The sequence below is a fragment of the Vicugna pacos genome, unplaced genomic scaffold (genome assembly GCF_048564905.1).
Source record: "Vicugna pacos unplaced genomic scaffold, VicPac4 scaffold_104, whole genome shotgun sequence".
Classification (NCBI taxonomy): domain Eukaryota; kingdom Metazoa; phylum Chordata; class Mammalia; order Artiodactyla; family Camelidae; genus Vicugna; species Vicugna pacos.
Genome location: NW_027328784.1, coordinates 5,209,952 through 5,354,130, shown reverse-complemented (window position 1 = coordinate 5,354,130; position 144,179 = coordinate 5,209,952). Strand labels below are relative to the sequence as shown.

General features: G+C 44.6%; 2 protein-coding genes and 4 long non-coding RNA genes across 8 annotated transcripts; 1 reads left to right on the top strand and 5 right to left on the bottom strand.

Annotated features, from left to right (window-relative positions):
- Positions 1-48,085: 48,085 nt before the first annotated feature.
- Positions 48,086-83,014, bottom strand: LOC140694819 (uncharacterized). Its single transcript, XM_072957872.1, has 12 exons — positions 82,960-83,014; positions 81,181-81,340; positions 80,506-80,779; positions 77,833-78,113; positions 77,229-77,307; positions 56,250-56,276; positions 54,383-54,441; positions 54,033-54,150; positions 53,373-53,496; positions 48,741-48,800; positions 48,485-48,642; positions 48,086-48,206 (listed from the first exon to the last, which is right to left on the bottom strand). Exons 3-8 carry the CDS (start codon positions 80,576-80,578, stop codon positions 54,145-54,147), a joined length of 525 nt encoding a protein of 174 aa, XP_072813973.1. The 5' UTR covers positions 80,579-80,779; positions 81,181-81,340; positions 82,960-83,014; the 3' UTR covers positions 48,086-48,206; positions 48,485-48,642; positions 48,741-48,800; positions 53,373-53,496; positions 54,033-54,144.
- On the bottom strand, positions 71,394-73,043 carry LOC140694823 (trafficking protein particle complex subunit 9-like). Its single transcript, XM_072957877.1, has 2 exons — positions 72,576-73,043; positions 71,394-71,653 (listed from the first exon to the last, which is right to left on the bottom strand). The coding sequence occupies exons 1-2, from the start codon at positions 72,797-72,799 to the stop codon at positions 71,629-71,631; spliced, it is 249 nt and encodes an 82-aa protein (XP_072813978.1). The 5' UTR covers positions 72,800-73,043; the 3' UTR covers positions 71,394-71,628.
- A 4,362-nt stretch (positions 83,015-87,376) lies between the features above and the next one.
- Positions 87,377-88,863, bottom strand: LOC140694825 (uncharacterized). The gene is made up of 3 exons (XR_012070467.1): positions 88,604-88,863; positions 87,873-88,053; positions 87,377-87,496 (listed from the first exon to the last, which is right to left on the bottom strand). It is a non-coding gene; the product is annotated as an uncharacterized lncRNA (long non-coding RNA).
- Positions 88,864-88,881: 18 nt separating this feature from the next.
- On the bottom strand, positions 88,882-92,491 carry LOC140694824 (uncharacterized). 2 transcript variants are annotated; one of them, XR_012070464.1, is made up of 3 exons: positions 92,430-92,491; positions 90,552-90,661; positions 88,882-89,156 (listed from the first exon to the last, which is right to left on the bottom strand). It is a non-coding gene; the product is annotated as an uncharacterized lncRNA (long non-coding RNA). The 2 variants fall into 2 exon arrangements; XR_012070465.1 differs by lacking the exon at positions 92,430-92,491 and adding an exon at positions 91,609-91,697.
- Positions 92,492-96,973: 4,482 nt separating this feature from the next.
- On the bottom strand, positions 96,974-104,269 carry LOC140694818 (uncharacterized). Its single transcript, XR_012070459.1, has 8 exons — positions 104,065-104,269; positions 103,640-103,760; positions 103,176-103,374; positions 101,467-101,583; positions 100,874-101,048; positions 100,674-100,755; positions 97,352-97,438; positions 96,974-97,017 (listed from the first exon to the last, which is right to left on the bottom strand). It is a non-coding gene; the product is annotated as an uncharacterized lncRNA (long non-coding RNA).
- A 3,424-nt stretch (positions 104,270-107,693) lies between these two features.
- On the top strand, positions 107,694-111,198 carry LOC140694817 (uncharacterized). 2 transcript variants are annotated; one of them, XR_012070457.1, is made up of 3 exons: positions 107,694-107,944; positions 108,092-108,299; positions 111,068-111,198. It is a non-coding gene; the product is annotated as an uncharacterized lncRNA (long non-coding RNA). The 2 variants fall into 2 exon arrangements; XR_012070458.1 differs by lacking the exon at positions 111,068-111,198 and adding an exon at positions 110,302-110,510.
- The last annotated feature ends 32,981 nt before the right edge of the window (positions 111,199-144,179 follow it).

Here is a 144,179-nt window from a genome sequence, read left to right as displayed (position 1 = left end):
GTCAAATCAAAATTTTGAAATTTTAAAACCTGAAAAGAGTGCAGAAAAAAATCAAAATTTTCTTTAGTCACAAAAGAGAGAAGCTTATTCCCTGATAATAATCAATGTGGATTTTTCTAAACTCAATGGTTCTGGTCAGAATCCCGAGAAATTAAATGTCTGATGGATGGTTACACGGCAACATGAATTCTGAGCTTACATTCTGTGTAAATAATCTTCAAGGTCGTCTGCTTAAGGCAATTTAAGTAGTCCCTGTCTCACTAGAATGACACAGATTTCATTAAAGCTTCATACTGCACTTAAAAAAAACAATCCTAGTTACTTTAAGCCATATTAATGTATATCATATATACACATATTGAATATGCATCAGAAATAAGCTACCCTTTTTAGTATTCAGAGTTGATACTTCTAAACTATCAGTCACTGTGAAAGCGCATTTTTATTAAGCACCTCTACGGTGCTTTGTATACAAGGCGTCCAGCTCTCACAGTCAGACAAGGTAAACCATATTACTCAAATTTCACAAATGACGAAATATACTTAAGCCATGTAAACAACTAAGATATTCATCATCAGGAAAGAAAAGAGTAAGGATTTTACTTACAATACTCACTGACAAAGTTTTCTTTCATACTAAGACTACATAAAACAAATTCAGTGTTTGGAAATTTTTCAGTAAATAAGCACCACTAGAAAAAACAAGTAACATCATTAGCAACAGTTGGACTTTCAAAGACCACTTCTCTCTTGCACAATAGTTATTTTAAATGTTTTGTTTTTAGTTCTCACAAAGCACTAAATTAAAAAACTATTTCCTTTACAGTCATTACCTGAGAATAAAACATTTGTGAAAATGTACAATTTTAATTTATGCCACTCTGCCTCTCATTCTCACTGGTGTCTCTCCTTTGAAGACCTCATCAGGCTGAGATAGCTAAAATCGGTCATTTATGGGCTCACAGGAGTTCGGGAAAACACTCAACGGGAAGCTGATTAGAGGAGCAATTGAGAATTCATCCTGTGCAGCCTGGATTCCAGCATCGAGCTAGCCACCGCCAGCTGCGTGTCATTTGGGGCAAGCTGACCCATCTCTCAATCCCTCAGCTACAAAAAAGGAGACACTGATACCTACAATCAAACACTTGCTATGAAGTAAAATATGAGCAAAGCATTTTAGCCTCAGTTAGGCGTCCACTCACAGCGAGTTTGGTCATTATGATGATGAGGATGGCTGTTAACAAATTAAGCTCGACCAAACAGGAGAAATCACCTTAAAGGAGAAACATTTTAAGTCCATGAGTAGAGTATTTCCTTTTGGGTGGACTGTAGAATATTCTATAGATTTTTTTTTAATAAACCAAATTTTGTCCATTAATTGTAGATTTACAGGTTCATGGACAAGTCTCCAGAAAAATAATTAGAGGCCTCTAACCTCTGAAAATTAAGATGTAAATTTAAAAAAAATATCAGGGAAGAGATTATACCTCATTTGGGAGAGTATGTGCTTAGCATGCATGAGGCCCTCAATTCAGTCCCCAGTAACTCCATCTAAAAACTTTGTTTTTTAAGAAATAGAGAATTAAAGCAAAAGGATGGAGGAATACGGAAATTTTTAGAGACTCATCTCAGATTTAAGATAGGGAAGAAACCATCCAATTCTCAGAAGAAATCTTGAGGACTATGTAAACTGGATCTGAGATGTCTAGTCTTTTAACATTATTCATGAAATCATATTACCAAGTCTTAAAACTACCTGATAACCCACAGTGGTGATACTGATCATAACAGCTACCATCACGTATCGAGCTCCGGCTAGGACTGCTCTGTTCTGACATCTCTACCCCTAAGGCCTCACCAGGCGGAGAGCACTAAATTCGGTCATTTATGAGCATCTCGTGTAAGTCCTCCATTTGTGCTTCTCACTCTCCCCTCACCAGCTCCTCTGAGGGAAGCACTGTTATCATCTTCCCCACCCGCAGATAAGGCCACTGAGGCACAGACACTAAACCCGTTCCAGGCCACATTGGAATTAAAGGACGTCTGTATTTCTGCAGTTTTGCTTTTGACAAAGGAATCTGAGATATCAATTCAAAGCAGACTGTTAAATAATCAAGTCTGTCAGGTCTTCACCTCAAAGAGCAGATACTATAAATTCCTGATGTAGGATGAGGCTGCCGTCACAAACTGACTCAGCTTGAAATTAATATCCAAGATGAAGCAGCGGATACACGTAAATATTCACGATTGTCAAGTCTGCCCACGGGTCTGGGCCCTTCACTGCCTGAAAGGGGGTGAAATCCCCACCCGTGTCTGGGAGGGAAGCGCGGCTCTTCCCGGGCTCACCCAGGCTTCATAGGCTATTTACCCCCACAGACTAGCCTCAACGGTTAAAAGCTCTCAAGATTTTTACACCAGGCAAAACTGAAAGACATTTCTGTAGATGGAGCACTTTCTCAGGCTTAAATTTTTTTGCCTACACTCAGCCAGAGGGAGAAAAGAAACAGGACTCTACAAAGTCCTGACCCTCACCACTCACAGGAGTAGAATGACCACAGCAGAAGATGGCCCTTCACATTGCAGGATGTGAACAAAATAAAGATGCCCCAACAACAGGCACTCCCAGACACAGCGCTCAGCAGTCTTCTGCACAATCACAGTTGTGCAGCCCTCAACACCTTCTATTTCCAGAACACTTCATCAGCCCAAAAGAATCCCCCTATCACTAGCATTCACTCCGTAATCCCCCTCCACCCAGCCCCTTCCAACCATCACCTGCTCTCTGCCTCTGCATGTGCCTTTTCTGGGCTTTTCAGATCACTGAAATCAACAATATCTGGCCGTTTGTGTCTGCTTCCTTTCAATTAACATGCTGTTAGCAAGGCTTGTATATTTTGAAGTGGCATCAGCATCTCTTTATTTTTTATTTTTTTTGGAAACGTTAAAGATTATTAGAAGGTGGTAAGTACTATCAAAAAGAGTAGAGTGGAGCATAAGTGATTGTGTTTCAAAGGGAAAAGTGTGGGTTGAACAGTCAGGGTGGACTTCCCAAAACAGGTGGCATTTTTCATTTTCCTCTTTTTTTTTTCTTTTTTATTCACTCTTACGTGTGAATAATGTTCCACTACATGGAGATACTACATTCTGTTCATCCATTCAGCAGCTATGTATGGACGAGGTCCAGAAGAATGAGTGTAAGGGGTGACTAGCATGGATGGCATTTAAGCAAAGGGCAAAATGTGTTTTCAAAAAAAAAGCCAACAAACAGAGGCGCAAGGAAATTCAGTGCGTTTCTGAGCAAAGTGCTTGCTTGCTTCGGCAGGACTACCGTGCAGGGCTGGGGCGGATATTGGCAGGAATCACGGTGAGGGAGTCACCTGAGAAGACATCCCACTGCAAGCAGCTCAGCCAATCCTCCTCCCTCATCCTGTATTGTTAGAGCAATGTTTCTAGGTTACTCTTATTTCAATTAATAGCATTTAACTGCACGTCTGATCATCACCATCAGACCACATTACCTCCAAGTCACAGAAAGTCATTCACTGACCGGAGCAGCACCAGGACATAATGGTGATGGATTAGGGAGTCCTGCAGCATTCCAGCCTGCAGGCACAAACCCCACATGTGCCCTGGTGATGTCCAGAAAATAAAATGCATGGAAATATCTCACTGCTGGAACACGACATCTGCCCTCAAATTGCCCGAAAATCATGCTGGCAAAGCACTACTCAACCTTCTCAGTACAAAAAAAAAAAAAGCTAAGAAGGCAAATTTAGGCTCTTCCATTGAAAACCAGCAGCCACCACTGCCAGTATTTGAGCTGGAATGCTCCTGACTTTGAAAACCACTGCGCAGTTACTTTTCAAACATGAAACTCATATATATATACCACGTAGATGATATTGCAGTAGGATTTTTCTTTTCAAAATTTCCAGTTGAAAAATTAGCACAAGAAAGTTTATGTTTAGGCTTTAAAAAAAGTCAATTATCCTCCATTTTCTTAATTTTGAACTTATTATTATTTTATAAATGGAGCTATGGTGCGTATTTAAAACCTTTTGATTTCTGAAAACAAGACGTTTATGACCTCACTATTTCAGAGCAAACTTTAACGATTCTTTGAGAGGTGGGGCCTGGGGTGCTCACTAACAGCTCTTTAAATACTGACAAGGATGTGCTATTAAGTAATACAAAGGCTCTAAGTCCACATTAGCTCAGAAAGCAAAGAAACCACACCAAAGACTTCCTTAAATATTTTATATATTCCTATTCTTTTGAATATTAAAGCTCTTAAAACATATGATTTTTTTTGAAAAAGACAACAGCTGTAATAATTTTCCTCTCACCAAGAAAGCAATCTTTATCAGGAATAAAAACCCCTATGGAAATCGAAATGACAGGACGTTTCTAGCTAAGTGAACATCCAGATCTGAACACAAACCTAAATCCTATCAGATCTCACTCGAAGGAGCTCTACAAAGGCCTGGGCAACCCTGGAGATTAGCTCTTTTGTTCCAAATGTTGGCTGAGCTAAGATAATCACACTAGGCATGGAAAGAGAGAAGAGGAATGTTCACCTGGCAGCCTCCATCAGTTTTCTTCCAGCCACAAGGTGCCTCTAGGGCAGCTCCGCTAACAAGTCCCCCATAAGAAAAGCCGGCATCCACACTGCCCCTGCCGTCCCCAAGTAGCCCCGAAGCCCATATCCCAGCCTGTGAATGGTCTTCAAATGATCCCCCAGTTGGTGGCACCCTCCACCTCTTCCCCGCTACACACACACACAAAGCCACGACAGCCTTCCCAAAGCACAAATTTGATTACATCAACCCCACTTCAAACAGTTCAGAGGCTCCCTGGTAGAGTTCTAGCCCCACCCCAGACCCTGCTCGCCCAGCCTCATCTCAGTACATAGGTCCCCAGTGACCTCAGGAGCCCCCTGACCTGCTCCTACTTCCCACTTGCCTCCAGGTTCATTTTGACTGTTTCCCAAGGAAGCCTTCCCTCCCTCCAACCTCCACAATTTGTTCCTCTCTTCCTAGAACATTCTAGGCTAACTGACAACGCTAAGCTCTCAAGAAGCAAATACATTTTGCTTATTTATGTGGCTACACTCTCTCTCCCCTAGACTCACTGAAGTGCACGTGTTATGAATAAATGAATGACGGGTTGGATCTCAAAGGGACAGACATACCTGCTCTCGCCCGTCCCGACCCTTTTGTCTGTAGTATATCAGAAGCAAAACCAGAAGTACCTTTCCTGAGGGTCACTTCTGTTGACACCCTTCACTGCCTACTGTGTCAGTTCTAGTAAAACTCAACTTCTTCCAAAGCCCTACATCCCGGACTCTCTCCAGTGTCCTCCCCAGCAGGGGCTCCCTCCACCCTGGACCGCACAGGGCACTCTCCCCGGGTCCCCACGCCAAAAGCCTCCAGGCCTCTGCCCGGGCTGCCCCTGCGATCTGAGACACATTCTTGACTCCTTCTCCTGGCTGACTCTTACTCTGTCCTCACAACTGAATGTACAGCCCATTTCTTCCAGGAAGTCCTCTCTGATAATGTCCTTTAGGTCTTGTCTGGGCTCTATCTATAGCAGCAGTACATGGTGACCAACTGGGTGTTTGCCCGCTCCTTTGAGACCATGAACACTTGGGAACCACGTGGGAAGGAGTGAGAGATTACAAGACAGGTGGGGGAAGCAAAAAGCAGAAATCACAGCCCAAGTCCCAAATTCAAGGATACTTTCTCAGAAAAAGGTATAAACTATTTCACACGTGTGCAATTTGGCTACTATTTTTGTGGCTTGTGGACAGCAAGAACTTGGTGTTCTAGCCCAAAACCCAGGTTACATGCAAAGAAATGTATATATTCTTATCCAAAGGAAACCAGAGCTGCTCAACAACAGTTTTCAGTTAGAACTGAAAGGAAATTTGATAAAGGCAATCTCTCTCTCTCTCTGCTTTCTTTTCTGGAATCATATAATTTTAGAAGTATTTGCGTGACTAACAGACGGCTACAGCCCGTGATTCTGCACTGAAGTGTTTGGGGCTGAGGAAGCCTAGATTACATTCACTCTGTAAATGCAATCACACCAACACACTGATAGGTGCCGTGAGTGGTGGAGCTGATGTTCCAAAGCAGGCAACATTATTCTGTAAGAGAACTCTAAATAGAAAGTAAGAAATGCAATGTCCTGTACTCAATTTCATTTGCTATATGGGCCATTAACTGATAGTATATTTTGACTAATGAAACCCAAAAATAAATTGTCAACGTCGATTTTCTTCATCTGACCGTTTTATGCTAACATCGGATATTAAACTCTCACTCCATATGGAAAGCTCAGGCCTATGCTGCAGCACAGATACATCCCGAGGAAGAAAGCCGACCAAGGGAGAACTGGAGAGTTTCCCTTCAGAAGCTGCAAAGTCTGGTTTTGCACCTGTACACCATTTGCAACCACGTCATCATCAAAGGAGTTAGACGTTACCTCTCTGGGGCGAAAATCACTGCGTGCTTCAGAACCATCAAAGAATGCTGAGCTTTGTGAAACAGTCCAGAGGCGCTTAAATCATACTTTTTCTGAAAGGCTCCAAAACTGACCCACTTCACCATTCCAGGTATAACAGGGAAGTACTGGAAACAGTAGAGAGAACATGCCCTTGAATTCTGACAAGGCCCTGCTTGAATCCTGCTACAGCATTTACTAGTCACTAAATGGACCAATACTTTAACCCCTCTGAGAAGGCTTCCCAATCCCCAAAAGGGGGCTGTCAGCGCCCACCTGGGAGGCATGGATGTGAATGCAACACGCAAGTAGGGCGGCCGACTGGTACCTGACACGGGGCCTGGCTAGTTTCCCTCCGCTGCCCTTTTCCCCCTTTAAACTTGCACTGTTCCCCCGGTAACGATCAAGCCCCCGGAACAGACTGCCCGTATCTTCTGTGTATCCCTGGATACATGCCTTACCCTTAGGAGGCCAGAAAAACAACTGCCTCCTCCCAAGTCACTAACAATGTTCTTAAGAGTCTGGGTATTTTTAACTCTATTTTTCAGGGAGACTATTCCAGAATTTTGCAAGCACCATTCTCCAGGTTGGCTCCCCTCCCAGTGCCCATCCCTTCTCACCTCAGATCCTCTGTCTGACTGCCTTCTGTTCATGGGAAAGCGAGTCCGGTAAGGTGGGGCTCCCTAAACCTCCCTCCCTCCCTCACAGGTGATTGTGACTAACTTCTCCCCATTCCTCACTGCAACTCTAGCATCTGAGGAGTCTACCCTCCCGTACCCTGCAGACTCTGCACCTTCCCAAGACGCACACGTGGCCACGACCCTCCCTTCAGATTTCTTCCTGGCTGGCCCTGCCCAGCCCCTGGCCCCTTAAGGATAACTGGCATTGCTTTGAAAATGGCAAACGCCACTGACTGACACACCAGAGCTGTATGGTCTGGGCTTTCCTCCAACCAAGACACAGCCCTGCCCCCCCTCAGCCTCAGTCTGCAGCTCTCGAGATGATCTAATTCACATGCAAGGCTGTGAACACCAGCTAAGAATGACGACTCCCAACGTGTATCTCTAGTCCGGCTCCTTCACCTGAGCCCCAGGCTCATCGACCCGAGTGCCTCTTTGAAGTCCTAATTTGGATGACAAATGGCATCGTAAAAATGCCTCATGTCCACCATTTACTCTGGAATTCCATTCCTGTCAGGTATCTCCCAGACTCCCCATTTTAGTAACAGCCCCAGCACCCACCGAGGTGTCTGAGGTCACATTCAATTTCCACTGTTCCCTCCCCCAGGCCCTGCCCTGGAATCAGTCCTGTTATTTCCATCAATAAGCCCATCTCAACTGTAGTTCTGTAGGGACCATGGCCGGAAACACACAAGCTCACAGCATGGTGCACTAACAGTCCTCCTTAGGGTGCTCCCAGGAGGTGGAGGCATCTCCTGCTGCTGTTCACCTCAGAAGGCAGTGGATTCTCACACAGGATGTCCAGGAGAAGGGACTCAAGGTTCTCCCATGGTCTGAGCTTTGAAGGGCCCGAGGTCTGGGGGAGCTCCTAATTAGCAGACACACTTGCCAATGAGCAGATGAGGATGGGGGAACCCACGCAAGGCTGTTATCACTTCAACTCATGGGCTCTCAGGAGCCACGGGAAAGGCCTGTGTCCAGTGTACAGCCCAGCCATCACAGATCCCAGCCTGCATTTGCCAACCCGGACAGCCTAGACTCCATCTACTTGCGACACTTACTTCTGTTCTGTTCCCCACCCAGAATGTGATGGACTCATTCAGATATTCTGGCCTGTCTCAAGAGAGACAAATTCAGTGAAAAATGAAGTGTCCACATTTGGACCAGAGCATGAAAGGAGAAACAAGGCCTCATGGTCAGCATGATGGTGGTGGCCAAACCCTTCCACCGGGTGAGATGAACCATGGTGAGGGTGAGAATCCAGGGTCCTAGGTCGGCCAAATCATCTTCCTTCACGGTTGTCTGGGGTGTTGGAGACTGACTACCACAAACTAACGACACGGCTGTCAGTGGTGGATGTCAGCTGCAACAGAAACGGATTCAACTCTTTACTGCCAACATGGGTTAAAAGTAAAGGCCGGGGCAGGGAGGTCTGCACGGCTGCTGAGGCAAACCACAGACCCAGCTCTGAATGCCCACTGGCTGGAGTAGAGAGGAAGCTACGGCCCTTTTAGCTGTCCCTGTGTCCAACAGATCCAGGTGAGCCAGCTACTTAGGAGAAGGTCATGTTGTCCTGATACCCAGAATAACCAGCCTCGTAAAGGGAACAAATAGTGTCATGGATTTTAGACCCAATTCTGCCCCTTTATGAAGGCAAAGTAAAGTAAATGGCACGGGGAAGTTGAATGCAAAAAAAAAAAATTAAAGAACCAAACGGTGACCGCTTCCTCCAACAGCGTCCCCTGCAGCTGTCACCTCCGTGGCGGCCACTTCCTCATGACGGCCAGGAAGCGCCGTCATGCACGTCACACAGCGACAGCCAGGAACCGCGTGCCGAGCACGTTTGTGTAAAAGCAGGAATCGAGCAAAATGCTGCAGAGTTTGACCTTACAAGTTTAAATACTCTATGAAAAGAATCCCTGAGCAGCCGACTAAATCAATTCGCATCTTACTTCTTCAAAACAATCAAACAAATTTAATAAGGGCGCATTTGTCACCAAATAAAAGGAGGACCAAACATGTTCCTCAAAAGCAAGGATTTCAACAGGTATCAAACACCAGTGGGTGATGAGCTAACAAAGCAAATATTCCAAAAAATTAGAAAATAAAAATGACTAAGATAATAGATGGATCGAAACAGCTGTTAAGTTGTTGCTTTTTAAAGTGATGGAGACTGTACGGAGGGCAATCTGGCTATTTCCAATGCAGGGTGTGCACAGCCCACATTTTCAGAAGCAACAACATGCTCACTGGGCAGTACAAGTGAAAAAGGAGTAAAGAAAAAGGAAAAGAGGAACAAGAGAAAATTAGAATCACACAAGAACAAAAATGATTTTGACTGCATGTACAAGAATTTATGTGAGTGTGTGAGGCCAGGGACACGGGGATGGTGAGGCCCAACCTCACCTCCTGCTCAAGGGAAAGCAGGGGCCTGAGGGGAGCGGCGCTGCCGGGGGACCACAACGTGTTCAGCTCCCCTAACCAAAATTCGACCTACAAGCGTCTAGGCAGCTTTTGAGCTACAAATTGTTGTCGCATTTCAGTCTGGACCGTTTTACTCACTTCCACCAAGAGTAGCAGGAGAGAATGAGGCTCTGCTCCTGCACCAAAGCATTGTTTAAAAAATTAATGACTGTGGAATAGTAAAAGAAACAATGGAGTAAAAGTGACTGGAGGAGAATGTGCTTGACCCTAGCTCACTGGCCGCGTTATCTCAATGACGTTCAGATGCTGGCTGAGCCCTTATGGTACCAGAATAGACAGACCCACAAGGAGGCAGGTTTAATGCGCTGAACCACTGTGGGCTAAGTACACATCCGGCTACTCCGCCAAGTCCCAAGGGCAGACTTCAAAGGCAAAAACAAGCTGGCATTCTCTGGTGGGTCTGCAGACTCAGAGACAAGCATTTGTTGAGCAAAAATATCACCAGTGCCTCCTATGACAAAAGAAGTGGCACTGGCGTGGGGGCTGGGGCAGGGCTCCAGGCTTCCACTGCTCACTCACCACTCTGCCCAGGGGGAGAAAGTGGTCCCTGCTTAGGTTTCGCTGATGCACCTACCTTGACTAATGTCTGGGGCCTCAGCAGGAGTTGACAGGTGAGGTGAACAGAGCCAGACTCTGTGTAGCACGGTGCTGGGAGCTATGCCCTCAGCAGTGCCCAGGCTCCTAAACATGTCAACTCATCTCCAAGAAGCAGATGGGGAGTGAGAGCATATAGATCACAGGGCCCTGTGAGGACAAGTACAGATCATGGCCACGACATGCCTCTCCTCTTCCTTAAGCCATAGAGGTATTTCCGGGGAGGAACAGAAAATTCATCCAGAGCCTGCTAGGTGGGCTCTCGCAGGTGGGACTAGTGTCCCCTGTGCTTCTCACTCACAGGGCTGGTCTAGACATTCTTTTTATCAATTCTCTAGCATCTTCTCCTCCAACTTACCAACAACCAGAAAGTAGGATCTGATCTTAGGTAAGTTCAAGAATCACAGAGCACCACCTCCAAAGCGGGCCCGGTAGCACATGCCAGGTCTTCTGACCGCCACCTGTGGGACCACCATGAGCCCTCTCCAGACTCAAGGACCGAGGCCGTAGGCCGGGGGGACACAGCTTCCCTCACTCACCCCAGCAAAGGGGGACCACGTCTCGGCAAAGGCATCTCACCCTCTTCAGCCCGAGGGAAAACATGATAGATATACGGGGAAACAGAGCAGAAGGTGGGGGGTAGGCAGCCCAGAAGAGCTCATCTGTACTTCCGAGGCAAAGTGGGGCCATTGACTTAATCACAGGGACAAAGTGGGAATGAACATTTCCCTGCTCTGTCCCATACACCGTGATACGCCTTTCCCTGCATAAGGAGTTCATTCGGAAGTCCCTGGCGGTGTTTCTGATGTCCTAACTTGGCATGGTGGCTGTCGGGCAGGAAGAGACGGCCTGAGCTGAAAAGGTGCTGGGCCTGGGAGGCAGGTGACAGCGGCTCCAGCCGCAGCTCAACCAGCGCCTCGTTCTGCCTCTCGGGGCTCAGCATCTCATCTATAAGCAAAGGGATGAGCATGTACCAGGACAGGCTGCGCAACAGAAATGAAATGAGAGCCATGTAAAGAAAGTTTCCCAGTTGCCACGTTTAAAATTTGAAACAAAGAAACAAACCAACAAACAAAAAACAAATACTAGAATGTGATTTTAAGAACAGATCTTACTTAATCTACTGTATGTAAAATACTATTATTTTGACATGTAATCAATATAGGAAGTAAAGAGATAGTTTATGTACTTTTACTAGACAAGCCTCAGCATCTGATGTGCATTTGAACTACAGCACATCTCAGCTGAGTCCAGCCTCCTCCCCAGTGCTCCTAGCATCAGTGGCTTTGGCTACTTTATTGGACAGCAACTCCAGGGGTCCCACCATGTTCCTGGCTGTAAAGCGGGAGTAAGTGTCCACACTAACCCTAAAAGGATCTCTCTGAAATAAAGGCGGATTCACTTTGAAATGTCTGGAAACCGGCGGGCTGCACCTCCCTCCCCCCTTGGCTACAAGATTGACTTCTTCCTTGCTGATCCCTTTCTGGATGTAGGGAAGCAATCCAGCACACAGCCAAGGTGGACTGGCTTCCAGGTAAACTTACCTGCTGTCTGTGTCCAGTCCCATGAAGTCCTCCTTCTCAAACGGGATGTAGGGGAGGGGGATCTTGTCCCCAGAATTCTTGGGGCCACCATCCAGCCACTTGGACTTGAGCAAGATGAAGAGTGACTCAGTGAAGTCCTCGATCCTCTTCTCCACCACCCTGCAGTACTCTTAGATTGAAGGCAACGTCGGTGCGCGTCTGCTCGGCTACCTCCCCATGCTGCACAAAGACAAAAAGCTGAGAGTCATTAAGCGATGCGCCATACAGCTCCTCTGCATGTGGAGCTTCTCGAAGGCCTTGGCAGAGAGACATTCGGTAATGGTGAGAAGGCCCACGACCTTGGGGTTTTTCTGGAAGACGCTCCACCGATTCTCGGGCACATAGCGGTGCCTGTAGTGGATACAGAGTGTCCACTGGGAGCCACAAGGGCTGATATGGCTAACCAAGGTGAGTAGCTGATAGATGCAAAAGAAATTCTCCTCTGAGATGATCTCTATGGATTGGACCACAACGGGACGAGTCTGGTGGTCCTCAGCACACTGCACGTAGTCAGGGATGCTCATGTTGCAGGCCCTGCCGAGAGGGGAGAGGAGATCGAGGTACATTCTCTGCTGTGTGCTACGGGCCCATCTGGGTTGCGGTGACCTGGTGTGTAACAGCCAGAAGACAAGGGAAGCCAAAGCAAATCCAAGTGTACAGTTTGTCCTCAGAGTCTGCATATGGCTACTGTAGCTCGGATCACATTACCCAGCTTTTGGTCTAGGCTTCCTGCCTCTGCAGAGAAAGGTCATTTCTTATTTTCTATTTCCAAGCACCTAGCAAGGCCCTGATGCAAAGTCACTGCTCAAAAATGCTGAATAAAGAAATGAACAAAGGAAATGCTTCCCCAACCCCCTTCAGCAGAATATAAAGAGAAGGACCACAGTAGGATCAAAAGATCTGGATTCCTATTCAATTTATTTGAACTCCTAAGCTTCATAATAATGGATAAGAAAACTTGCCTTGGGGTAGAGGGTACTGTTCATTGGTGGAGCACATGCTTAGCATGTACGAGGTCCTGGGTTCAAACCCCAGTACCTCATTTTAAAAAATCAAACAAATAAATACACCTAATTTCCCTCCTGAAAAAGTATTTTTTAATTCAAAAGTCAAAAAACACCTTGCAATTGACACAACATTGTAAACTTGACTATACTTCAATTAAAAAAAAAAGCCTTGCCTTACAAGAATATATCTGGATTACGGATGTTTGAAAATGTAAAATGCATAGGGTACCACCTGCATAAAAGGAGGTGACTGTACACATGTTCTATCCCTCCTTTATGAGTTATACTTCCTTTGGGGGGGTTATAACCTCTCAGAGCTAATTTTCTCAGATTAAAAAATATAAACATTACCTGATTCTCAGTACTGCTGAAGAATCAGATAACTCTATGAAAGCATCTGACCCACAGAGTTTACTCAATAAATGTTTGTTGAATGAATGAATAAACAAGCAAAGTGAATGCTGCTCCCTGCCACAAACCATCATAATGGTACTGCCTGGAAATCCCAAGCCCACGTTCACCCGACTCTGCATTAACAATGTGGGTGACCTGGACAGGCCTGCGTGCTTCTCGAAGCCCCAGTTTAATCGTGAATAGAAATAAGGGCAATAACACAAACCTCAAATTGTTAGTGAGTCAGTAATGAATTGTACCCCAACACTGCAAGATGGAACCATTAAGAAAACTGGGCAAAGGGCCCATAGGCCCTCTCCATATAATCTCTTACTACCACATGGGAATCTACATTACATCTCAAAATTAAAAGTCTAATATTTTAAAGAGGTTATCGAGGTTAGGTGAGCTCACTGTCTCAAATAAGGAACACACAGTACAAATAGGACAATGCCCAGCCCATGAGATACACTCAGTTAACATTCCCACTGAGCCCACTAGTCCCTCCAACTTCAGAGCAAGAGGATGGGTCCTCGTGGCAACAGGCCACAGCACCTGAAGCTAACAAAGCTAATGGTGTCCACTTAAAAGAGCCCCTGTCACCACCCTTGTTCTAATTTTCTATTTGTAATTTTTTTCTTTTCATTAAATTGGAACTCCAAATTGCATAGAATTCTTACCAGATATCATGATGGCAGCCCTTCAAAACCTGACCACAGAGATCATGATGGCAGCCCTTCTTGGTGAAACAATAAAATGAAAAGCCATTTCCACAAGACCTCTGTGTAAATCTACTAGGGAACTTCATCCTGGACTGAGGAAGAGGACTGGGGAGTAGGGGGTAAACAGGGACACGGAGAAATATGGGCCACCTGTCCCACAATGGACTTTAGACTCACCCTCACCCTCCAGGAACGTCTAAATACACACAGACAGAGTGCTATGGACAAGAATTTTTTTTAAACAAATCCCTGAATCCCTAGCAGATCTTGTTTCTACCGAGACACAAATGTCTTATTTGTATAATGTTTCACAGAAGCCTTAAAATATTATCACCCCAACTTGACACATCAAGAAACTGAGGTAGAGAAGTTTATCACATTCTACAAGATTAGAGAGAGGCCACGTCAGACACCGTATTTAAATCCAAGTCCCTGCTCCGTTGCTCACACTAGAAAGTGTCACATACTGCCTCTTTCCTGCCCTCTCCCTGCAATAAATCTCTGAAGAGTCTTTTCTGTGTCACCTGCAATCAAAATCACATCAATTTTTCACAAAGAGCTATGTCACTCCTTGGAGGACATACCAAAATCTAAAGGGTTGGGTTGAGAGGAGATATTTGCATTTTCTGTTTCTCAAAGGAAACATGGCTTTAAAAGAAACTGAAAAGTATTTATCTAGTCTAAGCGCTCATTGTGCACAGAAAGAAACGGAGGCTCAGAGGAGAAGAGGAAAGGGCGTTATTAACAAATATTGCCTCAGTGCAGCACCAAGCCAGCCCTGGGCACTTCTGGGGGAGGATCTGGAAGGCCCAGGAGAATGAGTGTTAGAAAATAGAAAGAGAAGAAGAATATAAGGCCCCGTCTCTACACCACCATACCATGAATTTCCACCAAATTACCCAGTATGGGTGCAGCCAATAGTAAGGTTGTCTAAACAGGTTATTGAAACCTGGAATTCTCAACCATAGTGGAAATTCCAGCATTTACTGTGCTTTTTTCCCAGTTCAATCATCAATTCAGTGGGCATTCTGTACCAGGGACTACACGAGACCTGGAGTTCTCCCAAATAAAGATCTCTATTACCACGTGTGCAAACCACATAAAGACCACCAGAAGAAAAGCGCCCACAGATAAGATGGAATTACTGAAACTGAAAGCAGCCAAAGAGCATATATTACTAGGAAAAATGGTGCTCCTATAAATGGACTCATGGACATAGAAAGCAAACTGTATTTAGCAGGCAGGAAAGGAGGGATTAACAGATACAAATTAGTAAATATAAAATAAATGACAAGGACCTGCTATATAACACAGGGAACTATATTCAATTTCTTGTAATGAGTTATACTAAAAACAATCTAAAACATATATATATACATATGCATATGTTTATAACTGAATCTCTGCTGTACACCTGAAACTAACATTGTAAATTGACTACACTTAAATAAAAAATAATTTAAAAAATAAGTAAAAATAAAAGCAATGCCATTAAGAAAAAATAAAAGAACACTCTAATCCCCTTAGCTGTAGGTGGTGGAGAATTCTGGTTGCAAACACCAAGTCCACTGGATCACTCCAGCAATGGCTGTCACTCTTTCTGACCATCAGAGAGTCACTTGTTTCACTGAGGTTTCTTTTCTCTTCTGTGAAAGGCTACAGCTGCAACTAACGATGTATAGAATCTCATCATTCACAAGCCCAACAAGTAGTGAGGACTTCCCATGGGCCAGGCTCTGGACAGAGGAAAATACAGGGTCCGAAATATATTCATGGGTAGAAGAAGTTTGTGCCATAAAGACGTTAATTCTTCCTGTTTTGATAGACAGATTCATTGCAATTCTGATTAGAATTCCTACCAGATTTTTCTTGGAATGTACCAAGTGAATTTATGGTCAAGATTAGCCAAGAAATTTCTTTAGAACCACCACTGGGGAGGGGTGGATAGGTCATTAATTTCCACTGCTCTTTCTGAAGTGATAAAAACGTTCTGGAATAATAATGGTTGCACAACTGTGAATATGCTAAAAGCTGCTGAATTTTACCATTTAAATGGATGGAATTCATGGTGTGTGAACTATATCACAATAACGCTGTTATATGAAAAAATATTTCTTGACAAATATTTTTCTTTTTATACCACTAGTCTGTCCCACAATTTAAGAAAAACAAAAAACCAATACAAACCAAACTGTGCCAGGAGTTCTTTAGGACTGCAATATCCCTGGGTCTCCAAGGCCTCTGGTGATGCTGTTCCTGTTAACACACACTCGCTGGGCTGGGCTAGTTAGGGACTGTAACTGTCTTTTTAAAATCGACGGTCACACGTTTCACCCTTGGAGAGGGAAGGAAGGAGGATATCACAGCTTCATGCCTTCAGCTCATTTTTAACAGAACCAAGCCCTGCTTTCACCACTGTTAATCCCTCTCACTATAAAAACACGTGACATCAACAAGCACCGCCATCATAACACCTGAAAGTGTTCAAGGTACTTACCTGCGGCAGAAACACTGAGGGAGGAGACAGAAGCTTGCTCAGCACTGATGCTCCCTTTTCCCGACTCCACCAGGTGAAGCTGGGCGCTACAGCCAGAGGCTCTCAGTCCGGGGAGCAGCACACACGCCACTGAGCTGGTCCTGAGGGAGGGTGAAAGGGAAAGGAGGGCAGCCCTAGGGGGGAGGGAAAGGGGGGGTGCGGGCTGCAGGCCCGCTCGGAGGCCAGCCCCAGCACCAGCATAAGCCGCCCGCTCCCGTCCAGGTCCGCAGACCACGCCCACCCGGGAAACAGCCCGCCCATTGGTGGGGACGGGCAGGCGGCCGAGGAGAGGAAGCCCGGGAGGAGAGGACTCGCGGGCGGGAGAGGGGAAGGGGACGCCAGCCGTGGACTGAGGGGATCCCGGCTGCGTGAGAGGTGGCAGGCGCACACCTGGACCTGGACAGCTGTGGCCGGGGCGCCGGGGCAGGTGGTGCTGTCAGAAGGGTCTGGCCAGAGAAATTCAGCTGAACACGGGCTGACTGGCGCCCTTGGGGGCTGTGAAAGGCGGATCACCCTCCCGAAGCCGCCTGAACCCTTTCCCGGGAGCCCCCCACCTTGCACTTCCACAGCCAGAAGCCCCGGCCCCAGGCAGGAACCAAAGGCCTAACGGGCGACAGAGTTGAGAAGCATTTGGGGCCAATCCCAGGCTTGGACATGGAGCTTCGAACCAGCGGACCACCAGGCACCGACAGCGCATGCGCAGGAGGGACATGGATCCTCTGGATTCTGCGAGAGAAGGTGGGACAGCGAGGGAGGGAGAAGATGGGAGCGGGTGGAGAAGAGGGGAAAAGTGGAGGGATACAGATGGACAGGAAGAGCAGAGAAGGGATGGGTCTGGATAGGGGAGTGTCGTAGCGGAGTTGGAGAGAAAAAGCTTTACCTCTAGGGCACCCTGAGATGGCAGACCTACCTCTGTACCCTTCTGTAACCGTTCAAGTCTCGCAGCTCATGTTTTACCTCCCGGATCCAGCCCTCCATCAGATGCTTCTGCAGAAACACTACGGGGATCACACCCGTTGCCCCCATGCGGAGCTGGGTTTTCTGTTGCTCTGAGAACCAAGCACCCGCAGGTGTTGTCGCTCAGAACTTCCTTGGGAAGAGCACATATTCCCCTTTTACACGCTGGGAAACAGGCAGGAAGGATCACTGCCTTAGCTCCACTGTCCCAGGTGTTGGGCTGGGGGGAGTGGTGTGGTACAAGATCAGAGCCCCAGACAGAGCAGACTGCCTGAGTGTTGGTGCATAGTCCCCATCCCTCCTGGGTAAACCATACCCCACCCTAGTGGAAACATCAAGGGCTCACAGTGGTTTCCTGGGGGTGGGAGAGCTGTCCTCATGTGAAGGAAAAGTCCAGCTGGGCTAACAAGCTAAGTCACAAATCTAAGTGTGATAAGTGTCGGTTTACTGATCTAAGTTCTGCTGGGCTATCTCGTAAATCTGAAGTTTAGTGTCAGTTTATTGGCCTAACAACCTAACTCGTAATTCCAAGCTCAACAAGTGTCAGTAACGTGATCTATTACAAATTGATAAGCTCCAGTGTACTGATTCCTTGCTTTTTGTTCTTTAAGTCTTATTGGCTAATATCCCCTTACTTGTATTGAAGTCTTTAAAACCTCATGTGCACGTCTTGGAGGTGCTCAGAACTTCGGAGCAGAAGCCCCTCTGAGCCCGCCGGCATAATAATTCTGAGTACTCCAGCACTCCGATTGGTGCTTGTTTCTTGGCTGGCCTTTTTCCATAACACTCAGCTCCAGTGCCCAGCTTTCTAGGTAGATAGGAGTGTTACCAAGTCCAAATTCATTCTCCTCAGTGCAGGACAGGCCAATAAGTTTGGAAACCAGATGTTGGGGCTTGGAATAGCAAGTTTCTGTAGACCTAGTTGGCAAACTAATGTTCTGGAAAACCATCTCCCCAAGTCACAATTCAGGCTCCTTTCCTACGCGCTTGGTTGTTGCAAACTTCTTAGTGTAGGAATTCCTTCTTGTTAGAATCCTTTGTTCTTACAGCTATCTGCGTGGGTCAGATCCCTGTAAATCTCCAACAAAACAAACGTTATTTTCTATTCTGCAATTTGCTATCTTTTAATGAATGAAAAAGTGTTAAATATCCTTAAAGGTCAGAGCTTCAGAATAAGCTCTCCTGTGTATTTCAGGCTCTAGGCAACAATTTTTTACAAGCAAGATGAAGCCTAGGAGACAGAGCATAGGGTTAAATTCAAAGGAACAGATCTAATATGGAGTCAGATTTGTTCTGTTCTATTACCCGGGCAGAAGCCACTTGAGGATTTAAATCTCTTTAAGTTAAAAATAACTAAAATTTTAAAGGAATTTACATACATAGGTGGGAATGTGCAAAGCATATCTGGAAAAGCACCCAAAAGATAGTAAACAGTGGCATCTCCAGACAGGGCTGAAAGAACAGAGGATGAGGGAAAACTTCTTTCTCTTGTGTATTTTTGTGCTCTGTCTGAGTTTTTTTTTTAACCATTTGCTTGCATTTCTTTTTCAGTTAAAATAATGTGTAATGGAGCAAAGGAGTAACTAGCTTAGCAAATACAGCAGCCATGGAATCACTAAGTCATCACTTTTGATTTAAGCCAGAAAGCATTTATTGACTCTCTCCAGTGTGCTCAGTCCTGTTTTAAGACTTCTTTTATATTATTATTATTATTATAATACTATTATTATTTCTAGTACTATTACTATTACTATTATTACTATTATTTTATGAAATAATAACATGGTATACCTCACCCCTGCCCATGGCTGGTGGAAAACCAACTGAGTTTTTCTTGAGCTGTTTTCCAAGGAGTAGAGATGAGTTTATAAACAGAACACATCTTCAGGGCAAAACAGGCAGTGTGCATTACCAGCAGGCCAGACAGCAATGAAGGGTTTTCAATAGAGGCGCCCAGAAGCTGAGAGAGAAAGCCTCCAGGACACTACAAAAAGCTGCCCAAACTGCCATCTCCATGGTACTACTGAAATAGGAAAGAACAAATCTGACTCCATATTTGATCTGTTTCTTTGACTTTAACAAAGCCAAGTTAATATGCTCCGGTCTTTTTATGGGTTATGATGTCACAGAGGAAACGGACAGGTCAACAAGGAACCACTCTGCCGTGATCACGGAGCCGGGGAAAGGGACGGGCTGCAAGATGTATGAAGCAGCCGCAACTGTGCCCGTGCTTCTAGGCAGGTATCCAAAATCGCCTCGACAAGGTGTCAAACATTTGTGCCCATGTCCTCATCAACAGACATGTATTAAAGACAAATGGAAACATATAAAAGGCCAATACCCTTGCTGGGTACACCGTCCAAAGAACAAAGTCTCAGTTTGACAACTGGCCATCTCGGTTCCATGGGATTCATTCTTGGAGAACCTTAAAAACCACTCTTCTGTCCTCAAGAATTGCTGCATATTTGTCCTATCTTTGGCTCAGGGATGCAGCACGTTCAAGTGAACTTTAATGTCTGCACAGATTTGACTGTCTTTCTCCAGGTTCATTTGTCCATTCCAATGAGGCCTGAGCTAAGTCCATCCTCTGTAAGATCTAGTCCCTCCAGTGACAGCTCATTGAGCCTGCAATTAAAAGCCAAGTGAACAAGACTGTCCTCAGCTAAAAATTTCACCCACCCTTCACTGTTTTCTTAATCTCCTCTCCTGGCTAAGTGCAACAGACTAACACCTCCCTCCACCAAGATTACCAACTATGTCATTTTGTCTCCCCAAAGAGAAAGTAAGGTCCATAATAGAGGAGACAACTACATAGTCACCTCTGAATTCGTAGCATATAGAAATGTTAATAAATAGAACTATGATCATGGCTTCTTTCCTTTAAAACCTTTCTGGTTATTTGAATGAGACCTTGGAAGGGAGGTGTTTGCTGTCCAGTATCTTGATCCACAAGACTCTGGAGGCCTTTTTCAGAATGGCTGTTCACTGATTCATTCAAAACACAACTTATCAATCAAGGAGTAGCTGTGCTTTTCTGCCAGGAGTTTGTGGTCACTCTCATGCCAGAACAACTTTAAACTATATCCTTACTTTGGATTTGTTATTTTTCCCCTCTTCCAACAAAATTGACTTTCCTTATTTTCTTGCCTTGAGGAATTTTTTTTTTCCTATTTCACCCTTTAGTAAACCAAGATCCTCAGGATGGGCTTGGCCCATAATATGATCCACCATCCAACTCCTAGTGTCAGAGGCCTGGGGCTCACATCCTGCCCTCCTGTCAAGGCAACTGAAAATCAGTTCAGGATCGAACCAGCACCCCAGGGATTCTAAGGCTCGCATATCTCCCAGAAACCCTGCTTTCTCATTTGTCTTGGCTTCTGAGAATTTCCCCTCACTTTCTTGACAATTTGTTGTGCAGCTTGAAAGATGAGGAAGGAAGGTTTTATTTCTTAATCAGCATTTTAAGGAACTTGTGTAATGAAAGTTTTCACGAGTTTCTAGAACCCTCCATTGCCGAGATAGAAAACACACTAGACATTTTCTAAATTTAGCTCCCATGTGCATTTTTTCTTTGTTTTTGTTTTCTTAACTGTTAACAGACATTTTTTAATTAAAAAAAAATAAGGCCCCAAAAAGGATAGAACACTGAAGGGGCAATCAAAATTAAAGGGCAAAGACAGAAAAATGATAACTACTCTACAAAGTTAATATAATACATACACTATGTATCAGATCAGCAATTCTCAGTAACAGCTAATTGAAACATGACCATGAGGTAAAATTTCTCTCCTGTCAGGACATGGCCAACAGAAAATACAATTAAACCAACAAACTAATATCCTAAGTCTGGCGAGGTACAGAAGGCTACAAGCTAAATGTGTCTTCTTCTGGAAAAGAGGAAGACACACCAGCTCTTTTCTGTGGAGCCTGAGCCCACGGGAGGACAGTGAAGTGAGCTCTGTAAGTACCCAATTAGCAAACTGAGTGATGAATAAATAGACGTGAGCTTTGATGACAGAGGTGATACTACTATTCATTTGTCCTATAAAGTATGACTTCCGTTCAGTGATCAATACTTCGGTGTCCTCAGGAGTTGACATTATTCGAAAATGCACAGCCTTGGCCCAGACCTCCTCTTTTAGCTCGTGACACTGCACTTAGATGTCACAAGGGCACCTCCAACTCCACCTGCAAAGAGCTGACTTCACGGTGCTCCTCCAATAGCCGTCCTGCCCAGGGCCTCTGGTCGGGGGCTAAGTTCTCCGTGCCTCTCCCAACTCAGACCCATCACTCACAGATGTGAATGGACCCCTCCTTCAGGGCCCAGATATCCTCAGACACCGAGTCCCACCACCCACACCTGACCTACCAGATACTCACTGGCACTCACTCAGCACTGACTCTGTGCTGGGACCATGCTGCACACTGCAAACGTTATCTCACTGGATCTCCACAACAGTCCTGGGAATTGGGTACATCGCTGCTTCAATTGATTAGATAAATTGTTTCACTTCCTTGAGTGCGTCATTCAAACTGACACGGCTACTGAGCCACAAGCCTGGGCCTGAAAACCACTTGAAAATTGAACACTGCTACACCTCGCAGCCACCCTACTCTGACTCATCACATCACCTCCTGCCAAGCCTTCTAAATGTTTCCAAGCATTCTACAAGACAAAAGTGAACTACGAGAGCACCCCACTCTCCAACATAAAATCTGTCAATGATGGTCCACTGCCCTTAGGAGAAAGCCCCACCGGGCCTGAGCACAGCCCAACGGCCCAGCATCCGCGTTCCCTGCGCGGCCATGCCGCCTCACCCAGTACGCAGCTCTACACGTGCCTTCTCTAGGACAGGGATGCTGACTCCGCACAACCCAGGGCTTGTCTCACTTGAACAATGATCACCTTCTTCAGTGTTCATCTTCTTCTTTGCTGACCCTCAGAAAAATGTTTTCTCATGATGAATCAATATCTTTTTCCTTACAACTTCCCATCATTGATAATGAGCTCCCCCAAAAGAGAGAAGACCTACTTGTCTGTCTCCTTATCTGTAAAGTGAGATTAACAAGGAAATATGTGAGGTTTTATGAGAAATAATATTCATGTGAGGCTGAGGGACAATTCCATCATACAATAAGCACTCAATATGTGCTTAATTAATATTAATAAGATTATATTGCATTCCAGCAACCTTCAATCAATTTTTAATGACTTTGTCCAACAGACTACTGACAAACTGTTGGACGAACCACTTTGAGCAGATCAACACAAGCGTACTGGGATAGGAAAGCGCTGACTCCAGTTGCAGCTGCAGGCACCCAGCACTATGGGGTAGGGGCAGTTTGCTCAAGCTATTACATGTTGCTTGAGCATTTAGTTGTCGTTATTGATTAAAGACAGGTGTTCTTTAGTCAAAGCCCCTGAAACCTAAATCTTCAAAGATTGATGCAAATTAGGTTTCAAGAACAACACTCTCATTAGAAATTATTTGAAAATCATAGTCTTAGCTACTCCGCACATCAAAAGGGCATGTTCTTAATGTATCTGTCTAAATACACCGAAAGGGTTGTTTAAAAGAAATTACGATGAAGCCATCCTGAATAAGCTCCAGTATCATCTGCACAAAGCCCCACCCAAGGGTCTCATTTCACATTTCCACATAGGTGTTCAGGTAGCTTAACTTGGGTCTTGGTTTCTTATAACACGGGGTGGGGAATAGTTGTGGATAGATTTAAGTAGCAAATATATAACTAGGGTAATTGCTGTTAAGGAATTCTAGAAATAAGAAGATTGATATATAGTCCCACCCATAAGAAACTCAGCATTTCCAATTACAGCAGCATTAAAAATAAAATGAGAGATACATTTAACAAAAATTTACAAGATTTGTACATTGAACTTTTTGAAGTATCACCAAAATAAATTTTAAAAGATCTACATATATGGAAGACATCCCATTTCCATGGAATGATAGACAGTATTATTAAAAATATTAAGACTCCTCAAAATGATCTACATATACAGTGGAATCCCTATCAAAATTCCAGCTGACTTCTTTGCAAAAATTGAAAAACTGATCCCAAAATTAATATGGACGTGCAAGGGGCCCAGGATAGCCAAAACAACCTTGCAAAAGAAGAGTAAAGTTGGAGGACTCACTTTAAAAGGTACTAAAATGCTATAGTAATAAGTCAGTATGTTGCTGGCATAAGTTTGGATAAATAAATCTATGAGACACAATAAAAACCCACGGGGAAAAACTTACATTTACAGACAGTTTTCCACTAGGGGGCCAAAAACACCCCATTGAAAGAATAGTCTATTCAACAAATTGTGCAGGGACAGCTGGGTGTCTGCAGGCAAAAGAATCAATCTGGAATCTGAACACCCATATTTTATATAACAAATAAAAATTAAAACAAAGTAGATCACATGCAGAAATGTAAAAATTAAACCTATAAACTTTCTAAAAGAAGACACAGTATAAATCTTTGTGGTCCTAGGATAGGCTTTGGTTTCCTGGATACAATACCAAGAGCACAAGTGATAGAAGAAAAAAGCAGATAAACTGGACTTCATCAAAATTAAAACCCTTTTCTTACAAAGGACATCATCAAGAAAGTGAAATGACAGGGGAAATGGGTATCTCAAGTCAGAGAGTGCTTGCTTAGCAAGAAAAATAAAATAAATCAGTACATCTAACTACCTCCCCTGTAAAGAAATTGTTTTAATGTTTAAAAAAATATAGTGAAAGACAATGTGCAGAATAGAAGAACAATTTTGCAAAACATTTATCTAATAAGAGAGTAGCATCCAGGATATATAACGAATTCTTACAACTGAACAATACAATAAAACAGACCCAATTTTTAAATTTACCACGAATTTAGATACATATACAAATGGCCAATAAGCATATGAAAAGATGCTCAACATCACTAGACAAACCAAAATCAAAATGAGATCTCATTTTGCACCCACTAGGATGGTTATTACCAAATCACGGACAATAACAAATGTCGTTCAGGAGGCAGAGAAACCTCATATGCGGCCAGGGGAAAGGGACAATTGTGCAACTTCTTTGGAGAAGCCTGGTATTTCCTCAAAAGCTTAGAGTTATATGGCTCAGCAATTCCACTCCTATATGTAGAGTCATCCCTCAATACCCTTGGGGGGTTGGTTTCAGGAACCCCACACCCTGGATACCATAATTCAAGGATGTTCGAGTCCCTTTACAATCAGCCATCTGGATCCATGTAGTGGAAACTACAGATATGGAGGGCCAACTGTACAGCCAACAGAATGAAAACATATTCTCATAAAAATTTCACATCAATATTCATAGCAGTATCATTCAGAGTAGCCAAAAGTTACTAACAATATCCATCCATCAATGAACGGATAAACACATTTACCAAGAATAGGCCCACAAACTTTTGGTCATTGAAACTTTGACAAAGGAGGTGAGAACATACAATGGAGTAAAGACAGCCTCTTCAGCAAATGGCGCAGGGAAAACTGCACAGCTGCATGTAAATCAATGACGTTAGACTACTCCCTCACAGCATACACAAAAATGAATTCAAAATGTGTTAAAGAATTAAACATATAGACAAGACACTATAAACCTCTTAGAAGCAACCATAGGCAAAACATGTGACATACATCTCAGCAATGTTTTCCTAGAGCAGTCTACTCAAGCAATAGAAAAACAACCAAAAATATACAAGAGGGATCTAATTAAACTTACAAACTTTTGCACAGCTAAGGAAACAGTAAGCAAAACAAAAAGACAACCAACCTATGGAATGGGAGAAAATACTTGCAATAAATGAAACTGCTAGGGGCTTAATTCCCAGAATATGTAAACAGCTTTTACACTTAATAGAAAGAAAAACAAACAATTCAATTCAAAAATTGGGAGAAGTCCTAAAGAAACATTTCTCCAATGAAGACGCACAAATGGCCAGTAGGCACATGAAAAAATGTTCAATATCATTATCAGAGAAATGCAAATCAAAACTGCAATCAAGTATCACCTCTTACCAGTCAGAATAGCCATCATTGAGAAGTTCACAGACAATAAATACTGGAGAGGCTGCGGAGAATTGGGAACCGTCCTACACTGTGGTGGGAATGCAGTTTGGTGGAGCCATTGTGGAAAAATGTATAGAGGTTCATCAAAAGACAAAACCTTGACCTCCCAGATGACCCAGCAATCCCACTCCTGGGCATATATCCAGAAGGAACCCTAATTAAAAAAGACACCTACACCCCAATGTTCACAGCAGCACTATTTACAATAGCAAGACATGGAAACAACCGAAATGTCCACTGACAGATGGCTGGATAAAGAGGTTGTAGCATATATGTCCAATAGACTACTATTCAGCCATAAAATAATAATAAAATAATGCCATTTGCAGCAACATCAATGGACATGGAAAATGTCATTCTAAGTGAAGTAAGCCAGAAAGAGAAAGGAAAATACCACATGAGATTGCTGACATGTGGAATCTAAAAAAAAAAAAAGAAAGGAACAAAAAAATAAACTTATCTACTGAACAGAAACAGACACAGAGTCACAGAAAACAAACTGTGGTTACCAGAGGGGGGAGGGTGGGGGAAGGAATAAATTGGGAGTTCAAGATTTGCAGTTACTGAGTATGTAAAGAATAAACAGCAAGTTTATACTGTATAGCACAGGAGAATATATTTAATATCTTATAGTAACTTATGTTTAAAAACAGTATGAAAATGAATGCAGGTATGTTCCTTTTTAACTGAAGTCTTGTGCTGTAGACAAGAAACTGACACAACATTATAAACTGACTAGACTTCAATGAAAATATTTTTAAATAAACTAAAACAAAAAAAATGGAAAAGGATATTATCAAACAAAAAGAATAAAGTACTGATTCAGGCTACAATATGGAAGAACCTTGAAATTTTATGCTAAAATAAGCCAGACACAGAAAGCCAAATAGTGCCCTATAAGGTGAACTGTATCTAAGCGTTTATTGTACTACTGTAAATTTTCCAGAGGTTTGAAATCTATCAATATCAAAATAAAATGTATTATGCATTAAAAACGCTTCCTCACAGGAGGGCTTTAATTATTAAATGCAGAAACGCATATAAAGCTCTTGGAAAAACAATTTGCACGTCCACACACAGTCACTGCTGTCACTGCCACTCAGAGGGTGGTGACAGCGCTGATGAGAGCTGCCTCCACTCGCTCCCCTGCAGAAAGGAGTGAAGGCCTGAGCTCTGACAGGCAGGGTGAGCGTGAACCTGAGTCATACACAGCCACGTTCCAGACTCTACGTTACCCAACTTTCTTATACAAACTGCAACATGTAATGTAAACACGCTAGAGGGATGTATCTTACAACACAGGGAATACAGACAATGTTTTACAGTAACTATAAATGGAGCATCTATTGTACACCTGAAACTAATATCATATTTTAAATCAGCTATATTTTTATGAAAAATTAAAAAATATTTTTAAAATGCTATCACTTTAATATTCAATTCGGTTTTTAAGTTACTACTAAACAGCTCAGAATGTATAAAAGCATTTAATTGTGCTGTTTGCTTACATATTTATTTACATTCAGCCTCTTGCTAAAAGAGAATTTAAACAATTCTGTTAAACACAGCTTAACAACCATAACAACAAAAATGCAAAACGGAGAGTGAAGAGAAAATGGAGATTCAATACTTAAATGAAACCAGGGGGAGATAAACTCATAAAAATGGATTCCATGAAGTCAGGGCAAGTGTTAAAGGCCGACTACAAATTCAGCTGTAAGATTCTTGGCAGCTAAAGCAAAAAGAAATTGATGAAGGGGCGGGTGGTAGAGCATGTGCTTAGCGTGCACGGGGTCCTGGGTTCAAGCCCCAGGGCCTCCACTAACAGATAAATACATCTAATTACCTCCCCCCCCAAAAGAACCCCAAAGAAAAGATAAAGAGAAATTTCTTTCCCAAAGAACCCTGATATTAAATTTGGGTTAAATACTTAAAAAAAGATAAAAAGAAAAATAAAAAATATAAGTGACACTGTGAAGGAAAACCCCAGCTGGGCTAACAAGCTAAGTCACAAATCTAAGTGTGATAAGTGTCGGTTTACTGATCTAAGTTTTGCTGAGCTACCTGGTAAACCTGAAGTTTAGTGTCAGTTTAATGGGCTAATAAGCTAACACGTAAATCCAAGGACAACAATTGTCAGTAACGGGATCTGTTCCAAATTGATAAGCTTCAGTGTACTGATTCCTTGCTTTTTGTTGTTTGAGCCTTATTGGCTAATAGCCCCATACTTGTAATTAACCCTATAAAACCTCATGTGCACGTCTTGGAGGTGCTCAGAGCTTTGGAAATGAAGCCCCTCTGAGCGTGCCAGCGAAATAAATCTCAGTACTACAACCTTGTGAGTTATACTTGTTTCTTGGCTTGCCTGTTGTTTCTATAACAACACAAGCGATAATGCCCGTGAGATAAATCTGCGGAGGTTGCTGTCAGGTCCCCATGTCTCACGTAGGAAAATCTGAAACATTTTTCTTACCATTCAGGGTCATCATAAGCCCACCTCACACCTCCCACCTTTAAATGCAGGAGCACAGGTAGGGCCCGACCTTTGCTGTCTCTGTGTCATCACAGTGAGACAGGATGGAAGGGGGAAGAGCACAGCCATTCAAGGAAGGCCACAGCAATTAACATCAAAATGTTAAAGGATTCAAACCCCAATAGGCCTTGAGGCTCAGGATGAAGAGATTTAACTTCTAGCAGATCTTGAGCTTCAGTAAACATCCATTGTAATAGTAACTTGGTGAATAACATGCCCCAGGCAACATGGCAGTCCCAATGCTAGCCACAAAAGGTCAAAGGGTGGGAAATGGCCAACTCCTTGGGAATCCAAGCCCCTTGCCCTAAGGCTGGTCCTTCTACTTATTAGCATATGAAACCACCAAGCCCAAGAAAACAAGCAACACAGCTCCACCTCGCGGTCACCACTCTCTCTCCCTCTTTGGGGAAGGCCCACAATGTGTGGAGTGTGTACCTACTTCTAATATGAGCATCAAACCCCCACACCTCGTGAAGTTTCTCTTGCCTATCAATGTATCTCTCTGAATAAATCTACCTTTACTCAACACTGGCTTGCTCTTGAATTCTTTACTGCATGAAGTTAAGGAACAAAATCTGGTGGGGCACATCCCAGGGGCTCAATGAAAGCTTGGGACACAGCCCTTCTCATGCCCAACGTTTTTTATTCTTGTATCAACAGGACTGGGCTGTGAAGGGAGGTCTGAGGCCACAGCTAAGGGACAGAAGCAGCCTCCAGGGCTCCAATTGGTGGGCAGTCTCTCCCCCAGCATGGGTCTTGGGGTCTGCCCGGTTCTCTGTGTTTCTCTGTTGTGCTGACTCCCCAGACATACAGCGTACTCCTAGGCTTGTCCCCACAAAACCCTTCTCTCCAAAATACAAGCACATCATGTCACAATCCTCTTGTTCAACAAGGAAATGTTCAGCCCACTTTTTTTCCTCCCCAATAAAGTACCCAACTGTCCTCGCTCCCATCACACCACTATTTTCTTTGTGAGAACTCTGCACTCGCCACACCCCATCCTGAACACAGGTGCCTTACTGGCTGTGATTGAGATGTTTCTTTCTCACACAGCAAGCGTCCTTTCACTTTCCCCTTGATACCTTAAAAAAGCATTTCCTGAGTCACTCACCCCTCTGATTCTGAACTAATAAAGTGCTGAGTTTGCAGTCACTATATGCATACATCCCAGTTTTGGCTAGGTTTCCATCACAAGATCTTCATTAAGGAGCTGCATCAAGAAGTTTAAAGAGGATATTCTTACATCTGAGTGGAGGAGCCTGCAAAAAGTTGAATGGCTTTGAAGAGAGTGTTAACCAGGGACAAAGAAGTTGCAGGTCCTAGTCAAAAGTGTCATGAGGCAAAATGTTCTCCCAAGGCTCAGTGTGGCTTATGAACACGGAGTCCGCGGGGAGGAGGTGACAGGCAGTGAGTAGGGTGAGTGATACAGGTTACGCTCCCCCAGCTGGGGAAGAAAAGGTTTTTTCCAGTTTTCCAAACAATTTCTTACTACCTTTTTCTATTATTGTCACATACTATTTCCAACGAATTAAGCATATCAATGTCAGTCATTTGGGCCACTTGGGAGAAGCTACACGATGCCATTCACAGGGCTGGGACATGACAGCCACACCAGTCTAGATTGAAAGAACAGTCGGGGTATTTGCAAGGTAATCACGGGCATGCAGCAAACTCCCCAGCTTCAATGACCTCATCTCAATGCTGGGGCCAAGAAAACTACCAAGCAAAGTGCGTGATGATTATGGCCAACATCTGTTTATTAGTTAAGTGCCAGAGACAACTGTCGCTTAATGGGGAATGAGTACGATCAACGAGGCCCTGTCTACCTGGCCACACGCGCCCTGCCTTCCTGCCTTGGTGCAGCAGCAGAACTTGTTTAGCTGAGATGAACACCCCCAGAGCAGCCCAGACGGGAAAGCTCCCAGCTCTGCACGGCGAGACATGTTCCTTTCCTTCTCAGAGCTGATCACAATTTGCTGTCGTCTGTTTTTATGTTTATCCCTTTTGTAACTGTCTCTCCTTCGGAGTTTTTGCTCAAGCAGCACAGGGCCAGATGTGTCTTGCGGCCTGCCGGATATTCTGGGCAGGGAAACAGCCGACTCCATATCTGGCTCTGGTGCTGAACAGAGAGGGCAGAAGGCCCAGGGGCCCATGCTGAACCGAGGCCTCTGCACCCAAAATTATGGTCTGATTTTGGGCAAATTATACAGTCTTTTTACCATGAGATTCCTCATCTGTCCATGAAAATAACTGTCCATGGCACATAGAATTACAAGGATTATAGGAAATCACCAAATTCATAACCTAGCCAAGGGGCTGCAAGTGCATCCTCAACAGACAAATGCTGCCTTTACGGCTCTGACACATGCTAAGCGGGGCGGCCCCACACAGTGAACACTGCTAAGTGCCAGTGGGTTAAGTGCTTCATGTGTGCTATAATACTCTTTAGATCTTACAACAATCCCAGGGTGAAACGAATGTTATGCTCATTTCACAGATTCACCAACAGGTTAAGAGATTTTGAATTCTATTCCAAGGCCCTATGGTGAAGAAATGGCAATTTAAACCGGAATCTGGGCCCAGGCCTTGGCTCCATCTCTCTCCAATCCACCTGACCACTTGCCTTTGAATTCCACCTCTCCAATACACAAGTTTCAGCCGGCCAGCTCTTAAATGCAATTTGTGCAGTTTGTCAATGTTGTTTAATTACCATAAACTGTTCTCAGAAACCACTACAGTAAAGAAAGTTGGACTTAAGGAATTCTGCATTGCGTTCTCCTGCAATGTGCAGGATCCCTTTCCTACACCTCCAAATCCAAGTGTATGCTTCCTCCCTGTTTATGTTTGCACACGGCTTATTAAAGCAGAAGGTACCTGCAGTAATTCCATCTCGGTTGCTTTCCAAGGTTGCAGATTATCCGTAATCAGTCTGTGAACGAAAATACTACAATGTGAATGAGAATACTGCAACCATGACAGTAAACAAAGAATACTGAAACCAAGTCATTAAAGGCTGCCGCCACCCCCCAGCTAGGACAGGCCTGCAGCCCAGCTGCTACAGCAACTCACAATGGTGTCGTCTGAGCAGACTCAGAATAAGAAAGGACAGGCTACTGGCCCGAGATAGCTAGGTGCTTGTCTAAAAAATGAATTCAGTGAGTCCAAATATTTGCTTCCTCTCACACATACAAAAGTACTAAATTCTTGAACTTGAGATACCTGGCTTTCTTTAGATAACAAGCAATCTTTTATTGTTCCAACAACCTGGTCTTTGTTGTAAAGCTCCTATATATCCTAGCTCTGCCTCAACCTCTTGGGAGCAGTCCCTCAGAGAGTTCTGACAGGCTGTCATCCTGGCTCGAGTCCTCCCGCCAAATGAAACATAACTCTTAACTTTTAGGCTGCACATGTATTTCAGTCAACAGTTTTGGACACCATGAAGCACCACAGCAGATTTCTCTCCACCTGAACTCTCCAAGTAACCGGAGCCTTGGTACCAGCAGTGGCCCTTTGTGCCCATCCACCTCCTCGGGGAGTCCAGATGAATTTGGGTGAGTCTCTGTAGGTTCTCGGATCTCACATATTGGTTGATGATCCTAAGTTTTATCTGGCGGTGTATCCAGGTACGTGGCCCTCCAGTTGAAAGAAACTGAGGTGAATTACCCACCCAGTGGAGACATATTGAGTGGGGCCTGGTTGAAAGATAACAGGAAATATCCACCTTGAGGATATGTCCAAAGTGGGGCTGGTGGAAACATATGAGGAAAATACTCACCCAGTGGAGACATCCTGAGTGAGTCCAAGTTGAAAGACACTGGGTTCAGGACTGAGTGGTTAGGTAAGAGTCTGGTCTAATATTTTCCTCAATTTGGTTACCTCCATTGAATTTTTCAGGATAAAAGTAAAACTCTTATGAGGAAACTTTCAACTCCAAAATTCGGACCATCCTCCTGGCTGGTAACAGCTTTCTCGGGTGACAGAGAATCTTCCAGGAGTGGTAGACACAAAGACTTCATGACACAGAGTTGTCCCTTTGGGAAATCTTACTAGCAAATTTATTCTGAGAACCCGACCTTACAATGGGGAATAGAACTTTCAAAAAAAAAAAATAAAGAACAGAAAAGAAAAGAAAAAGAAATGACAGATTGCCAGTCTCCAACTATTACCCCAGCCAGGTTTATGTACATACAAAATTTACAACATTAATTGGGAATAAGAAAAAAAAAACTCACTCTGAAAATAACTAACCAGGCCTGATAAAAACAATTTTGGCATTCTGAACTTATAAAAACAAAATCCCCTTTAGGGGTAACTTGGATTTCTCTTCCTGTGTCCTTGAAATGTAAATGTTTTATCTTTCTCTGGGTGTTTTAAGTGTGTGTATGTATGTATATGTATGTTTAGTTTATTTTTTAAAGGAAACCTTGGACTCCACCATACAAAAGTTTCAAGTATTGTGTACATATGGTGGCCACGCAAATAAATTGGGATTCTAAGCAATTCTTTGATTGTACCAATTTTCAGATATTTTGCCATCTTAAACTTTGCTGCATCAGCCTGGACCACAAAGGCTTTTAGCTTTTGGAGAGTAAACCTTTGAATTTTATTTAGGCAACACCCCGACTCTCATGTGGAAGGGCCTCTTCATCTTATTGGTTTAAAATCACTATATATATATTATATTTGTATATAAATTGACGGCCATATGATGGATTTTTTAATTTGGAAAAACTTTTTAATTGGTGAAAGTTTAAAGAGATCTCATTATAAACAGTTGTTTTATGGTTTCTATTAAAATCAAGTTTAAATGTAGAAAAATATATCTAATGGTTAACCTAAGAACTTAGTTAAAAAAATAAAACTGGTTTGAAAAGCTACGTTTGTGTTTTCCTTTCTGATAAATGTTTCTAGATATGCTAATAAAAACTTAGAATAATTAATGTTAATTAGGTTGAATAACTGGAAAAATGATTGTAAAAATGTCGAAAAAAAAAATAAGTGGCTTATCCCAAAAGGATAAATATTTTTATATGGTTATTTTGAATCAAATAAATAAAATGGACATTTTTGGATTTACATACAGGGTTTTGATACTACACAACGTAAAGTTAAAAAAAAAAGGGCCAAAGAGTTCACCTACTCCCCCCCAAGATTAAAGTTCAAACAAGCCCATTTTACTTACCACAGTTTGAAATATATGTATATATAGACTGAAATACTTGATCAATAATTGGGATAACAGACCAATTAATGAAATTAAAAACTGAGAAGTGCCTAAGCTCTTTGGCTGAATCTTGGGCATCCTAGAGACTTCTATAAAATTATATACAATGCACACACACACAAAAAAAGGTTTCTGGCACTCCTTCTAGAAATAAGAATTATTGATTAAACTTAATAAATATAAATTTAAAGGTATAAGATTTAATAAAATTGAGATAAAAGTTTGTGAAATTGGTATATTTAAGTGGTCTTTATACAAAACTTTTGCTTGTGTTGTGGGATACATATGTTTAAGAGGAAAAACACTTCCCCTTCTTGGTATTATAAGGCTAGGCACATATCTGTCCCTCTGAAGATATTAATTGAACAAATTAAAATAAACCAATATAGTTACATAAGCCGTCCAATATAATGTAAAACTAAAAACTAATTTGAGTGGCTAATAAAAAAATACAGGTTTACCCTGGGTTTAACTTATAACACAAGGAAAAGAGATCTTACTAAATGCCTTATGCAAGTTTTGGAAGACATATTTAAGTAAGCCTTAAAGTTTTAAAACATGGAATTCTTTGTTTACAGCTCTTCTCACTGATACAAAAATGCCATTTAAGGAGATAAAATACGGCCTGGGTGAGAGAGCAGTTCTCTGGGGACCTGGAAGACAGTGTCTTTGTCTTGCACATCAGAAATATAAATACAACAAACAGTGACCTAGGACTGAGTCTAATTAGCTCAACGAAATAAACCTTAAGGCCAAGAAATTTTTGGCATATTAGAACTCAGAACTCTGAAGGGTCCTTCAGACATTGTGAAGAAATTTTAACTGTCTGTTTCATAAATAGTAAGCCTTAATGATTTGAGCAAGCAAATTCAGCTTACTCCAACTATTATTATACCTATCTTATAAGTAAGTTTTAAAGTGAAGCTATGAGATCTCTAGCTTTTTTCTGATTATAAGCCTGTGTACACATTATAGAAGTGAGATATTTCTACTGCTAAAGAAAAAAAATTCAAAGTCATAGAGCTCTGCTTAATTGACGTAAAAATATAAGAGCTTAAACATTAAGTATTTTTAAAATAACAACTGAACAAATTGACTTTCAGCGTCATGTGAAATGGAAAATATTCAATATTAAGATAATATTTGATATTGTTTAGTTTAAGTATGTTCTAATTAATATAGACATCTTTAAAGTCATCAATATTATGTATAATACCTTTACTGTACCTAGGTTTAATGAAAGTCAAATAAGATCCTGTTATATCTGTTGCAGATTTGTCAAAAAAAAATAAAAGTAATGTGCTGTGGTAAAATTTTAATTAAATTAAATGCAAATGAGATGAGAGCTTTGGGTAAATATTTAAAATATATTTTTAAAATGTATGTTTAAGATAATCTCTAAGTGTTTGGTATCTTTAAATTCTAGTGTTGTGCTAAATTAAGTTAAATGACAAGATTTTATTAAATAGCTATGCCATTTTCAGATAAAATAACATTGAAATACGAATTACTTAACATTTAACTTCCTCTTACAGTGAAACTAAAGGTATATAGAAATATTAATAAATGGTTGGTGCCACACTGAAATAGTCTCTATTAGTAAGGGAATGATCTCAGTATCCTAGGAAAGTAATATAAATGCGTAAAGGAAGATATAAGAATGGAATTATATTTTGTTAATGAAAAATAGTGACTTTCTCCTGAACCTGGTTACTTCTGAATAGAAGAAAAATAAGGGACACACTAATATAAGTATAGAAAGCTGTGGAAGGCTTGTGGAAAAGGAACCCTGAGGGAAGAGTTTTGTACATGGTCAGAATTGGCTAAGTTTAGAAACAAATTGGGCAACATAAATGAATCTTAGAAGTAAGCTGGTACAAGATTAGAATTGTTTTTCTCTCTGTTAAGAGGAAAAAATTTTCTTAAAATGTTAATCCTCCTTCAGTAACAGATTGTAAAACTTCTTATACCACTTAGCTGATCTGTTCTGCCTTTACTTTTGACGTATTTTCTTGTTAATGAATTAGTACTACTTTAGAGTGATCTATATGTTTATCTGATCAAGTGTTCTGAAATCTTTCAAAAAGCTCCCCAAATATAAAATTCTAATTAATTAAATAAAAATTAATTTAATTAATTAAAATTCTTTTAATCTCCAGTTAAGTTTGGGATGCTACAGAAGGCCCCTGAAACATCCCAAAGAGAGATTTTTAACTATAAAGTTTCATTTGGCATTTTAAATAACATGGAATTGTCAAATGAATCATAAAACTTCTAAGGTTATATTGAATGAGACAATATTATTAATATAGATATTGTAGAAATTATATGGACTCCCTAAAATTCTGGTATATCTGAAATGTTACCAGTGATAATTATGGGTATAGTGAACAGATTTCTTTATTGATTATAGTGTAACGGTGTTTAACCATGCTTTTAAATCTTTTGTCATTTATAGACAGTTAATTGTTTTCTTCTGATGGTTTTGCAAAATGCTTTCTCTTTAAGGAGATTTACTGATTCCTAATAAATTTCACACTATAGCACTGAACTAAACTGGGTAAGACATTTTAAAGTTCTAATGAAAACTCTCATTAAAAGAATTAGTTACAAGGGACTGATTAACCTGCTGAATATGGTTATAATTTTTGATATTGTTTGAAATACTACTGGCTTTTAACCTGTTTCCCAGACGTAAAGAATCTCTTCTCCTTAAGCTAGTTATGGTTCACAGCAATTTGATAAATTATACCTATGTAATCACACTTGGAACACTTATCTTTTCTCTCTATCTGATCCCTCAAGAGACTAAAAACACTTAGGTTCCCAGTGGCTCTATCAAACAAATTAGGGAGATCATCTCCTAACAGATATAAGAGTATAAAGATATTTTAAGGATTTTAAAGAGAAAAGAATTTACCTAAATCTGTAAGGCAGAAACCCATGAAAAGCCTTGACGTGTCTTTCTTGGCCTTAGCAAACCTTAACATTCTACCCTGAGACTCCGTATTAAAACTTCCAACACAGCCAATTTAAAAAAGCCTATATGATCAAATAATCAGACTTAACTTGTAAAAAATTAATCTTGATTTGGCTATATTTGAGAAAACTGAGGGTAACTTAAGAGAGAAAATAAATTATATTTTAGTGGATATTAAATTCTAGTTTTGTTAATTTAGGTCCATATTTACTAAGACACTTCCCAGATTATTCCTTGCTGTTATGTCACATTACTGTACGGTTTAATTGAATTATGAAAAAGATACTCTAGGTTTGTTTCTGAAGCTCAGAAATCTATCCTTGGGTAAAGTTCCAATGCCCCATGACCTGCAGCCAGGGGATTATACATACTGCAACAGGCATGACTTAAAGAACTGTCTCCAACCTGAATGGAAGGACCCTTTTTCAGGTACTCTTTACCAGACCATACACACCAAAGCTGAAGGAAACGGAGTCTCGGATTCATTTCCTATCTGAAACATCCCCTGCAGTGCACTGGCCTATCGAGTGCTGCTCACCTTAAAACAATGCCCAAATGGAGAAAAAGCTACCAGACCAGGATGAGAAGAAGACGACATCTGAGCTAGACAGCTGACCCAAGACACCGGACCAGGACTGTATACCAATTACTTTGATAATTTCTCCAACCTTTGATTATGAACTACTCCACTTGTTAAGTTTATGATAAATTACCTATGTCTAGTACTTCTGTGTTACCTTGGTGGGTTTCCCTACTCCAAGGCTCTAACTAGATAGCCCTCAGAAACGTTATTCTAAAAAGAATTTATAGTTCTGTTTAGGCCACTGTTGATCTTACAAGGTGGGAGATTTCAACTGGCCAATTAATACCTGCTCTGACCCTGACCATAAATATGAACTTTCTCATAGGATCAAACTCAGAAACACAAGCAAAATTTTAACCCAAAAATACAACTTCTCGACTATTAAATTCTTACTCGTGACTTTATTAACGTTACTAGCTGTATTACTTATATCCTGTCTATTTTATAAAATTGTTGTCTGTTACATTTCCCAATGTGTAACTAGGCCCACAAGATTGATGATGGCTAAACATCTTGAAGAAACAGATAAAATTTATAACCCTGAATAAAATAAATATAATAGTGTGATTCTATTTATGGGAATTAGCAAAGATGGGTAAACACTTTCTGTATCATAATAGACTAGTAAGACAGGTGATCCAGAGAACTTTTAGTATCAACAGGGCCTGACAAAAAAAAACTTACACCTTGAATGGCAACTTAGAAGATTCTTCACCTGAACTAGGAATGAGCCATCCTAGCACTGTGGGACAAAATTGGTCATGAAATTTCTCTCAAAATATTGGTCAAATTTAGGACCAAGTGGGAGCACTGTGAATGAAAATACTACAATGTGCATGAAAATACTGCAACCATGACAGTAAACAAAGAATGCTGAATCCGAGTCATCAGCGGCTGCTGCCAACCCCCAGCGAGTACATGCCTACAGCCCGGCCTCTCAGCCACTCACAGTGGTGCCCTCTGAGCAGACTCAGAGTAAGAAAGGACAGGATACTGGCCCTAGATAGCCAGGGGCTTGCCAAAGGAATGAATTCAATGACTCAAATGTTTGCTTCTCACCATACATAGAAAAGCAGTAAATACTTGAACTTGAGATATCTGGTTTTCTTTAGATAACAAGCAATATTTTATTGTTCCAATTACCTGGTCTTTGTTGTAAGCTTCTATATATCCTAGCTCCTCCCCTACCTCTTGGGAGCAGTCCCTCAGAGTGATCTGAGAGGCTGTCATCCCGGCTCGAGTCCTCCAGCCAAATAAAACAAAGCCCTTAACATATAGGCTGAACGTTTATTTCAATGACGTTCCAGAATAGACACAACTCATCAATTCTGTAATGGAACACACTGAATCAGGAACCAAAGCGTGTTTTAGTCCAGAAAATCTCCGGGTTCCTATTTCTTCCTGTCATTATACAATCCCTCTAGAACTCATTAATTTGCTGTCTGCTCCTCTGGCAACAAAACTCGTAGAAGACTCAACTCAGCAGAGCACCCTGCAGGGGAGAACACCCCGCAGAAGCACTGCAGGCTGCCTGCCCTCCTGCACGCTCTGCTGACCCTTGGTGTCCTCCGTGGAGACCAGGCCAACAGAGCTGTTCCTAACAGCTACAAATTCGCACACGTTAAATAAATCATTTTATTTTATATGATATTTTACGTATATACACATCTCTGAAAACAACTTTGCAGAAGCTCAAATCTTCAACATCAATCCCCAAAGGCAAATCCGGTCCCCAAGGGGAAACAAGACTTAAGACGACGCTAAGGCCTCCAATGTCCTCTCAAGGACCGTCAACCAAACTGCCTGCAGGTCTGCAGCTGCAGGCTGTTACATGTCTGCTTTTAAAGCAACCCCTTCCTTCCCTCGGGTATTACAGTGTCCCTCTATGCCCTCCCGTCTCAGGGTAAAAGCAGCCGTTGCAGAACCTTGCAGGGAAGCACTGACAGGAGTCGACAAAGAGGATCAGAGCTAAGCTAATACTTCTGATGACACGACCTTGTCACTGTGTCACTTTACAGATGAAGATATATATAGAGAGAGGTGGGGTGATATTGCTTAAAGTCACACAGCTAATAAGTGGCAAAGTCTATAACTCTGCTCTTCCCTTCGGCGTGACGCCCCAGCTGGGACGCCCACAGGGTTGTCTCATGCCTGCCTGAACAATCCTCTCCTGTCACTCATAACCCACCACAGGGTCTGACCCTAGCCTGCCTTTTCAGCATCTATTCCCTCCAGTCTCTCAGGAACAAGGCCGTTTGGGCCACTGTATGACTTCCGGCTCCCGGAAACATCAGTGCTCATGCTGGTCTTGCCTGTGCATCCGGCCCGCTGCTCAGAGGCTCTTCCTCCCCTGCAGGAGGACGTTTCCAGTCTCTGCAGGAACACCTCCTCAGGGGAGCCCTCTTCTCGCTCTCAGCACGGCAGGGCCACATCCCGAGCTGCCCCATTAGGACAGTGTGCGCCCAGGTCTGTTAATCAGACCAGCAGCATCAGAGCTAGGGATTATGCCCGGGCTACCCTGCAAAACTACTGCCCGCCACACAGCCCCCAGCCAGCAGGTCACCTGGAAGTCACAGCAAGTGCCCCACCCAATCCAGAAGCCTCTTCATTTGCCAGCATCGCTGATGACTGGTTTCCAAACTTTGGTCAGTTTCGCACAAAACAGCACCTTCAACTGTGAAGCAGAGGGTTTCGCTTCTGCTCCCCATCCTTACTGGTAATGTCAAGGAAAACAAAGAGGCCTTTTCTCAACACTTCTATAATGACACCCTCCCACCCACAATACTCATATGCTCAAGAGCTTTGGATCCACGTGATTTTCTTTCCCTTATGATAAGCGGCTCAAAACACTGCGGGATTCCTTCTATTTAGAGGGTATTTGTACTCAGTTTATCGGCTTTAATCTGTTTTTGTCTCTCTTCAATATCCCTAGCAGTTGCCACCTCTTACTCCCTTCAGCAGCCTCCCTCCCAACATCTACTCTAGGAAATCAGCTGTGATGAGGGGCCCTGGGGCAGTCACAGACGATGCAACTAAGGCAAAGAGAGGGTCCATAATTTGCCCGAGAAGATCAGCTTCAACCCCCAACAATGTGTGTCACGTCCCTGTGTTTAACTCTTATGCTAAGCAAGATAACTTTTTGTAGATTATGGTTATAAACAGATGAGGTATAAAAATACATACAAGGACACACATCTACTCTAAGATGCTCACTAACTCCACTATTTTGTTTCTACTTATTTCTATTAAAAAATATTAAGAACCTCTGCAGTCAGTATAGCAAAATGTTACTGGGCTTTAAATCCAGAATATAGAGGTGTTAAATGTGTCATTACTCATACTTATTTGTATGTTCACAATACAAAATTATTTGAAAGTCCCTCTCACCTCCCCCTACTCACTACTGGCTCTCACCTGAGCTCCCAGACCACACATCTAACAACCTTTCACTTTACCCACAGCTGAACTCATCAGTTTTCCGCAGAACTCCCTCTGCAGCTTTCCCTCCTCAGAGCACAGAAGGACCATCATTTACCTCATTAATCCACCCAGAAACCTGGGCCTTACTCCATCCTGCATTCACAGCCAGCCTTCATCCTTTCCTTTTTACCATCTAAACATGCCTTCAATATGTTCGCTTTTAAACACTGACCGTCCCACCGCTCAAGTGGAAGCCACCAACACTGCCCACCTGGACTCACGAGTCTCCTAAGTGGCCCCACAGCCGCTCTCCCCTACTTGAGACAAATGGGACTGTGCCACTCCCGCGCTTTTTGGACTCTTTTCAGACCCACTCTTCTTAGAAGAAACTCCAAGTTCTTCACCAGGTGAAAGTCTTTGCCATGAAATTGTCACCTCAGGGAGGGCAGGACCCGCCCTCTCCCCTCGGCCCCGCCCTCTGGCAGAGCATCAGCTTGGGAGGACCTGCTGAGCTACACCAACCTGTATTCTAAACCTGGTCTGAGTTCTTAGCAAACTGCTTCACTTATCCATACAATTCCAAGGTAAATTAGAAAGATTTTAGATGTTGAGCTAGACTATTGATTTTGGGATTTTGCACTAGCAACCTGCAAGGACATGTTCTAAAGATTCTGTCTTCTTAAAACCACACCCAGGTTAAAGGAGTATTTGTGGAATGTCTTCGAAGGAAAAGGGACTGTACTTTTACAGGCTTTATGTTTTATAACATGAACAACCCGGACAGGGTCACAAATGGAACCGCCTCACAAGTGACAGAAGACAGGTGAGAGGCACAAAGCAACAGGTTGCAAAGATGGTAAGAGTAAACATGATTCTCCAACCCCCCCAAAAAATTTTTGAAACAACCAAAAATTCTGAATTTTAAAAGTAAAAGAGTATCATATAGAGAAATGAAATAAATAATGCTCTTCATCAGGGTTTCAAGATCTCACTCCAGAGTTTTTAGCAGGCCATACTGAATCCTAGCACAGAAAAATCAAATGGACTTGTAGTGAGAAAGTTCCAGGAAAACTGCAGTAATTCCTCCACTTGTGTAAGGACATACACTCACCTGCTGAAGGTGAATGTAAACCGCATTCTGGATAAATTCGAAAGCTTCCAGGCTCCGCTTCTGGATGCCAAGGACATGGACAGCTTGGAAGCATGCTTCTAACTCAGTCATCGGCATTTTTACACTGCAGGGGAAACGGAGGCACCCAGTCAAGAGCAGAGATGTTCCTGTCGTGTCTCACAGGCCGTGCCTCGGGGATTCAGTGCCCTGCAGCAGCCCGGCCCCAGGCAAGGACCAGCAGCGTTTTCCACCCAAGCAGGAGGGGCACTGTGCTTGAGAAAGCCCATCTCCGATGGGGGCAAGAGGGGCTGGTGGGGTTCAGTGAACCTATAAATGCCCACAGAAATATGCCTGCATTCATTCAAGTGATGCAAACAACTGTAGCAGGCTATTTAACAAAATTTCAATTGTCAGTGGAAATTTTGCCATTCCTTTCCGCTTGTCCCCTGCACTCTGAGACAGGCTTAGGCTCTCTTACACCTGCAGCTCTGTGCAATAGTTGTGAAGTCATTTTACTTTACAGATACCACGGTTCTGCCCAGGGTGATATCCAGCCCAGAGAGGTGGCCCAGGCCAATTTAAAGCTATGTGGCTTGCGTGCAGGGACAATTACAGGAGCTGGTTCCGGAGCCAGGCCCCTCCCCACCTCTGCTCCCCTCTCTCCCGAGGCCCCGCTGCCAAGCACTCAGGCTCCGTGATCTTAAGTCCTACTCTTCTACTCTACTCCAAACCCTTTTCCTTTTCTTTTTTTTCCCTAATTATTCCCAGCTGGAGTGATTTTTCAATCTCAATATCTGAAAAAATTCCTGCAGCCGAAAAAGAGGTCTCCAGAGGTCAATGCCCATATGCTGGTTCCTGAAGAGAGCCCCTGGCTACGGAGACCCTCACCAACACTCACGGGGCATCAGAGATGTTGCAGGGTCGGCCACCCCCTACAAGAGTTTGCTGTCACCCCAATGCCTGCACAGCATCCCTGCTCACAAAATATAGTTGGTACACTTATCGGTTATTAAGAAGCAAAAATACAAAATTGCTCGTATTTCTTACTAATATTATCTATGAAGCTGGAAACGGAATTGTAATAAAATGTAACAGTTTTTACCCTATGTTAAATCTGTTCCTTTGAGTTTAAACCTGTGCCCTGTTTCCTAGGCTCAGACTTGGTAGCTCTGCACCATTTGAAAAAGAAAGTTGCCTTTAGCCTGAAATCTGCAGGAAAGCCTATTCTCCTGGCCCTGATCTTTAAAAATGTTAGCTCATCTGCACTTCTGTAGAGATGGCAAGTTGCATAATAGAGAATAGCCTTTGTTTTTTTGGAGGTTTTACAGGGGTACCATGATTTGATCCACATGGACAGCTGCAAGAACAGCGGATTCAAAGGACAAACAATTCATAAAGCAAGAAGTATGCAACAACCAACCACAACCCCCCCCCCTTTTTAGTATAAAAGGAGACTGAATTCTTACTTGGGGAAGATAGTTCTCCAGGACATCAGTCTGCCGTCTTCTGGGTCTGCCAGCATTGCAAGTGAAGTCACTATTCCTTGCTCCAACACCTCATCTCCCAGTTTATTGGCCTGTCATGCGGCGAGCAGAACGAGTTTGGACTCGGTAACAAAATGACTGCATTGGAGGTAGTATGTCTCCAATGTTTCCTCGTTTCCAATATGTAACATGCACATCATTTATGATCTAGTGCAAATAATTCATCAAAGACAACCACAAAAAGAAACTATACTCACCTAGCTATCAACACTGAAGTCACAACCTGTCAATTTTATATGATGTTGAACAACACAATGGAAAAACCTAACATAGGGAGTTGATTCCACGGAAATAAAATTATTTCTACTCCTTCAATACTTTTTCTTTTCTTTTCTATTTTATTTTGTTTTGCTTATTGAAAGGAAAATAAAAGTCAAGTCATTTTATTTCACGTATTTTTGTTATAGTTACATTCTTTAAATACTACAAAGAGATTTAAACTGCAAAAAAAATTGTTCATATATTAGTATAAAGATATATACACAATCAATGGGGATTAGGAAAGGAATGGACATTTACTAAAAATCCACTGCAATCTTGTCTTTTACAAGCATATCCTGGAATATAAGCTGTATGATCCAGGGGGCCCCATCCCCATTCTCACTGTTGAGTCCCTTAGCAATCAACTACTAAGGCACCAGCATAGAACCATGTGATCAGTATTTTAGGAATAAATTAGGGAATTAGCACATTCAATTCTAAAACAAAAACCCTAAAATAAATACTGAACTTATTTACAGATAAAGAAAATTGGAACCAAAAAAGTAGTTATTTCCCCAAGGTCACAAAGCTAATAACTGGTAAAGACAAGATTTGAACTCATCTGCCTGATTCTAAAAACTAAGGTGGAAATCCCATTCGACTGGGGAGGGTCCAGCAGCGGAGCCTATCACCCTATCTTTGTTCAGATCTAGCCTTAGACAGCCTGAGACAGCACCCCATTCCTATGGAACTTGAGGGCAAATGATAACAATAAGGATTTTATATCCAGTAGTTTGTTAGGTCTCATTTATATAAAGTGTCAGCAGGTCAGCAGAAAAACTCTGGAAAATATGAGTGGGTCCAGAGCTTTCTGCTGATTAGTAACTCAGTCTCTCAGGACATAGTGACCTTCCCATGAGAGGCCTCATGGACATAAACTAAAGGCAGCTGAGCAATGAAAACTAACAAGAACCTGGAACTCAAGCAAGAAGGTTCCCTGCCATCCCCCACCCAGTTGCCTCTTCACCCGCATGGACACGATGGCAGGAGACCCAGATTCTTGTCCAAGTTACATCATCAAGGATTCTCATCCATAATAATGTATGACTCTATGCCGCCTTATGTCCATTAAAACTCAAATATGATAACACCAATATCTCAGCAGAATATCTATGTCTCCACTTCCTGTCTTCTAATAGGAGAATATTTTTATGGACAAAAAGCAGAAATCCAATTTAAAAAACCATGCACGAAGCCAGGTGAAATTCTGCTTAAGAGACTGCTCTCACGCTGAGTAAATGAAAACTCAGAAAAAGTGGCCCTTCTCCCTCAGTAAATGGGAGGTAGCCTGATGTGTGTGTGTGTGTGTGTGCACGTGTGTGTGTGTGTAAATCAAATACAATGAATTCTGGGATGTGTACAGTTTTTTTAAGTCACTGTCATTTCATGGGAATGAGCCAACATTTAAATAATTTGAATCTAGTGTTCTGAGAGAGTCTCGGGCTCTTGGTGGAGGAGGTGAAAGGGGAGAGTGAAGGAGGAAAGAGGTACATGAAGCAAAGAAGTAAGAATACTGCCAGGGAAAGGCAAGACGTTAGTTTTGTTCTTCCTTGCACCACATACAAATTAGGGACTCGCTTTCTGCTGATGACTTATCGAGCACTGAGTTGCAGGAGAAGAGGGGACAGCTCATTGCTCACTGAGCTTGTGACTGTACGTGGCATCTTATAGACACAAATCATTTACCCTGATCAAACACTCTAGCAGCAGGCTGTAATTCTTCTGTTTTGAGAGACAACAAAGCAGGAGTTCAAACAGGATGCATAACTTGACAAAAGTCAGAGGTCCAGTAAACTAAAGAGGATTAATTCAAACTCAGATCTGAATGCAGAGTCTGATCTTCCCACTCCCAGGACTGGAAAATCCTTAACACAGGCTCCCCAGCTCCCCTGCATTGTTCCTGGCACCAAGCATTTGCCATGGCAATGGTCACCATTTCTCACAGACACAGCGCTCTGTGCAGCAAATGACCTTGATCAGACCTTGATCATCTACCTGCCACGCCCACCAGGCTTCACCATACAGGCAGGAAAGCTGGCTTTCAAGTGCATACAAAGCCATTCCTTGTCTAACCTGGGCTCTTCTGTGGTTTCTCCAGCCTAAAGGCAGCCATGAAACTGCTCACAGTTTGTACATGAGCCACACTACCTCTCTCCATCTGTCTCCCCACCTATACTACTTAGCTATGAACATTTTGAGAATCTTCGACACAAATTTTTAAAAACAAAAAAGAAAGGATTCTGGAACAACTACTTAATACTTACAATTTTAAATGACAAATTACAAAGTGAGTATTTACAAACCGAATCTTCCTTTCTAAATTTCAGTTTTAAGCATTTAAAAATATAATAGCAAAAAATTTTCACTTACAAAATTGACAAAAAGATAAACAATAATCTGGAATAAGTTAAAAAATAATGCCCATGTTCTAAATGGAGAAACTTCAGGGCTGTACTGAGGGGTAAAGTAAGAGGTGAGAATGTAGAGACATCAACAAATTGCATGGAGGAAAGCAGTTTTGTAAAGATGTAAGTTCTCATCAGAATAATTCAAAACTTACTGAAAACTCCCATGACAACTCCAATCTGATTTTTTTTAACTTGAACAAAATATTTTGGAATTCTTCAGGAATAATAAAATCATAATACTAGACAAGAAAATTTGGGATGGAAGAAAAGAATGAAAAAAAATTCAGACTGCCAATTATTAAATAAATTTTAACAATATGTAAGTTATGGTGCTGGAGTAAGAAAGGCAGATTGACAGAAGGGAACCATGAGCTCAAAAAGAGACTCTAGTGTACATAAGTATTTTGTAAAGGTGGGATTTCAAATCAAAGAGAAAAGTATGACTTCAGTAATTGTCCTCAGACAATCAGACAATCACCTAGAAAGAATAAATACTATTCCTCTCATAAGGACCACAAGATAATTTACAGACAGTGATGTAAATATAAAAAAGTACTAATAACAGCAAATACAACACTTTGTTCTTATTAACTCAACTTACCCTTACATTAACAAGTACTATTATCATCTCCATCTTAGAGATTAAAAAAAACCTACAGAGGAGATTTATTCCAGTATAAGAAATTATTTTTAAGAATAATTTCAAAGATAAAACACATAAGGAATACATTTATTATCATAAGAATATTTTGAGACACTACCAAAATTAAAATCCTCCTAAACAAAATGAAAGGCAAGAAATGACAAGAAAAAGCTCTGTGATACATGTTGTTGAAGACAAGAAGTTAATGTTCATAACATACAAAGAGCTGTCACAAACCAACAAGAAGCTCCCCCACTTAAATGTGTGCAAAGGATAAAAGGAATCATTCATTTTAAAAAAGTCAAATGGCTAATGAGTGAAAAATGCTCAATACCTCACTGGTCATCAAATGCAAACTAAAACAATGAAAAAGCACTTTTGCTCATCATATTGGCAAATATTTTTAAAAGATATTCTATCTAGTGTCCATCTGTGGGAGAAGAAACCATGAGCGACATTTTCAGAGGACGACATGTCAATGGATATGTAAACTCTGAAAAACGTACGTACACACTGACTCAACACCACTTCTACGAATCGTTTCCTCTAGGAAAAAACAAATTTAGTCCAAAAAGATGTACCCATCAGGGCATTTACACAGCACTGTTTACAATGGTGGGAAGAAAAACTGAAGTGAAATCATATCCAGCAATAGAGAATTGGTTACATAAGTAATTGTGCATCTTTTCATTCCCCTATGGAAGGAATTTCTAGAGTTACTTGAATGGAGTCTGTGATGAATGTAAATGTCACATCCAGGGACTAAATTTCCAGAAGCCTTAACTAAAGGAATAGTCATAAAAGATCACAGGAATGTCTGTACAAGAAGGATGCCAGTCAAATATCCTTTCTGACAGTGGAAAATGGAGAAAATTTAACTGTCCACCATCAAGACAATGATGCGGTAAATCACGACGAGCTGCGAGCAATGAGGGAGCCAGCGTTTCGCCGTGGTCCAGGGCCTTGTCCACAGCATTCTCTCACCAAAGGTGTGCGTGGGAAAGAGACCACACCCGCAAATCAGGAGACCCCTCCACTCTATCTGAAAGGACCGGGTGAGTCTGGAGTGGGAGGACGTCTATGATATACACCTGAGTGATTAAAGCGAGCTGCAGAAAAACATATAGTATGGTCTCATTTTTATATAAAGCATATATACACACACGTATACATGGAATTCTCATATGTGTGTATATATGTATGTCATAGGCATAAAGGTCATGAAACATATATATCAAATTTTCAACAGTTTTTACTCTTCGGAAATAAGGGGAAGGGAGGTAGGGCCTTCCTCTACCACCACAGTTCTCTTTTCAGTATTTCAGTTAAGTATACTTGGAATTTAAAAGTTTATTTAAGTCCGAAGTAAAATGGACAATGCCTCCACAAGACAGAATGCTATACTGGTCATCAAAAATCATGCCAGAGGAGATAGAATATTGTAGAAAAACATATAAAAAGCCGAATGGAAAATGGAGGTGTCCACACAGTAAACAGTCACAGAGTGCTCTCTGTTTTTTTATGACAGAGGTGATCCACACTGATGAAAATATACGTTAACGTGTTAATTATTATCTTTGAATAGCGGGACAAGGATAGCCTCTTTTGCCCCCTTTTTCAGAGTTATTATTTTAAATGCACATTCTTTTTCATCTGAAAAAAAGCATTTTTAGGTGTGTAGTACTATGCATTGGAGAATAATACAAGAATACTTAGAGAAACAAGTAACTAGGAGACAAAGCAGCAGCATCACACAATGTAGGACGGGCGATCCTGATTAACACCACGCAGTTACATAAGGACCCACAAAGTGAGAGCACCTGCTGTAACAGGGCGTGGCCCCCTTCTATTTGTCAGCAGTGTCTTCAGGGCTGAGGCAGTTCTGAGCACGGCCAGTGTCAGTGCTGGTGTCTTGATTGATGCTACTGGGGGTGAGGGCACCTGCAAGCCGAGAGGAAGAACAGAAATCATCCTCAGCCTTTTCTGTCTTGTTTCTTTGTTACTTTAAAAGAGAGCCATATATAAGATAAACCGTGTATCTCCCCAAATGAAATTTCAGTAATGAAACCGTTTTTAAAGACTTCACAGCTTATATTCTGCCTATAACTGTCTTTTCAACAAAGATCATATTTATTAAATGTTAATTAACTCAGTTAATTAACTCCCTGTTGAAACATTCTAGTAAAGAACATGAAATGCAGTATGTAAAAGAACCACACCTGCAGTGACTAGCTCAGCTGTCTTGACGGCAGTGCAGTCAGCCCCCACCATCCCGTGGCCCTGAGCTCCTGATGCTGGTAAGAGATTACGCTGCCGCCTCAGATGGAGAGAAACGGTGAAAGCATTTCTTGAACCCTACAGCACTGACAAAACATAACTGACAAATCCCAGGCCCCTTTGAGGCTCTCATTTTCTGTTTCTGGCCAACCCCCATCAATGAGCAGAACCACCCAATCCCCGAGCCATGGGACTCACGTGGGAAGCAGTTTTGGAGAAATTTCCAGGTATAGAATGTAACCAACTATACATAGAACTCTGAAAAAAGAAAAGATGCCATACTCTGATTTTGGAAGACACTCAAAATATTCTCCTAAGCCTTAGTAGCTGGAAAGGCTGGGCTTCTCCTAAGTCACTTATTTATTTCACAGCCAGTAAGCATCTCCCTCAAATCCTGCTTCCCTGTGTCTGCTGGGAGCTTGAAGCACACTGCTGCTGTCGATCTTATAAGTCACATGGCAGAGGCATGTGTCTCACGCCTGCAACCCTCACACAGGCTCGCCTCCTAGCCTCACTGTCTGAACTGGGCCCCATTTTCTCACCTGTTTATTTGGTATCTGTTCTTCTGTAAGCTACCTGAAATGCGTTTTGGAACATGTCAGAAGAAGCAGTGGGTTGAGAAATGGACAGATTGAGAGGTGAGAGATGGGCAGACAGAGAGAGAGACTCCAAGAAAAGGGGAACAAATAAAATTTCCTATGTAAAACCCTCTTCTAATCAGGGAAGGAAACCACCACGGAAAAGTGTGAAGAGGCAGGTAGCTTAGGACTGTTTCCTGGATTCCATGAAAAGTAACACCAAGAGATGAGAGGGTAGAACTTTAATAGTAAAAGAAAAAAAGCACGCATGCTTGAAAAATATATCTACAATATGTACTTTCTAAAGAATAGACTGAAATCAGCAGGACCCAATAACACTATACTTGGGTATTTACAGAAGTGAGAATCCCATCTCCAAACCACAAGGCATCCCTTCAGAGCACTGACAGTCTACATGGGGCGGTCATAAAGCCATCACCGCAAAAGCTATGCTACCCTGCACTTACGAGGAATGAGCAGCTGTGCTCAGGCTGCCCACGCGCGTCATTTACACCCCACAGCACCTCTACGGGGGGGACGCCTAGCGAGCCCCGTCTCTGCAGGACAGAAAACCAGTTCTGGAGAGGCTAAGCCGACTTACCAGTTCTCCATCTCACAGGACTGGTCTCTCCAGAGCAGGACACGAACTCAGACCCACGATTGTAACCATGGTACTACAGTGCTTTGTGTGCTGTTTGTGTGTATAATACATTTGTTTCTATCATGAAAGGTTATTTAATAAATGATCGGTTGTCTTGTCTATCTCATTAGCTCACAATCAATCTTTATACTGTTGAATTGTACTCTTTTCCCCTGAAGAAAGGAACGGAAACAGCGGGGGTCAGAAAGAGGTGGGGCTCCATTCTTTATCTGGGATCTCATCTCATTGAAGTCCCCAAACAGGGAAAAGGAGCAAATGTTCTCTTTATCTTTTAAAGAGAGGGCTCCAGTGATGGTGACTTATTCAATTACAAAATCAAGGCTGGGGAAAGGGCACATGCAGCAACTAGAGCAGTATCAGCTGTAGGAAGGTCAAAAGTGCTCATGGGAGGGCTCAGGGGGCAGCCTCATTTAATTTCAATCAATAAAACAATAACAAACTCTAAAAATACTGGCCTACAATGGATTAGCTCTTTCTTGACATCTAGCAAGTTTCCACAGCCCACATGTAACATTATCGGGAACCAGTGAAAGGAAGAGTCCACAGACAAGGAAAATCAATGCCACAGGCAGGCTGAAACCCAGGCTGGAGTTTAGGAAGAGAAAGGGCATAGTTAAGAACTGGGGAAAGGCTGGGGAAAAAAATCATCACAAGGACTCTCAAGCATCATCCAACAATCATATAATCATTCATTCAAGAGAGAGTTACTGAGGTCGTATTCTGTGCAAGATTGTACAGCGGGTGAAGCAAGAGTGCAGCGTCCATGGTGGCAGCAAGTTGCGGGGCTCAAATACACTTCTGATCCCAGTACCTTGCACACTTGTCCTCAATATAAAAGCAAAGATAATTAAAGTAAAATAATACTCTGTAAACTCAAAGCATTGTTGAAAAAAAAAGTTAAAGAAGACCTAAATACCAGGACAGACACTCCACACACATTCCCCTATCAAAAGAAAGTGCTCTTGGAATGGCAGTGCTCCCCAGAGCGATCCGTATATTCAACGTGGTCTCGATCACAATCCCAGCGGGCTCCTCTGCAGAAACTGACTATCTGCTGCTACAATTCATATGGGAATTCGAGGATCTCAGTAACCTATACGTACTTGAAAAAGAAAAATTTGAGAGGACTTATAATTCTTAATTTCAAACCTTACAACTGTATCTCCAGGTGAGATTAGAGGCCATTGTGAAGTTATTACTGTGTTAATCCTTATTTACTAAATTCTCTACAATGAATATTACTGTTACAATAAGAAAAATAAAAAGTAAGTTATCCTTTAAAACATGCACACCGATTCATTCATTGGGAAAAAATTATTCTATCAATTAAGAGATAAATATCTATTGAAAAAGGACAACTTAAAAACAAGAGTGCATTTGCATTTTTCATAAATTGAAAACTGAAAAGCACAAAGACGTCAAGTTTCTAGGGAGACCAATGCAACATATTAATAGTTATTTTCAGAAATTCTAATTTAACAATAAAAACTCTGGAAAGGGAAAATCGTGACTGAGAGCCAACTGCAAACACATGGAGAGCAAAGGCCTAGAAATCACAGTTCCTTTAACTCTGCTCCTAACACAATAGGAGAGGAAATTCCTCACTGAGGGGACAGTGGAATCCCATGCATAAGACAGGATACACAGTACAAACTGCACTAGAATTGGGGGTGAATTTTTTAGAAGAATTCTAAAGTTACAAAATTGCTGAAAAACTATTAAAACACTGACAGAAAGATTAAAACACACAGTCATATATATTATATAGAAACATATGTAGTCTGCTCCCATGTTGCATTTAAATACAAATATATTTGTTCATTTATGGGCACTTATGACTTTATCCCTGGTAGAATATTTCAACTAAAACAAATAATCAATATAACACTCCTTTGTCAAATCTACTTGATAAGTTACTCTGCTATGTAAACATAATGTGTCTAAGATAGATCTAAAATTAGTGAAAAAGAGCTTTGTATGGCTTCTTGAACTATTCTCAAAATTCAAAGCTTAATTTTAAAACAGATCTGAACAGTAATTCTATATTACCTTTTCCATCGTGAAATGAACAACACAGTCTGTTGTCAAAATTCTGTCCTTACAATGATTCACGAGCACCGTATCCTCACAAAACTGCTGGACAGCAAGGCACTATCCAGACACTGTGACCCAACAAATGAAACACAATGAAGACAGTGACCCTATTTTGGAGGGCTTATAGTCTGTGTCAACACCAGGGTTTTATTTGATTGGTTTGATTGGTTGGCAAAATAAAATCAATCAAGTACTTTCTTCTTTGAGCATTCTATAAGTCATGACTCTGCTGTTAGTGTCATGAGCAGGAAAGACTTAAGCATGACTTGATTAGATCAACTAGCAACAATCATCACTGGAGAGTGAGTAATAAAGAAGTTAACTGATAGCAATGCTTCTCCCTACATGAGACCTAAAATAAATCGACACTGATATCCGAAAAGAAAATGAGAATTTGAGGTCCCCAATAAGAAAAAAATCTAACAAGAAATCAAAAAAGTAAAGATTTTTTCATTAACGTTTCCTGGAAAGATTGGAGCATGGTGGTGTTGAGCTCAGATGCTAGGGAAAAACATGAGGGTCTGAATTCCCACAGCACTGGGTAGCTTTGACACTAATATGTCAGTCAAATTCTCTGCACCTCAGTCTCCGATGCATAGACTGGGGACAACAACCGCACCCATCTCCTAGAACGGTCCTAAGAATTAAGTTATTTTATATATACAAGTTTTAATAAAATACATCAGATATTAAATATTACCCCAAAAGCACAAGGAAAAATGAAAACAGAGATAAATTGGAGTTCATTAAACTTTAAAACTTTGCTTCAAAAAACACCATCCAGAAAGTGAAAAAACAACACTCAGGAGAAAATTTTTTCAAATCATTTATCTGATAAGGAATTTGTGTATCAAAAAAAAAAAATTCCACAGCTCAACAATAAAAAGGCAACTCAATTAAAAAATGAAAAAAGAATCTGAAAAGATATTTTTCAAGGAAAATATACAAATGGCCAATAAGCACAATGAAACGGTGTTCAATAACATTAGCTCTAAAGGAAATCAAGTCAAAACAACTAGGAGAAACCACTTCACATTCACTACAATAGGTTAAAATCAAAAAAAGTTTAACAAGCACTAATGAGGACACAGAGGAAGCGGAGCCCGCAGCCATTGCTGGTGAGGATGTAACACAGCGTGACCACTTTGGAAAACATCCTGGCACGTCCTCAGAGAGTTGAACATTTGGCTTCTGAATGATCCAGCAATTCTACTTCCTGGGCACACAAGTAAGAGAACTGAAAACAAATGTTAACATAAAAACTCCTACAGGAATATTCACCATTACTTTTCGCCATTAATTTTCAGAGCCAAAAAACAGAAACAACCCAAATGTCTATCACGTGATGAATGGGTAAATAAAGGGGCCCAGCCATACAGTGAAATATTATTCAGCAATAGCAAAGCATAGAGTACTGACCCAGGCCACAACGTGGACAAACATTGAAAACGTTACTCAGTGTGAAAGAAGTCAGTCAAAATAGACGGTTCCACTTACATGAAGTGACTCGATTTGCATGAAATGTTCAGCACAGGCAAATCCACAGAGACAGAAGAGTGGCTCCCTGGGGCTTGGGGAGGATGGGGAAGTTGATAATGTCTGCTTATGCGTACTGGGTTTCCTGTTGGGGGGAAGAAAATATTCTAAGATTGACTGGGATGCACATTTCTGGGCATAGAGTAAAATCCGCTGTACATTTTAATGGGTGATTTGTATTAAAACTGTTAAGAACAAAAGCACCTCGGATTAGTACCTTCCATAGTAAATGCAAATTGCTAACATTTATTACAGGAAGAAGAAACTGCCCTCAGCATGAAAGCAGGAGATCAGCAAATATTAGTTAACCGAAATTGGACAAGAGCATTTCACTTGAAACTGTTGCTGAGTGTACAAGAAATATTCAGACATGACAAGGAAAATCAGTTTGACATCACGAAGAAGCATTCTGCTTCAAATGCAAATCAAGGATTCGGCAAGCCCAGCTGCTACAAATGACCAGAGAAGAAACCTGGTTCTTAAAACAAGCACCAGAGCCAACAAGGAAATGGTGGTGAGGAAAGCAGGCGGCCTAAAATCTGGAACAGTGTGCTACAAATAATTTCTCCACTGAAAATTCAAAAATAAAATGAAAGTGATGTAATGCTGTGTTGAACTCACGTGAATGGGCTTCCTGCAGTGCTTGACAGTTCTGTAACCCCGAATGACTCAGGAGAATCAGCATGGCTCCTGGGAGTCCCCAAGTAACTGCCCATCAGCACGCTGACCACCATCACATCTGCCAGGGTTGAATTGCAGAGAAGAGAGCAACCTCTGAAAGGCACAGGGAATGTTGACAAGGGAATAAAAGGCTGCGGTCAATCCTGGGACAGAGGCCCTGTGAGCAGAGGCCAGAAGGCTGCAGGTGAACTGGAGTGGCCCTGGGGCAGGAAGGGACCACAGGGGAGCATATCTCAATTATCTCCTCTCTCTCCCTCGGGTAGGAGGGATAAAGCCTGCATCCTTCTCACCTGGAACTGTGGGTTCTGGCTGGCGGAAGTCTTACCGACACGGAATGAATTTCTCAAGACTGCGGAAAAAGGAAAGAAAGCGAGAGGGATTAGGGAGCCAAATCCACGAGTCTCTCAAATGCTCCCATATTTATTGTGTATAATCAAAGTAAAAAGTCAATAACAGTTGTGAGATAGTAGGCAGGAACTTGGGGAAAGAAGGGATGAGACAGAGATTGTAGACTCCACCATGAGTACTAAGGCTTAGTTTACCTTTAGGCAAGTCATGGGCTGAGGGGAACAAGATACATTTTTTAGACATGTTCATTACAAAGCAGACCACCAGACCAGCCTGGTCCCTGTTTTGGGGATAATAGACTATCTAACACCACGCAGGCCTGGCGTTTATAGCTGAGGGCCTGGGTCATTGCTGTGCAATAAGCAGTGTGCTATCTATAACCTCAAATATGCAAGCAAGGCATTGTCTCTGCTTTTTATGGCAAGGAGACAGGAGTGAGGATGCACAGGTGTTTGCTTTAAAGCAGTTAATAAGCACATTTTTTCTTCTTAAAGTTGACAGGCGGCTGGGATGTGTTACAACTTGTTAACTCAATCATGGGCTCCCACATGGAACCATTATGGAGGACATCCTAGGATGACAAATCCTGGCTCTGGATCTTTTCCTGCCAGCTTCGGCCACTCCAGCAGGGTCTAGACACATCCCTGAATAACGATCCCACAGAACCACCTAAACTCTTAACTCCTGGTGCTTGAAACTTAATTTTAGCTCTACACAACTTAATGTAGAAAAGTTTCAGAAATAAAAGATATTATATTCTTTTTATATCTCATCATAAGACTGATTTTTCTGATTGCTCTAAGCTGCTTCTACATGGTAAAGCACCTAATTCTGCAGGTGAATTTAGTACTTTCCTTTGGGCAGAACTAGACAGTCTGGGCTGTCTGACTTCTATTAGTCAAATACCAATACACTTAATTGATTTCTTTGTTCATCTATTTCAGCCTGGAGGTGAGGGTCTATCACTATTTTCCTCAGCCCACCCTCTACTCTTTTCTCATCAGCATCTCAGGCCTCCTGAAAACAAAACAAAGCATTTGTTTCCCTTCATCTACACTTTCCACAAAGGCAACAGGAATCATCATGCCTAGAGAATGAATTCAACACAAATGTTAAAACAAAAATCTATAAACCTGAAACAACTCCATCTCCGACTCATGATACACAATGACAAGAGAGTAAGTGTGTCAGGTACAAAGCATGCGTGAGCCTGACCACCTCATTTCTATTCTTCAAAGGAAGGAAGGTTTTCGTATTTTTTATTATCATTCTTTGTCATTGTTTCTGATTAAGCCAAAAAATTTTTTATGAAATAATTAAGCACTGCAATAACAGATTTTCGCTGTATCAATTACAGAAGGAATTCAGAGGGGATAGGAAAACCCACCTCTGTAAAAAATGCAAAATTCCTTCCCCTGTTAAGAACACGAATACAAAATGCAACAGAGAATTCAAATTCTTGTGGAGAGGACAAAAGCCACAGAATCAAAGCAAAGTCATTATTATGACTCAATCCAAAATTCACTGGACAAACATGCTCAATGCATTCAAATAATTTTTAAGGCACACTGCAAACCATTCACTTAATTATCTACAGGCTAGAGGAAGAATTTCCCTCTATAACAGACAACATAAATCAATAGGTTGCCCCACCAAACAAGGAACAAACATCAGGTTTTTTGCAGTTCTGATAAATCAGCAAGTTTTAAAGATCAAAATCCAGAAATTTTAAACATTCATTCACACCAGAATGAATCAAGCACTTAAAAAAAAAATAACCCAAAGAAACTAAACACATTGATCACGTACCTGGATCAATGAGAAATTCTTGTACAGCTGGGAAAAAAAGAACAGTCTATAGACTTATACTTGAAAAATAAAACTACTTTTAAAGATAACTGCTAAAACACATTTCATCATTCATGTTGCCTTGAAAAATCTGAGGCACTTGTCTCTGATCAGAAAAGCAATTCTGAGTATTAGTATGTTACAATTCAGTGCCAGTTTGCTTTAGAAGAAAAAAGAAAAGCTACTGTTTCTCATCTTGCACAAAGTTTAAAGAACCTCCCTGCCTCTATCTCCTCCCATTTTCTAAGCTCATGCTCCCCAACCCTTCTGAAACAATTATGAGAACCTCTTATTCCCACCAATATGCCAAATCACAAAAGAGTATCAATTTATTTGTGTAAATATATACCTACACCTTGAACTGGAGGAGAAAGATTTCAGAAGGCTATATGGAACTTATTGCTATATTCCTGAAATCACACACATACACGTTCACAGAGACACAGACATATACAAACTGAATTACTGGGCACTTCACAAGCTAAGGACTTACAACTTCTAGAAGATAACTTTGTAGTTAGTTTAAAATACAAAACGGTCAGCTTTTGAAAGCCTTGAACATTGCAAAATCATCCAAATATCAATGAGATCCAATAAGCCTTCTCTGTAGAATGTAATTCCCCATGATGGCAAAGCAGACCCTAAGAAGTAGTGGATCCAAGACTCGTGTTTTTCACTAGCTATGATCGTTTTAAAACACGTAAACAGATTTAGAAAGGTATGTCCCCATGACATTTATTCTTATTGAGATGGCATATGTATTCAATTGTCTATGCAGAAAATAGGACCCATGATGGTGTTTAAGAAATATTTTGTGTATTGAAATATTTATTTTTAAGTGCAGACAAGGAGGGTGGGTATTACTCCATTGTAGAGCACCTTTTGTGCACGCACATGTTCCTGGCTTCAATCCCCAGTACCTTCATGAAAATAAATAAATACAAGTGCTTACTTAAAAATAAGAATAAATTTATATAAAAAAATAAATGCAGACTAAAAACCACTGCAATATAGGAGCCACAATTATAATAAAAAACAAGTGTTTCTATCAAATATTGACTATACGCCAATCACAGAGACAACCAAAAGTCACACCTGACAACCATCACGTGTGATTCTCAGCAATCCTACTAAGTAGACACGGATGAGAAACCCGGCTCTGCAGATGAGGAGACGGAGCTCGGAGGAGCCGGGGACACTGACCGTCCTGCTCCCCGTGACACCGCGTCAGCCCAGGGCAAGCGCTGACAGAGCTGCACTGAGGGGACACCCAGCTGCATGGAACCATGGGGGATTGGGGAGTCCTAGAAAATACTCAAAAGTGTTCAATGAAAAACCAGCTCAAATATGTTACTCTGTGCCCCATCCTCTAAACACAGAACATGTCTGGGGCCTTTTTGATGCCTCCGTGTCCTTTCTGCCATCATCAGTTACGTGCCCTCTCAGCGCGACCAGTCATGAACTGGACCCCATACGAAGTGCACTCAGATGGAAGAGCTTTAAAAGCTGTTTTATGAAGTTTGTAAGACTCTGTCTATTCCACACACAGGCGGTCATCCAGCACTACTCACCGGTGCGGATGTACCACCTGAAATCACACCTTTCTGCTTTTTAAAATCCCTTCATGTAATACAGACTTTTAAACAGCAAAGAAGCAGCTCAACCACAGACAGTGGACATCTTTTCACCAAACGGACTCAAACAGCCCATCGGACTACCTGGAAGACCTTTTCTTCTATTAAACCCACTTCCAGGTACTTCATCTGATTGGTGGACTCGGCCTCTGAATGGCCTACTCAGAGAGATCCCATCCTCACATCCGGGGGTGGGAGAGGACCCTGCTGCTGGGAGAAATCAGTGAGGAAGGTGGACATCCTCCAGCCATTTCTGCACGGGTAGAAATGCCACATGCTCAGAAATTATACCGTCAGCACCCCTCGGCTCCCATGGACTGGTTTCACATTAAGCAAACTTATGACACACTGATGCAAGAAAACCAGAAATTTAATTTATTAATGTAACAGGAGATGTGAAACTACAAACCAGATTGAAATATCAGAGTTCAACCATGAGTAGAGATTCTCCTCCACGGCCCAATCTCGGGCAGGCAGTCACATGGCAAGCGTGGACAGAAGCAGAGCAGGAAGGGTTTCTAGATTAACTCAATGGACTAAATTTCTGTTATAAGAACAGATCTACTGCCTGGAAAACAATTAATGCCAATCACGGGGCACACTCCATGGACAGTGGCTGAAACACGACTGTGAGTACCTGTATAACTCCACTTTCCCTGTATTTTCTGGTCTAACTGATGCAGAGGTACAGAGATCCAGGGATGCAGATACCTGTAAACACCCAAAGCCCATCCCTGGGAGCCTGGAAACCAGATAGCCAGGATTTAAATCCCAGCTCTGCCACTTACTAGCTCTGTTACCTTGGCCAAATTACTTACCCTCTGTGTGCCTCAATTTCCACACTGTAAACCTGGGATAACAATCAAATCTTTCTTACTCGCTTGTTGTGAAAATTGGAGGATTCATTTCTGTAAAACTCTCAGAAAAGAATGTAGCACATTTTTGGTGCCCAACAAATTTCAATTTAATAAGAAAGTGATTTACAAGTCTCCCATCTAATCATCTTCTGTGTTTCATGACTATACTGAGTCCCAAAGGAAATCCTTATTTCCCCTCTTATAAACTCTTGAGGAGCACCCTTCTGTTTCAAGCCACCACCTGTTTAATCTGAGTGGGGATTCCCTCCTCCCCACTCCTCTGGTCCATGGGAGACTGCTTCTCCCTTCACACCCCTGACCACTGGCCCACGGCTAGCCCTCCTCACACTAACAGATTGAGGTGTGAGTCCGGGGAGACAAGCAGGGCATATGAAAGCTTTCCTTCCCCTCCAGTGTTGGCCACCCTTAGGAAGCAGCCGGGATGCTCAGTTCCATGGCAAGACAGTCCTGTGCATTATGGGTCAGAATCTCTCAAGGGAATGCTCGCTGTGGACCAGAGTTACCTGGGACTGCGTAAGTCTCTAATTCTGGGACATAGTGTCATGACACTCACTCTCCCACAGCCCTGAATTTCATGGAGAACGTGGCTTCATCAGTAATAAAGGAGACATTTATCGCCTGCCTGTTCTTCTTTGTCATCTCTCAGTTGGCTGCTGGACACAACATGTGTATAAGTATTGGGTCCCCTTAAGCCCCAACATATATGAAGTAACAAAAATTCTGTGGCTTAACATTGGTTCAGGGCGACTGTGTAACTGTCCTGACTCTGCTGATGCTAAATTATGTGTATAGGAACTATGGAACCTCCTCAAATATCTTTCATCATAAAACCAGCTTTTCTTATTTTCCTGTTTCTCAGTAATTGCCAAAGACTATCAAATGATGGCTTCACACCAAACAGCAGTTAAGATTATGAGCCCTCTTGTCATACACACTGTGCTAAACACTTTACATAATTTCTAATTCTCACAATTCTACAAAGCAGAAATGAGTGTCCCCATCTCACAGACGAGGGAAAAACTCAGAAAGAACTGACTCAGGATCACGTAGCTCAGTGGCAGCGCGTGCACGCAAACCCAAGTCAAAACACCACACCCCTTTGTATATGTACCAAATCTCCTACCACCCATTGACACACAGCGGTGGGGATAATACTTAGGGAACTCAGTACACTTTTCAGCTTTAAGGTGCTCCAGAGGCCGCTTCTAGCTCTTTTATAAAATCCCGGCTCACTGGTTTCTAACACTGCAAGAAAAGTCCGATGTTGCAACTGTTTGCACAGGAAGTCTGAAATGTTCACAGCGAGATGATAGAATAAAACTAAGACATAAGCAGAATAATAGTTCCAGGTAGTCAGACATAATGGACATTGTGCTACCCTGAAGCACTAAGCAAAGGAATCAAAAAAAAAAAAACACGTTGCTTAAGACTTCCTTTACAAACAGGAAAGTTAAGACTGTAAGAAGGTGTAACAGCGCCACCTATGGCTTAAAAGGCCTTCCTGGTTGCCTGGAAAGGTGCAACACAAAAATTGCCTGTGGATCAGAAACAAGAATCAGATAACTAAAAGCTTATGTAGCACATACTGCTCTCCTAGTCCTCATGTCTTGCACTGTAGCAAAAACCAACAGACCTGTACTAGGCCTATATTCATAAAAGTCATGTCTGTATTTTTCCAACAGGAGGTAATCTAAGTATCTTGCAAAATACTTCTCAAAGAGCCAGGAAATCATAGAAGTGTATTGAAATACAAAAACATTTATTTACATATTAAAACAGCATGAGCTTTTTTCTATTAAAAAAGCTGACATGTCAAATCAATGTTTTGATATTTTAAAACCTATTAAGAGTGCAGAAAAATAAATCAAAATTTTCTTTAATCACAAAAGAGAGAAGCTTATTCCCTGAAAATGATCAATGTGGATTTTTCTAAACTTAATGCTTCTGGTCAGAGTCCTACGAATTTAAATGTCTGAGTGTATAGTTACACGGCAGCATGAACACTGAGTTGTAACAATACATATTCTGTGTAAATAATCTTCAAGGTCGTCTGCTTAAGTCAATTTAACTAGTCCCTGTCTCAATAGAATGATACAGATTTCATTAAAACTTCATACTGCACGCACACACACACACAAAACCCTGAATCCTTGTTACTTTAAGCCACATTCATATATATCCATATTGAATATGCATCAGAAACAAGCCACCCTCTTTAGTATTCACAGTTGATCCTTCTAAACTATCTGTCATTGTGACAGCACATTTTTACTAAGCAGCTCTTGGATGCTTTGTATACAAGGCGTCTACCTCTCACAGTCAGACATGGTAAACGGCATCACTCAAATTTCACAAATGAGGAAATATACTTAAGCCATGGAAACAACGTACATATTTATCATCAGGAAAGAAAAGAGTAAAGATTTTACTTTCAATATGCACTGACAAACTTTTCCTCCATACTAAGACTACATACATAAAACAAATTCAGTCATTGTAAATTATTCTGTCAATAAGCACCACTAGAGAAAAACAAGCAACATCATTAGCAATGATTGGACTTTCAAAGCCCACTCCTATTTTGCACTATAATCATTTTTAATGTTTTGTTTTTAGTGCTTACATAGCACTAATATAAAGAAAACATAAACTATTTAAGTCATTACCTGAGAATGCAACATTTGTGAAAATGTACAATTTTAATTTATGCCGCTCTGTCTCACATTCTCACTGGTGTCTCTCCTTTGAAGGCCTCATCAGGCTGAGATCGCCAAAATCGGTCATTTATGGACTCACAGGAGTTCGGGAAACCACTCAACGGGAGGCTGATCAGAGGAGAAATTGAGAATGCATCCTGTGCAGCCTGGGTTCCAGCACCGAGCTAGGCACCGCCAGCTGCGTTTGATTTGGGACAAGCTGCCCAGCTCTCAATCCCTCAGCTGCAAAAAGGAGACATTGATACCTACCGTCAAACACCTGCTTTGAAGTAAAACATGAGAAAAACAGTTTAGCCTTTGGTAGGTGTCCACTCACAGCAAGCTTGGTCATTATGATGATGAGGATTACTTTTAATAAGTTAAGCTAGACCAAAAATTAGAAATCACCATAAAGGAGAAACATTTTAACTCAATAAGCATTTCCTTTTGAATGGATTGATAAAAGTTCTAATGATTTTTTTAATAAACCAAATTTTGTCCATTAATTTTAGATTTACCGGTTTATGGACAAGTCTCCAAAAAAAGAATTAGAGGCCTCTAACCTCTGAATACTAAGAAAGTAAGGTTTAAAAAAATTATGGGGGAGAGTATACCTCAGTTGAGAGAGTATGTGCTCAGCACGCATGAGGCCCTCAGTTCAGTCCCCAGTAACTCCATTTAAAAACTTTTATTTAAAGAAAAGGAGAATTAAAGGAAAAAGATGGAGGACTACAGAATTTTTTTAGAGAATCCACTCAGATTTAAGATGGGGAAAAAATATCCATTTCTCACAGGAAATCTTGAGAACTATGTAAACCGGATCTGAGTTGTCTAGTCTTTAACATTATTCATGAATTCATATTACCAAGTCTTAAAACTACCTGATAACCCACAGTGGTGATAGTGATCATAAAACCTGACAATGCGGATCGAACTCCGGCTAGGACTGCTCTGTTCTGACATCTCTGCCCCTGAGGCCTCACCAGGCTGAGAGCACTAAATTTTGTCATTCATGAGCATCTCGTGTAAGTCTTCCACTTGTGCTTCTCAGTCTCCTCTCACCAGCCCCTCTGAGGGAAGCACTGTTATCATCTTCCCCACACGCAGATAAGGTCACTGAGGTACAGAAACTAAACCTGCTCCAGGTCACATCGGCATTAAAGGACGTCTGTATTTCTGCTGTTTTGCGGTTGACAAAGGAATCTGAGATATCAATACAAGATAGACTGTTAAATAATCAAGTCTGTCAGCTCTTCACCTCAAAGAGCAGATACTATAAATTCCTGATGTAGGATGAGGCTGCTGCCACAAAATGACTCAGCTAGAAATTAATATCCAAGATGAAGCAGCGGATACACATAAATATTCATGACTGTCAACTCCTCTCACGGGTCTTGGCCCTTCACTGCCTGAATGGGGGTGAAATCCCCACCCGTGTCTGGGAGGGTAGCGCGGCTCTTCCAAGTCTCACCCAGGCTTCACAGGCTGTTTCCCCCTACAGACTGTCCTAAATGATTAAAAAGCTCACAAGATTTTTACACCAGCCAAAACTGAAAGACATTTCTGCATATGGAGCACTTTCTCAGGCTTAAACCATTTTTGCCTACACTCAGCAAGGGGGAAAAAAGAAACATGACTCTGCAAAGTCTCTTAGCCTTACCACTCACAGGAGTTGAATGGTCTCAGCACAAGATGACCCTTCACATTACAGGATGAGAACAAAATAAAGCCGCCCCAACAACAAGCACTCCCAGAGACAGCGCTCAGCAGTCTTCTGCACACTCACGGTTGTGCAGCCCTCACCACCATCTATTTCCAGAACACTTCATCACCCCAATAGAACACCCCTGTCACTAGCAGTCACTCCACAACCCCCCTCCACCCAGCCCCTTGCAACCATCATCTGCTCTCTGCCACTGCATGAGCCAATTCTGGGCATTTCTAAGATCACTGAAATCAACAATATGTGGCTGTTTGTGTCTGGTTCCTTTCAGTTAACGTGCTGTTATCAAGGCTTTCCCATGTTGAAGTGGTATCAGCATGTCTCTTTTTTTTTGAAAATGTTAAACTTTATTAGAAGGTGGTAAATACTATCAAAAATAGTAGAGTGGGGTATAAGGGGTGGGGTTTCAAAGGGAAAAGGCCGGGTTGAGCAGTCAGGGTGGACTACCCAGAGCAGATGGCTTTTTTCATATTCCCCTTTATTTATTTTTTCTTTTTTATTCACTCTTATGTCTGAATAATATTCCACTAAATGGAGATACTACATTTTGTTCTTTCATTCAGCAGCTATATATGGACGAGGTCCAGAAGAATGAGTGTAAGTGGTGGCTAGCAGGGATGGCATTTAAGCAAAGGGCAAGATGTGCTTTCAAAAAAAAAAGTGAACAATCAGAGGCACAAGGAAATTCAGCGCGTTTCTGAGAAAGTGCATGGTTGCTTCAGTAGGACTGCCATGCAGGGCTGTGGGGGATAGTGACAGGAGACACAGTGAGGGAGTCACCTGAGAATATTCCCCACTGCAAGCAGCTCAGCCAATTCTCCTCCCTCATCCTGTATTTTAGAGACATTTTTGCTAGCTTTTCTCTTATTTCAAGTAACAGTACTTTAGTTACACATCTGATCATCTGCATCAGACCACATTAGCTCCAAGCCACAGAAAATCATTCACTGACCGGAGCAGCTCCAAGACATAACATTGATGGACCAGGGAGTCCTGCAGCATCCCATCCTGCAGGCACAAACCACACATGTTCCCTGGTGATGTCCGGAAAGTAAAATGCATGGAAATATCTCACTGCTGCTGCACGACATCTGCCCACAAATTGCCCCCAAATCATGCTGGCACAGCACTACTCAACCCTCGCACTACCCCCCCCCAAAAAAAAAAGAGAGAGAGAGAAAAGAAAAGAAAAGAGAAGAAAAGAAAAGAAAAGAAAATATAAGAAAAGAAAAGAATAAAGCTAAGAAAGCAAATTTAGGCTCTTCCATTGAAAACCAGCAACCATCACTGCCAGTATCTGAGCTGGAATGATCCTGACTTCAAAAACCACTGTGCAGTTACTATTCAAATGTGACAGACATATATGTATTTCACTTAGATGATATTACAATAGGATTTTTCTTTTCAAAATTTCCAGTTGCAACAATAGCACAAGAAAGTTTATGTTTCATTTTTTAAAAAAAATCAATTATTTTCCACTTTGTTAATTTTGAATCTATTATTATTTTATAAAGGGAGCTATGCTGCAGATTATAAACCAAATATCTGGCTTCTGCAAACAAGACCTATATGACTTCACTATTTCAGAGCAAGCTTTAATGATGCTTTCAAATTGGGGGCGCTCACTAACAGCTCTTTAAATACTGTCAAAGATGTGCTATTATGTAATGCAAAGGGTCTACCTACACATCAACTCAGAAACCAAAGAAACTACACGAAAGCCTTAGTTTATCATTTTAAAATATTCCTATTATTTTGAATATTAAATTTCTTAAAGATAAGATATTTTTTGAGAAAGACATCAGTTGTATTAAATTTCCTCTCACCAAGAAAGCAATCTTTATCAAGAATTACTACCCCTATGAAAATCCAAAAGACAGGACGTTTCTAGCTAAGTTAACTTACAGATCTCAACACAAGCCTAAATCCTATCTGCTCTCACTTGAACGAGCCCAGCAAAGTCCTGGGCTACTCTGGAACTTAGCTCTTCTGTTCCATATGTTGGCAGAGCTAAGATCATCACACAAGGCAGGGAAGGAGAGAAGAGGTAAGTCCACCTGGCGGCCTCCATCTGTTTACTTCCAGCCACAAGGTGTCGCTAGAGCGACCCCGCTAACAAGCCCTCCACACAAGGAAACCCGGCATCCACTCTGCCCCTGCGGTCCCCAAGCAGTCCCGACGCCCCTCTCCCACTGGTGGCCTCCGAGCCTGTGAATGGTCTTCTAATGACCCACCCAGTTGGTGACACCCTCCCCCTCTTCCCCGCTACACACACACACACACACACACACACACACACACACACACACACAGCCAAGGCAGCCTTCCCAAAGCACAAATTTGATTACATCTCCCCCACTTCAAACCCATCAGAGGCTCCCTGGTAGAGTTCTAGCCCCACCCCCGACCCTGCTTGTCCATCCTCACCTCAGTACCAGGTCCCCAGTGACCTCAGTGGCCCTGTGACCTGCTGCTACTTCCCACTAGCCTCCAGGCTCATTTTAACTGTTTGTCAAGGAAGTCTTCCTTCCCTCCAACCTCCGCACTTTGGATTAGGTGCCCTGCTGTGTTAATAAAACATTTTAATCTAAGTCAACTTCTGACACTGCTAAGCTCTCAAGAAGCAAGTACATTTTGCTTACTACTGTGGGTCCACCCCCTCTCCCCTAGACACTCAGAATTGCGTGTTTTGTGAATAAAAGAATGAAGGGGTGGGACTCAAAAGGACAGGCAGAGCTGCTCTCCTAAGGGTCACTTCCTGCTGACAACCTTCACTGCCTCTTCTGTGTCAGTTCTAGTAAAAACCAAGATCCTCCAAAGCCCTCCACCCCTAGGCCCTCTCCAGTGTCCTTCAAAGCAGGGTCACCCACCACCCTGGACCACACAGGGCAGTCTCCCCGAGTCCCCACCCCACAAGCCTCCAGGCCTCTACCCGGGCTGCTCCTGCCACCTGAGTCACCCTCTTGATTCCTTCCCCTGGCTGACTCTTACTCTGTCCCCAGAACTGAATGTAGAGCCAATTTCTTCCAGGAAGTCCTCCCTGATGATGTCCTTTAGCTCTTGGCTGGGCTCCATCTACAGCAGCACTGCTTGGCGACCAACTGGTATTTGTCCACCTGCTCTTATGAGACCATGACCTCTTGGAGGCCACGTGGGAAAAAGGAGTGAGGTGACAAGAGGTGTGGGAAGAGCAAACAGGAAAGTCGCAGCTCAAGTCCCAAATTCAAGGATTCTGTCTCAGATAAAAAGAATAAACTGTTTCATACGTGTGTCATTTGGCTATGATTTTTGTGGCTCATGGAAAACAAGAGCTTGGTGTTCAAGCCTGAAATCCAAGTTACATGCAAAGAAATGTATATATTCATATCCAAAGGAAACCAGAGCTGCTCAACAACACTTTGCAGTTAAAATCCAAAGGAACTTTGATAAAGGCAATCTCCCTCTCTCTCTTTATTTTTATTTATTTATTTTTTTTGGTATCATATAGTTTTAGAAGTATTTGTATAACTAAGTGATGGCTACAGCCTATGATTCTGCACTGGAGTGTTTGGGGCTAAGGAAGCCCAGATTACATGCACTGTGTAAATGCAATCACACCAACAAAATGACAGGCGCCCTAGTGGCTGAGCTGAAGTTCCAAAGCAGAGAACCTTATGTTGGAAGACAGCTCTCAGTAGAAAGTAAGAAATGCAATGTTCTGTACTCAATTTCATTAGCTTTATGAGCCATTAACAGATAGTATGTCTTGTCTAATGAAACCCCAAAATATATTGTCATCTTCGATTTTCTCCATCTGACTGTTTTATGCTAAATTTGGATATCAAACCCTCACTCCATACGGAAAGCTCAGGCCTTAGCTGCAGCACAGTTACATCCCGTGGAAGAAAGCCGATCAAGGGAGAACAGGAGAGTTTCCCTTCAGAAGCTGCTAAGTGTGGTTTTGCACATGTATGTCATTTACAACCACGCCATCGTCAAAGGAGTAAGACCTTACATCTGTGGGGCAAAAAGCACTGCGGTGGTTCTGAACCATGAAAGAACACTGAGCTTTGTGCAACAGTCCTGAGGCACTTAAAGTGTACTTTCTCTGAAAGGCTCCGAAACTGACTCACTTCACCATTTCAGGTAGAACCGGAATTAGTAGAGAGAACATGCCCTTGAAGTCTGACAAGGCCCTGCTGGATTCCTGCTACAGCATTTACTAGCTGCTAAATGAACCAATTCCTTAAACCTCTGAGGAGGCTTCCCAATCTTCAAAACGGGGCTGCCACCGCCCACTTGGGAGGCATGGATGTGAATGCAACACGCAAGTAGGGCTGCCGACTGGTACGTGACACGGGGCCTGGCTAGTTTCCCTCCGCTGCCCTTCTCCCCCTTTAAACTTGCACTGTTCCCCCTGGTAAGGGTGAAGCCCCAGGAACAGACTGCCCGATTCTTCTGTATATCCCCGGATACATACCTTACCCTTAGGAGGTCAGAAAAACAACTGCCTCCTCCCCAGTCACTATCAATATTCTTAAGAGTCTGGGTATTTTTAACTCTATGTTTCAGGGAGACTATTCAAGAATTGTTCAACCACCGTTCTCCAGGTTGGCTCCTCTCCCAACGCCCATCCCTTCTTACCTCAAATCTTCTGTCTGATTGCCTTTTGTTCGTGGGAAAGAGAGTCCGCTAGGGTGCGGACTCCCTAGGCCTCCCTCCCTTCATCACAGGAGAGTGTGACTACATTCTCCCAACTCCCCACTCCGACTCCAGCTTCTGAGGAGTTTCCCCTTCTGGACCCTGCAGCTTCTGGATCGTCCCAAGACGCGCACACGTGGCCAAAACCCTCTCTTCAGATTTCTTCCTGTGTGGCCCTGCCCACCCCCCAGAACCTTAAGGATAAATGCCATTGCTCTGAAAATCACAAACGCCGCTGACTGACACACCAAAGCTGCATGGTCCGGGCTTTCCTCCAAACCAGGCACAGCCCTGCCCCCCCTCAGACACAGTCTGCACCTCTTGAGATGAGCTGATCCACTTGCACGGCTGTGAACACCAGCTAAGAATGACGAATCCCAATGTGTATCTCTAGTCCGGCTCCTTCACCTGAGCCCCAGGCTCATAGACACGAGTGCCTCTTGGAAGTCCTAACTTGGATGACAAATGGCATCTTAAAAATGCCATATGTCAAAAAAAAAGGCCTTATGTCCACCATTTACTCTAGACTTCGATTTCTGGCAGGTACCTCCCAGGCTCCCCATTTTAGTAACAGCCCCAGCACCCACCTAGGTGTTTGAGGTCACATTCAATTTCCACTGTTCCCTCCACCTGGCCCTGCCCTGGAATCAGTCTTGTTATTTCTGTCGCTAAGCCAGTCTCAAGTCTGGTTCTGCAGGGAGCACGATGGAAACCCACAAGCTCACAGCAAGGTGCACTGAGTCACAGTCCTCCGAAGGGAGTTCCCTGGAGGGGGAGGCATCTCCTGCTGCCAGTCACCTCAGAAGGCACTGGATTCTCACAAAGAAGGACCAGAAAAAGGACTCAAGGATCTCCCGTGATCTGAGGTTTGAAGGGCCCGAAGTCTGGGGGAGCTCCTAGTTAGCTGACACTCCTGTCAGTGAGCAGATGAGGATGGTAGGAACCCAGGCAAGTCTGTTCTCGCTCCGACCCCTTTTCTCTCGGGAGCCACGGGAAAGGCCAGTTTCCAGGGCACAGACCGGCCATCACAGATCCCAGCCTGCATTTGCCAACCCAGACAGCCTAGACTCCTACTTGCGACTCTTACTTCTGTTCTGTTCCCCCCCAGAATGTGATGGACTGTTTCAGAAAGTCTGGACTGTCTCAAGCGAGACCAAGTCAGTGAAGGATGAAGTGTCCACATTTGGACCAGAGCATGAAAGGAGAAACAAGGCCTCATGTCCAGCATGACGGTGGTGGCCAAGCCCTTTCCCTGGGTGAGATGAACCAGGGTCGGGGTGAGAATGCAAGGTCCCTTCACGGCTGACAGGGGTGTTGGAGACTCACTACCGCAAAATAACCACACGGCCGTCAGTGGTGGACATCAGCTGCAACAGACACAGAGTCAGCTATTTACTGCCAAAAAGGGGTAAAAGTAAAGGCCGGTGCAGGGAGGCCTGCACGGCTGCTGAGGCAAACCACAGACCTGTCTCTGAATGCCCACTGGCTGAAGCAGAGAGGAAGCTACGGTCCCCTTTAGCGGTCCCTGTGTCCACCAGATCCAAGTGAACCAGTTACGTAGGACAAGGCAATGTTTTCCTGATACTTAGAAAAACCAGCCTCATAAAGGGAACAAAAGAGTGGCATGGTTTTAGGCCCGCTCCTGCCCCTCTATGAATGCAAAGTAAAGTAAATGGCACTGGGAAGGTGAATGCAAAAAAAAAACCAAAAAACAAAAAACCGATGACTGCTTCCTCCAACAGCGTCCCCTGCAGCTGCTCACCCCCGAGCCGGCCACTTCCTCACCAGTGACCGCCGGCCAGGAAGCACCGTCACGCACGTCACACAGCGACAGCCAGGAACCTCGTGCCGAGCACGTTTGTGTAAAAGCCAGAATCAAGTAAGGTGCTGCAGAATTTGACTTTCCAAGTTTAAATACTCCATGAAAAAAATCCCTCAGCAGCCGCCTAAATCAATTCGCATCTCACTTCTTCAAAACAAATAAACAAAATTAGTAAGAGAGCATTTGTTACCAAATATAAGGACGAACTAACAGGTTCCTCAAAGCAAGGACTTTAACAGATATCAAACTCCAGTGGGTGATGTGCTAACATAGCAAAAATTCCAAAAAAGTAGAAAATAAGATGACTAGGATAATATACGAATCATGGCAACTGTTAAGTTTTTGCTTTTTATAGCGATGGAGACGGCACAGAGGGCGATCTGGCTATTCCAATGCAGGATGTGCACAGCCCACATTTTCAGACCCAACAACATGCTCACGGGGTGGTATAAGGGAAAAAGGAAAATAGAAAAAGGAATAGAGGAACAGCCAAAATTAGAAACACACGAGAACAAAAATGACTTTGACAGCATTTACAAGAAATTACGTCAGTGTGATGAGGACAGGGACGCAGGGACGGTGAGACCCACACTCACCTCCTGATCCAGGGAAGGCAGGGGCCTGAGGGGAGCGATGCTGCCGGGGGACCCCAACGTGGTCAGCGCCCCAAACCAAAACTTCACCTAGATGCGTGTAGACAGCTTTTGAGCTACAAAATGTGGTCGCATTTCAAGCTGGACAACTTTACTCACTCCCACCAAGAGGAACAGGGGAGAATTAGGTTCTGCTCCTGAACCAAAGCATTGTTTAAAAAATTAATGACTGTGTAAGAGTAAAAGCAACAATGGAGTAAAAGTCACTGGCGGAGAACGTGCTTGACCCGAGCACATTGGCCACGTTATCTCACTGACGTTCAGATGCTGGCTGAGCCCTTATGGTACCAGAACAGACAGACCCACCAGGAGGGAGGTTTAATGCGCTGCTGTATTTTGATGCCGGCAGCCATGCCTGGTACACGAGGTTCTGGGTAAACAATGGTGACAGTGTCAACCACTATGGGCTAAGCACACATCCAGCTACTCCGCCAAATCCCAAGGGCAGACTTCAAAAGGCAAAAACAAGCTGGCATTCTCTGTTGGCTCTGCAGAATCAGAGCCAAGCAGTTGCTGAGCAAAAATGTCACCAGTGCCTCCTATGACAAAATAGGAGGCACTGGCGTGGGGCTGGGGCAGGGCTCCAGGCTTCCACTGATCACCCACCAGTCTGTCCAGGGGGTGAAGGAGGTCCCTGCTTTCATTGCACCGATGCACCTACCTTGAATGACGCCTTAGGACTCAACAGGAGGTGACAGGTGAGGTGAACGGAGCCAGCCTTGGTGTAGCACGGTTCTGGCAGCTATGCCCTCAGCAGTGCCCAGTTTCCTAAACCTGACACCTCATCTCCAAGGAGCAGAAGTGTAGTGTGGGCATGTAGATCACAGGGCCCTGTGAGGACAAGTACAGATCATGGCCACGACATGCCTCTCCCCTTCCTTAAGCCATAGAGGAATGTCCGGGGAGGAAGTGAAAATTATTCCAGAGCCTGCCAGGCACCACACGCAGGTGGGACACGGATCCCCTGTGTCTGTCATTCACAGGACTGGTGTGGATTTTCTTTTTATCAATTCTCTGGCATCTTCTCCTCCATCTTACCAACAACAAGAAAGTAGAATCTGACCTTAGAATCACAGAGAATCACAGATCCCCTCCTGCACAGCGGGCCCGGCAGCACGTACCATGTCCTCCGACCGTCACCTGTGGGACCGCCATGAGCGCTCTCCAGACTCAAGGCCCGAGGCCGTAGGCCGGGGGGACACAGCTCACCTCACTCTCCCCAGTAAAGGGGGACCACCTCTCGGCAAAGACGTCTCACCCTCTTCTGCCCGAGGGACAGCTTGAAAGATACACAGGGAAACATAGTAGAGGGTGAGGGGTTAGGCAGCCCAGAAGTGATCGTCTGCACTTCCAAGGCAGAGTGGGGCCTTTGACCTAATCACAGGGACAAAGTGAGGACGAATTTTTCCCTGCTGTGTCCCATACACCGTGACACGCCTTTCCCTGCGTAAGGAGCTAATTCGGAAGCCCCTGGCAGTGTTTCTGATGTCCTAACTTGGCATGGTGGCTGTCAGGCAGGGGAGAGGGCCTGAGCCGTGCTGGTGCTGGGCCTGGGAGGCAGGAGACATCGGCTCCACCCTGAGCTCAACCAGCACCTCATTCTGCGTCTCGGGATTCAGAGTCTCATTTATAAGCAAAGGGATGAAACTGTCCCAGGACAGGCTGTCCAACAGGAATGAAATGAGAGTCATGTAAATAACGTTTCCCAGTTGCCACGTTTAAAATGTAACAAAAAAAAACCAAGTAACTGATTTTAAGAACAGACCTTACTTATTCTACTGTATGTAAAATACTATCATTTTGACGTGTAATCAATATAGAAAGTAACAAGATAGTTTATATTCTTTTTACTAGACAAGTTTCAGCGTCTGATATGCATTTGACTTACAGCACATCTCAGCTCAGACCGGCCTCCTCCCCAGCACTACTAACATCAGTAGCTGTGGCTACTCTATTGGACAGCAACTCCAGGGGTCCCCCCAAGTGTCCTGGCTGAAAAGGGGGAGTAAGTGTCCACACTAACCCTAAAAGGATCTCTCTGAAACAAAGGCGGATTTAGTTTTAAACGTCTGAAAACCGGCGGGCTACACCTCCTTCCCGCCTTGGCTACAAGAAAGCCCTCCTCCTTGATGATCCCATTCTGGATGTAAGGAAGCAATCTGTCACACAGCCAGGGTGGCCCGGCCTTCAGGTTGACTTGCCTGCTGTCTGTGTCCAGTCCCACGAAGTCCTCCTTCTCAAATAGGATGTAGAGGAGGGGGGTCTTCTCCCCAGAATTTTCGGGGTCCCCATCCAGCCACTTGGACTTGGGCAAGATGAAGAGTGACTCAGTGAAGTCGTCGATCCTCTTCTCCACCACCCGCAGTCCTCGTAGATTGAAGGCCACGTCGGTGTGCGGCTGCTCGGCCACCTCCCCATACAGCATAAAGACAAAGAGCTGAGAGTCGTAGAGCGTGGTGCCATACAGCTCCTCTGTGCGTGGAGCTTCTAGAAGGTCTTGGCCAAGAAGCAGTCAGTAATGGTGACAAGGCCCATGACATTGCGGTGGGTCTGGAAGTCACTCCATCCATTCTCGGGCGCATAGAGATACCTATAGTAGATAAAGAGTGCCCACTGGGAGCCGCACGGTCTGATCTGGCTCACCAAGGAGATTCCATTATAGATGCAAAAGAAATTCTCTAAGATGATCCCCACAGGTTGGACCACAATCGGGAGAGTCTGGTGGTCCTCAGCGCACTGCACGTAGTCAGGGGTGTTCATGTTGCAGGCCCTGCCGAGAAGGGAGGGTAAATCGATGTACATACTGTGCTGTGGGCTGCAGGCCTCACTGGGATGCGGCGACCTGGTGTGCACCAGCCAGAAGGCAAGGGAAGTCCAAGCAAATCGGGGATAATTTTGTCCTCAGCATCTGCACATGGCTACTGAAGCTCAGATCACATTACCCAGCTTTTGGTCTAGGCTTCCATCCCCTGCAGAAAAGGATCATTTCTTGTTTTCTGTTTCCAAGCACCTAGGCAGGCCCTGATGCAAAGTCGGTGCTCAAAACTGCTGAATAAATGAATGAATAAAGGAACTGCTTCCCCACCCCTCAGCAGGATATAATGCAAAGAACCATAGTAGGATCAAAATATCTGGATTTCAACGCCAATTTATTTGAACTCCTAAGGTGCAGAATAATGGGTAAGAAAACTTGCTTTGGGGAGGAGGGTACAGTTCAGTGGTAGAGCACGTGCTTAGCATGTTCAAGGACCTAGGCTCAATCCTCAGTACCTCATTTTAGAAAAATGAAACAAATAAATAAACTTAATTAACCCCCTCAAAAAATATTTTCTCCATTCAAAATTCAAAAAAAACCACCTTGCAATTGACACAACATTGTAAACTTGACTATACTTCAATTAAAAAAAAAACTTCTTGCCTTACAAGAATATATCTGGATTATGGAAGTTTGCAAATGTAAAATGCCTAGGGTACCACCTGCATAAGAAGAAGGAACTGTACAAATGTACTATCCCTCATTTATGAGCTATTTTTCCCTTGGGGAGATTATAACCTCTCAGAGATATTTTTCTCATATTAAAAAAAAAAAGAAAAAGAAAACATTACCTGATTCTCCATACTGCTGAAGAATCAGATAACCCTATGAAAGCATCTGACCCACAGAGTTTATTCAATAAATGTTTGTTGAATGAATGAATAAACAAGCAAAGTGAATGCTGCTCCCTGCCACAGACCATCATAATGGTACTGCTTGGAAATGCCAAGCCCACGTTCCACCCAAATCTTCACTAACCACGTGGGTGACCTGGGCAGACCTGTGTGCTTCTCTCAACACCAGTTTATTCATAAGTAGAAATGAGGGCAATAACACAAACCTAAAAGGGTTAGCGAGTCACGAATGAATAGTACCCCAACTTTGCAAGATGGAACTATTAAAGAAAATTGGGCAAAGAGTCCATAGGCCCTCTCCATATTATCTCTTACAACTACATGGGAATCTACATTACATCTAAAAATAAAAAGTCTATTATTTTAAAGAGGCTATTGAGTTTAAATCAGCTCACCGTCTCAAATAAGGAACACACAGTACAAATAAGAGAATGCGCAGCCCATGAGATGCACTCAGTAAATATTCCCACTGAACCCACTGGTCCCTCCAAATTCAGAGCATGAGGATGTGTCCTCTTGGCCAGAGGCCACTGCACCTGAAGCTAAAAAAGCTAATGGTCCCCACTTTCAAAAGCCCCTGCCACCAACCTAGGTCTAATTTTGTATTTGTAATTTTTTTTCTTTTTATAAAATAGAAATCCCCAATTGCATAGCCTTCAGGTCACCAAAACCTGACCACAGAGATCATGATGGCAACCCTCCTTGGTGAAACAATAAAATGAAAAGCCATTTCCACAAGACCTGTGTGTAAATCTACTAGGGAACTTCATCCTGGACTGAGAGGAAGAGGACTGGGGAGGAGGGGGCAATCTGAGGCACACAGACCCATGGGCCACCTGTCCCACGATGGACATTACACTCAACCCTCACCCTCCAGGAACTTCAAAATACACACAGACAGAGTGATGTGGACAATATATATGTATTTTTAAAGAAATTCCGACTCTCTAGCAGGTCTTGTATCTACCGAGACACAAATGGCTTATGTGTATAATGTTTCACAAAAGCCTTAAAACATTACCACCCCAACTTGACACATTAAGAAACTAGGGATAGAGGTTTATCACATTGTGCAAGATTAGAGAGATGCCACATCAGACACTGTATTTAAACCCAAGCCTTTGCTCCAGTGCTCACACAAGAAAGTGTGACATACTGCCCCTTTCCTGCCCTCTCCCTGCAATAAATCTCTGAAGAGTCTTTTCTGTGCCACGTGGAATCACAATCACATCAATTTACCACAAAGAGCTATGTGACTCCTTGGAGGACGTGTCAAAATCTAAAGGGTTGTGATGGGAGGAGAGATTTGAATTTTCTGTTTCTCAAAGGAAACATGGCTTTAAAAGAAACTGAAAAGCACTTATCTAGTCTAAGCCCTCATTGTGCAGAGAAGGAAATGGAGGCTCAGAAGAGATGAGGAAAGGGACTTATTAACAAATATTGCCTCAGTGCAACACCAAGCCAGCCCTGGGCCCTTCTGGGGGAGTACCTGGAAGGCCCAGGAAAATGATTGTTAGAAAAAGGAAAGAGAAGAAGCATACAAGGCCCTGTCTCTACACCACCATACCATGAAGTTCCACCAAATTATCCAGTATTGGGTGCAGCCAAAATTTAGGTGGGCTAAAGAGGTTATAGAAACCTGGAAGTCTCAACCATAGTGGAAATTCCAACATTTACTGTTTTTTTCCAAGTTCAAGCATCACTTCAGTGGGCGCTCCATACGAGGGACTACACGAGGCCTGGAGTTCTCCCAAATACAGATCTCTATTATCACGTGTGCAAACCACACACAGGCCCACCAGAAGAAAAACGCCCACACATAAGATGGAACTACTGAAACAGAAAAGAGCCAACCAGCATATATTGCTAGCAAAAACGGTGCTGCTAGAAATAGACTCATGGACATAGAAAGCAAACTGTTGTTAGCAGGCAGGAAAGGGAGGATTAACAGTTACACATTAATAAATATAAACTAAATGACAAGGACCTACTATATAGCACAGGGTACTATTTTCAATTTCTTGTAATGAGTTGTACTAAAAACAATCTGAAAAACATTTATATACATATGCATAAGCTTATAACTGAATCTCTGCTGTACATCTGAAGCTAACATGGTAAATTTACAACACTTCAATAAAAAATAATTTTATATAATAAGTAAAAATAAAAGCAACGCCATAAAAAAAAAAAAGTAAAAGAACACGGTAATCCCCTTAGCTGTAGGTGGTGGAGAACTCTGCAAGCACCAAGTCCACTCGAATACTCCAGCACTGGCGGTCACTCATTCTAACCATCAGAGAATCACTTGGCTTCTACGAGGTTACTTTTCTCTTCAGTGAAAGGCTACAGTTGCATCTAATGATGTATTGAATCTCATCATTCACAAACCCAAGATTTCCCATAGGCCTGGCTCTGGACAGATGAAAAGATAGGGTCCCAGATATATTCGTGTGTAGAAGAAGTTTATGCCATAAAGACATTAATTCTTCCTGCTTTGATAGACAGATTCATTGCAATTCTGATTAGAATTCCTCCCAGATATTTCATGGAATGTAACAAGTTAATTTATGGTCAGGAACAGCCAAGAAACTTCTTTAGAACCACCACTGGGAAGGGGTGGATAGGTCATGCATTTCAACTGGTCTTTCTGATGTGATGAAAACGTTCTGGAATAATAATGGTTGCACAAATGTGAATATGCTAAAAGCTGCTGAATTGTAACATTCAAGTGGGTGGACTTCATGGTGTGTGAACAATATCACAATAAAGCTGTTATATGAAAAAATCCTTCTTGCCAATTATTTTTCCCTCTATACTACTAGTCTGTCCCACAATTTAATTAAAACAAACAAACAAAAAAAACCAAAACAAACCAGATTTTGCCAGGAGCTCTTTAGGAGTGCAATGTCCCTGGGTCTCCAACGCCTCAGGTTGTGCTGTTCCTGTTAACACACAATAGCTGGGCTGGACTAGTTAGGGACTATAAGTATCTTTTTAAGATCGACGGTCTCACGTTTCACCCTGGGAGAGTGAATGATGGAGGATGAGACAGCCTCATGCCTTCAGCTCATTTTTAACTGAACCAAGCCCTGCTTTCACCACTGTAATCCCTCTCAGTATAAAAACATGTGACATCAACAAGCACCGCCATCATAACACCTGAAAGTGTTCAAGGTACTTACCTGGGGCAGAAATCCTGATCAAGGAGACAGAAGCTCCCTCAGCACTGCCGCTCCCTTTTCCCGACTCCACCAGGAGAAGCTGGGAGTTACAGCCGCGGGCTCTCAGCCTGGGGAGCAGCGCCCACGCCGCTAATCTGGACCTCAGGGATCGGGAAAGGGAGAGGAAGGCAGCCCCGGGGTCGCGGGGCAGGGAGAGCGGGGTGGGGGACGCGGGCTGCAGCCCCGCTCGGAGGCCAGCCCCAGCCCCAGCCCAAGCCGCCCGCCCCGTCCGGGTGTGCAGACCCCGCCCGCCCGGGACACAGCCCGCCCAGTGGTGGGGACGGGTCGGCGGCCTAGGAGAGGAAGCCCGGGAGGGGAGGACTCGCGGGCGGGAGAGGGGAAGCGGACGCCAGCCGCGGACTGAGGGGAGCCCGGCTGGGCCAAGAGGCGCAGGGGCACACCTGGCCCTGGACAGCTGTGGCCGGGGCGCCGGGGCAGGTGGCGCGGGCAGAGGGGTCTGGCCCGAGCAATCCAGCTGAACACACGCTGACTGGCGCCCTGGGGGGCTGTGACATGCCGACCGCCCTCCCGCAGCCGCCTCACCCCTTTCCCGATATCCCCTCACCTTGCACTTCCACAGCCAGAGGCCCCGGCCCCAGGCAGTAGCCAAAGGCCTACAGGGCGACAGAGCTGAGAAGCCATTGGGGCCGATCCCCGGCTCGGAGCTGGAGCTTCCAACCCGCGGTCCAGCTGGCAGCAACTGCGCATGCGCAGGAGGGCCAGCGATCCGCTCTGGGTCCTGAGAGAGAAGGGGAACCGAGGGAGGGAGAATAGGGGAGGAGGAGGGGAGGCGGGGAAAAGTGGAGGGAGACACATGGACAGGAGGAGCAGAGGGAAGGCAGTTATCTGGAATTGGGAGGGGAGTAACAGAGATGGGGAGAAAGCGTTTTACCTCTTGTGGCACCCCGAAGGAGGCAGCAGTCATGCCTATACACCCTTCTCTTACCCGTCATTGCCCACAGCTCATATTTTACGTCCCTGGCCCAGCCCTCCAGCTAAGGTCTCTGCAGAAACCCTACGGGTATCATACCCGTTGCCCCCACAAGGAGCTAGGTTTACTGTTGCTCAGGGAACCAAGCACCCGCAGGTGTTGTTTCTCAGAACTACCTTGGGAAGAGTACATATTCCCCTTTTACACGCTGGGAAACAGGCAGGCACGATCTCTGCCTTAGCTCCACTGTCCCAAATGTTGGGCTGGCAGGGAGCGGGAGGTAAAATGTCAGAGCCCCAGAAGGAGCAGACTGCCTGAGTGTTGGTGTAGAGTCCCCATCCCTCCTGGGTAAACCACACCCCAACCTCGGGGAATAATCAAGGGCTCACCGTAGGCCCCTGTGTGTGGGAGAGCTGCCCTCAGTCCCAGTGTCCAACTTGCTAGGTAGGTAGAAGTGTTATTGAGTCCAAATTCATTCTTCTCAGTGCAGGACAGGCCAGTAAGTTGGGAGACCAAGTGTTGGGGCATGGAATAGCAAGTTTCTGTAGACCTAGATGGCAAACTAATGTCCTGGAAAACCATCTCCCCAAGTCAGAATTCAGACTGCTTTCCTATGTGCTTGGTTTTTGCAAACTTCTTGGTGTATGAATTCTTTGTTTTTAGAATCCTTTGTTCTTGCAGCTATCTCCCTGGGTCAGATCCCTGTAAACCTCCAACAAAACAAACGTTATTTTCTATTCTGCAACGTGTTATCTTTATATGATTGGAAAAGTGTTAAATACCCTTAAAGGTCAGAGCCTTCAGAATAGGCTCTCCTGTATATTTTAGGCTCTAGGCAACATTGTTTTACAAGCAAGAAGAAGCCTAGGAGACAGAGCACAGGGTTAAAGTCAAAGGAACAGATCTAATATGGAGTCAGATTTTTTCTTTTCTATTACTGTGGCAGAAGCCACTTGAGGATTTAAATCCCTTAAAGTTAAAAATAAGTAAAACTTTAAAGGAATTTACATACATTGATGGGAACTTGCATAGCATATCTGGAAAAGCACACAAAGGATTGTAAACATTGGCATCTCCAGGGAGGCATGTAAGAACAGAGGATGAGGGAAAACTTCTTTCACTTGAGTATTTTTTGCTCTGTTTGAATTTTTTTAACCATATGCATATATTTCTTTTTCAGTTAAAATAAATGTGTAATGGAGCAAAGGAGTAATAGCTCAGCAAATACAGCAGCCGTAGACTCACTGAGTCATCATTTTCGATTTAAGCCAGGAAGCATTGATTGTCTCTCTCCTATGTGCCCAGTGCTGTTTTAAAACTCTTTTATATATTTTTTTAATAAAATAATAACATGCTATCCCTCACCCCTGCTCAGGGCTGGTGGGAAACCAACTGAGTTTTTATTGAGTTGTTTTCCAAGGAGTAGAGATGAGTTATAAACAGAACACAACTTCAGGGCAAAACAGGCGGACTGGTTTTCCAGCAGGCCAGATAGCGATGACGGGTTTTCAATAGAGGCGCACAGAGGCTGAGAGAGAAAGCCTCCAGGACCCTACAGAAAGCTGCCCACAGTGCCTTCTCCATGGCACTACTGAAATAGGAAAGAACAAATCTGACTCCATATTAGATCTGTTCCTTTGACTTTAAACCTGTGCCCTGTTTCCTAGGCTTAGTCTTGCTGTTTCTGCACCTTTTGTGAAACAATGTTGCCTAGATCCTGAAATATACAGGAGACCCTATTCTCAAGGCTCTGACTTTGAAGGATATTATCACTTTTCCATTCGTATAAAGATAAGATACAGAATAGAAAATAACATTTGCTTGTTGGAGGTTTACACGGATCTGACCCAGGTGAAGAGCTGCAAGAACAAAGGATTCTAAAAACAAAGAATTCATACACCAAGTTTGCATCAACCAAGCATTCCCGCTTCCCCTTTTTAATATAAGAAGAGCCTGAATTCTGACTTGGGATGATGGTTCTCCAGGACATTGGTCTACCATCTTCTCCACTGGCTTTACAAATTAAAGCCGCTATTTCTTGCCCCAAATCCTTGTCTCCTGATGTGTTGGCCTATAATGCACGAGTAGAACAAGCGTGGACTCGGAAACACAAACATACATTGAAAGTACGCATTTGGTATATTAAATGACCTGCTTCCACTCTTATTCCTGAGGTTTTCTTCTCTTGACGACTCCTACTTTATTTATGAAAAACCTGTCATGTGGACACATTTCCTTCTCTAGCCACTACCCTTCCATGTAAAAACTGATGCCAAGAAGGCAATGGAAGTTGCTAGAAGGTATTACCTGGCCAAAAAAGAGCAGAAGTGGGTTCTGGCTGATGTTCAGGAGCAGGCCGGGGCACCTGACAAGATGTCATAAGTACGGATAGACAGCTGGGCACCAAAGGAGAAGCTTCTAAACTTCCATGAGGGACTTGGATAGGAAGGAACAGTCCCAGACTATAGCTCTGATCCCACCACGAGCTTCCTGGGCAAGGCTGGGCAAGTCATTTAAATTCTCTAGACCCGTGCTGTCCAACACGGGAGCCACCAGCCACATGCAGGATTATGATGTTATTCTGTAGCCAGACAGAATTATAAATAAACACTTTATTGCAAAGGGTCAGCAGGTATAATATTTAAAAACATTATTGGTTATCTTGCCTTAACAAGTTATTTTTGTATGTCTAGCTTTCTGTGGGTTGTAATGCCTGCGACTAATGTTTCCCTTACAGTGAGGTATTTTGAAATTATAAGTTACTGGACACAGTACACTCATATCACAGTTGAAAAAAACTGATTAAATAAGCAAGGTGATCTGACTTAGTAGTTATGAGCAGGGGCTCTGGGGCCAGCCTGCATAAGTATTAATTCTCACTCTCCCTCCAGGGAGTTCTGTGTGAATCTTGGACAAATTATTGTTGCTGTTGTTGTTGTTGTTGTCGTTGTCATTGTTATTGTTTGTGCCTCTTTTCCTTACCTTTTAAATAGCGAGGAAAATGTAGACTCTATCCCCTACAGTTTTGGCAGGATTAAATGAGTAAACGTCTGTGCTGCCCACTTCCCTGGGTTTCAGCATTCTCCAGGCAATCAGTGCAAAACACAGTGGCATTCTCCACTGTCTTCGTCAGTCTGGGATTCTGTAACAAATTACCGTGTGTCGGGTGGCTTAAACAACCAGCATATTCCTTATGGTTTGGAGGCTGAGGCTTTCAAGGTCAATGTATCTGGGAGAGGATTGCCAGCTCGAAGATGGCTGTCTTCCCACTATCTTCATGGCCCAGAGAGGAGAGAGAAGCAAGCACTTTGGGGCCCTGTATAAGAACACTAATACCATTCATGAGGGCTCTACTCTCATGACCTCATTTTATCCTACTAATCACCTCCCAAAGGCCCCGCATCCCTATATCATCACCCTGGGAGATGAGGTTTCGACATATGGATTTTGAGGGGATGCATTCAGTCCACACATCGGCTAACTCTCCCAAACATGCAGTCATCAAACCTGTAGCTAATTTCAAAATAATGTTTATATCTCTCTGCCCATTTCCATTCCTACATCTACTAACACTGAAGCCCTGCTACATTTTATTTCTTATTTTCCTTGTGAGGTTTAATTGATTCCTCTAACTCCAAGGATTCGCTCACTCCAGTCTGCTTGACAGCCCTGCCAGGTAGGTCTTCCTTAAAACACCTTCCCACTTCACCTGGTTGTTTTTTAGGTGTAAATGTCAGAATTCTCTCCACACCCCATCCTAGACCTTTAATCCCTTACACTACCACTCACTATGTTATTTTCCTATTACCACTGTAACAAATTCCCATAAGCTTAATAGCTTAAACCAGCACAGACTTATTAGCTTATGGCTGTGGGTGTCAGAGATCCAACACAGTTCTCATTGGGATAAATTCAAGATACCAGCAGGGTTCCTTCCTTCTAGAGGGTCTAGAAGAGAATGTTTCCTTTTTTTTTTCCAGTTTACAGAGGTCACCCACCTTCCTTAGCTTGTGCCCCTCAACTTCCTCCATTTTCATGGTCAGCAGCCTTTCTGAACATTGCTCCATCGCTACACCTCCCTCTGATTTTAAACTCAGCTGGGAAATATCCTCCAATTTAAGGACCCCTGTGATTACATTCAGCCCACCTGGACAATCCAGACTACTCACCCTATTGTCTCATCTCAGGATCCCCTTGTCCCATCCCACTCAGGCAGTATGTATGTGGCTGTGACATTCACCTTGTGTAACATTTCCTCATGAGCAATTTATGGTTCAAGGCACTTATAAGTGACTTTTTGTTTTTCTTCCTTATCCTTTCTACATTCAGTTTGTCTGGTGAGATTATATGAATCCATTTTATTTGTGCCCCTGCACTAATCTATAATAATGTATCATGGGTTTAAAGGCTAACTAATAGACAATTTAGGAGACAGAAATCCTCTAAGATTTTTAATCCTAAAATATCTGTCATCCCTTTTGCCATGTACAGTAACATGTCACAGGTGGCTACCCTGTGGCCGGGGAGGGACATGATTCTGCCATCACACTCCCCTCATACTCACCAATGTGCTGATCAACTAACCAAGGATCTATGCTCTCCAATTCACTCACTTCCTCCTCCTTTCCATTGACTATCCTGTTCCCACCGCTTCCTTCATTCACCACATCAGGATTTCATGACCACATTCTCCCCTAAATGAAATGGGTATCTTGCATCTAATGTCTGACAGCTGTTCTTATTGTATATGCACACACTGACCTACACATAATCCCGTCCATCTCTTTATTTTCCTAGAATCTTCCAGAAGAATCAGTTCCATGATGATGATGATGATACTGACAATGATGACAGGGGCCTCTCAAGGATTCTGATAAAGAGGGAATCGATAAAGGGAGGGAATCATTGCAAAATTGCCCCAGAAACAGGCTTAAAGGTAAATAACTCTTATAGTGTTTAATGAAATTGACTAATATTTAACTATTTTTAAGACTTTATATCACTGAATTTAAAATTTTAACGGGAATTTTCATTCACCACTAACCAAGATTCAACTCTGGGACCAAAATCTAAGGATTTCTGTCTTCTAAAAAATTGTCCACTAGCCTTTTAAACACGTGATCCTTTTAAAAAGTTTAGTGCTGGGCTGAAAATAAGCAGGATTCATATAATCTCACGAGACACAGTGAATGTGGAAAGACTAAGAAATAAAAACAAAAAGCCATTCATAACGTCTTGAACTTTATGTTGCTCACAGGAGAAAATGTTTGCCAATGTGTGTGTCACATCAACATGACGACTGAGTGGGATGGGGAAGCTGATCTTCCTCATCAGTCATTTATGCTGATTTGTTAGATGTCAAAACAGTTTCCTCATTGAAATTGCTTCTAACAAGTATGGAAGAATTTAGGTTCTACCAAAAGCAGGCTAAATATTTTCCCCTGCTTTCAGGTCTCTGGACTGAATGTCCCCACAAGAAGGACATGGTTATGTTTCATAGGGAAGTCTTCCTGAGAAGCAACAGGCTTTTCTAGGGCAGAACTGCAGAGCCCCCCATGGAGGGCTGGAGGAGGTCTAGAGGGGACACTGGAAAAACAGCAGGAGTGAATTCAGATACTGCTGCTCAGGTCGCCAAAGACAGCATTGCTATCTCTAAGGATATGACATTCTCCCAAATTTTCCATGAGTGAAGGAGCCTGTGAACACTAAGCAGGTTGTTAAGACACAGCAGCACATAATTTGCGTGACAACACAATTAGAGTATGATTTGATATTTGGAAAATAACTAGCCCATTGTTCTTTGAAACTGCAGCAGTAGCAATAGAAATAAAAAAGACTGAGCCGTCTTGGAGACAACAATCAATAAACAATTCTAAATCTGCAGAATTCCTTGACAATATTCAAGCAATGAGCTAGATGTGTGCTGCAGATACCTCTTACTGCAGGGCTCACTCCTGCAAAGCATAGAACTAGTTTCTCAGCACACAGAGGAAACCAAGTCAAGATTCCTAATCTTTTGAGATTTACTAAATGGCTGGAAAGGTCAGACAAGTACATACAGGCAAATATGATTAAATGTAATCAAATAATATCAAATGTGATTTGAGCACAGACGAAAGAGAAATTCCTTTCACCTGGGATCTAGAGAGACTTCTTCAGAAAATGTGGCTTTGGAGACGGCCAAAGACATGGGTGGAATTTTGGCAGAACAGGATGTAAGGAATTTAAAAACTTATTCTATAATTCATATAAAAATTCAAAGGATCCCAAAAATCCAAAACAACTTTGAACAAGAAAAACAAAGTTGGAAGACTTGCACTATCTGATTTTCAAACTTTTTTTATAAAGCTACAGTAATCAGAAATTAGGGTGTTGGTGTAAAACAGGAAAATAGAATAATGGAACACAATAGAATGTTCAGAACTAAACCAAGACTTATACAGACAATTGATTCTCAAAAAGGATGCTGTGGAGAAAGGATCTTCTCAGCATGTAGTGCTGGAACAATTAGATCGTGATACGCAAAAAAAAAAAATGAACTATGATCCACACCTCACAAAATATACAAAATTTACCTCAAAATGGATCATAGATCTTAATAGGAAATCTAAAACTATAAAACAGCTAGGAGAACAAGCATAGGCTTAAGGTTTATGGCCTTGGGTTTGGAAAATTTTTCTTTGCTATGACACCAAAAGTATCATCTATTTTAAAAAGAAACTGATAGAGTGAACTTTATGAACATGAAGACTCTTCAATGCTCTTCTAAACACTGCTAAGCAAATGAAAAGACAAGCCATAGACAGAAGCTATTTGCAGATCATATATCTGATAAAGGTCTCTCTTTGTATCTGATCCAGAATAAAGAGGTCTCAAAATTCAATAATAATTCAAACACCTGAATGAATGAGGCCAGAAAACACACTTCAGTAAAGATATCCAGATGGATAATAAGCATATGAAAAGATGCTGATTAAAGGTGTCATTAGTCATTAGAGAAATGCTTTTAAAAACCACAGTGAGATACTAGTTCACATACATACTAGAATGAATACAGTTAGAAAGACTGACCTTACAAGGTTCTGGCAAGGAAGTAGAGCAACCAGAACTGATACACACCACGAGGAATTTACAATAGTACAACCATTTTGGAAAAGTCTTTAACAGATTCTTTTATAAAGGTAAACACCTGTGTACCATATAATCCAGACATTCCTCATCTGGTGCTTTAGAAAGGAAAAGCATATGTCCATACAAAGACTTGTAACCAAACATTCACTGCTATTTTATTTATAATAGCACAAGTTGTAAATAACCCATGCATCCATCAAGAAGTAAATGCAGAAAGAAATGATGGTCTATACAAACACTGCTCACAATAAACTCTTCAGTAAAAACTCAGCACTAAACAATACTCTACTATAAGACAAACAAGCTATTAATACAGCAACACAGATGATTCTCAAAATAATTACACTGAATGAAAGAAGTCAGACAACATAGAGTAGATACTGCATGAATCCATTCATATAAGGATCTTGAAAATGCAAACCACTATGTTGTGATAGAAAGCAGATCAATGGTTCCCAGGGGAAGAGACGGGGAGGGAGGGAGGGACAACAAAAGTCAGGAGAGAAGCTTTGTGGGTGATGGGTATGTTCACTGTCTTGAGTGTGGTCATGGTTCCTTGGGGATATACTTACGTCAAAACGTATTAAGCTGTACACTTTAAACGTGTGAAAATTATTTTGCCAAGTATACCTCAAAGCTGTTTTAAGAAAAAAGGCACTTTAGTCCTGATCCACCTCAGCGCCTGATTGGAGTGACATGATCAGTCCCTCACACTGTCTGCCTAACGGGAAGGTAGAAAAGCTCTCACGGAAGATAACATGGATTTTTCATTTGCAATGTCTGCCATGTAATAAAGAATTTCTAGACTTGCAACATGTCCAGACTATATGACAGATAACATGAGAATAAGGAGCATTAGACAAAGGATGCAAACCCCAGGTGATGTAGGCATCAGAGTTACCAATAAAGGCTATAAAGTACTTTTAATATATTCAAGAAAATAAGGAAATGATGGGACAATAGATAACAGGGTAGAGACTTTCACCAGAGAAATATACTGGAATGTATTTTTAGGAAAAGTCAAACTGATACTCTAGAACTGAAGCTTTCAGCTCTGGAAACAGGTAAACAGAGCTAATTAGGATCCCTTTTAAGTAAAACTTTCAGTAATTCTGGGTAAAATATAACAACAAATTAACACAGAGCTAACTATGGAGAGAGAAGTTCCCTGATGACAATACAAAGAGGACACTTAAAGCCCAGAGTGGTCATCTTGTGAGCTGATGCCACCGCACCCTGGAGGGAAGGGGTTTTCATCTGCACATAAATAGGGATACAATGTTCATGTAGGAAAAAGGGTCCATACCAGATGTAGAAGACTCTTCCTCTATATCTATATAGTCAGAGACAGAGATGTAAAGTGGCAGCAGAGGTCACAGTGACACAGGGCCCTGGGCCAAGGAGTGTGAGCACCTCTGCAAGCTGGGAAAGGTAGGATGATGAATCCCTCCCAAGAGCCTAGGTGTGGAACTTAGCCTTGGCCACTCGTTGGTTTTAGCCCACTGACATTGAATTTGCACTACTGCACCCTAGAACAGTGAGAAGATGAATGTGTATTGCTTTAAGCCACTGAGTCTGTGGTCCTTTGTTACAACAGCAATAGGAAAGGAACTCAGGAACCAATATGAACTTGAACCACAGGCTGCCTGCTCTGCTGGCAGGAAGTCCTTTGTCTCTGATCCTGGGGGAGTGTCCTGTCCTCTGGCAGCATCCACAAACTACCTCATGCTAACTTGGCAGTTTGCAGAGGGTTAAATCTTATCCCTGCACAGTTCTTGATATTTAGTTAATAAAAATGATGGTGTCATCATGGGTATTTTTCCATCTTTTAAATACCCTTCAGTCTTCTAATAAAGCTACTTCTAATTAAGAGACCGTGTAAATAGTTTTCAATCTTCATAATAAATAACTGTGGTTTTATCTGGTTACTTAAATTATGAATAATAATGTTCACATTTGTAAAAGTTATTAAAATCAACATTGTTTAATGAAAATATCATTTCTTTTCACATGAACATGTATTAACTACAAGAAATGTTCCATGCTTTCTTCTACGATTTACTGTTAGAGCCTTAAAGAATAATATTTTCCTCAAAAGATATTACGGCAAAGGGATTTCTTTTGGTGGAACTGTTCCGGCATCAAATCTGGTGCATGTCTCAGGCCACTGGCAACATAGAGATGATAGAAATTAGGAGGCATTATAAACACAGAATCATTTTTAAAGGAATTAAAAAAACTGGATATGTGTAAACAAAGATTCAGAGAATATTCTGGTGAAATAAATGTATTTTTCAGCTTAAGCAAGACATGGGGTGAATAAATCTGAAATGAAAAAACCACCCAGAGATTAGCAGCGAGTCATGCACGCAGTGTGAATGATCAAAACCAAGTTGTTTCCAAACCAGTGTGCAGGCTTGATGCCTTCATGAATCAAATCTGTGTGGCACCAGGCCACCTCGAATACATGTTGATGAGGTATTTATAAGCCCTTCACCGTCCCAAATCAAAGCCCACGCACGAGCCACAAGACCATCACCTACACATTTGGAAAACACACAACATGGTGAATAGCACTTTTCTTGTTCAGTAGCCGGTGGCAGCGAACTGTCAGCAGACAGAGATACAGGGACACAGAGGCACCTCCCCTCACTCAGCTGATAAACTTCCGTGCATCCCTGGGGACAGGATTGTCATAAAATGCACCATGGATTGATCCTCCTCCTAGGAAAGGAACCGTAGTGCTGTCATTAGGTTTGAGCAGGGGTGGGTGGAGGATCTCAGAAGAGTTGTTTCAGCACACCAATAGAATTCTTGGCCACCGTGACCACGAAAGACAAGTCCCCTGCCATCCCGGTAGGCACTTGGGCTCCTGACAAAAGCTGGGCTCAGTAAAGTGTTGAGTAGAAGGCACAGACCTGAGGGATGCCCCAGCAATAGGCAGGAGGTAGGGCCTGGTTTATACTGCTCTGGGTGTATCCCAGACTCATCCGAATACGAAATCAGAAATTTGCAAAACAGCAGAGGTGGGGTGGATCATCTACTCCAGACTCCTCACCTTACAGTTAAAAGGGTGGCAACCCTGACAGGCAAAGCAACGTGCTAAAGGCAGAGCGTGGAAGTCGCAGTGCCAGATGAAACGCAGCGTGCAACCCCCGTTCAAGGCCGCTGACTCTGACGACGGGGCCAAGGTTTCCAATGAGGAGAATAAGACAGTGTAAATACTTTGTTCCCCCTAAAACCCCAAATGTTTTTTAAAGGCACAAAAACTCACCTTAACTAGATCTCTTCTGAGGGGGCTCTCTTCTGCTTCTTCGTCTTTCTGTCTCCATTTCCCTCTCTCAGACACAAACACATTCAGTTTTGTGAAAGGGGACTTCCTTCCATACAAAGACAGACTTCACATCTTCAGAAAGATACCTGAGAAAGCACGTTTCTCAATTCAAGTCTTTGTGTGAGTTCTGGGCAACTGGCTTATTTTCTAGAACAATCGGTAGTTACAAAATCAGGAAATCATCTTCCACAAAGGCAGATTTCTGGTCCGTGTTGATAAAGTTGGGGATGTCACATTTCATGAGTCTGTTCGGCTCCTCCTCTGGCCACCTGCTGCATCTGATGGCTTCCTGGAGCCGAATAACACTGTAAAGGGCTATGGTAGGGATACCAGCTTTGGCCTTGTCCAAGTGGTCCACTTCATTGATGTAGCAGTGAAAGAGGGACCTAGATTCGTCATTGCACTGCCAGAGAACACCTTGGGCAGCAGCGGTCTTCCAAAGTCTGACACAAAGCTGTTGAGTCTAAATCTCTTCTCGGGAGACTCTGCATTGCTACAAAGAAAACCAAAATAAAATATCGTTCACAGTGTAGCTCGGTGACCTGAAGAATCATAGTTTTTGCCATCTACTGAGAGTAAATCCCTGCACAGAGCATGCTGACTTGCACTGGAATTGAAAGACATCACTTCTGAACACATACAATTAAACCCAAGGCAAAAGTCTAAAGTGAGGGCCCATGGACCATCCTAAAAAGACATCGTTCCCTGAGAATCCTCAATATTGGTGCCTCGCACACCAGTGTTTCTCCGTGGGACACTCAGATCTCTTCATCAGGATTCGTTAAAGTGCTTCTTAAAATGCAGAATCCTGGGGTGCACACCCTCAGAGTCTCCAGAGGTAGCGACTGGTAGTCTGTATTTTCATAGCCACCAGGATAACTAAACATGCTCAGGTTTAGCACCGCAGTCTACATCGGGTCACCTGAGCATCGACAATTCTGTCTCACGGGATGGGGGGTGCCATGTGTGTCAGGGTGCTGTCCTACCCATGTGTCTCCCCTGATTCTCAGAACTGACAGTGCTGCCCCATTGGGCACGAAATACCACCGTTTCACAATGCATACGCAGGGCGCCCGACTGAAAAACAATCAGTGATAGGAGAGGGGACAAAACTCAGCTTCCTGTTACCTTGTTTCACTTACTGTGGGACGAGTGATCAATTCAAGGGTAATAAATCAGTGAATGAGTGAATAACATGACTCGCGTTAGTCCCACGAGTGCCTGGAAGAGCAAGCCTGGGCACATTGAGAACCATAACAGCCCATCTACTTAAATGTCATCCTCCACAGATCTATGTAAAGGTTACTTCCACCCAGGCAGTGACTCCAGAAGGGCAAGAATCATGTATGAACACACTCTCAAATCCAGAACAGAACCTGACAACAATTAGGCTCTGGAGACTGTGTTTAGCGAGTGTGGAATCTCAGTGATTCCAGCTCTTACACCTTGCCTTCCCATCCCACCACACACGATATGGCCCTTATGTCCAGTTCTCCCGGGGCTGGGGCCACGGAACCCATTTATAGGACTGGAAGAATCTGATCATTTAAACCATCCCCCAGATTATCATCAAGAGTCACCTGCATTTCAGGGATCAGTAATCCCAGAAGCTTTGCAGTTCAGGCAGCTGAGGGATTTTTATATCAGCTCTGTCTTCTACTGTGACTGCCTGGGTGACATCAGACAAGGAATTCTGAAAAGCCTGAACTTTTCCTTTCAGGAATAATCTAATTAACAAATCTCGTTGACCACTCAACAAATGTGATGTGAAGATCAATAATTTACACAGGAGTACAACATTCACTAGGTCGTGGATTTAGAATCAGAGGAAAATCATTTTAGAAAGATTGACAGAATGTAGCTTTAATGTGAATTTAAGTATTCTTACCTTTCAGTAAATCATCTTCCCCTACTTATCACTTCACCCAAGTTTAAAAGATGTCTGAGAACAGGGATGAGTGTGTCAGCAATCTGAGACCCAATAACCTAAAATGTCACCTAGGAAAAAGAGGGGAGTAACACATTTTTAAAAAGCATGGTGAGGATGGCGGGGCCATCCCCAACCCCAGACTAAGAAGCTCTGAGTAATAGCTTTCCTGCCTGCCTGGGGCATCAGCTGATGTGAAAATCCACCCAGAAACCTCACTGTCCAGCAGCTCTTCCATAACACAGGCTACACTTTCTCAGAATTAAGAATTGCGTCCAGTAACCACTTCGCTGAAGAATAAAGACAAAGGAGAACAAGAGAGTTCTGCCCCTCCCAAGGGAGAGCCCAGACCTCGGGCTGCATGCACTGCGCCCACCTCCCTGGAGAAGAATAAACTGGAGAAGGGCGTTCTGCGAAACTGCGGCAGCAAAGGTTGAGATGGGAACAAATTGACCAGCTGGCCAGGGACAGCCCCCTCCGTCGCTGCCTTGGCGGCTGCCTCAGCCCTCTCAGCCCATCCTGCCCACCTCCGGTGGCTAAGCTGTCAGAGAAATTGCTTTGCGACCTGGAGCAACAGAGGCTGCCCTCAGGCCAATCTGCGGAAAAGATGGGAGCTAAACCCCCAGCTCCCGAGCGGCAGGCTCCATACCCCCGCCAACACCCCGACGCCCCCGCACCCTACCGCAACCCCGGGGAAATATGACCCGAAGAAGTGTGACCTGGGAACGAGGGGCAGCAGAGGCCGCCCCCACGTCAGGCCTGCAGAGAGATTGGAGCTTATCCTCCAGCTCTCCAGGGGCAGCCCCTGTCTTCTCCACCTCCTGATCTCACCGCGCCCACCTTCCAGGAGCAGTCAGACCAGGTGTGGGGTGTCAGGCGAATCTTGCGCCAGAGAGGACGTCCCCAGGCCAGGTCAGGGGAGAGGAGAAGAAGTGGCCCCATTAGGCGGGGCAGCCGGCCGTCGCAACTGCCTCTGCCCCTCGACCACATCGGGCCCGTCTCCCAGGAGCAAGCTGACCTGGAGACGGGCATCCGGCTTCTTGGGCAGCAGAGGACGCCCCCAGGATTGGTCACGGGGAAGAGGAGAGCAAATTGACAGGCTCCGCGCTGCAGGTCTTCTACCCCCGCCATCGCCACCCCCGCACCTTAAAGGCACCGCCCAGGGCGCCCCTCCCCCAGCAGGCTGAGTAGGACACGTGAGTCTGGTGACCTGGGGCAGGAGAGGCCACTCCCACACCAGGCCATCGGGGAGACGGGAGCCAATCCACCAGCTCCCCAAGGCAGCCCCTACCCCCGCAGCAGCCACCACTCTTGCCCATGACCTCACAGTGGCCTCCTCTAGGGAGCAGGCTGACCTGGAGATGGACGTCCGACGAACTTGGGACAACAGGGACCGCCCCCAGGGCAAACCATGGGGGGAAGTGGGAGCAAATGGACAAGTTCCATGGGAAAACCTGCCGCTGCTGCCACCACCCCCAAAGTACCAAGTCCAACTCCCGGGGTCAGGCCGACTAGGATACACGCGTCTCATAACACAGGGCAACAGCGACCGCCCCCAGGACAAGACGCGGGGAAGATGGGAGCAAATGGTCCGCTCCCCCGCTGTAGGCCCCCGACCACCGCCACCCCTGCACCCTGACTACCCTGCCTCCCGCCCCCAGCAGGCAAAGTGGGACAGGGGTGTCCCGGGACCTGGAGCAGCAGAGGCCGCCTTCAGGCCACGTGGTGCAGACATGGAGCTAATCCACAGTCTCCTCCGGGGCAGCCTCCCTATGCCTGCAGCCACCACCTTACCAGCCCCCTGACCGCACCGCACCCATCTCCCAGGAGCAAGCTCACCTGGAGTCGGACCTGAGGCAAATCTCCGGCGGCAGACGTCGCCCCCAAGCCAGGCCGTGGGGGATAGAAGAAATGGAGCAACTCCCTGGAACACATCCCCTGCCCCTGCCGCCTCCGCCGCCGCCTCCCAGGAGCAAGCTCATCTGGAGACCCGCGTCCCACCTCTAGGGCAGCAGAAGCCGCCCCTGGCTCCGCCTCTGGGGAGAGCGGAGCGAATTGATCGGTTCCCCCGCGGCAGCCTCCCTCCCCCCGTGGGTCCCGCACCTTAACGGCCCCGCCCCCACTCCGCACTCAGCAAGCTGAGTGGGACAGGAGTGTCCGGCGACCTGGGGAAGAAGAGGCCGCTCCCAGGCCCAGCAGCCGGGACAAGGCAGCTATTCCACCCGTTCACCAGGGGTAGACCCGCTCCGCCCCTCTGCCGCTGCCACTGCCTTCTGACCTAACCGTCCCACCTACCAGGAGCAAGCTTACCTGGGGTGCAACATCTGGCGAATCTCCGGCGGCCAAGCCCCACCCCAGGCCAGGCTGCAGGGAAGAGAAGAAATCGATCGGCTTGCCCGGGCAGCCTCCCAACCGCCACCGCCGCCGCCGCAGCCCAAAAGCATTGCAATAGCCTACCGGGGTCAGGCTGACTGCAAGGATGTGCACTTGCCTTCTTATCCTGGCCAGGTCCCTGAGCACCTCCCTGCATCCCTACACTCCCTGCACCTCTGCACCCCTGCTACTCTCTGCAATTCTGCATCCCTCCACCCCCACATCCCCTGAAATGCCTGCGCCCTCCACAGCCCCTGCACCCCTGTCACCAGTTACACTTTTGCACTGCTTACACTCCTGCACCCCTGCATGTCCCACACACCACCTCTTGGGCCTTTGGCAGAGTCTCTGCTGTTAGACAAATGCACAGTGACTCACTCTTTGCCAGTATATGATGCATCAGTGGACGTCAGGGGTTGCCTGCAGGAAGGTACATGTTCCCGGTCACTAGCCTGGGCCACTAGGGTGATCTCTGTGAGGTCACCCAGGACGGGTTCAGAGATGCTGTTCTCTGGGAAGAGAGAAGTTGAAACCGGTCTTGAGGGCAGAGCTGTGCTCACCAGGCCGTCCACGCTTCATGTTTTACACAGGGCTTCGGAGAAGTGAAATGGATCCAGCCAAGTAATACCGGCCTGCTGTGAGCCCACCTCAGTCCTGGGCTCTGGGTCAGACCGACTGGCTCCCTCAATCAGGGCCCAGTTTGGGCACCTGAATGGTCCCTTTGAGGCATCCCAACAGTTCTCAGGATGAAGTCTGGCTGCTTCCACCCCATGGCCCTCCCTCCTACTGTGCTGGCCTCAGGAAGGTTCCTTATATGGGGAAGAAGGCAGCCCACACCCTACCCCACCCCTCACCTTTCTCTAACCCAGGCTGGTGCTCTCTCTGCCCCTCAGAGTCTGGGAAGCCATCCCTCTTCAGTTATGTCCCTTCTGAGATGGACTTGCTTCCACTCAATTCTAGGCGAGGATGCACCATGGAATGCACTGGGTAAGAGAACCAAAATAAATAATTTCTTCTGTGAGGTTGTCTGTTTATCTACTGGGGCTGGGCTGTGTGTAGTTTGCTACAGCTATTGGTGTGAGAGGCTAAAACAGCCTGTGTGTCCTTGTTTTAATCTCCCCGCTGTCTTTGGGTTTTCCCTAGACACTCCTGAGACATTTACTTCTGTTAGTATTATTCCTGTTATTACACACGGGCCCTACTGACATGGAGGTAAAGTGTTGGGGGAGCGGGACAGAGCAGGGCATCTGCAGTCCTGTGATTAGTTCTCATTGAGCCTGTGCCCTGAGCTGTGACCTCCACAAGTGTGTCTCTTTCCCCCCACCCCAATTTGGGTGACACAGAAGGGATTTCCCTTCTCCCAGGTTGGTTAGGCTCTGGTAAAATAATTTCTCATTAAAAAAACAAACAAAAAACAACTTCCCCCAATGAAACAGAATGTTCTGGGTGTATTTCAATACAGTTATTTTCTCCTCTCCAGGCAGGAAGCATGAGGAGTTATCCTCTGACCTTCATTCTGAGAACAGGACACGGTCCTGGATGTAAAATACATGAAAAAGAGCATGGGGACCCTCTGACTGGCCCCCTGGACTTGTCACACTCTGATTTCCCCACACTGAGCCTCCTGCTGGCCTCAGGGACCTGTTAAATCTGCCTGCCCCCGGGGTTCTTACAAAAGCAGGTTCTGCCTTGGGAGCTGTGACTCTCCAAGCCTGCCCGCTGTTCCCTTTGCAACCTCTCTGGGTTGGAAGCAGCTTTCCCCCTCAGTCTTCTGGGATCTAAGAAGAGCAGTGGGTTTGCAGCTCCCTCAGATTTGGTGTTATTTTCAGGACAGGAGGAAGAACTTCTGAGCTCCACACGAGCTGGACCAGAGGCTGGAATCCTCCCTTCCTCTGCCACCGTGCAATCAGTGGCTGTGGTTCTAGCCGAGTTTCTGAAGATGTGGACTTAAACACACATATCCCAGCCCTCACAGGAGCACACAGTCCCATAAATCCCCCTAGTTTCCACTGGTAACTATGGAGCCGATGGGGACACGGGTTTCGGGACCACAGAGGCCTGACTGCACGACTTGCTCCGTGGCCTATTTACGTGGTTGCTCCGGGCCTTGTCTGAAGTGGCTTGTTTACCACACCTGGTACGTGGGAAACACAAAATAAGTACTAGAACCTTCACTTTTTCTCCCTCCAGGGCCTTCAAACGTAGAAAGTAATAAGTGAACTCAGACAGCCTAGTCACCACAATGAGGTCCGTCCAGCCTGGCTCTCCTGAGTGATGGGCACTGACTTGCACCTTAACTCGGAACAGTAGGAGAACTGCCTTCCTCTAACTGGGCCTCTCCCCACACCAGGCACGCCCGCAGCTCAGACGGGGCCAGCTCCCCAACTGAGGTGTGTGCTGGTGGCTTCAGTGTGACCTGGCCCTGCCGGGACATGAACCTGCAGTGAGTGAGGTGGAGGGTCGGGTGGAGGGGGGTCCCTTCTGGGGTGGCAGGGGGCCCGGTAGCACCCCTCCCAGCCTGGTGCCTGGGGCTCCCTAACACCTCCTACAGCTCCTGGGTTGGCTCCGGTCCTGGCCACTCCACACACCCTCCCAGTATCTTTTCATTATGTCCCTTTTCTGCTTTTATCAGCGAGAAGTGGCTTCTGTTGCTTGTTCAGTGAAACAGTACATCGGGAAACCAGACTACTTCTAACATCAGTAAAATACCAACCTCGGTCAGCTTGCCAGGCAGACCGTGCAGCACAAAGGCCTGAACAGGGCTGTGCGAACGGCTTACGTGAAGGGTCCTCAGCATCTGTCTTCAGAGATACAGAAGCTGATGGTTCAGGTAAAACCTCAGGGTGGGATTGAGGAATCCAAAGCTGGTTGGTTTCAAAGGCTAATTGGTCAGACCAGACCCCTGAGCTGTGGTCAGAAGCCTGGCTCACCGTCACGCAGACTCAGCGCCCTAAGTGCTGGGTGGGGCCGGTGCTGTTCCCTTTGTAGGCTCTCATTGGGGATTCAGTGTAGCCCCTTAAATACAGCAGAAATTCCAGCCCCATTAGCCCCCAACCTGAGTGTTCCATGACACAAATCCCGGGAGTGTTTAATTTTCATCTTTGTTTAGGAGGATGAAGGTGGTTCAAGAGAAGACATAAATTCACACTTAGTGACACAAGGTCACAGCCAGTACTTCCTCCACGGAGAGCTATGTGCTCCCACAGTGGTGGCTGGGGGCTCGGCAGAGACCCTCTGCTGGTCCGAGAAGGACTCGCTCCTCTGGCCACAACTCATGGGTTGGACAGCAGATCCAGAGGTGACAGAGCATCTTTCCTGGGAATTTGGAACTGACACATAGAAATCAAGTTCACTCATCTGGAGTTTGGCGGAGGGGAGGGGCGGTGGTTGGAAATCAAATGAAACCAGAGCATGAGAGACACTTAGAAGTGAAAGAGCGAGAGACAGAGAGACTGAGCTTGTGAGAGCAAATAGTCAGAAAGAAGGCAAACAATCAGGGGACAGAGGAATTCCAGCTCCTGACTGTCTAGTCTGTCCCAGCCCATCAATGACCCCGTGAGATTTTTAATAACATTCCAGTTTTGCAGATTAGGAAACAGGCTGAAAGAGGTGGGGGCTGGGTTTGGGTGCACAGTTAATTCAATTGCCACTGGACCCCACACTTCCCATTGCCTGAAGGCACCCTAATCCTCACTGGGACCCCTGTGGTCCCCTGACAGCCCAGCACCCTGATCAAAGGGACCCTGCGGGAGTGGGAACCCCTCTTGAGTGTGGAGAGTTCCCTGCCCCGAGATGCCATGCATCAGCAAGCTCCCGCTCACCCCAGGTTAACATCAGCCCAGCTGTACAGTCTCCCAACCCGCTTCCCTCCCTGCCAGGCACCCCCAACCTTACCACCGAGTGTACTGCAGGAATTCAGGCACAGGGATGCCCAAATCAACACGAGCCCACCGGCTATAGAAACAGCAGACTCCCAGCACCACCTGGGTTGTGAGGGGACAGAAGGTGTCCTCAACTTTCATGTGTCTAAAACAATCTTCTTCAGCTGGAGGTTCTGGAGAAAAATAAAAGGTCCAAAACATAGTTCGGTGAGGAATTCCTCCAAGGACCTGACTCCAGTGTCTACAACCATGTGTACCTACCCCCGGAATTGGGGTGAAGGTGGATTATTGATCAGCACAACCCCTGGTGGCCCAGCTCCTTGGCTTGGCTGCCCAGAGGGGGCTGGGGGAATGGGTAAGGCCAGGGCACTCAGGAAAAGCACAGAGGACATGACCTCTCCCTTCTGCACTCGTAAACCCTTCCCCAAATCTCAAGGCATTGGACAGAGATCCGCCACAATAATGAGATGCTCCCATCTCTTCACTCACTCCTGTCGGTTCACTTACATGCTGAGCATCCACTGGGTCCCAGGACAAGACACATAGGATGGCTGATGGGACAGGCTTGGTCCTTCCCCCTGGAACCTGTTCAATCTGATCAAAGAATGATCACTCATAAAGAGTTTCTCAAAATTATACAGAGACCAAAGACCAACTGCAGAGTGAACCAAATTTAAAAATATATATGAAGATCCCCCAGTCTCCCCGCCTAAGGTTAACAGCATAAAGCAAAAAATTCTTGCCTTTAATCACCAGGGAAGTTGTCACCCCCTCTCAGGTGGAAAGGAGAGTTATTCTTTGAGCACGTCACAGAAGTGCTCCATCGGATTGGACCAGGGCATCTACATTCATTCAGCAAATGTGTATAAGCTCCTACTACATACGGGAATCTCCTAACTAGACCGTTCCCAAGGCTCTCGGGCTTTATCAGTCAACAAAATAGACATGACTCCCCGTCACTGGGGGCTCAGAATTTTAGCAGAGGAAACAGGCAGCATGTTGGGGTAGCAAGAGTTTGGATAAATTTTTAAAAAAGAGTGATATGAGCAAACTCGGGTGATGGCGGTGGGGTGGGAGGCAGGCAGGAGAGAATAAGGCAATCCTGGCAGATCTCACGGAGTAATGAACTTGAAGCAGAATAGATCCGGAGGAAGAAGGAAGAGCCGGAGCCAGAGGCCCCCAGAGTGAGAGGGAGAGTGTGGGCAGAGAGGCAGAGCACGCCGGGTCCTGAGGCCTTTGTGACGACTTTGGCTCCTAATGACATGGTGACCCGTTTAGTGAGTTTTGAGGGGAGGGGTGATGTAGTCCAACTTATGCTTTTGTGTTTGTGTTTTTTTGGGGGAAGTAATTTATTTATTTTAATGAAATGTGCTGGTGATTGAACCCAGGATCTCAAGCATGCTAAGCATGCGCCCTACCACTGAGCAACACCCACCACCCCCAATGTATGTTTTTACAGGCTCCCTCTGACTCTGTGTGGATGAGAGATTGTAGGAAAGCAAAGATGGAAACAGAAGGCTATTGGTATCCAGGAAAGGCTGAAGGTGGCTCTTAGGAGGGCGGGGAGCAGAGAGCAGGTATTTAATTAAGACAGAATATCCAGAATTTTCTAACAAGCTGGATTTGCTGTCTGTGAGTGTAAAAGAAAGAGAGAGAAAGGACATGGTTCCAACATCTGGGCCTGGACAATGGGAGGGATGTCCTCTCCGGATGGGAAAGGGGATGGGAAAAGGTGGGGCTGAGCAGGTGGAAAGGGGCTGGTATCAGCTCAGTTCTTCAATGTCATGGTTAAGGGGTGTGTTACATATTGCCACAGAAGTGCCTAATAGGTAGAGGAATCTGTTTTCTTTTTCTTTTTAACATTTAAAAAATATAATTAAACATATTAATTGTATTATGTGAATGATTTGGGAATTTTGTTTCATGCCAAGTTATATGTTATATATAGCCAAATGGAGCATATATCAAAAAGGGGAGAAATGAGGGCTTTCACATAAACTGACTGTCCGTAACGTAGGTAAAATTTCAATAAAACCAGTCTTCAGGGCAAAAACCTCATCTCGGTGTTACATAAAAATAAATGAAAAACGACTATGTTGATGTACCATTATTTCATGTTACATAATAGCCCCAAACTAACAGTGTTTAACTATGAGGCTTGTAGAAATACTATTCGCTTTATTCACATAAATACAGAAGTGCAGAAATGTTCTAAGGTAGAATTAGCATCTTAGTGGAAATAATACATATTTGAGCATTTTACATGATATATATGTACTGATTCAAAATTTGGAAAAGTAATTTCATAGTAGAACATATGTATGAATGTGAAAGCAAGATGAATGAAAGGAAAAGAATGTGATGTGAGTCTCAGGGATAAAGGCTCAGATGGAAAGGGGAAATCAGGGAATTTTGGAGAAATCGAGAAATTGATGGCATGCCAATTTCCAAGGCTGGGTTGCTTCCACCAAAGGAATAGCAGAGAGAGAGAGGAGAGGCCCAGGAACCCACCCTGGGGAACACCCACAGTATATGTTTGGAAAAAACAGGAGACATTGGCAAAGGACCAGACAGCAGGCCAAAAGCAGAAACAGACAGAGAGATGGGCTGGAGGTTGAGTGAAGCAGGAACACGGGGTAGGAGGGATGGAAGAGCTGGGTCAAATGCTGCCGAGGGGCCAAGCATGATGAGGAGTCAAAATTGACCACTATATTTAGCAACATGGGGTCACTGATGGCCTTGACAGGGCAGTTTCCATAGAGCGAGGGATCAGGCGAAAAGCCAGAATGGGTGTAAAAGGGGATGGCTCAAGAGAAGATGCAGACAGTGAGTTTAAACAACTCCTTAAAGATTTGCTGCAAAGACACAGGGTGGCAATTGGTGGGGGTGAATTAGGGTCAAGGAGTGCTGTTGGTTTAAGAGGATGGACGTTTATATACTGATGGTGCCAACTAGCAGGAGAACAAAATAGATGAGGCAGTGAAAGAGAGGATGGTTTTGGGAGTGACAACCCAGAGAAGATGGGAGGGATGGGGCCTCGGGGACTTTTGGAGGAACTGGCTTTCGATGCCACTTTTAATAAGCGGTGGGGCACCGAGAGTGAGGTCACAGACATCAGAAGGCGAGCGGATGTGCTGGGAGTTGCTTGTGAAATTTCTCTTCTGTTGGCTTGTTTGCTTGTTCAAAGTAGAAAACTAACCTTACCAGCTGAGGAACAAGGAGGAAGAAAGAGTTACTGGAGCCATGAGCAGAAGATAAGAAAGAGCCTTCCAGGGAGAATGGGACAGTAAAAAGGGCAGGGGGAGGCGGGGGAGTGCGCTCCCAGAAAGTTACATTTTCTCTTTGACGTCCCCAAATGTGTGACGTGTTATTACCCTTCCTGCTGTCTACAAAATAAAAATTAATTATGGTTCAGAGGAAATGCTATTTCATTCTAAGAGGCTGCCTGTTTCTCAGGAATGGTCATCTTAAACTGCAAATATTGCAAACAATGTTGAAAAGATGAACCTGTGTACCTAAAATCCCCTATTTTCTATTAATCTGTTTACTACTTAGTTCCCCTATCAATAACACATAACAAATACTGCCATGATGGAGGTACACCGATGCTTAAAAGGAAATGAGATCTGTATCCTTTTGCTAAATTCCATGGCTTCCTTAATATGCAGTTCCACTTGGAATTTAGGAATGTCTGGTATAAGAAGTGAGAAACAGTTTGAGAAAATCCCGGCTCAGAATTATACATCACAACCACATCTCACAAGTATATACAGCCGTAAAAAAGTTTAAAAGCAAAACTCCATAACTACTCTTAAAGACCTTTGCAAACCTGGGCCTGCCAAGATGTTTCCAAACTGGAAAGGAACTCCAATCTCTTGCCTGGTACCGGACCAGAGGCTGGCCAGCCTTTTCTGTAAAAGCAAGAGAGTAAATATTTTCAGTTTTGCAGATCATTTTGTTGTAACCATGCAGGTAGGCAATAAGAAAGCTAAGAGCACTGGGAGATAGGAAACAAACGGGCATGCCCACACTCTCCCTTCCACTCAGGGCAGCTTCTCTGTGGTGGGGAGCTTTGCCACAATCACTTGCTTCTTTTTTCCATTGGTTTCTTTGTTTCCACCTTACTGCTCGAGCTCAGAACTTCAGGTGGGCCTGGTCCTTCAGCATCCATGCAGAGAAGGCTGAGCGGGGTTGGGAACCCCACCTGATGGAGAAGAGAGATTACTGGGAGGGACATTGTGGAGGCCACCATGACACGAGACAATCACACCTTCCGGGGTGAAAGGGAACGAAGACAAGGGAAGGACACAGTAGTGGGACCCCTAGGTCGCCTGCCAGGCTTGTTCTCCCTCCACGGCAACCATGGGGGCCTGGGGGGTGTTGGGCTTCAGCTACGGTGATTAGGATGAAGGGACTCAATATAAAGGACCCTCCAACTCCTCACTAGGTTCCAAACGCAGCCCCTCTAAGTCCACCCTCTGAGTTTCTGGAACTCTGCTGGAAGAATACATGAGCAGGCCAGAACCAGAGCCCAAGCCAAACATGACAGGGGCTCGTGGGGCTGTAACCCCATGCTCAGTGGTCGGGGACTCCTTGCAAATCTGCAGAAATCCCTGTTCCACCTCATTCCTGGGAGAAACCCCAGATCTCCTCCTGCTCTGTCTGTTCTTCTCTTGAGGCTATTGTCCTGGAGGGATGCTGAGTCCTTGAACCTGGTCCTCCAAACGTACATAAGCAGCCTGTTCAATAAAACAAATTATGCACTTTTTCACATTTGCCAGTTTTTTGATTCCAGAAAGGCTGTGGGACTCATTCTCACAGTCTCCTGTGCCCCCACCACATGGTGGCCCTCTGCTCATGTAAACACGATTTCCCACAACTGCACCCTGCCTCCCAGCTTGTCAGAGGGGAGTGTCCCACAAAGACACAGGTGTTTGTGAGGATCCTGTCCCCCAGCAGAAAGCCTGCTCCTGGAGCCACGGACAGGGATCTGGCCTCCTAAGCCGCTCAGCTCTAATTCAAAGCCTAAAGTGGAGGCCCCGAACATTGCTGAATGACTTTCTGAATCACCTGGACTGGAGGGGACTGATTTTCTTTCCAGGAATGGAGGTAGCGCAGCCTCCATTTTCAGGGCTGACCTTGACGATGGATCTAGTTCCCCCGACTGCACCGCAGGAAGGAGTGGTCCTTCCATCCCACAGGTTGGAGACCCAACCCAAGGGAGTACTGAAGCAGTGCATTGCTGCCAGGTCCAGCATCCCTGCAGAGTGGCCTCTGCCCTTGAATGACCCCCTTCCCAGGGCCTTTCTTGCCCGGACACCACCACACCCCAGGCTGTGCCAGAGCTCTGGGGCTCTGCGTGTCCAGGGCACACAGGTGGCACCTGAGCCAGGTGTCCCCTGGGCCTCAAGGGAGAGAGGTCTGCTTCTGCATCAGGGGAAGGTGACCCCACAAGGCTGGCAGGACACTCTCAATATGGACCTCCAGGAGCCCTGGGAGCAGTTTCCCTGCAGGTGTTAAGAGCCATCATCAGGAGGGCAGGCCCCTCTTTGTGCAGACCATCCAGCAGTGCTGGGCCCACGTGCTGACCTCAGAAATCTACATGCCCCCAGGATACCCCAGGCAACCTCACAACTTCGTCACTTGGTGACCTGGGTACCACGAGCTCCTTGGCCATCCCATGAGGGTGGTCCTTGCAGGCATGGTCTCCAGGTTCTCCCGTTGAGAAATCCCCCTGGGTTTCTGTGGTCACAGAGCAGACACCAGAAGATTCTAGTCCTGCAGTGACCCCCACAGCAGTCAGCTCCCCTGTGCATGTCCAGGGACAAATGACAGCAATTTATTGCCAGGTACCGTGATGAACAAGGGGGTGGGATTCCATACTAAGTTCAGGATCCTGGTAACTCACTCTGCACCCCAAAAAGCTTCCATGAGAAATGTGTGTATTGGGATGTCTGTGCCCCTAGAAGAGCTGTTCCTGAGGGTTCCTGGGACCCTCCAGCCCCTCTCAAGGTTCTCAGATCCTGGGTCTAAATTTCTATCTGCCTCTTTTGGTGTACGGCCACCTGTGTCTCGTGGTCATGGGTCACTTTATTGCATGACTTGGCATGTTCTTAGTGCTCGTCCTCCACCCCTGCACTAGACTCCCAAGATGTTCCCACTGACCCTTGGCTCCCTGGGTGGCTCAGGGGGCCCTAAGTCTGCACCCTTCACTCTCCTCCTCTACCCCCACCTCTGGGGCCACCCCTAGGTGGACTTGGAGGTGTTTGTAAATGAGTCTTACACAAGGACATGTCTGGAAAAAGCAGGACCCCACCCCCGGAAAACTCACCTGCTCCCTTCTCAGAAGAGGACCCCACAGCCCCACATTGCCTCCCAGGGGTCTACTCAGGACACAGTCCCCCAGTTCTGGGCAAGGTGTCTCCCTGGAATCCTTGCTTCCAGGAAGAGTCTCTCTGTCCTTCTTCAGAGTTTAGAGGTGTTCCCATGTCCCTGACCACCAAGATGCCCAGCACAGTCCCTTCAGTGACCTGGAGAGACAAGGAACTTATGTGGCCACAGGTCTCACAGGACACACCTGCTGGGACCCCAGGCTAAAGGGCTGTCCTTCTGCATTCTCAGGTGTGGCTCCCGTGGTAACTTTTTGCAGGGGGCCCAAACGGGGAGTGTGGCCCAAAGCAGTTCATGGGGCTCTCTGGGCAGGGAAGACTTGGGCCAGGTGGCCTTGCCTGGTTTCCCTGCTGGGCCACTCTGAAAACCCCCGCTCCTCTGGCTGTGGCTGGAGGCCCCTCAAACCTCAGGGCGGGGCTCTTTCTCTCAGCCTCCACTGACTCCAAAGCCACGCTGGTGCTGGCGAGGGGAAAGAGCTTTCTTGCCTTCTTTTGGCCAAGTTGCCACAGGTGGATGCTGCGGGGAGCTGGAGAGAGAGGTAGCACTTGCTCAGATGTGAGTGGTTAAGCAATTTGACACCCTGTCAACTAGCCTTAAACATTGGAATGAGGTCTTTCCCGGTAAAGCTGGAAGTTACTTTCAGTAACTTGTCTAAAGATTTCTTTTTTTTTTCCACTTAAAGACTCATAAAACCTCTCCCAGGTCATTCCTGGTATGGACCATTATCCAGGGATCAATCAGGAAATGCAGGAGGAGAGGGGTGGGGGTGGGGGAGAGGGGAGGTTAGATCAGAGCCCACGGAGAGGAGATGCCCCTCCCAGGAGCCTCACACTGGGCAGTGGCTTCTGGCATCCAGCTCTCCTGTTCTCAGGCCCATTCCATCTGCGGGGTTTTCCAAAAACATAATGGTGGAAGGGCCATGGAGGACACCTAGAACTTCCAGAATAGACAGGGGGAGCAGAGTTACCATGCTGGCCCTGGGTTTGGAGACAGACCTGCAGTGGAGACCACAGGCTTCTGAGAAGCCAGTTTCGAAATAAAGGCAGTATGCACTGGAATACCCGGCTCGAGAGAGTGCTTCATCATAGACATGTAATTTACATAGTTCTCACCACTAAATTCTGTGTTCCCAACACGCTACATGAATGACGGCTTCAACACACATTCATTTCTGAGATGTGAAAAAGTGTAGAGCCGCTCTTTCATCCTGCATAATGGGCATGGCTACACTTAAGAACACTTACCAAGATTTCTCAGCAAGAGCCAATTTCGAAATAAATGCAGTTTGTGCAGGAAAACCCTGTTGGAGTGAGGGCTTCCCCATACACATGTAAGTTATAGAGTTCCCCTCACCATGAAACGCTGTTCCCAACATGCTACATGCATGAAGGCTTCGACACACATTCAGTTCTAAGCTGTTAGCATGTGGAGAGCCGCTCTTTCTTTCAGCACAAAAGGCATGGTTACACCCAGGAAGATTTACCCAGATTTCTCAGCTGCTTCCTTCAGCCAGATTCAAAATAAAGGCAGTTTGTGCTGGGAAAGCCTGTTGGAGCGTGTTCAGAGCTGTTTCGGGCTCTGTCCCAGCTGGAGGGTGCAAAGCCCAACCTCCAGAAAGAGGGACCAGGACCCCACCCGCCAGGTGGTGTTGCCTTTGTAGGGGAACAGTGATCTTTGGGTAAGATATATTGCGGCTCTCTCTAAAAACTGCTTTGACTTAAGTTTGCATCCTAGTCACCAGTTCCAGGACAACAGAAAAGGCATACCCTACATCCCTTTGCACTCAACTCTTCCCAAAAGAGCAAATATTTGTCCATGAAAATACCAGCTGCTCTTCTAAGGCCCACTAAATACCCAGCAGTGTGGGCGGTGCACTCTTGATCAGGGACAGGTGGAGAGGGAACAGCGGTCCTCCAGCAGGCTTGGCCTGGTGTGGCAGCTGCGCTGTGGGTGCGTGGTGGGGAGGGAATGCAGGGAATCCTGTTTGAGGGGCCTCTGTGCACGCCTGCATTATAGTCTGAGGTTTCATACAAAGGCTCCAGGCATCCTAACTGGTCAGATACAGCCCCCACCCTTGGGCTGGAACCACCAGGAGATAAGTACCTGTAACAGGGACGGTGCCTGGTGTGGGGAGAGGTCATGGGACCCTCCGGGGGCAGGGGCGGTGGTGCTGGGGAAGGCAGGGGATGCAGTGAAGGGTGGAGGGAGCAGGGTCCTTTGCTTGGGGGTGCGAGTTCTTTGGGAGACCACAGGGAATGGCACACATCATCCCCACCCTATACCCCAAATTCCTAGCCCCGCCAACACAGGGGCTGCTCTGCACCCTCTCAACGTGGCTCTCCTGTAAGACCGCACCCAACCAGGCATCTGGCACCCTGCCCTACCTCCCCTCTTGGGACAGATCCCGTCTTCTTGGAAACTGCCTAGCAGCGCGTATTCAAGGCCGGCAGCCGGCCTGGCGGATCTGCACTTCAGGTGCCCTACCTGGCCAGCCGTGCCTGCCTGGGCTCAGTCCTCTATCTTGCCCACCGGTAGCCTGGGTCCACTTCCGGTGCAAGCGGAGGCCGCGGAGCCCAGGCTGAGCCCCGCACAAGGACAGGTGAGGGTGCCCCCACCCCGCCGCCCCGCCGCCCCGCCGCACCGCCGCCCCGCCCACTGTTGGCAGCATTGCCCCAGCCTCCGGCCGGTGCCACCTGCAGCTGAGGACCTCCGCGCGGCCCCGCCCGCCCCGGCCCCACCCAGCTGCCCCATAAGCCTCCCCCCACCCCCGTCCTGGCCGCGCCCTTGCTCCCATTGGCTCCGAAAGTTCTGCTCTCGCACGTCTAGCCTCGGGAGGACGCAGACGCAAGCGCTAGGGGAGGGCCCCGCGGCGTTGCCATGGATAAAGACGCCGCGCTCCTCGCGGGCTGGCGTGCGCTTCTGGGGCAGGCAGCGGGCTCCGGAAGTGTGCAGCTGCCCGGGACCTTGGCGGTGTTTGCTGCTGGGGATGGCGGCTTGCTTGGCCGGGCCACTAGTTCTGGCCGCGTCAGTCAGCGGCCGACATCCTTTCTGGGGCGGCGTCTCACAGACGGTAAACGTACGGCAGCGCCGTTGGCGGGGCCAGTGGACATGGACCGGGGTGGGATCCGGGTTGGTGTGGCGGCCGGGGAGGGCTGTGGTGCCGGGGAGCGGGTTGGGGCGGGGGGTCAGGGCTGGGGCACAGCCTCCGGCTTTCCTCCCCCTCGGGCTCTGGGGCTTGGACCGCGACTCCGGGTAGCCCTGCGTGGCCGCAGCCTCCCAGAACCCCTGGGAAGGGCAGGTGGAAGACCCGTCTTTTATGAAGCGGGGCCTTACCCGCGTTTTGAAGAGCCCCAGAATCAGATGTTGGAATAGGGTGGTTTATCAGCCTTGTATATCAGCAGGGAAATTTCAGTTCCATCCAGATGTTGGCTCCTTCGCTAAAACTCAGGAATAAGACAAGGGTCAGTGTCAATTAGCAGTTATCTAGGGCTTGACTCAAAATAGACTGTGCGGGGTGTAGAGATGGTAGATGGGCCCTCCCTTTCAAGGTTGGTAGTCTTCTGGGATTAGAGGACTCAGTTGAGGATTACATCCTCATCTGCAGTAATGGAGGTTGTGGGAAACATTAACACAGAGAAGGGAGGGGTGTTGCTGCGGTAACTCATTAAAGAAGCCAGGACACTTGCCTGGCTCTTGTGTAGGAGAGTCTCGCCTAGGGTAGGGCAGCAGTTATCAAAGTGAGTCCGAGGCCCCTGAGATGCAAGACTATTTTCGTAGGAACGCCGGGAAGTCACCTGCCTTTTGCACACTCTTGCACTCCCGAGTTTCCTGTGGGGTTTTCCAGGGAAAACCTAGTCTGTGATATCACAAAACAGGTAATGTAGAGGCAGATAGAATTAAGCTCTCACCAGTCCAAAAGAGATTCTCAGAAATTAAAATCACTGCTATTCCTCTCATTAATGATTTTTGTTTAGAAAAATATACTTATTTTTTGCTTAAGAGTATTAATGGTATCATGTAGTAGGTTGTTATTATTTTTAAGTGAACTCATAAGCATTTTTTAAAGTTCTTATTTAACTTCTAACACAGGAACTATTGATAGATTTAACCCACATAAACAGCAGCCTTTTGAAGTCCTCAATATTTAAGAGTGTACAGGGGTCTTTAGGCCAAGAAGTTTGAGATTCCCTGGAGAACGGGTGCTCAGGTACTAGTCAGGTGCTTAGCGTTGATAGACAGATGCCAAGATGTCTTCTGCATGTGCTCCCGGACTCGAAATAATTGGCCACACAGAGATCGGTGGGCAGTGCCTCCACTATACAAACCAGAAGCTGCTGAACGTGTCTTGAGTCTAGGCCATGTGCTGTGCAGAGATTCCCATTGTATCTGTTCTATCTAAGCCGGGATTCCTGTGCAGAGACCTGGCTCTGAAGACCCGCTCTCCTTTGCTCCCTGCCAGGTACCTTCTGTGTTATGTCAACCCTCCGGAGGGCTTCAGCCTCCGTAGGGGCGTCTGTATCCACATCGCCTTCCTCCTGAAGACCCTGCTGAAAATGGAAGAGTCGGTGCTGGTGATACCCCCTTGGGGCCGCCTCTACCATTAGCAGAGCCTGGACATCCACCAGGTCCGGATTCCCTGGTCTGACTTTTTTGATCTCTCAAGTCTCAACAGAAACATCCCTGACAATGAGTACGAACAGTTCATTGCAGGTGAGATGGTGATCGTTTAACTGGGGCCAGACGGTTTTTGTTCTGGTTCCGATGTGAACATCGGGCCGTCTTGCTTCGGGTTTGTCAGTCTGCTTAGGGGCCGTGCTCATGTTTCCTGCACTGCAGGTGAATTTGGTCTTTCCACAGTTTTTCTCAGGAAATATATCTGAAGTGTATGAGCTCTGTGTTCCCTCCCCTCTGAAAACCCTGGCCTTCTGGTGAGATGGAGCGGTGACAAGGAGGCCACTGCCACAGAGGCCTTGTCCCAGCAGGACTCGCTCCCTGGGCAGTAAGGGCCATTCTTACCTGAAGGAAAACACGATGTATGTGTACCATGGGCCACGTGCTGGAGAAGGTATGTAACCTCTCATTCAGTATAATTTGGTCCTGCTCAAGCTTCCCATTTTACTTTTTGTAGGAGGTAAGATTTGAAGATTTTCTTTGAATACAGCTATTTAGAGCTTATCTTTTTTTTTAATTGAAATGTGGTTGATTTACAATGTTTAGTTAGTTTCAGATATACAGCTGTTTTGTTAGTTTCAGGTATACAGCATAGTGATTCAGTTGTACATACACATAGTCTATTCTTTTTCAGGTTCTTTTCCATTATAGGTTGCAAGATACTGAACATTTTCCCCTGTGTTCTACAGTGAATCCTTGCTGTTTGTCTGTTTTACATATAGTAGTTTGTAATTGTTAATCCCAAACTCCTAAGTTTGTTTCCTAAGTCTGTGAGTCTGTTTTTGTTTTGTAAATAAGTTTATTTGTATCTTTTTTAAAAATTCCACATATAAGTGGTATCATATGTTACTTGTCTTTCTCTGTCTGAGTTATTTCACTTTAGTGTGATAATCTCCAAGTCCATCCATGTTGCTGTAAATGGCATTATTTCCTTCTTTGTTACAACTGTGTAATATTCTTTTATATCTAAATACTACATCTTTATCCAGTCATTTGTCAGTGGGCGTTTAGGTTGCTTCTATGTCTTGGTCATTGAAAACAATGCTGCTGTGAACATTGGGGTGCAGGTATATTTTGAAATTAAGGTTCCCTCTGGATATATGCCCAGGAGTGGGATTGCTGGATCAAATGATGTCTTTTTTTAGTCTTTTGTGGTATCTCCATATTGTTTTCCACATTGGCTTCACCAAACTACATTCCCAGCAATAATGTAGGAGGGTTCCCTTTTCTCCAAGCCTCTCCAGCATCTATGGTGAGTGGATGTTTGAATGGTGGCCATTCTGAGTAGTGTGAGATGATAACTTATTGTAGTTTTGATTTGCATTTCTAAGATAATTAGCGATATTGTGCCTTTTTTTCATATGCCTATTGGCCATTTGTATATCTTCATTGGAGAATTGCTTGTTTAGTTGTTCTGCCCATTTTTGGATTGGGTTGTTTATTTTTTTTTCTTATTAAGTTGTATGAACTATTTTTATACTCTACAAGTTAAGCCATGTTCAGTCTCATCTTTTGCAAATATTTTCTCACATTCCATAGGTTGTCTTTTCATTTTGCTTATGGTTTCTATTGCTTTGAAATAGCTGATAGGTGTAACTAGGTCCCATTTGTTTATTTTGGCTTTTATTTTCTGTTGCTTGGGTGGATTGCCCTAGGAAAACACTGCTGAGATATATGTCAAATAATGTTTTGCCTATGTTTTCTTCTGAGAGTTTTTTAGCGTCTTGTCTAATGTTTAAGTCTTTAGGCCATTTAGAGTTTGTTTCTTTTTTGGTTTTTTTTTTTTCAACTCTATTATATGCTTTCGATTTGTGGTTACCCTATTTTTCAAGTATATCAACCCATTATCATATCTATTTCCTTTAGACTGATAATCACGTAGGCTCCAACACATCCTAAGAATAATGAGAAAAAGGAAAAAGAAAGAGAAAAAAATCTATCTTTTCTTGCTACCATCTCCCTTTCCCACCTTTTTGTATTTTGATATACTTTTTCTTTTTTACATCTTCATGTTTATTGTCTTGTAACTCGTTATTTCATTTCCAATGATGGTTTTCCCATTTCTATAGCATCCTGCTTCCTTTCTGTTTAGAGTAGAACCTTTTAATGTCTCTGTTTGGTTCCATAATGCTGAATTATCTCCCTAACCCCCTCCACCCTGAGCCTCTGAATACTCAGTACAGGGAAGCCAAACCATCCTAGCCTTCATCAGTCTTGGGATGCAATCTTCAGAGTGGGAAAGAAGAATCATTGAAAAATAATATTCTGTTTGTTGCTTTCTACCCTTGCCCAGAGAGTGAGAATCACCTCTGAAGGCGGAGGAAGAAAGATGGGGGCATGGGGCACAAAGTCTTTTCTCCTTTTGCTACTGAAAAAATGATTTCTTTTGTAATTAGTGATGATGCCCTTTAAATTGGTAAGATCGAGATTCCACAGCTTCAGCGCCTGTGAATAACCAGCTGGGAGAAAGCTCTCCAGGGCCCCTGCAGTGGGAAAGGCAGCCCCTCTGAGCACCTGTTGTTCTGTATTCTTCCGGCCTCCACACAGTTTCGCTAGGCACTGTGCAGGACGATGCAGTTCCCCAAGGTGGAGGACTGGGAGACCCCTGCTTGGTGGCAAGCCACAGGAGCCCACACTTGAAGGACAAAATGAAGAGTAGTGGGGCGGGCATAGGAACAGAGGATGGTTGAGACCCAGGATAGTTTCCTGGAGGCCAGCAGGTGAGACTGGCGGGGCAGATGGGGCCCTGGTGCATGGGCAGTCCTTGAGGGATCTGAAGCAAAAATATGAACCAAGATACTGGATTCGTGTGGGGGTAAATCGCCCCCTGGAGGCCACGTGGCAGTGCAGCGAGCCCAGGAGGAGAGGGCATTTCCCCAAAGTTGGGTTGACAGATCACAACCAACTCACTGGGAACCGAGAGGTACAGAGATATTGTTAACTTTTTGTCCCTCTTCCTGGAAAAAAAATTGCTTCCTGTTGAATAGCCTGTGTAGTTAGTGAGAATTAAAGACATGAAGTAACATTTCCTCAAAAGTCATCCATTGTGCAGTTGTTAATAATGGTCAAATGCAAACTTGAATAGATTAAATCAAACAGTCATCATCGTATTTTAAAATCTTTTAAAATAAAAAATCTTGCTGTCTTTGTTCTTCATTTCAGGGTTCACTTGGTGATAATAGTAACAAAAGCAACAGCAAACCTTTAAAGAATTCTGTCCTGCTGTTCAAGGAACTCTGTGTTCATGACAAACAAATGAGGTGGCACTTTACAGGAAGGACAGTCATTAATCACACAGCTAGTAAATGGCAGGGATGGGACTTGAACCCAAGCTGTCTGACCCCAGAGCCCCCTCTCAGGCCCTTCAGTGCAGCTCATCACTTGGTATGCCCAACAGAGGCCAGCATTAAAGAGCAGCATGACCTTGGCTGCTTGGCCTCTGTTTCTTCATCTGTAGAATGGGGGTGTGGGCAGTGAACTCTGTGAGCTCAGTGGTCACTTCCTCCAGCTCTGCTATTCTACTGCTTTGAGTTAATTTAAGAAGTATCCGAGCCCCTGAATGGCCCACCCATAGGCTGGCGCTTTGCTAGGCCGTGGGTTACGGAGAAAAATAAGATCAGCCTGCTTCTCCAAGGAGCCTGTGTCCCTCCACGGCAAACGGCTTTGAGGCCCAGGCTCCCTCGCTGGCAGTCAGGGACTGGGCAGGAATGTCTGATAGAAGATGGAGGCAGAGCCCCTCCGGGAACAGTGGTGGCGACAGAGCTATCAGGAGCGGGAGCATCTGTCCAGGCTGCTGAGAGGGGGGCCCTCATGAGGCCAGTAGCCCCCCCAAACTAAGCCCTCAGGACAAAGATCCAGCCATTCCTGCAGTGTCACAACAGAGCCAGTCCATCCTCATCACTGTGCCCCTGTGCTCCTTTGTCCTGGGGCCTCTCTTCCCCCTACACCCAGAAGACTCATCTCTCTCTCTTCTCTGAGTGTCCCCTCACTTCACCCATGGTCCCTGCTTCCTAGGCCACCATCTCTGGAGTTGACGATTTGCCCCCTCACACTCTCCGTTTGATCAGGAGCCTGGGTTGACCTCCTTGTGCTCACTTTCCCCCATGAGGTGATTTCTCCTCCTCTCTTGGGAACACCTGGAAAACCCAGTCCATTCCTAGCAGTGCCTGCCACCCTGGCCTCCCTGCTCATCTGCCTCAGTCAGGAGCAGCTGGACCACCAACTCTGTATTGCCTCACCGCCTACCATCAAGACGTCAATGTTGATTCTCCCTCCACCACCCAGTATGGTCAATGTAGGGTCTTCTTCTCCGTCAGCCTGAGCCAGACACCTCCCATTCACCCTACCCCCGGGCTCATACCCGGGCGTGTCTCCACCCCAGGTCCAGCCTCTCTCCTTTATGTGCCCAACTCTAGCCATCCAGCTGCTTCTCCACCAGCCTCGTTGGCCCTCCTTCACCCTCACTGGGGCATCATGCACTGACTCCTCTGCTTTCCTACCTGTCCACGTTCCTCGTACTTCCACTTCCCCACCTTCCAGCTCTGCATCCACAGTCAGCACTCTCTTTATGACAAACAAAACTCCCTTGACCCTTGATCTTTTCATTTCCTCACCAGGATGACTTCCATCTCGGTTCACCCAGCTCTATTTGTTCTGAGCCTGCAGGCAGCAGGCTCTCCCAGCACAGATTTCTAAGACTACAAATCAATGCCCAGCATGTTGCCACTGCCAGGCAATCCTCCAGGATTTCTCTAGTGAGCACATTTCCCCACTTGCCACACAGTGGTGTCAACATTCTATGCTCTCTGCACACCTCTAAGCTTCCCTCTGTCTCTTCCCTGACTCCCAGCAGATGGCCTTGCCTCCTGCTTCAGAGAGAATGACATGTTACTTGAAGGGAACTCGCTCACCTGCAGCAAATCTGCTCACCTCACCTTTTATCTGTCCCTCTCCCACCTGGACTCTAGCTGTAGTTGTTCTTAATTTAGTGAGTTTAGTTGACATATATATACACAGTTAAAAGCTTAGCACACTATAGGCTACCTTCTTGGGCTTACTTTTTCAATTTAACATAGGGTGTATGATGCATCCACTTCGTTGCATGTACCTGCAGTTCATTTGTTTTAACTGATCTTAAATGTTGTGTGTGTGACAGTAACACAAGGCAAGTGTAAGCCAGGATTCAGGATGCTGGTTACTTCCTGTGAGAAGAGGCCTAGGGCAGGATAGGACACAGTATGTCACTGTCAATAGTCCTGTTCTGGTGCTGGGTGACAGGTTCACAACTGTTTCTTATAATATTAATTTTAATACATAAATACTTCTGACAGGCACCTAAGGTGAGAATGTGTCATGAGCCAAGATATACAATGGATAATATTACATCATTATTGTTATGTAATCTTGTTATAAAATATAATATTCATAATCCTACATTGTTATGTGTTATATATTATATAGATGCATGAATTATATATTATGTATATAAATAACTACATATGTATTATATACTATCTGATAATAAATAAACAGAACATAACATGCTAGTATATCTACTATTATGTATTATTTAATAAATAATATACTATATCCTGTTATATGACATGGCACCTAATCTTTAATCAAATAAAAATATGTCACTATATGTAATGGTAATTAATAAAATTAAATGAAAATGCCCGCAGCTTTTAACGCCAACACCGCTCCAGCTGTCACTGTCTATCTTCTTCCCTTTCATGGTCGAGGTCCTCACGGTGCTATCTGTTCCCCTTTTCATCTCGTTATCCTGAACCTTCCTCCCCCTCCCATCCCATGCTGCCTTCTTCCCCGTGGTCCCTCTAGTCACCAGCGGCCTCTGGGGCACTGATTTCAGGGCAGTGTCTCAGGCCCAAGCTCACCCGCCTGTCCTCCACCTCTGCCACTGCTGGTGGGGACAGGGCGGGGGGCAGAGTGCACCTGTTGTCCTGGAAGAGAATACAGCACAGACTCCGTGACCAGCAGGAGGTGTGGCCGGAACCTGCAGGACTGGGGGGAGAGCCAGACTGTCTGCATCCAGACCGGGGGCACTTGGAGTGTGAAGAAGCCCAGTCCTCACTGCCCCTGAAGTGAGGAAAACACCCTCAGGTGAGTTAAAGTGCTTATGACCTAGGTCTGTTGGCTGCAAAGGACAAAGGGGTCCCTAAGGGGAGGTTAGTTGATGTTCCAGGCCCCACAAAGGCCCTAAGGGCTGGCGGGGAAGCAGGCTGGACGCTCCACTGGACCCAGTGTCCCCTCGGGGGTGGGGCCTTCCGGAACAAGCAGAAAGCCCTCAGTCTCTTGGGGAACGCGGCAGTGTGGGAGCATCCCTGCAGTGAGTCAAGTGACGTCAGGGCCTGTGGGATCCGTTTTTATGGCCACATTGAGCCACAGCAGAAGCCACAGCAGGAGTGGATTCCTGTCTCTCCAGCTGACATCCTCGTGTCTGAGTGCCAGGCTTCAGACCCGATCCCCTGGGGTGCTAGGACAGTTATACACAGAGGCGGCTCGGGGAGGCCTCAAGAGGGCTGTACTGGCCTTGCTGTCGACATGATTACACAAAGATCAAACAATCCATCGATGGGAAGAAAATAAGAACCATGGTCACATCTGGACCGCAAGCTTAGATGTGGTATATGGGTGATATTTTTCGACAATCTGGCGAGGATCTGGTCAAAGCTAGAGGCCAAGGCAGCAAACCGGTAGTGACACTAAGGAACATCGTGGTGCAGAGGCTGGATTGGGGGTCTGAAGGCTCCTCCCAGGAGGAGCCTCAGTGTTTGGGAGGTGGCTAATGTGCCTGCTTCATGTCACTAGCAAGTGATGCCACCTGCGGAAAATCAGCTATAATCCTGAGCCGGGTCAGCCCTGGGTGATGTGATAAAGGCTCCTACAAGAGGAGGCGCCAGACGGATAGTGAACCAACCAACAGGCTGATGAGTTTCTGGCCTGTGTTTATCGTGCTTTCGCAGCCAAGAATGAGGAGAGAGTTGAATGGTTCACCATGAAGATTTTAACAACTTAAGAGAGTTCCGTGTCTCACTGCATTTCAGTGTCACCCGGAGGAATTCAAGAGGTGTTTAGACCCAGAAGGGACTAACAGCCTCTTGGTTCCTCATCAACCTGACAAACCCACCAGCCCTCTATGGCCAGACCTTGGCAAGTGCCTTCCCTTGTTCTAACAAATCCCTTTCCACTCACGCCTGTGGTATGCTTTTATTTTTGTTTAATTAATGGGAATGAAGATACCTTACAGCCTCTTCAGATCTTTCCTTAGGCCTTCTGCTCTTAGGCCCCGGCAAGGGGGCCCGCTGCCCTGGGTCCTGCACTGCAGAGGGTCCCTCTGGCCCTGACACTTCCTCTGGCCACGCCCTCCATGGGGTGGAGTCAGCAGGGCCAAGGGGGCAGGGTCATTGGCTCCATCCCATGCTCTAGAAGCCCAGGACCCCAGATGCCCTGTCTCAGCAGCCCCTGACCCATTCCTAGTGCCTGCACCGGCTCTCCCGGAAGCTCAGATTCCCAGGACTCACAGAGAGGCCAAAGGGCAGCTGTATGTATGGAGGGTATGAGCAGATCCCGAATGTGAGTTTTGAGTGTCCCCCTGTGAACATCCAAGGCCACTTGTGGCAAGGGATGGACCCAGCATTGGGAAGAAAAGGATCAGGCTAGTGGTCAGAGACTGGGAATCAGCTCTCCCCACACGCTCACTTTCTTTGCCGGACTCCCCTGTGTCTTGGAATTCTAAATTTGAACCTGGTCTTCCCCCTTATAATGAACGTATATTTGTAAAGGCAGGACTTTAGAACCTACTGCACTTAACATGTTTACATGTACAGGATGTGAGCTCCCAGGTATGCTCTGGCCTGCACTTCCAAAGGTCCAGAGCAGTTATGTTGGCTCTACTGAGACTGTAATTGGTAAAGACCATCTCCAGAGAGGAGAGCTCCTGCTTCACGCTCCAAAGTCAGGACCTTCTGAGTGGATAAAACAATGGACACTGTGACCCTCAATTGTAAATTGATTTAGAATAACGCCAAAGTGTGTAAGACGTGTGTGTGTGCACGCGCGCACCTGGGGACGTGTGTTGTACATGACTGTGTGTTTGTGTGTGCTCACGTGCACCTGGGGATGTATGTGGTTCTGTATGTTATGTGTGTGTGTGCGCCTGAGGATGTGTGTGGTTGTGCGTATGTTATGGGTGTGTGGGTGGTACATGACTCCATGTGTGTGTGCCCATGGGGATGTATGTGGACTAGAGCCAGTGTGTCTGCACGTGTGTTTGTGTGTACGTGCATGCATTACTTTTAATAGTAGAAGCTGTCCTTTAGAAATACGATGTAGTAAAAATTGTATGATGTCCTTTGCTGTATAAATCAAAATTAAAATTATCTTCAATCACCAGAAATTTAGTCCCCCTCAGATTCTGTTTTTTTTCCATATTGATTATGTCTTCATTTTACTGATGAGGAAACTGTAGCTTAGAGATGTTGACTGACTCAACCAAGGGCATGGAGCTCGCGCGCCCAGGGCCAGGACCCAGTCCAAGCCGCACTGCTCCAGAGGCCTGGAGCCCTGCTCATGATCATGCGTGGCCTCTTGGCGGGGGAACAGATTCTGATGGGCTGTGGCCAGTGTGCAGGCTGCCCGTGCCGGGGACTCGGGAAGCCGGGTGGAGAGTACCAGACAGCAGACAAGAGTGAAGGGCTGCTCAGAAGTCAGATAGTTTCCTAGGTCTTGGATGAGGAAGGAGGCTCACTGCTCATCCTTGATCCCTTTGCTGGTGGCCAAAAGGGACCAAGGCCCACGAGAGCACTTCTGGGAGCTGCCTGCCAACACCTGGAAAAGGACTGCTCAGGACTGGCTCTGCAGTAGGAGCAGAGGAAGGAAATGTCGCCTCCTGGTGGACATCCTTTGTGATGGCAGTAGGAGGCCTAGGAGCCTTGGTATTGAGGTGGCAAGGCAAGGTCCTAGTGGATGATCGTTTCCACGTGTCTTAAAAATCATTGCTTCATATATTTTATCCATTTTGTGGTTTATTTTAGGGTGGTAAATATGGTCAGTGTTACTCCATATTACCTAGATTAATTAATTTTTTTATTGTTAATTTTCTCTTCAGTGATTTGGAAGCTATATTGCCTCTTAAAGAAAATTCTCTCTAAATCTTTATAAATCATCTCTAAGTTCATAAATTTTTATGCAATTGGACCAGTATTCCTATAAGAGTCTCAAAAATGAAATAATCTATTAGATCCTGTTCCTCAATAATGATAAATTTAGCATATTTTACCTCTCTGTTGTTCTAAATTGTGTGTGTGTGTGTTTGTGTGCTCCAGTTACTACTTTTTAGACAGTTGCTTTAAGTTTGTTACATTAACAAAGAAAATATAGGTATATACATCTTGGATTTCATTGCTCACTACCACTATTTAATCCCATGTCTTTCCCACTTTTGAGTTATTTACTTATTGGGATTTCCCAATCAACTGGACACATGATTGACTAATTGTTTTTGAGTGGTGGACTTGGAACACTTACATATCTATATGCAGATTTATGTTCTCCTCGTCAACAATTCTCAGAGTGTTGTTGATGGCCCAAGCCTTGTTTTAAATTAAGGCATTGTTTTTCATCACCAAAAAAAAAAATTATTAATTTAAGGTGTTGTCTTTTTATGGCTGGCTAGTCTTTTATGGTGAATGGATATTAATAGAGATTTCCTTAACCTTCCTCCTTCTTTTTGCCATAACTCGAATTCATTGAGAAACATGTTTTTACCATTTCTCAGATGGGCTTCAACTTTGACTTCTGCTTTAAACCATCACCCCACTCTTTTTCTCCATGCTTATTCCTGAAAAAGTGAGCTCTCTATTGGTTTATAGGTGGTTCCCGTCAAAGATTTGTGACTCCCTGTCCAAAGATCCAAAGGAAGAGAAAAGGAAAGATTCCTGTTTCTGGTGGTTACATTTTGTCAGGTTAGAGATCTAGTTATCCATGTGGCTGCAGTGGAATCTGCAATATCTTGGCTCAGAGTTTCGTTTTTCTGGCTTACTAGGGGAACCGCATTAGCTGGGGTCACGTCGCTGTGGCCGTTGTCAGGATCCTGGGACTGAGGCAGCCCCTTTGCCTCCTTGTTATTTTGATCTTGCAAACTGGGTCCCAGTTATGTGAACCCTGCACCTGGTGGCCAGGATCGCCCCACACGTGACGTGTACCCAGTTCCTTGGCGTCCCTCACTGCTGTCAGCTAGTTCCAGTAAGAGTACGTGATGGCTTCCACTACTGTCCTTCCTCCATCCTCTCCAGGCAGGCCCTCCTTTCCCACTAGTTGGCCCTAAACCTTCTCTCCTGCTCTACATACGCTGACGGAATTCCTCAGGGTTTCCAGCAGGTAGATGGGTCTCTTCTATGTTTGGACCCCTTCAGTGCTTGCAGTGAAAATATAGGATGTGGGAAGGAGGAGCTTGGGGATTCTCCATATCTAGGGCCTCCCTATCCAGCAGATTCAACTAACGGTGGATTGAAAATATTGTTGAAAAAACAGAAAGTTTCAAAAAGCAACACTTGAATTTGCCATACACTGGCAACTACTTACATAACATTCATGTTGTATTAGATACCATGAGTAATCTAGAGATAACTTAAAGTACACAGGAGGACACAGTGAAAGAGAAAGTGACAACAAATATATGTGTATACTCATGTATAACTGAAAACTTGTGCTGTATGCTGGAATTTGATACAACTTTGCAAAATGACTATAACTCAATAAAAAAAGTTTGTATATATATATAAAAGTAGATGGGGGGATGTACATGAGTCCCATGCAAGTCCTATGTCATTTTATACAAGAGGCGTCAGCATCCATGGATGTTGACTTCAGGGTGAGTCCTGGAACCAGTGCCCCATGGTTACCAAGGGATTACTGGAAGTCCAGGCTCCTTATCCCAGCCTGCCATGTCCCCACATGGTCTGACTCCTACCTGTACCACACTTCCCTTGTCACTCTCCTCCAGCCCTGGCAGACTGCCCTCTGATTCTTGAACAGGCCACACTCACTGCACTTCATGTCTGGCCCTTAGAAATACCCATTACTTTCTGAGCATGGCTCTGCTTTCACAAGATGGGCTGCATTGTCACTAGAGAAGTCAGTGTGGAGGTTCCTTTAAAAACTGAAAATGGACTTAACTCATGATCCAGCCTTCCCATTCCCGGGCATATGTCAGAAGAAAACTCTAATTCAAAAAGTCACATGCACCTCAATGCTCACAGCAGCAGTATTTATAATAGCCAGGACATGGCAACAACCCAAATGTCCATTGACAGGTGACTGGATAAAGAAGTAGTAGTATATTTATACAATGGAATACTACTCAGCCATGAAAAAACAAATAATGTCATTTGCAGCAACATGGATGGACGTAGAGATAGTCATTCTAAGTGAAGTAAACCAGAAAAAGAGAAAAATGCCATATGATATCACTTATATGTGGAATCAAAAAAAGAAACATATGAACTTAAATACAGAAGATAAACAGACCCACAGACATAGAGAAACAAACTTACGGTTCACAGGGAGAGAAGGAGATGGGAAGGGATAAATATGGGGATTCGAAAAGTGCCCCTCTTGGGGAGTGATGGAAATGTTAGCTATCTTGATCGTGGTTATGGTTTTCTGGGTGTAGACATTTATCAAATTCACCAAGTAGTACATGTGAAATATGTGTATTTTATTGTACAGGTATCATACCACAATAAACGTGCCCTTAAAAAAAAAACAGGAAAACACTGGCAGCATTTTGTCCTACGTTTTTATGTGTCTTAAGTGAGTGGGTCTTCAAGATTCTGGTCTGCCATATTTTCTGAACCAGAAGTGCCCTCCTTCCCTTTTCTTTGGTAAACTGTCAGTGGGTGGCATTTATTCCCATGGCTTCAACTGCCCTCTGTCCAATGATTAACTGTCAAATCTTTTCCAGCATGGACATCTCAGTTCAGTCCCAGAAATATATTTCTAATTGACAAGTAGACATTCACATTTGGTTAGCACATAAAAATCTCAAGCTCTGTTTGTCTGGATTTACACTCGCCCAGAACTAGTTTTACTTTTTCAAACAATGGCATCACTGTCCCATCTCTTTTCTGTGCCAAACATCTGGGAGTTTTCCTTTACTTTTCCACTCCCTCACCCCCATCAGTACTACAATTCTATTCCTTAATGTCCCCCAACTAAGTCCCTGCTCCTCGCTCCCCACTGCATTAATTCCCACCCCTTTCTAGTCTCCCCAGTGCTGTACTTTAGAGTGAACAATCCACTTTTCTCACTTTTAATGACTAATCTGTGTCACTCTCCTCCTTAAAACCGCAAAGAATTCCACGCTGCGTGTGTGAGGAAGTCCACGCTCTCTGATTTAACGTCACACCTTCTCATCACCTCATTGCTGCTTTTTTTCAGCCTCAGCTTCCGTTAGTTCCTCACAGCCTCTAGCCTCACTGACGTTCCTTCCCTAAGTGCAAAGTGCTCTTAGACATGACCAGGGGTCTGCACGAGACACGCAAGCTGCTGAGAATCCCGTCCCCACCATGCACTCTCCTGGTCTACAGATTTGCTGGAATCCGTCAGATGTCAGTGCAGAAAGCATTTCCTCTCTGACACCTTCCCTATCTTCTAGAACACAGCCCCAGGCAGTGCAAGAGCCCCTCTGAACATATAGTATATATGATGCAAAGTGACTCTTACCACATTGTTTTGAAAATCTATTTAAATTTGTATCTTCCACGACACACTGTGATCTCCTTGAGGGATGGGGGGCTGTGTGGTATTTGTCTAGACAGCTAATGTCTGGCATAGACCCCGGGCCATCGGAAACAGTGTGCTGAATCATCAAGAAGACTTGTCGTCTTTGCGATGTACGAAAGACTACATGCTCCCTGATCTTACACCATCCGGCAACGGTCAAAATAATTTCACATAGAACTACAGAGGCAAAATATGTGTATTCTTTTCCTCTTTGTGAGCCCGAGATCATAGGCATCCTGGAACGGAGGTGTCACTCAAAGCTGTCTGTCCCCTAGGCTGTTACGCCCAGCTTCAACATATTTTTTGAAGTTGTAGGGATACGTGTACATCACCCCGTCTTAGAGCAAATGGTGCTTCAGCCTGACCAAGTTTAATGTCCATATAAAAATCAGAAATCTTCCAAACTGAAGCCTGAAGAAACATTTCCCTTTTCTCCTTCCAGTCTGTGTGTCATCTGCACCCCACATCCCCACTGCTCATCTGCGTCAGGCCACGTTCTATCTAGAAACATTTCCGGTGGGACACTTGGACAAGAACTAATTACAGCAGTAATGAAACTGGTCCCATGAACGTAGGCTCTGCATAACAAGGATGTTTGACGGGAGGCCTCAGCCGCGGCCTGCAGGGTCTGTTCACTTTTTCTGCCTGGCTTCCCTGCAGATGTTGTGCAGAAAATGAAGCCTGCAGTTAAAGTCATAGAAGGCCCAAGAAATCCAGAATAAATGGAGTGAGATTCATCTCCTTGGGAATATTTTTGAAAACCATCCACTAATAAGAAGAAGAGATTTAAGAGGTACGTTTCAGACCAGATGATGTCCAACTGCAGGTGGGTCAGTTTTGTCATTGTTGCTCGCTAGTTGGCTTTCTGCTGCTTCTAACATGCCGCCTGTAAGAGAAGTGGCCTGAGTCGGCCCTCAGAGCAGAAAGGTGAGCTGGGCCTGGAGACAGCCAAGCTCCTCTGCTGTGTAGTGACCCGCTGAGAAGGAAGGGTTGGCCCAGAGCTTCCTCTGACTCTCTCCCTCAGTTATAAACTCTATGAAGGGAAAATGGAACAAAAATCTTAATTCAATATGGTATTGTCAAAGTATAAAAATAATTGTCTTTGGAGGGGATGGTATAGTTCAAGGGGTAGAGTACATGCTGGATTCAATTTGCGGTACCTCAATGTAAAAAAATAATAAAAAAAAATCTTTAAAAAAAGAAAAATAACGAAGAAGAAAAGAGATCTCAAACAACCCCAGTTTAAAAAGAAAAAATTCCTTTAAAAATAGTAGTCAGCTAGGCCTTTTGCTAGACTAGGAGTTTGGGATTAACAGGTACACACTACTATGTATAAAATAAATAACCAACTCTCAGGTCCTTAATAAATTAGTTCAACCTGAATCCTTTTTCTTTTTTCCCCTAAGCAACCCGTGGAAGCCTCTGAAATTCTCATCTTATAAAAGAATTCATTTAAAGGTGGTTTGAAAGTTACTGGTTAAAACAGTTATTTGTGGTTCCATGAATATAGGTCTAGTAAGAAAGACAGACAGTAAACCAGTAAGCAAATAAATATATGATGTACTGCCAGGTACTAATAATTGCCACAAAGAAACATAAAGCATATTAGGAGAGAAAATGTTTGAATAGGAAATATGTGTGTGCTATTTTAAATAATCTGGTCAGATAAGTCCTCTCTGAGGGTAAATAATTTGAACAAAGTCCTGAATAAAGCAAAAGAATAAGCCACGTAGGTAACAGACAAGAAAAGCCTCCCAGGCCGGAAGAAGTGTAAGTACTAGACTTGGAGTTAGAAACGCAGCTGTCCTGGTGGGGACCATCGGGGCGGTGAAGATGGGCTGGAGCAGAACGGTGAGAGCTGAGGCTGCAGAGATCGGTGAGGGCCCGGATCACATAGGGCCTTGGTAGGGACTCTGGATATCCTTCTGAATACAATGGAAAATCACGAAAGTATTTTGCAATGCGGAACTACTTGATCTGATTCATACTTTAATAAGACCGTTGTGGGTAACGTATGGGGAATAAGCAATGGAAACAGGGCAAGGTAAGCTGATGGGAAGCCAGTGGGAAGAGTGCTGCTGACCTGGAGAGAGACACCGAGGTTGGACTGGGATGATGGCGGGAGACGGGCAGAAAGGGGGACACGATTTAACAGTAACGGTCACAGGCCTTAATGCTCGAGTTGGACACAGACACAGAGTGGTACAGGGTGATGGGTGTGTGATATTTGGGGATGAGCCACAGTTTTTGTGCAGAGACCTGACAGGAGAATAAAGTGGGGACGTTGACGTCGGTAAGAAAGGTTGGTGGGTTTTGAATTCCCCCTAGAGTCGCGTCTGTTTCTCTGTACATGACGTCAGCAGAGCAGGGATGGGTGTTCCTACTTCTGCAGAGAATTGCGTGTCCTCCTCATCGACTAATTCGAGAGGCCGACCTGCCCATCCAATTGCAACATCTTGAATCTGCTTCTTTCTATCCAGGAGGAGATTTCCAACTAAGATGCCAATCAAAAATTCCCGTGTCCAGAGTTAGAGATTTGTGCCTTTGGGAGGGTCTCAGAGATGCCTCCACAGAGGCTCGGTGTGCTCTCTCTCCCTCAGAGAACACAGTTACCTTCAGTCCGCTGGGTCTCAGCAGAGAAGATTTCACACATAGCCCCTCTCAGGCCCTGGGGACCAACCTCCCGCTTGGCCGAGCTCTGAAAATGAGCACGAGTTCCGGGCAAAGGGCCTTCTCCAGGGGGCCATCTGGCAGATTACATGAGGACAGTGTACAAAAGGGTGGGAGGGTTGATGGTATAAATGCATTTTAATTTTTGCTCTGAAACTGATTCTGTCCTTCCGTTTTGTTAAGCAAGTGTTCTTAGGCCAGACATGATTCTCCTTTTTTCTTTATATTTGATCATCCAAGAGGTTTAGATAGGGGATTTGTTTTAGGGTAAGAATCTTTAAAAAAAAACCCTTGCAAATAGCGTCTTGTTAGGCATTTTGACAAGTGAATTCTCCAGGCAGTATTGAACCCCCTTGTTCCTCCAGGGGGTCTCCAAAGGTATACATGTTCCAAATCTGACCCAAAACCAATGAGACTTTTCTTTTTTTTAAGAACTTCACCATGGACAAAAGATGTCACTAAAGAAGGTGAGAAAAGAGCAGGTCCCCATAATCCAGAGTCCCTCCCAAAGAGCCCACAGAAGTAAAGAGGAGATGAACGAGAGAAACGTTTTATTTATGCACACGCAGGAGCCAACCAGAAAAGTAACTACCATGTTAAATGGTGAAAGTTAAAGGCTTTTTTATCAACCTAACTTAATAGGGAAAAGGGAAAGGAGAGAATTGGCTTCCATGACAGCTTTTCTTCTGCATCTTTTGAATCTCAGTTATCTTCAGCTTAAAGAGGTTTTGTATTAACCGTGGGTTCCATCTGACTTTCCATTCCTCAAACTTTGTTCTTCTTTTTCAAGATTCACTCATGTATTCTGACCTCCTGGATTTTCCACGTGAATTTTAGATTGATTGTCAATTCCTGCAAAATACCACCTGGGATTTGGGTAGGCATTCTTTGAATCCTTAGATCTATTCGTGGACCTTTGTCATCTTAGTAGAATGAAGCCTTCTGCTCCATGAATATGGGATTATTCTCTTTGAATATAGGTCTTAATTTCTCTCAACACACTCTCTCATCTATTGTAGTCTTCAGTGTCCAAGTCGGGTACTTCTTGCTCACCTGTATTGGATGCTGATTCAGAAGAGACACGACCTCCTGGAGAACCTCTGCTTCCACTGAGCTGACATGGAACTGAGTCCTGAGAAGGCTTTAAATTCTTTTAAAAATAGGATTAATGTACTTTAATTACTCCATAGATGAGTAATGAATGGGTCACATTAGCATAGGATTTTAATCCTTTTAGAATTAGTAGAGTAATACAGACACAGTACAAAAAATTGAAATATTGCCTAAAAAAGAAGTGATTTGTAATTCCCACCCACAGCGGTGTCTGTCATGAATGATTTGGTGCTTATGTCTCAGTCTCTGTGTCTCTCAGTATGTCTCTCTCCATCTCTGTCTCTCACACACTCACAATCAGGTCAATTTCCATCTATATTGATTTCACACACATGTGGTCGTGCAGATGGGACCCTGGATGCAGAGAGTGGGTCTGCATACTTCCACCCTGAGGCCTCCCTTGACATTGGGTTGAGACCAGGCACCCACTTTTCCAACTGAACAGCACTCATTCATCCACATGAACCAGAACGAATGGACCCCATCCCCTCTCCATCAATATTAGTGTTGCCTTAATTCCGACTGTTTCAACCAGTGCTGTGATGGACACCCTTGAAAAGGCATCTTTGAATAGGTGTGTAAGGATTTTATTGGGATGAACTGTAAGTATCAGATCTTCTGGGGAAGAGATGCATCTGTGGCCCTTTGATGCGTCCTGCACCCTGTTCTCCTGAAGAGGAGTGTCCCTTCACTCTTCCCTCCAGGGGATCTGCTGGAGCCTCTGCCTGCTTACATTGTCACCAGGGCTGGTTGTCACCTGACTAAAGAACTGCCAGTGTGATGGTGACCGATGCTGTCTCTGCAGTGTTTCTCTCTGCCTCTGTTCTCACCTGAGAGGTCAAACATCTCTAACACACACTGGCCACCTGCATTGCCTCTCATTGGAACTGCCCATGCCTGTTCTGTTTCTGTTTAGAACACTGAGTTTCAAAAGGATTTTGGACTACAGGGATGGGAAAAATTTCTCCAACCTTTGGTTATGAGGAATGAATTTTCCAGGTTGTGGTTTGCCTTTCAAGCAATTTTTCTGGGCTTTTACTAATTTTTTTGATTCGTTTTGTTTTGTTTTTGCCACAGGAAGAGCTAAGCATCTCCCTTGTGTCTTCTGGCTGTGGTGTCACAGGGGGAACAGCAGTGTCTACCCTGAGATTATGCACAGAGTTACCAAAAGGGCTTCATTTTGTGCATCACATCTTTAATCCCCCTGGATATCCCCTGAAAATAATAAAAATGCTGTTTCAAGTGAAAACAAACAAAAATCCTCAGCCCCAGGTGAAAACATGTGGGCAGGAAGGAAAAAATCCTTTTTTAAAATTTCATTGGCAGGGAACAACCAGTAGAGGTAAAGACACGCAAAGAGAAAGAGGACTTGGGGTTGTCAGGGGCTGGGTGAGGAGGGAGGGGAGTGCATGCTCTGGATCCAAGGTTTCACTTTGAGGAAAGAAATAGTGTGAAACTAGATGGTAATGATGGTCGCACAACATTGTGAATACCCCTAATGCTCCTGAATTGCATAATTTAAAAGGGGAAAAGTCTATATTTTATTACATGAAACTCTAAAAAGAAAAATAAAGGATGTCATAAATGATGTGAAACAAGCAAAGGAAACTAAAGAAAATGAAACAAAAACATCTCCAGCGGAAGGGACGTCAAGTTTGTGGGGGGACTGACGGTGGGATTTTGGAAAACATTTTGGAGAAGAAGGTGTGGGTGGGTGCAGAGGGGGCTCTACCCCAGGTGGTGGTGATGCCTGAACTGGTTCTCCATTGCCCAGCAGTCCAGCTGCAGATGCAGGTTCAGGAAGAGCTGCAGGAGCGGCAGGAGGTAGCTCGAGGTCTCCTGCAGGATCCAGTTCGTCCCATTTTTGGTCTCTGACATCTTCCCCTGCCCCTGCCTCCTCTGTAACTATTGGAAGTGGAGAGAGTTTTAAGTCTTGTGGAAGACCTCATGCTGTGAGAGAGGAAAATTTTACGCACCTGCCTCCCTTTCCATGTGCCTCTACAAGGACAGAAATCTTCCCAGAGCTTTCCAGACAGCTCCCACCCAGAAAGTGCCCACAGGATGTGTTCTGTGACTGAATTTTTCCAGACAGGTGGTCTGAGGCCATTCTTTTTTCTGGTCCCAACAGTAGCCTCTAGGGACACCTCCCTGTGTGGCCCAGCCTTTGCCCCACCCTCACCTACACACATACACCAGCCCTGCCTTTTTGACCTTTGGTCTCTGCTTCGGGGGCTCCTGGTCCTCCACCTGACTTGCAGCGAGGTGGGCACGGTGCTCCAGGTCAGACCAGGGTGTGCTGAGCTACCCGTCAGCCCCGGGTAGGTCCCTGGGAGAGCCCTGGGTGATGTCTGGGTCGGAGGCCTGCCCCACTGATTTGTGGGCCATGGTGGTGGGGACCCCTCCATATCCAGACCCACCAGGAGTCTGCGCTGGCCCTCAGAAGAGTGACACACCAGCCCTTCACTTGGGGAGGGGGCGTTGGTGTTCTTATTCATCAGCTTCTTTTCAATATGTGGTATCTGGCTCTGCAATGATAGTGACCAGCAGCTGACCCAGCATGGAAGTCTCAGAGTCCTTCCCGGCCAGGAACACTCCTGATTCCTTAGACTCTACCCTCTGCTGCTAGATCAGACCAGAACCTTTTTCAGCTCAGACATCCGGGAGGGAAAATACATACCCAGAGAGCATGGGCTCCACCTCGGGCAGCAGGACCCTTCCCAGCCTCTCCACATCTCAGCCAGCCAGCTTTGTCCTGGGCTGTCTATGTGACTGGGCCCCCCAGGCCTCTGTCCTTCTCTTTCTTGAGGCAGATACCCATCCCCAACTTGACTGCTCCACCTCCACCAGGCAGGATGGGGCCGTGTGGCTACCTGGATGGGATCTGAGTGGTGGCCCAGCCTGGAGGGGCCTGCCCTGGGCCTCCCTGTGTTACCTTTGGGTCTCTCTGTCCAAAAGGCCAGAGGTGCCTTGGGTGAGACCTGACCCAGTGCCGGCAGCGTTGGTAGAGACCCTCGCTGCGGGCTTTCTGGGGCCTGCGGCCTCAGGATAATGGAATGCAGCAGAACATGCCTCTGTCTCCAACCAGGTGAGCTGAGTAGGGACTTCTCTACAGAGTGGGTGCCTGGTGACTTCGGTTCCAAGTTCTGTTGGGCTCTATTGCCAGGGAAGTGAGGTCACTTCCTGGGGTCCACTTCTCCAAGCTTCCTCCTGACACAAAGCTCCTCAAGGGCCTTTCTGGGCTTCCAATCTCTCATTTCTCACTCCATGCCATGTCCACACACAGTGACACCAACTCAGGCCCCCCCCCCCCCATAGCCCTGGGGAGGCCTGGATGCAACCAGTGCCGCAGCTCTGAAGACACAGCTGGGTTCAGACCTGGCTCCCCCTACTCAGCAGTGTTATCATCCTGGACAAGCCATGTGCCTCTCAGGGCCTCCCCAATCCCCCATCAGCACAGTGGGGATCATTCTGGCCCCTGCTTCCTAGAGAACCCATCCTGTCTCTAGACCTAGAAACACCTATTGCTTCTGTCACCCCCACGGGCTGGCATCACAGGGAGATCGTGCACAGACTCAGCAAAGGAAGGACCCCACAGAGGGCTGGCAGAGTTCAAAGCACACCCCACACAGGCCGGGGTCTGCCCTGGGGTCTGGAGAAAGTCACTTTCCTTGCTGCTTGCTTCCCCGCTCCCAGTCGTGAGACTGAAATTAAATACAACTCTGACATCGTCCGCTCTGGCATACAACCTCCTAGGTCATTCTGTCATGTTGAAATACAGGCCCAGTGTCCCATCTCGGCCTCTGTGGTGGGCTGCCCCACAATGGATTCCTATTTTTTGCCTTCTGTTCCCACACCCTTGTGGGATCCCCACACCCTCCCCTGGAGGGTGGATCGACTTTGGGACCAGGTTCTGACACATAGACTGACTTGTGAAAATGTATGTGAGTTCCACTCATTACCAGCTCCAGTGTTCTTTCTCTCGGTCTCTGTCTCTCAGTGCCTCTCTGAGTTGTCTCTCTCTCTGTTTCTCTGTCTCCCCGTGCTTCTCTGTGTTTCAGTCTGTCTGTCTGTTTTCCTGTATGTATGTGTGTATATATTTATGTGTATATGTGTGTATTTATGTGTGTGTATTGTACGGGTCCAGGGCAGGTCACTTCTGAAAATCCCTTGATGACATATTGATTATTTTGAATTCATGTTACTGAAGAAACATTATCTTTGAAAATTGTGCAAGCACTTTGGTGGGATCTTCTCTAAGGCTCAGCACTGCTAGGGAAGGGATGCACCTGTGGCACTTTGATGTATCCTACACCTTGTTCTGCTGGAGAGGAGCGTCCATTTGCTCTTCCTTCCAGGGTACCTCCTGGGGCCTCTGCCTGCTCACATTGTCACCAGGGCTGGTTGTCACCGGGCTAAAGACCTGCCAGGGTGATGGTGGCCAATGCTGTCTCTGCAGTCTGTCTGTCTGCCTGTGTCCTCACCTGAGAGGTCGAGCATCTCCAGCACAAACCGGCCACCTGCACTGCCTCTCGTTGGAACTGACTCTGTGTGTTTTGTTTCTTTTCAGAACACTGGGCTTCAAGAGCTTTTTGGACCACAGGGATGTGAAGCTTTTTTCCGACCTTGGGTCATGAGGAAAGGTTTTTCCAGGCTGTGGTTTGTCTTTCCAGCTGTCTTTCTTGGCCTTTGTTTTCTGCTTTTGTTTGGTTTGATTTTGCCACAAGAAGAGCTAAACATCTCCCTTCTGGCTCTGATTTCACACTTAGAACAGCAGTGCCTACCCCGAGATTATACACAGAGTTACTAAAAGGGCTTCATATGGTACGTCTCATCTTTAATCCATCTGGACTTTCCTCTCAAAATACAAAAATGCTAATTCACGTGAAAAAAAAAATAATTCACCCGTCCCTACTTAAGATATGTGGGCAGACAAACCAAAAAAAAGCCACCTTTTATACGATTTCATTGATAGGGAACCTCCAGGATAGGTAAAGACATAGAGAGAGAAAGGGGATTAGGGCTTGTCATGGGCTGGGGGAGGTAGGACGTGGGGTGCTCTTTGTATACAAGCTTTTACTTTGAGGAAGGAAATAGTCTGAAACAAGTGGTGCTGGTCTCACAGCACTGTGAATGCAATTAATGCTCCTTAAAATTGCACAATTTAAAATGGAAAAAGGCTAAACTTTATTCTTATATACTTAAAACAAAAATAGAATATAGTATAATAGAAAAGAAAAAATCTGACTCCATAGAAGATCTGTCCTTTTGGCTTTAACCCTTTGCCCTCTTTTCTAGGCTTAGTTTTACTAGCTCTGCACCTTTGTAAAACAATGTTGCCTTTAGCCTTAAATATACAGGAGAGCCTACTTTCAAGGCTCTGATTTTTAAGGATATTAACACTTTTGCACTTATATAAAGACAACAGGTTGTAGAATAGAAAACTACTTTTGTTTTGTTAGAGGACTTACAGAGGCCTGGTCTACATAAACAGCTGTAAACCAAGATAATGGCGGACTAATATCTTGGAGAACCATCTTCCACATGTCAACTTCAGGCTCTTATTCTGCTAAAAAGTGGAGGGGCTGTGGTTGGTTGTTGCAAACTTGTTGGTGTAGAAATTCCTTGTTCTTGGAATCCTTTGCAGCTGTCCACGTGGGTCAGATCATGGTGTTTCTGCAAAACCTGCAACAAAACTAACTTTTTCTATTCTGCAACTTGTTATCTTTATAGGAGTGCAAAGTGTTAATATCCTTAAAGCTCAGACTTTTGAGAATAGGCTCTCCTGTTTATTTCAGGCTAAAGGCAACCCTGTTTTACAAAAAGTGCAGAGCTAGCAAGTCTAAGCCTAGAAAACACTGCAGAGGGTTAAAGAAAAGGAACAGATCCAATATGGAGTCAGATTTGTTCTTCTCTATTACAGTGACTTTTGGTGAGAGCTAAGTGGATGATTCCTGGGTGGGTCCTCCACTGTCCCAGGCTGGATTTCAGGCAGGATCCTTGCCAGATTCACCATGATTTTGGACCTAATCTACCGCAGAGAAACTGACAATTATTGGATTAAAATTACCTTTCAAAATCCCTTCAATTGCCTGTAAACTATACCACAGCAGGGGATGTCTCATTGGCCAGTCAACTGCCAGTCTCCCCTGATGCAAGGGACAAGCGTCGCGGTGAGATCCATGGTGGCCTGGCCAGTGCACCTTCCTACTTTGCTCTAAAGCTTTGGATTCCTCACTTTGACACTTTAAAAACTCCCTTTCCTCTTCCCTCTGGCCTGGTGTGAATGAACAAGGTCCCTGCACCCACCTGTGCTGAGTCCATGCCATGCACACAGCCCCATGCACACAGCCCACCATCTGCTGTGTAACCCTGGGATCAAGTGCAAACTCTGAACTCCCCCACACCAAAGGTCCGCGTGCCCAGTGCCTCCGCCCTAGGGGTCCAGATCACCATCAGTACCATCAACCACCCAAAGCCCAAGGCCAGTGGCTGGCAGCCTGGGATCAACCTGACCCATCGGGTCAGTTGAGGCACAGGCTGCGGGGATCAGGGTGCCAAGGCGGGAATTGGAACCACCTTCAGCCCAGCCTGCCTCACCCTGTAGTCTCAGACATTAACTATGAAGGTGCACACTAGGCTCGATCCCCCACTGGTGGCAGTAGTCATCATTACTGGAGCACGGATTTCCCCACCCCAACCACAGGGTGAGGGGTGAGTGAGTGAGCTCAGAGTAGGGGTGCACTCAGATTGAAGGGGATCCCATGGTGTGGGGGTACAGGTTGAGAGGTGTGGGGCCCGATCAGAGTGGAAATGACCTGGCTGAGAGGTGAGGGGGATAATTTCAGGTTGTTGGGTGTCCTGTGTTGAGGCATGAGGGGTAAGCTTGTGGGTGTAGGGGCCATAGGTTAGGACCTAGCAGGATGGAGTGTCAGGGCAGGGACAATGGTGTGAGGAGAAGGAGCCCTGTCTTCAAGGTCTGGTGGGAGACTGGGCCTGGCCAGTGGTGGGAGGGTAGTAACAGGGAGGGGAAGTTGATCAGGGGAAGTGGGGCTGGGTGGGTGAGGCCTAGCCTAGGGCAGTCGTGGTTCTAGTTCTGTGCCAGGACCCAGTCGGTGGCTGGGTGAAGGCTCTGGGGATGGAGACCCAGCGGGACAAGCAGGAGGGGCCCCACCTGGCTCCTCCCGGCCCCAGTGGCCAGGGCCGGTAAAGCAGGATACCCACCCGAGCAGTTTGCGCTGCGGGCGGGAGGAGGAGGGGCGCGCACGCGCAGACGGACAGACGCGCGGACGCCGGAACCCACCCAGAACGCGTGGAAGCTGGCGGCAGCCGGTTGCTCCTGGACCAGCTCCTGGAAGAGGAACACGGCCTGGGGCCTGGGCCGCCGCTTGCCCGCGGCTCGGCTGCCGCTGCCGGACAGTTAAGAGGGCGCTGGTAGGGGCGCGCTTCTCGGGGACCCGGCGGGTGACGCCTGTGCTGTGCAGCTGAGGATGCGCCCAGGGAGGGGTGCGGAGGTGAGGTCCCGGCCGCGCGTCCCGTTAGGACCCAGAGGCGGGTCCCAGCCGCCGCTGTGGTTCGTGGTAACCCCGGTATTAGTAGTTCCTGAACACCGCGTTTTTGCCGCCGCTTCTACCCGGGTTTAGGAGAGCAGGTACAGCCCCGGGAGTTGGGAGGGCGCGTGGACGGTTCCAGAGCATCTCCGACTGGCCCTCAGACGATGGCCTGCTCCTGGCAGGCGGGTGCGGTGCGGTCGCGGGGCCTCGGATGGAATGGGGACTGCCCCATGAGAGCCCCTGGATTTGCTCCCATCTTACCCGCGGCCTGACCTTGGGGGCGTCCTCTAAAGACCCAGGTTAGTGGGACTCAGGTTACAGGTCAGTCTGCTCCTGGGAGATGGGCTCGGTGCGATCAGTGTGCTGGGATGGCTGCAGCAGCAGCGGGAAATTGTTGCAACCCCCGCTCTCACAGGGCAGCCCCAATCCCGCCATAGCAGTCGCCACCTTTCCCTGACAGCACAGCACCCGCCTTCCAGGAGCAGGCTGACCTGTAACCTGAGTTCCACGAACCTGAGGCAGCAGAGGCCAAGCTCAGGCCATGCGCTGGGGAGTTTGAAGCAAATCCAAGGGCTCCCATGGGCAGACCCCATAACCCGCCACTGCCTTTGACCACACCGTGCCCTCCTCCCGAGAGCAGGCTGACCTGCGGACCGTGCCTGGAGCAGCAGAGGCCGAGCCCTTGACAGGCCGTGGGGGAGATGGGGGCAAATCTACCAGCTTGCCAGGTCGCTGCCCATCTCCCTGCCGCTGCCCCATGTTCGTGGACCACTTGTTTTCAAGTCAGTGGTTTCCTGAGAGGCAGGCGTGGTGCAGTCAGGTGGCGGGGGCTGCAGGGAGGGGTGCTGCCCCAAGGGGAGCAGGTGGACTTGCTCCCATCTCCCCTAGGGCCAGACCTGGGGACGGCCTCTGCTGCCCCAGGTTTGCAGGACGCATGTCATGTCCGCCTGTCCCTGGAAGGAAAGCTCAGTGTACTTGGGGCAGCCTCAGTGGCTGACAAGGATTTTAGAAGTCGGCTCTAGCCCAGCATAACTAACTCTCCTTTCTTCTCTTGCTTCCTCAGTTGGTGGCTGTATCGGCTTTTTCATTACAGGTTATTGCTAGATAATGAACATAGGTTTCTGTGCTATATAGAAGAAACTTAACTTAAAATCTCTTTTTATATATAGTGGCTGACATTTGTAAATCTCAAACTCCCAAATTTATCCCTTCCTATCCCCTTTCCCTGGTAACCTTGACTGTTTACTAAGTCTGCAAGTCTGTTTCTGTTCTGTAGATGAGTTCACAGTGTCTTTTTCTCTCTTTTTTTACATTGCACATATGAGTGGTATCATTTGGTATTTTTCTGTTTCTGGCTGCTTTCACTTAGAATGATGATCTCTAGCTCCATCCATGTTGCTGCAAATGGTTTTATTTTGTCCTATTCATGGTAGAGTAGTATTCCAGTGTATAAATATGCCACAACTTCTTTATCCAGTCATCTGTTGCTACATTTAGCTTTCCTCCATGTCTTGGCTATTGTATACAGTGGTGCTGTGAATACTGGTGTGCAGGTATCTTTTCACATTGGAGTTCTTTCCAGTTATATACCCAGATGTGGGATTGCTGGGTCATAGGGTAAGTCTACTTTTAGTTTTTTCAGGGATTTCCATGCTTTCCATAATGACTACACCAAACTAGATTCCCACCAGCAGTGTAAGAGGGTACCCTTCACTCTACAGCCTCTCTAGCATTTATCATTCATGAACTTCTGAGCGATGGCCATTCTGACTGATGGGAGCTGATACTTCATTATAGTTTTGATTTGAATTTCTCAGTTTATTAGTGATATCGAGCATTCTTTCATGTGCCTATTGGCCATTTGTGTCTTCATTGGAGAAATGCTTCTTTAGGTCTTCTGCCTATTTTAAGATTGAGTTGTTTGTTTTTTTGTTATTAAGTTCTATGAGCTGCTTATATATTCTGAAAATTAAGCCTCTGTTAGTCGTATCATTTGCAAATATTTTCTCCCATTCGTAGTTTGTTGTTTCCTTTTGTTTTACTTATGGTTGTCTTTGCTGTGAAGAAATTTATGAGTTTAATTACGTCCCTTTTGTTTATTTTTTTCTCTTATTTCCATTGCCTGGGTAGATTACCCTAGGAGAATGTTGCTAAGATTTATGTCAGATAATGTTTTGCCTATGTTTTCTTTTAGGAGATTTATCATGTCTTGTCCATCTGCATCTTAAGTCTGTACTCAACATCTGTGCTTCAGTTTTGAATTTTGAGCTTCTTAGAGAAAACCTACTCTTAGCTCATACGTCAGATTCAACATGTCTAAAGCTGATTTCATAATCTTTTTTCTTGCAGCGTCTCCACTTATTCAGTGGGATAATCATTCTTCCGGTCTTGAATACACAAAGGCTTGGAGTGGTCTTTGATTTGTCTTTCTCTCACCACCCTCCACATTTTGTCAGCTTCTTGAACTGTATGTTGTTGGTTTCAAGTGTCTATTCTGATTGCTGATACTCTGATGAAGAGCTTTCATCCCTGATACATGAATTTTTCCTTCTGCTGAATTCTTGGATATTCTCTCCCCCCCTTTCAGTCAACCTAGAGTTTTGGTGCTCCAACATCTACAGTCAAGTCAAAGACTTAACACAACCAGATCTCAGCCAGGGAGTCTCGACCCTTCATCATTTTGGACTTACATTATTTTTTCCAATCATTATGTAACTTAGCCTCCTAGGGTAACCTGTGCCTTATTAAAAACCAGGAGTCACCAGCCTTTTCCTATCCAGTCCTCAGTTAAAACAGATTAGAATTGCCCTGAGAACTAGTTGGAGCCCCATCCCCTTCATAGAGTCTTCCCTATTTATTCCAAATACTTCTAGCTCTTCTTTGTATTCCTGTACTGTTTATGATCAGTAGCCTGTAATCTTGGATTTGAGTACTGACTTGGTACCATTCCTGGGTGATTTCCAATGTGTCTCCTCACTTAGCTGGTAACTGGAGAAGACTCACTTGTTCAGCCTCCTTTATACCCCTCACCCTGCTTAGCATTGGGCAATAACAGGCATCCAGGCAGTGCTTGCCTTCTTTATTTATTCGCAGTGGTGGTGGTGTGGATTATAGCTAATAACTATTAATTCAGTGTTGCAGTTAAAAAGAAAGCCAAGAAAATCCAAAAAACTTTATCTCCATGTTCAGTTTAGCGCTTTATCTCAATAGTTTTCTTAAGACTGTGTTTACATTCACATAGTGTTCAGTGCTTGTACAGTTCCCTGAGGCAAGCAGGTGAGATGTCATTATGTTTGACTTTCACGTTACATTTCATATTGGATATATTTGTGTAATGACAAAACCTTATTTTATAAGTAAACAGCCGGAAGCCCAGAGAGACTAAAAGCCTAACCCAGGATCACCTGGTTAGTGTTTGGCACAGGCCAGGACCGCAGTGCACATCTTCCAGCTGATCCTCTTCCAGTGCCTTTTCATTCCACTGCTGGGAAATGTAGCCCCATCAGCCAAACGGCCAAGTCACATTGCTGCCCCTTTACCTGCCAGTGATGGCAGTGCTACAAAAAGTGGCAAAGGAAAGGTCAGAAATAGGAGTGATAAAAGACATGGAAGTGCTGGAAATGGATCCTCAACCTCCTCCTCCCTACTTGAGCGCCTCACAAGTGTCCCACTCTGAGAGTGCTGTTCATTGTTTATAACATAGCCTTAAAATCAGACTGATCTTTTATAGGACATGCTTTTATCCTGGTCCCTTTCCTGCTAGTAGTCACCGTCATGGGCAGAAAGTGCCTGGCTGTGCTCTGTTTGTCACGTAGGTGGGAGGGAAAGTGGGAGAGGGAGTTGGTTGAACTGAAGCCGAGCTTTTTACAGCTCTGTTGTTCTAGGACCAGAGCAGTTCCACTCTTGCTTTCATCACCTCTCCACCTCCGAGTCCCAGCCACCCATTCCTGCCTGCTTCCCCACATGCCACGTCCTGGGGGAGGACAGAGTGGTGGGCAATGCCCCCTCCGCCCTCTGTTCTGGGAGGTGCAGGAGTCTGCTTTAACTTTTGAGCTGTTTTGGTAATTGGGCTTTTCCAGCTTTTCTAGACATCTCCTTTCCAGCTCTGAGAAATTGGAGATGTAACTTAACCATACATGGACTATACTAAAGTATTCAGTGACATTAGTGTCATGTTGTCTGTAATTGTGTTCTGTGACTGGATAGGAGGTTTTTTATCTCACAGGATGCTTCACATCCAATTCTAAAGGCCTAGAGGCTGCAGGTGTAATCCAAGTCCTTACATGTCTGTAAGGTAGACATGAACATTATTTGATAATATGACCATATGTTCATAGATTGCGGTTAGTCCACCGGCTCTGTATCTAATGAAAGTTTAAATATCAAACGCTTGAAGAAAATTTGCGGGCCATGTCTTTTTGCCTGTAAGTAGTTGCAAAAACTGAAATCACAACTCTACCACAAGCCACAGTGTTTCCCAGTAGAGAAAGCCCTCTAATTTTACAACCTCTAAGTAATGCAGTGGTTCTTTGAGTGAGATGAGGGATGCCAGAGTATTTTTTGGGACACTAGAGTGGGATGACAAGTATTCTGGGACTGGTTACAGTTGAATCTCTACTTCCTATATCCTGGACTGATTACAGAGGCAATGTTAGTGCGGTAACCATCTTGTGGATGCAAGTGTAGCTAGGAAGACAACAGAGAAAATAGAAGGGATATAAAGTAATGGAGGGACTTCATAGCAGTACAAATGGCGACTTTGACACCACCAGCTGCTGATGTGAACTTTGCAAGAATTTGTGAGAAGTGGTGGGTGTCATTGCAAGCAGGAGAGTCCTGCAGCTTTTGGGGTGAACAGGCAAAGGGGAGAGCAGATATGGTGGCTATCCAGGGGCTACTTTTGTCCTGAATGTGAAAATGTCCAGTCCCCTGTTCAATTTTGCAGCCACAACTTCACATGACTCAGGGCGTTATTTCCACCAGAATACCATAAAAATATAAACAACCTGTTTCCCAAAGTGTTTGTTCTCGATCTGAGATGATTGTCCTGTGGTGGTAGGTAAGTGGGCGATGGGGCCTATTACATCACCCCCTTTCACTAGAAGTCTACCTCGCTACTTTTCACCCTACTCCTAGAGGTGCTGTCATTCTGTTACACCTAGGCCTGTAAGACCGTCTTGCCTGAATCCTCACGTGAAGAGGGATGGTTATGTGCAGTTTTAAAAAATTGCTTGGGTCATGTGGTCCTTTGTTCCTTCCAATGGAAATCACTATTCCAGAGCAAATAGTATGCCTCCATAGAAAGTATATTGTTTGTAAGTTGTCTTCAGAGGTTTTGCAGTTGGTTTAAATATTTGCTTGGTGATGGCATCTTGATTGATTGAAGGAGGCAACCCTCACTAGGGGCATTGTGTGCTTTCTGTCTGAGAGTTCCTTTACTGGCAGCAGAGTGTTCGTAGGCAGAGTTAGAAAGTTACCTGGTCTGAGAAGCCGAATTTGCCCGCAGCTGGGAATTGGCAGAAGAGTCTGTTATGGAAGGAAAGCTTTAGGATTATCTGGTAGCAGAGTTCTGGGATCCAAACCCTGGGAAACCTCAGCTTTTGTAGAGTATGTTCTGTAACAATAGGCTATAGGATAATTTTTACACTTGTTATAGGATGTAGAGTTGGGGAAAGGCTTAAAAGTGAAAGAACCTTAAAAGAGAATCTCCGAATATTTTAAAGAAGACAGTTCTCACAATGAGAGCTTTTCTGGAAAAGACTAGCTCTTCACTTCACAGGGGAAGCAGGGAGCAGGTGTAACTGCACTTACGGTAACTTAAAAGGTAAACCTTACCCTCCCACTTAGCTGTTTCCTGGTGTAGGTTCATCTCCCACATCTGTAGTTTTAGACCTGATGTGTCATTTTCTGGTACTCCATTCTGCTTCTTAGTGAGAGACTGACCCAAAGTCACATAGCAATTGAAAAATTGCGCAAAGGTCTTTATTGTTAAAAATGTAGACCTGTGGCAGGGTGCTGCATTTGCAATTGACTTTCAGTACAGAGAACACTGAAAAGAATGCAGTGTTATTTCTTTTTTTATTCCTTTAAGCCTTTGAATAGAAGGTTTTCTTTGCAGAGTTTCTGGAGTACATCAGAACAAGCAGGAACTAAAATAGCTTTAAGAAATCTCCAGTATAGACGTTGCTTATAGTGTGGTATCTGTCTTATGTTAATTCTTTAAAGCAGGAAGTTGTAACTCTCAATTTCTTAAGCAAATATAAACATTCTTGACTCTTATTGACATTCTTTGTGGGGTGAAGCTGCTTTTGCTTCCATTCTGAGCATTGAAAGGCCTTCTATGATACTTCTACCAGTCCTCAGTATTTTATTTTCCCTCTGTTGTGAACTTGTTTTTAAATTTGAAGCAGATATAAATATCATTAACTTGCTACATATGTAGATATTCAGTGTTACATAGTCAGAAAGTTTGTGTACATCACACGTATCTACATAATTCCCCCCTTTCCAACTGTGTTCCTGATGAAAGGATGGTGGGAAATGGCATTATGGGCATATGTCTTACAGTACACAGTGTTTCCCCTGTTCCCTCTACCATATCTGGATGTTCTTTCATCTTTCAGCTTCTAGACTTACTTGCTCTTTTTCTTAAGCCAGGTGTATCTCATCCCCCTGCACACACACACATGTGTACACACACACACATTCTACCGTAGGGAGTAGCGTGCACCATCCAATTCTCCCACTCCAGCTCTGGACCCACCCACTGGAGGCAGTGTCTTGCACGAATTCATTTGTAAGTTGCTTTTTAAAACTCGAGTGGTCAGGAATTAGGACTGATATCCACACCTACTAGGCAGGCCCTCAAGGACAACTTCTATGGTTAATGCCAGGTTATCTTAATGTTTGACTACCTGGGTTTCATGTCTTCCTGTGCCACCTGTGTGACCCATGATTCCCACATTTCTGTCTCCTGCTAGAATTTTTCTCTCCAACTCTGGACTCTTACAATCTTCTACTGATTTGACACCTTCAATTGAAACTCTGATATCTTAAAAGCAACATGTGTAAAAACTGAGCCCTTTGTTCTCCTACCCCCCAAACTGGTTCTTCCTGCAACCTCCCCCATTCAGTTAGTGGAAACTTAATCCATCCAGCTGCTTGGGTTAAAAAGCTTAGAGTTACTCTGACTTTCACTGACATACCACATGAATTCTGTCAATAGATCTGGTTTAACACTGCCTTTAAACCATATCCAGAACCCAGCCACTTCTCACCATGGCTCCTGCCTCGACTGCTGCTTCCCTGCCCTGAGCCACTGTCCTCTCCTCCTGCACAGCCCTTTTCAGAGGCTTCCCACCTTTCATCTCTGACCCGTTTTGACTATTCTCACCCGGCAGTCAAGTGAGCCTCGAAAACCTAAGTTAGATAGTGTCGTCCTTCTGCAGTGCCTCCCCATTTCACTCTGGGTAAAAGCCACAGTCCTTACAACGTCCTCCAAGGCCATGAAGGACCTGCACTGACCCTTCTCCGCAGCTCCAGCCGTGTCCCCATTCTGGAACATGTGAGGTGTGCGCTGCCCTTGGTGATGGTTATTCCGTCCACCTGGGACTTCTTACCTCCAAGTCTTAGTTCTAACCTCAGTCCTCAGTGTGGCCTGCTCTGGTATTTAATACAACATCACCCTCATCCCATACCCTCAACTCTCTTTACCTTGCCCTTTTTTGATTTTTCCATGGTTCCTCTTTCCTAACATGCCACCTCCTCTGCTGCTCTGTTGTGTGAATTGTCATCTCCACCCCCATCCCAGCTAGACTCCAACCAAGCTCCGTGAGGACAGGAATTTTGTTTTGTTTATTGATCTATTCCAAGTGCCTAGACTAGTCCTGGGTACATAGTAGGCAGTCAAAAATTATTTGCTGAATAAATTTAAAGACTATTTTAAAAATGAATCATCCTTTCAGGAACGGGTGAAGATCGGAAGCTGCATGAAGGAAAATGGTGCAGTAAATATTGATATTTGCCTGTTGTTCTTTGTGTGATATATATATGTGTTTTAGTCTTAATTTGGTATCCCAGTTTCTTAATTTAATAGCTGTATTAAGGTGTAATTTACAGGCCATAAAATTCACACATTATAATTGTACAAGTCAGCCATTTTATCTATTTCTAGATTTGTGCAACTTTGTCCTCATAAAGTCCCCTTGTGTCCGTCCATATGCAGTTTGCCCTCCCCTCAGTGGCACCCTGATTTTATTTCTTTTTTTTTTTTTTGGCAATCACATCTCAAACGGATAATTTACACAGCAGTACTAATATAGCTTTGCACTTTTTGAAATGACACACTTAAATATGAAATTAGCGGTCATTGCTGAATGTAGGTAGCAGTATCCGACATTGGTGAAAAGAATGGACTTGAGTGTCAGACTGGCTGCAGTCTTACCCAGCTCCACCATTTACCAAGTTACCCAAATTATTTTCTGCCTCAAGCTCTTTATCTGTTATATGGGGGTAATAATAGCAGCTTACAGAGTTGTTGTGAGGATTAAGCAAACAGGGAAAAAAAATTTAGTATAGTGGCCTGCTTATGTTATTACCTAAGAAATGGGCTTATGTTATTACCTAAGAAATAGCCTTGCAGGTAAAGGGCAAAATTCAAATCAGTTTCTAAAGTATATGTAAAATATAATCCAGTTCCTGCCTGGTTTGTAAACACGTATGCCTACTGAAGAATTTAAAAGCAGGCTAATTTCCAACAGAAAAGATCATTTCTCAGCATTTCTTTCAAAGATAGCTGCAAAATCACTTTTACTAAATGTTCCATGCCCAACTCTTACAGAAATTTGACACCACGGACGTAATTATCTACATTTTTGTTAAAATGATTCTGACCATCAGGAAGTGTTCTCAATTATATTTTAGCCTTTATGTTGAGAAATACTGTGAGACTTCTTCTAAATTAATGGGTGGGGGCATTCATTGTAGCTCTTGTAGCCTGATAAGCCTGCACTAAATTATCTTTTTTTAACTTTTAATTAAAGTAATAAATTAATTTTTTGCTGGGGGGTGGTAATTAGGTTTTTATTTATTTATTTTATTTTTAGAAGAAGTACTGGGAATTGAACCCAGGCCCTTGGGCATGCTAAGAACATGATCGTCCACTTGAGCTATACCCTCCCCCCTAAATTATCTTAAATAAGGTCTTTTTCTCTGTTTTGTTAATTTATGTACAGATGCGCAAAGCAGGGTCATCAGAAGCCTCTCAATCACGAAGATGATAATAGTGAAAAACATTGCGCAGTGACAGTGAATCCTTGGCATATGAAGAAAGATTGTAAAGTCCTGAATGAATTAAGAAGGTATTGTTACATTAACATACGTGTAAGCATGGCTCTCTTACCTTTATTTTTCACTTTATAATGAAGATAATCCCCAACCGTCACGGTTGCTTTGTTTGATAGAGGCCATATCTAAACCCTTTTCTGCAAGTTTTTTAAATAAGAAAGAGCAGCTAATTTATCAGAAGTGTGAATGGTGTAATCTGGTCTGTCTAGTATGGTAGCCACGAGCCACATGTGGCTATTGTGAATTGAGATGTTCTATAAGTGGAAAATACATAATAGATTTTCAAGACTTTGTACAACAAAAATAATGTAAAATATTATTAATAAGTTTTAAAAGTGTCAATCACACTTTTGAAATGATAGTGTATTGGATATTTTGGGATAAATGTAATTATTACTGGAATTAATTTCACTTATTGCTTTTTATTTTCTAAATGGAATTACTGGAAAATTGTGACTTGCACTATGTTTCTATTGAGAGTGCTGGCTTCTAACTTATTGCAAATAATATGAAAAGAAAACTTTGATTAAAAATTTTGTAATTGAGTCGTTGATTTACATCATATTAGTTTCAGGTGTACAAAATAGAGGCTCAACATTTTCATAGATTATATTCCATTTAAAGTCACCATAAAATAATGGCTATATTTCCCTGTGCTGTATGATACAGCCCTGTAACCTATCCATTTTATACGTAGTACTTTTTACCTCTCAATCCCCTAACCCCTCCCTGCCTCCCCTCTTCTCCTTCTCCCCATTAGTAACCACAAGTCTGTTCTGTGTACCTGTGAGTCTATTTCTGTTTTATTATAGTCATTAATTTGTTTTATTTTTTAGATATACATATAAGTTAATACATAGAATATTTGTTTATCTTTCTCTGACTTATTTCACTTAGCATAATACCCTGTAGGTCCATCCATGTTATTGAAAATGGCATTATTTTATTTTTTAATGGCTGAATAGTATTCCATTTGTGTGTGTGTTCATGGTATGTATATATGTGTGTGTATATATATGTATACATGTATATATACATATATATATATATATATAATATACCACAACTTCTTTATCCAGTCATCTGTCAGTGAACATTTGGGTTGTTTCAGTGTCTTGGCTATTTTAAATAGTGCTGCTGTGAACATTGGGGTGCATGTGTCTTTTTGAATTAAATTTTTCTCCAAACATATACCCATGAATGGGATTGCTGGATCACACGGAAGTCTATTTTCATTTTTTTATGGAACCTCTCTTCTGTCCTCCATAGAGGCTGCACCAATTTACATTCCCACCAATCGAGTAGGAGGGTTCCTTTTTCCTTAAAAGGTAAAAAATTCTCTACATTTACCTACCTTCCTTTCAGTTTAGGACACAGTTTGGCAAAAACCAGATAGAATTTAATAGGAGTAAATACAGTATTTATTTTGAATGTCCATGCATTATGGATAGATATGTTATTGATGAGTTGGTTCCCTATTTTTGTAGGTGCAGATGTTTTTATAGCTTCACAGACATTTCAGTTTTGCAGAGAGGAAAATTTCTTTTTATTTTGCTGAACTTGTCCGGGTGTCTTTATCGGACTTGGTCCAGGCCTGCAGAGGTGAATACACATCCAAACCTGAACCATTTGAATGTCTGCATGATATTAAGAGTCTAGAATATCAGATCTGGACTGTAACTCTGGTAAATGACATCAGTGACTGGACTCAAGAAAACTCCATTTGAGGACAAAACCTTTCATAAGCCAAAAAGGCTTTGAAATTGTGGCAAAGCCAGAGACTTTTGTGCACCACTTATGGCCACAAACCCATGAGGACAACCACAGGCCTTCTGGAGTGCCAAGGAAATTCCATGTGAGGAGTCCAGCACTCACAGGAATCCAACAAGTCCCTGTCTGCCAGAACACTTTCATTGCTACTGTGCTGTTTTGAGTAAATGTCTTTTCATCAGGTTCAAATTGGTTTGTTGTTATTTTTTTGCATAAAAAAACAACTTCTTGTTCCCTGGTGAAAGTAAAAGCCTAACATTTTCTGATTTCTTTTGACAGAGAAAACATGAGCCTGTGGATCTAACCTCATCTGTGATGGTCTGCAGCTGGGAGCAACCAGATCAGTGTCAGTCCCCTTACAGCCATTGGCTGGGAGCCTGCATGTTCCTTGGAATGGTATTTGAAACATGTCACACTAGCCGTGCCTTCACTGTGGGCTGGGAGGCGAGTCACTCAGAATCTGCATTATGGAATGTATGTTTCAGATCTACAGTTAGGAGATCTTTTTTAATAGCCAGAGAATATAGTCATAAATATATTTATTAATGTATTTATGCAAGAACATTTTTAAAGATTTTTTTATTATAAAAAGTTTCCCCCCAAAATTGAAAATGAAAGAACAATGGAATTAAAAATCATCTGTACCTTAATTATACATAAAGAATCATAAAATCCTTCTAAACTTTTTTTGTTCAAATGAAGATATTTTTCCCTTCCAAAAAGGAAAATTATCATTTCACATTTTTTTACTTTCTCCTTTTATTATATATTCCATATCAATAAATATAAATCTTTTAAATCCCTTTTAATGGCTGTTTAACACTATATTGAACAGATATGTAAATAGTCCTAGGTTTCAGAAATTTAAAAAATTGTCATTACAATACCACTGCAAAGAATATTTTGGTGTTTCTATTTTTAGTTACTAATTTGGACTAAAAATTAACAAGTTTGCTTTTCTTCATCTAAAACATTGGTTATTTTACGAAGGAACTGTAAGGATTTTAAATAACTTTTCA

Bases quoted from the DNA above. Each gene is read 5' to 3' on its own strand.
- LOC140694823 (XM_072957877.1), bottom strand. From the start codon at position 72,799: ATGCTGTATGGGGAGGTGGCCGAGCAGCCGCACACCGACGTGGCCTTC. The intron at 71,654-72,575 runs GCAAGTCAACCT...GTATCTTTCAAG, and splicing joins GGACTGGACACAGACAGCAG to CTGTCCCTCGGGCAGAAGAG.
- LOC140694819 (XM_072957872.1), bottom strand. From the start codon at position 80,578: ATGACATCTTGTCAGGTGCCCCGGCCTGCTCCTGAACATCAGCCAGAA. The intron at 78,114-80,505 runs GTAATACCTTCT...TCCCAATTCCAG, and splicing joins TTCTGCTCTTTTTTGGCCAG to ATAACTGCCTTCCCTCTGCT. The intron at 56,277-77,228 runs GTAAGTACCTTG...TTTTTTTCCCAG, and splicing joins GATCAGGATTTCTGCCCCAG to CTGTACAAGAATTTCTCATT.